At 49.0% G+C, this 144,179-nt stretch overlaps 1 protein-coding gene across 1 annotated transcript; it reads left to right on the plus strand.

Moving 5' to 3' along the window:
- The first annotated feature begins 50,855 nt into the window (after nt 1-50,855).
- On the plus strand, nt 50,856-105,953 carry LOC147980319 (uncharacterized). Its single transcript, XM_087515556.1, has 2 exons — nt 50,856-51,832; nt 105,461-105,953. The coding sequence occupies exons 1-2, from the start codon at nt 50,856-50,858 to the stop codon at nt 105,951-105,953; spliced, it is 1,470 nt and encodes a 489-aa protein (XP_087371682.1).
- The last annotated feature ends 38,226 nt before the right edge of the window (nt 105,954-144,179 follow it).

Raw genomic sequence — 144,179 nt, forward strand, 5'->3', positions numbered from 1 at the left:
TTTGACGAGATGTGTCTTGAAGATTTTCACTAGCGTTCTTTGTCTTAGGTTCCAGAGTTGTATAGATCGAAGATCCACACAATTGAGGAATCTTGAAGAAAAATGATGCTTAGAGAAACAAATCAAGAACAGATGACTTTGTGAGGTGTTCAGTGTGTGAACATATGAAGAAAAACACTTTTGAAGATTTTGTAGATAATCATTCGAATCAACGAGGGCAGTAAAAGTAACTTTTATTTACCCCGGACGAAGAACACGACGAACTGGAGAGAGGAGATGTGAGGTTCGTCTGTGCAGATCTTCCACGCCCTAACTTGGCGGAGGAAGACGGCTACGGCGGCGGCGGAGTGAAGATGTCCGTGGTCGGCGCGAGTACGTCGGCGATGAGGTCGAGGCAGTGAAGCTCTTCCTCACCGGCGGCGATGAAGTAGCGACGGAGCTAGGGTTTGAGAAGCTCGAGCCAGAGAGAGAGGTCGAGTGGAGTAAAAGAAGTGAGGAAGGGAAGGAGGGGTATTTATAGCCACGGTGAAAAACTGCTCGCCCGAAGAAATTGGACGAACATGCCCCTGACCCTTCTCATTCGCATGACATGTGTCACCCACGTAGTGAGAGGTGGAGATCGTGTTAGATCGTGGGTGAGTGGATAAGTGTATCGTGGGATGCGGAACGGTTTGAGCGGCAAAGCCGAAAATTTAGATAAGATAGGTTTTAAGGTTCCGTTCGCAATTTCTTCAGCTGACAAAGAAACAGTGAAGATTTTGAACGAGTTTCAAATAGAACGCACATGAAGAATTTGTGAACAGATTGGGTTGAGTATAGCATAGAGGGGAAGGGTCCGATCACATTCACTTAGCAGAAAACCAACTTGAAGAAATAGCAATAAGTGAATGCTGTAGAGGACATAAACTCATATATATATATATAGCCTATGAAGAAAAACGACGGAACTAGTGAAGACTATGCAAAGTTGAAGAATATGAATAATTTGAGGAATTTCAACTTATGGTGGTGGCGTGACCCACCATATAAGAATGATGATTTCAGACACCGCGTACAATTATCGTAGGGTTCTGACAATCAAATTCTTCATTAATTTCTTCACACTAAGAGTGTTATTCTTCATTGATTGAAGAAAAACGTTTCTTTATGTGTTGCACATCTAAGTCATCAATTTTGCGTAAGTGTTAGGATGAGTGTCCTTTTCAAAGAACATTCGAAGATTCTAGGATATTTAGCTCACACCGCAACTTGCTAAATCTCTTCTCATCCAAGGGCTTTGTGAAGATATCGGCTAGCTGTTCTTCAGTCTTCACATGCTCAATAGAAATGTCGCCCTTCAACACATGATCACGAAGAAAATGATGACGAATCTGAATGTGCTTTGTCTTCGAGTGCTGAACTGGGCTGTGAGCAATCTTGATGGCGCTCTCATTGTCACAGAACAGAGGTACATTCTTCATGTTGACGCCGTAGTCCTTGAGAGTTTGCTTCATCCATAGCAATTGGGCACAGCAAGAACCAGCGGCAATGTACTCAGCTTCAGCAGTAGATAGTGATACGCAGTTCTGTTTCTTCGAGGACCAACAGACCAAAGATCGTCCGAGGAAATGACATGTACCAGATGTTGACTTGTGATCCACACGATCACCAGCATAGTCAGAGTCAGAATATCCAACAAGATCAAAAGCCGAGCCCTTGGGGTACCATAATCCAAGTGTTGGTGTGTGATCTAGATATCGAAGAATATGCTTCACAGCCTTATGGTGTGATTCCTTCGGTGCAGCTTGAAATCGGGCACACATGCAAATACTAAGCATTATATATGGCCTAGATGCACATAAGTATAATAAGGAACCTATCATGGTCAGTATAGCCAAACATAATATCATCAACATATACTTGGCACACAAACAATTCACCATCATAAGATTTAGTGAAAAGAGTAGGGTCGAGTGAACCGGGTTTGAAGCCTTTCTTCATGAAGAGTTCCTTCAAGGTATCATACCAAGCCCGTGGGGCCTGCTTGAGGCCATAGAGGGCCTTGTTGAGTCTTAAGACTTTGTCAGGATTCTTTGGATCTTCAAAACCTGGGGGTTGAGCAACATATACTTCTTCCTCAAGCTTACCATTGAGGAATGCACTTTTCACATCCATTTGATACAGAGTGATATCATGATGGTTAGCATAAGCAAGTAATATGCGAATAGCCTCAAGTCTAGCAATAGGTGCAAAAGTTTCATCAAAATCAATTCCTTCAACCTGTGTGTATCCTTGAGCTACAAGCCGTGCCTTATTCCTCACCACAAGGCAATTTTCATCTTGCTTGTTGCGGTAGATCCACTTTGTGCCGATGATATTGTGCTTGCGAGGATCTGGATGTTTGACCAGTTCCCAGACATTGTTGAGCTCGAACTGATGTAATTCTTCTTGCATGGCCTGAATCCACTCAGGCTCCAGAAATGCTTCATCTACCTTAGTGGGCTCTGTAATAGAGACAAAAGCATACTGCCCACAAAAGTTAGACAAATGTGAAGCTTTTGAGCGTGTGAGAGGACCTGGCGCTTTGATGTCATTGATGATCTTTTCAACTTGCACTTCTTTTGTAATGCGAGGATGAGCTGGTTGTCGTTGAAGAGTTTGATCAGCGCTTTCTTCAGCATTTTCTTCAGGTGCATTAGCTCGACGTTCTTCATGTTCTGGAATGAATTCTTCAGCAGATTCTTCAGTAGGAATGACATCCTCAGTAGCCTTGAACTTGATAGTTTCCTCAGGTGCTGGTTCATCTATCACAGTAGGTAGGTGATCTCTTTGCGAGCCGTTAGTTTCATCAAACCGCACATCTACAGTTTCAACAACTTTGTGAAGAACATTGTTGAAGACTCTGTAGGTGTGCGAGTCCTTTCCGTAACCAAGCATAAAACCTTCATGTGCTTTCGGTGCAAATTTTGAGTTGTGATGAGGATCTCTAATCCAACATTTAGCACCGAAGACTTTGAAATAACATACATTGGGTTTCTTATCAGTGATGAGTTCATAGGAAGTCTTTTTGAAGAATTTGTGAAGATATACTCTGTTGATGATGTGGCACGCAGTATCAATTGCCTCAGTACAGAAACGACGAGGCGTTTTGTATTCATCAAGCATAGTGCGAGCCATCTCAGCAAGAGTCATGTTCTTGAGCTCCACGACGCCATTCTGCTGAGGAGTGTAAGGAGCAGATAACTCATGAGTGATACCAAGTTCGTCAAGATAGTCATCGAGACCAGAGTTCTTGAACTCAGTGCCATTGTCACTTCAGGTGTGCTTGATCTTCACACCAAAGTTGGTTGAAGCCCTCGAGGAAAATCGTTTGAAGACTTCCTGCACTTCATGTTTGTAAGTAACAAGGTGTACCCATGTGCAACGAGAATAATCATTAAGTAAAAGAACTGATAAAGCAATATGAGGACGTGCGAAATGAAAGTTCATTTCTTCATGGTTAGCCTGCGTCCTTTCAGGCATGCTCAGGTCTCCAGCAAATTCTTCAGACGATTATGTGCGTTTGGAGACCTGACCCTGCAGAAGAGATTAGTTCTTTTTCTTCACCACCCACATCTGAAGGGGTGGCAAAGAGTTCATCATTCTGCGAGCTCCATACGAGAAGGATGGCATAGAAGTCAGTCCATTTCGTTTCACATAAGAGGGGTTAGAGTAAGCATAAGAGTAAGTAGAGAAATTCTTCGAGGGCTTATGGACATAATGATTTGAAGAATAATGCACATATCCATAATCCTTAGATCTTCCCTGCGAAACAGACGGGTTAGCACAATGATGTTCATATGAGGACTTTGATCCATATGAGGAATTTGGTCCGTATGAGGAATTTGATCTGGGGTTCCTATTCTCCACAGGTGGCGTCATGATGACATTCACCTGAAGATTTTCAAGGCATCTTTTGGGAACCCAGATTTTCTTCATCGGGGAGCCGTTCTTGCAGTTAGTGCCAACATATCTAGCAAATACTTCACCATTCTGATTTTTGAATAGCTTATAGTTGGAGTCAATTGACTCATCATCAGAATGAGGAGATTCAGATGCAAATCCAGATAAGTTAGATGGATCAACTGGAGGTCCTTTTGCAGCAACCCATGTAGTTTTGGGGTACTGCTCAGGCTTCCAATATGTACCAACAGCATTGAGTTTCCTCTCAAAGGCGATACCCTCTTTCCTAGGGTTCCTGTTGAGGATCTGCTTTTTAAGCACATCACAAAGAGCCTGATGCCCTTTGAGGCTTTTGTACATGCCTGTCGTGTACAATTCCTTCAGCCCTGCATTGTCAGTGATACTAGCAATGTCCTCAGATGAGGAATTAGTGATAGCAAAGGCATGTGAAGAATTTGAAACATTAGCAGCATTTGAACATTCAGGTGAAGAATTAGCAGATTCACGTTCAATGCACTTCAAGCATGGAGGAACAAATTCTTTCTGAGATGCGCTGATTTGTTGAGCAAGTAATGAATCGCGCTCCTTCTGAAGATCATCATAACTCACTCTTAGCTTCTCAAGGTCTTTCTTTCTTTGAAGAAATTCATAAGAAAGCTTCTCATGATCCGATAAGAGAGTGTTATGATGACTCTAAAGTTTTTCAAGCTTGGACTGAAGTCTCTGAAGATTTTCAGTCAAAGTTTCAGTGCGATCCATTTCTTCACCCAACATATCATCACTTTTATTTAGCCTGTTTTGAACCTTTTCTAAAGCCCTTTGTTGTTTTATAGCTATCTTAGCAAGTTTAGAATAGCTGGGCTTAAGGTTTTCATCAGATTCATTCTCACTTGATTCAGAGGAGGTATATTTGAGTACCTTGGCACCCTTTGCCATGAAGCAATAGGTGGGACCGTAGTCATCGTCGCCTTCATCAGCCTTGTTGGTGAGTTCATTTTCTTCAGTGTTGAAGATAGACTTGCTGACGAATGCAGTGGCGAGAGGTAGGCTCGCCACTCCGGATTCGGACTCCTCAGATGACTCCTGTTCCTCATTTTCTTCAGATTCAGCCTCAGAGTCCATTTCCTTGCCAATGAATGCCCTGGCCTTCTTGGAGATGCTCTTCTTGTGATATGAGGGCTTGGAGGATTTTGATGATGAGGATTTTGTGGATTTCTTCTTTTTCTTCGCATCATCAAAATTGTAATCCTTGTACTTCTTCTTCTTTGATTCCTTTTCCCACTGAGAACAATCTTGAATGAAATGTCCAGGTTTCTTGCATTTGTGACAGAGCCTCTTCTTGTAGTCACTGGATGAGGAATCATTGCTCCTTGAGGATCTTCCAAGGCGACCACGTCTTGAGAAATTTTGAAACTTCTTCACGAGCAGAGCCAGATCATGGCTCAGTTCTTCAGGATCACCAAGGCTGCTACCAGAGTCTTCATCGGACTCAGATACTGCCTTGGCCTTTAGTGCACGTGTTCTGCCATAGCTTGAACCATAGAGATCTCTCTTTTCAGCAAGTTGGAACTCATGAGTATTTAGCCTCTCGAGAATATCAGCGGGATCAAGTGACTTGTAATCAGCACGTTCTTGTATCATCAATGCCAGAGTGTCAAATGAGGAATCAAGCGATCTCAGCAATTTCTTCACCACCTCATGGTCGGTGATGTCAGTGGCACCAAGTGCTTGAAGCTCATTTGAGATGTCAGTGAGGCGATCGAAGGTTTGTTGAACATTTTCACTATCGAGTCTTTTGAAGCGGTTGAAGAGATTGCGAAGAACATCAACTCGAGAGTCACGCTGAGTTGAGACTCCTTCATTCACTTTGGATAACCTGTCCCAGATAAGCTTCGCTGTTTCCAAAGCACTCACTCTGCCATACTGTCCTTTGCTCAGATGGCCACATATGATATTCTTCGCTTGAGAGTCGAGTTGCTTGAATCTCTTCACATCGGCAGCATTCAGAGAAGGTGTGACTGAGGGAACACCATTTTCCACAACATACCAGAGATCGTCATCAATTGCTTCAACATGCATTCGCATCTTATTCTTCCAGTAGGGGTAGTCCGTCCCATCGAAGGTAGGACACCCAGCAGAGACCTTGATCATACCTGCGGTCGACATAACTAAAACTCTAGGTGGTTAAACCAAAATCACACAGAACAAGGGAGTACCTTGCTCTGATACCAATTGAAAGTGCGTTATATCAACTAGAGGGGGGTGAATAAGCGATTTCTATGAAATTCTTCACTGGGGAATTTGCCGGTGAGGAAATTCCTTAGCGAAGAACTACTAGCAGCGGAATAAGTACTCAAAAGTAAACACAACAGAATACAAGCATAGTCATCATGATGAAATGAAGACAGGCACAGAGTACAGGAAGCGTAATCACAGAATAACACAGGATGAAGACAAACAGACTGAAGAAATTGAACTGAGGAAATTGAGAAAGTCTTCAGTCAAAGTCTTGAAACATAGATATGAACAAACATATAGCACAGTTATGAGGAACTGAAAGAGTTGAGGAAATAGAAACAGTAAGCTCGGTGAAGACAATGATTTGGTAGACCAGTTCCAACTGCTGTCTCAGTTGTACGTCTGGTTGGAGCGGCTGAGTATTTAAACTCGAGGACACATAGTCCCGGACACCCAGTCAAGGACACTTAGTCCAAGACACCCATTCCTCACCATATTCTCCTTGAACTAAGGTCACACAGACCTCATCCAATCACTCGTGGTAAGTCTTCAGGCGACTTCCAAACCTTCACAAACTTGGTCACCCGGCGATCCACAATTCCTCTTGGATGCTCTAGACCATGATGCCTAACCGTCTGGAAGAAGCACAGTCTTCAAAGGTAACAAGCGTCGGATCCACTCAGGATCAATGTCTTCAGTGATGCTCAATCACTTGGGGTTTGTAGGTGTTTGGGTTTTGGGTTTTTGGTTTTTCCTCACTTGATGATTTTCGCTTAAAGTCCTCGGAGGATGGGTTGCTCTCAAATGACAAGTGCCAGTTTCTCTCGGAGCAGCCAACCAGCTAGTGGTTGTAGGGGGCGGCTATTTATAGCCTAGGGAGCAGCCCGACATGATAAGACATAAATGCCCTTCAATGATATGACCGTTAGGTGGATAGATATTTTGGGACAGCTGGCGCATAGCACAGCAACGGTCAGAATTTTGAGTAGCAAAATCCTCAGGTCTATCATGTTCCTCACTGTGTAGGCAATCCGCACTGGCGAATTCCTAACTCCTTAGTCAGGACAAATTCCTCAGAGACCAGAAGGACTTCGTCTCTCTCACTAAAGAAATTGACTGAACTATATGAGATTTCCAATGGCTTCACTCGAAGGGATTGGCAGGTGTAGGATTTTGAGTTGAGCATCACATGGAAATTTTTCCTTAGTATTTCCTCGACCCCCTTTAACAGTACGGTGTTTCCTATGACTCAATAAAGAGAAAAACAAAACTATGAAAACGAAAGTCTTCAAGCTTCATATTTCTCGCATGAATATCAAGTCTTCACGGACACACCAATTTCTTCACTTTCAAAGTCTTCATGAAAGTCTTCAGAAATACCAAAATCTTCAGTCGAAGATGTTCATTTTTAGGGGTCGACTTTTCCTGTAAATATCAAACTCCTCATAGACTTATTTACTTGTGTACACTCACACACGCATTAGTCCCTTAACCTATAAGTCTTCAATACACCAAAATCACTAAGGGGCACTAGATGCACTTACAGTTTTCAGCATAGATCATAACTAACCACACTTGCAATAATTCTCAGATCTCATCATTACTCATATCAATTGCATAATCAACTAGCAAGTCATAATATTAAATCTCGGATGACAACACTTTCTCAAAACAACCATAGTATGATATAACAAGATGGTATCACGCTAGCCCTTTCTGAGACCGCAAAACATAAATGCAGAGCACCTTTAAAGATCAAGGACTGACTAGACATTGTAATTCATGGTAAAAGAGATCCAATCATAGTCATACCCAATATAAATTAACAGTGATGAATGCAAATGACGGCTGTGCTCTCCAGCTAGTGCTTTTTAATAAGAGGGTGATGACTCAACATAAAAGTAAATGGATAGGCCCTTCGCAGAGGGAAGCATGGATTTGTAGAGGTGCCAGAGCTCGGTTTTGAAATAGAGATAAATTGTATTTTGAGCGATATACTTTCATTGTCAATGTAACAACTAAGAGATGGCGATATCTTCCATGCTAAACACATTATAGGTGGTTCCCAAACAAAATGGTAAAGTTTATACTCCCCCTCCACCAACAAGCATCAATCCATGGCTTGCTCGAAACAACGAGTGCCTCCAACATACATCAGGTCCCAGGGGGAGTTTGGTTTGCAACTAATTTTGATTTAGTTTGCATAAAGCATGGGACTGGGCATCCCGGTGACCAGCCATTTTTTCGTGAGTGAGGAGCGGAGTCCACTCCTCTTGAGAATAACCCGCCTAACACGAAAGATAAGGACAACCTTTGTTGATACATGAGCTATTCGAGCATACAAAACAGAATGCTTATTTGAAGGATTAGAGTTTGGCACATACAAATTTACTTGGAACGGCAGGTAGATACCGCATATAGGAAGGTATAGTGGACTCATCTGGAATAACTTTGGGGTTTAAGGGATTGGATGCACAAGAAGTATTCCCGCTTAGTACAAGTGAAGGCTAGCAAAAGACTGGGAAGCGACTAACTAGAGAGCGACAACAGCCATGTACATGCATTAAAATTAATAAACATTGGATGCAAGTATGAGTAGGATATAATCCACCATGAACATAAATATCGTGAAGGCTATGTTGATTTTGTTTCAAGTACATGCGTGAACATGTGCCAAGTCAAGTCACTTAAATCATTCAAAAGAGGATACCACCCCATCATATCACATCATAATCATCTCAATAGCATGTTGGCATACAAGGTAAGCCATTATAACTCGTAGCTAATCAAGCATGGCACAAGCAACTATGATCTCTAATTGTCATTGCAAACATGTTTATTCATAATAAGATGAATCAAGAACGAGGGACTCATCATATTTACAAAAACAAAAGAGGTCGAGTTCATACCAGCTTTTCTCATCTCAGTCAGTCCATCATATATCATCATAATTGCCTTTCACTTGCACGACCGAACGGTGTGAATAATAATAAGAGTGTACGTGCCTTCGATTAAGCTGGAATCTGGGAGCATTCAATAAACAGGAGAAGACAAGGCAATATGGGCTCTTGGTTAAATCAACAATAATGCATATAAGAGCCACTTCAACAATTTAATTATGGTCTTCTCCTAATGACCCCAAAGAAAAGAAATAAAACTATTTACACGGGAAAGCTCCCAACAAGCAAAAGAAGAACGGGAAATATTTTTGGGTTTTTTTTAATTATTACTACTACAACAAAAAAATAAACTACTACTAATTTTTTTGTTTTTTTCTTAAGGTTTAACAAACACACAAGAAGAAAGCAGGAAAAAGAAAATAAACTAGCATGGATATTACAGTGAAAAAGTATGAGCACTGACATCTAGCAATGAGTGTGTGTGAGCATAAATGTAATGTCGGTGAGAAATACGTACTCCCCCAAGCTTAGGCTTTTGGCCTAAGTTGGTCTATGGCCACGACTGGCCTGGCGGATATCCATAATAATAGTTGTTGGGGTCGTACTGTGATGAGGAAGGATAGTTGGGATCATACTGATGTGCAGCGGCTATCGCCTGCTGAGCTGCAGCGTGGATTCGGGCTGCCTCCACTCTCCTCTCATATTCTTCTACCTCCTCTCTGGTAATAACATATCTTCCTTTTGTCTGTGAATCAAAGAAGGCAGGAGCAGGGAGAGTGATACGGAAAACACGTCGTTTATCAAAAATTAAGCGATATAAGAGAGGTGATTCAGGCCTCTCAACACACTGGTGCGAAGCCATAGAGTTATAATCTAAATGTGTAGGAGGCAACTCCATATCACCCTCACAAATGTCTATTTCAAGAAAATGAGCTAAGCGGGTTGCATAAATTCCTCCAAAGAAATCTCCATTATGTCTATTATGATGCAACCTACGAGCTACAATGGCTCCCATATGATAAGATTGGTCTCCTAACACAGCACTCCTAAGAATGCTAAGATCAGGGACACACATGTGACATGCTTCATCCTTAGCATTTATGCATCTACCGATAAAGAGATCAAAATAATGTATAGCAGGAAAGTGAATGCTCCCTATGGTAGCCTGCATTATATCTCTAGATTCACCCACGGTTATACTAGCAAGAAAGTTTCTAAATTCAGATTTAGGGGGATCCCTAACACTACCCCATGATGGAAGTTCGCAAGCAGAAGTGAAATCCTCTAGGTCCATGGTATAAGATTTGTCATAAAGATCAAACATGACTGAAGGAGAATTACGCGAAGATGAATACGCAAACCTCCTCACAAATGAACTTGTGAGATCATGATACTGGGGGCATTTGTTAGCCTCAAAATCCTCAAGACCAGCATTGCACAAATATGCTTTGAATTCTTCTTTAATTCCCGCACGATCCATAAAATTTTCTGATGGCCATTCGCAAGGCCGTATTGGAGCGTCTCTTGGTGGATCCTCATCAGCATCGCGCATAGCAATCCTGGGTCCTTGCTTCTTAGAGGAACCACCTTGGAACATCTTCCTAAACATATTGTTTTTCTCTGAAAAATTCTGAAATTTTTAGTAACTTCAAAATAAAAGTAAACCAACTTCAATAAAACTGATAGCAACTACTCCTACAAGTGCCTAGAGCCTATATCAAGCATTAGAACTACTTGGAACCATATAAATTTGACATGCAAGCTCAAGAACATGGTCACCTATGCAGCACAAATTTGCAAAGAATAAAGCACTAGAACAAAAACTAATTGGACCAATGGAGGAGTCACATACCAAGGAACAATCTCCCCAAGCAGTTTTGCGAGAGGTGCTTTGAGCAAGGAGATCGAAAATCACAGCAGAAGTGGCTGGAACTCGTTCTTGAGTTGGTTTTTCGGGTTTGTGTGAGATAGAGGAAGAATATGGGTGCTGGGATAAATGGAGGAGGGCCACCATGGGCCCACGAGGCAGGGGGCATGCCCTATAGGGGGGGGGGCGCCCACACCCTCGTGACCAGGTGGCAGCTCCTCCCGTGGTAATTTTTGCACAGTAAATCCTCAAATATTCCCGAAAAAATCATATTAAATTGGCATGGCATTCTGAGGACTTTTATTTTTGGGATATTTTTATATTACACAGATAAGTCAGGAAACAGATAGAAAATACTATTTTTACTTTATTTATTATAAATAACAGAAAGTATAGAGAGGGTACAGAAGTTTGTGCTTCTAGTTTCATCCATCTCATGCTCATCAAAAAGAATCCACTAACAAGGTTGATCAAGTCTTGTTAACAAACTCATTCCGATAATCATGAAAGCGGAGAAATTTTGAATAACACTAAGTTACCTCAACGGGGATATGCACATCCCCAATAATAAGTATATCATATTTCTTCTTGATAGTAGGAAGAGGAAATTCAAAACCTCCAAATATAATCGATGGAATTTTTCCAATAGAATTGATACTATGAACTTGAGGTTGTTTCCTCGGAAAGTGTACCGTATGCTCATTACCATTAACATGAAAAGTGACATTGCCTTTGTTGCAATCAATAACAGCCCCTGCAGTATTAAGAAAAGGTCTTCCAAGAATAATAGACATACTATCATCCTCGGGAATATCAAGTATAACAAAGTCCGTTAAAATAGTAACATTTGCAACCACAACAGGCACATCCTCACAAATACCGACAGGTATAGCAGTTGATTTATCAGCCATTTGCAAAGTTATTTCAGTAGGTGTCAGCTTATTCAAGTCAAGTCTACGATATAAAGAGAGAGGCATACCACTAACACCGGCTCCAAGATCACATAAACCAGTTTTAATATAATTTCTTTTAATAGAGCAAGGTATAGTAGGTACTCCGGGGTCTCCAAGTTTCTTTGGTATTCCACCCTTAAAAGTATAATTAGCAAGCATGGTGGAAATTTTAGCTTCCGGTATCTTTCTTTTATTAGTAAAGATATCCCTCATATATTTAGCATAAGGATTTGTTTTGAGCACATCAGTTAATCTCATACGCAAAAAGATAGGCCTAATCATTTCAGCAAAACGCTCAAAATCCTCATCATCCTTTTTTTGGATGGTTTTGGAGGAAAAGGCATGGGTTTTTGAACCCAAGGTTCCCTTTCTTTACCATGTTTCCTAGCAACAAAGTCTCTTTTATCATAACGTTGATTCTTTGATTGTGGGTTATCAAGATCAACAGTAGGTTCAATTTCTACATCATTATCATTACTAGGTTGAGCATCATCATGAACATCATCATTAATATTTTTACTAGGTTCATGTTCATTACCAGATTGTGTTTCAGCATCAGACATAGAAATATCATTTGGATTATCAGGTGGTTCAGCAATTGGTTCACTAGAAGTTTGCACAGTTCTATCATTTTTCTTCTTCTTCTTTTTAGAAGAACTAGGAAAATCAATATTATTTCTTTGAGAATCTTGCTCGATTCTCTTAGGGTGGCCTTCAGGATACAAAGGTTCCTGAGTCATTCTACCAGTTCTAGTAGCCACTCTAACAGCATAATCATTTTTCTTATTATTCATTTCATTAAGCACTTCTTTTTGAGCCTTAAGTACTTGTTCTACTTGAGTGGTAACCATAGAAGCATGTTTGCTAATGAGTTTAAGTTCACCTTTAATATCAGCCATATAATCACCCAAGCGTCTAATCATACAAGCATTTTCTTTTAATTGTCTACCAAAATAAGCATTGAAGTCGTCTTGCTTATACAAAAAGTTATCAAACTCATCCAAGCACTGACTAGCAATTTTAGTAGGAGGAATTTCAGCTTTATCATATCTATAGAGAGAATTTACCTTTACTACCTGTGTCAGGATATCGGGATCAGGAGGTTCTTCAATAAATAAGTGATCAAGATCATATGTTTCTTCGACAGGCTGTATATTAAGACCATGTATTTCTTCAATAGGAGGTAAATTCTTAACGTCTTCAGCTTTAATACCTTTTTCTTTCATAGATTTCTTTGCCTCTTGCATATCTTCGGGACTGAGAAATAGAACACCTCTCTTTTTCGGAGTTGGTTTAAGAATAGGCTCAGTAATTGGAGCAGAAGTTGGCTCAGGAGCTGGCTCAGGAGGTGCCCAATTATTTTCATTTGTCAACATATAATTCAATAGAATTTCAGCTTCATCCGGTGTTCTTTCCCTGAAAAGAGAACCAGCACAACTATCTAGGTAATCTCTGGAAGCATCGGTTAGTCCATTATAAAAGATATCAAGTATTTTAGGTTTCTTAAGAGGATGATCAGGCAAAGCATTAAGTAACTTGAGAAGCCTCCCCCAAGCTTGTGGGAGACTCTCTTCTTTAATTTGCACAACATTGTATATTTCCCTTAAAGCAGCTTGTTTCTTATGAGCAGGGAAATATTTAGCAGAGAAGTAATAAATCATATCCTAGGGACTACGCACACAACCAGGATCAAAAGAATTAAACCATATCTTAGCATCACCCTTTAATGAGAACAGAATTTTTTGAGTATATAGAAGTAACGTGATCTCTCATCATTAGTAAATAGGGCAGCTATATCATTTAACTTAGTAAGATGTGCCACAACAGTTTCAGATTCATAGCCATAATACGGATCAGATTCAACCAAAGTAATTATATCAGGATCAACAGAGAATTCATAATCTTTATCAGGAACACATATAGGTGAAGTAGCAAAAGCAGGGTCGGGTTTCATTCTATCTCTAAGTGGTTCTTTGTTCCATTTAATTAATAGCCTCTTAAGCTCATATCTATCTTTGCAAGCAAAAATAGCGGCAGAAGATTCCATATCAAAAAGATAACCCTCAGGAATAACAGGCATATTTTCATCATCACTATCATCATCGTATTCAGATTCAATAATTTCTTTTTCTCTAGCCCTAGCAATTTGTTCATCAAGAAATTCACTAAGGGGCACAATAGTATCAGGCATAGAAGCAGTTTCATCATAAGCATCATGCATAGCAGAAGTGGCATCATCAATAACATGCGACATATCAGAACGAATAGCAGAAGCGGGTGTAGGTGTCGCAAACTTACTCATAACAGAAGGTGAATCAAGTGCAGAGCTAGATTGCAGTTCCTTACCTCCCCTCGTAGTTGAGGGATATATCTTGGTTTTTGGATCTCTCAAGTTCTTCATAGTGTCCAGCAGATATAAATCCCAAGTGACTCAAAGAATACAGCTATGCTCCCCGGCAACGGCGCTAGAAATTAGTCTTGATAACCCACAAGTATAGGGGATCGCAACAGCTTTCGAGGGTAAAGTATTCAACCCAATTTTATTGATTCGACACAAGGGGGGCCAAGGAATATTCTCAAGTATTAACAGCTGGGTTGTCAATTCAACCACACCTGGAAACTTAGTATCTGCAGCAAAGCATTTAGTAGCAAAGTAATATGATAGTGGCGGTAGCAGCAACAAAAGTAAAGACAGCAAAAGTAATGTTTTTGGTATTTTGTAGTGATTGTAACAGTAGCAGTGGGAAATAAATAAGCGAGAACCAGTATATGGAAAACTCGTAGGCACCGAATCAATGATGGATAATTATGCCGGATGCGGTTCATCATGTAACAGTCATAACATAGCGTGACACAGAACTAGCTCCAATTCATCAATGTAATGTAGGCATGTATTCCGTATATAGTCATACGTGCTTATGGAAAAGAACTTGCATGACATCTTTTGTCCTACCCTCCCATGGTAGCGGGTTCCTATTGGAAACTAAGGGATATTAAGGCCTCCTTTTAATAGAGAACCGGAACAAAGCATTAGCACATAGTGAATACATGAACTCCTCAAACTATGGTCATCACCGGGAGTGGTCCCGATTACTGTCACTTCGGGGTTGCCGGATCATAACACATAGTAGGTGACTATAGACTTGCAAGATAGGATCAAGAAATCACATATATTCATGAAAACATAATAGGTTGAGATCTGAAATCATGGCACTCGGGCCCTAGTGACAAGCATTAAGCATAGCAAAGTCATAGCAACATCAATCTCAGAACATAATGGATACTAGGGATCAAACCCTAACAAAACTAACTCAATTTCATGATTAATCTCATCCAACCCATCACCGTCCAGCAAGCCTACGATGCAATTACTCACGCACGGCGGTGAGCATCATGAAATTGGTGATGGAGGATGGTTCATGATGACGACTGATACGTCTCCAACGTATCTATAATTTTTGATTGCTCCATGCTACTTTATCTACTATTTTGGTCTATATTGCGCTTTATTTTCCACTTTTATATTACTTTTGGGACTAACCTATTAACCGGAGGCCCAGCCCAGATTTGCTGTTTTATGCCTCTTTCAGTGTTTCGAAGAAAAGGAATATCAAACGGAGTCGAAACGGAACGAAATCAACTGGAGAATTTATTTTTGGAAGGAAACCTACCGGATAGACTTGGACCCTACGTCAGAAGATGAAGGAGGAGCTCACGAGGGTAGGGGGCGCGCCCACCCCCCTGGGGCGCGCCCCCCTACCTCGTGGCCCCCCCTTCGGTCCACCGACGTACCTCCTGCACCCATATATACCTACGTAACCTAAAACTTCCAGAACAGAGATTAGATCGGGAGTTCCGCTGCCAGAAGCCTCCATAGCCACCAAAAGTCAATCGGGACCCTGTTCCGGCACCTCGTCGGAGGGGGCAATCCCTCTTCGGTGGCCATCTTCATCATCCCGGTGCTCTCCATGACGAGGAGGGAGTAGTTCTCCCTCGAGGCTGAGGGTATGTACTAGTAGCTATGTGTTTGATCTCTCTCTCTCTCTCTCGTGTTCTTGATTTGGCACGATCTTGATGTATCGCGAGCTTTGCTATTATAGTTGGATCTTATGTTTCTCCTCCCCCTCTTCTCTCTTGTAATGAATTGAGTTTCCCCTTTGAAGTAATCTTATCGGATTGAGTCTTTAAAGACTTGAGAACACTTGATGTATGTCTTGCCGTGGATATCTGTGGTGACAATGGGATACCACGTGCCACTTGATGTATGTTTTGGTGACCAACTTGCGGGTTCCGCCCATGAACCTATGCATAGGGGTTGGCACACGTTTTCGTCATGATTCTCCGGTAGAACTTTGGGGCACTCTTTGAGGTCCTTTGTGTTGGTTGAATAGATGAATCTGAGATTGTGTGATGCATATCGTATAATCATACCCACGGATACTTGAGGTGACATTAGGGTTTTGGTTGATGTGTGTCTTAAGGTGTTATTCTAGTACGAACTCTAGGGCTTTTTGTGACACTTATAGGAATAGCCCAACAGATTGATTGGAAAGAATAACTTTGAGGTGGTTTCGTACCCTACCATAATCTCTTCGTTCGTTCTCCGCTATTAGTGACTTTGGAGTGACTCTTTGTTGCATGTTGAGGGATAGTTATGTGATCCAGTTATGTTCGTATTGTTGAGGGAACTTGCACTAGCGAAAGTATGAACCCTAGGCCTTGTTTACCATCATTGCAATACCGTTTACGCTCACTTTTATCACTTGCTACCTTGCTGTTTTTATTATTTCAGATTTCAAAAACCATTATCTACTATCCATATTGCACTTGTATCACCACCTCTTCGCCGAACTAGTGCACCTATACAATTTACCATTGTATTGGGTGTGTTGGGGACACAAGAGACTCTTTGTTATTTGGTTGCAGGGTTGCTCGAGAGAGACCATCTTCATCCTATGCCTCCTACAGATTGATAAACCTTAGGTCATCCACTTGAGGGAAATTTGCTACTGTCCTACAAACCTCTGGACTTGGAGGCCCAACAACGTCTACAAGAAGAAGGTTGTGAAGTAGACATCAAGCTCTTTTCTGGCGCCGTTGTCGGGGAGGTGAGTGCTTGAAGGTATATCTTTAGATTTTGCAATCGAGTCTTTTAGTTTCTTGTTTTATCACTAGTTTAGTTTATAAAAGAAAACTGTAAAAAATGGAATTGAGTTTGTCTCATACGCTTCACCTTTTTAATATCTTTCGTGGGTATGATGGAAAGGATAGTTGTGCTCTAGTGCTAGAAGAAGAAATCTATAAAATGTTTGGCACTAAATCTTTGAATGATGAGCATGATTGCAATGTTGTTAGTATGAATTCTTTGAATATCTATGATACTAATGATGATTGCACTAGTTATGATGAAAATGTCTCCTATAAACATGTCAATTTTTGTGGAGTGCATTGGGTTTGCAAGTACACACCAAATAGGGAAGATAGATATTGCAAGAGGCATAAGTACTTAGAAACTAAATTGTTGCAAGAAGAGCTAGATGAATGTGCTGAAAGATTCAATATTTTTCGCGCCCCTTGTGAACTTTGCAATGAACATGGTCATTTAAAGCTCCAATGCTATTTGTTTCATGATCAAGTCGTGTCCAAACATTGTGATGATTTGATTACCCTTGCGCATCATAAAGAGCTTAGCCTTCTTTTGGGTTATGAAGAAATGAAACGTATAACTGAGGGTATTCCAAAGTTTAATCTTGATAGAGTTCTTGATTTTGATCTGGAGAATATTTATATGTATTGTGCGGTGAATTGCATTGAAAATCCTTATATTGCCAATTACGTAAAGAAAAGAAAAACAAATAGAGGATGAAGATAATACTAATGAAAGGGAAGAGACTTCCCAATATCCTCCTATTATTTCTTATGATGAATCAGGTAATGAGGAGGAGCCTCCTATTCAACTAATCTCATTAATAAGGAGCTCCAAAAAGAGGATTGAACCCACACATGATGTGGTGAAGAAGAAGAAAAGAAAAAGGAAGAGAGGTAAAAAGATATATCCCCCAAATAGTGCTGCTCCTATTAATATTGTGCCTCATGAAACTATAAATGTGGAAGATAATGATATTTCTTATGATCTTGAAAATCTTTTTGGCACTTGCTTGGAAGAATATGATAATTGCTATACTGTTGGTGCTATCCATACTATTAATTATGAGAATGATTATGCTTATGATATGAAGAGGCCCAAGCTTGGGGATGCTATGTTTGATGAAGATGATGTTTTTGATAATTTATTTGCTGCAATTAATGTTTGTCCCAAGCTTGGGGAAGTTATGATTAATGAAGATGATATTTTTAGTCTCCCGAGTTTTGATATGCAAGTTTATAATGATGATAGCATGCCTCCAACTTATGATGATTATTATGATGATACTTATGCTATAAAAAGTAGTGATTATATTTATAAAACTTGTCATGATTATGAATACCCCTTCTCTGAACATTAATCTTTTAATGTGGAAACAATTTATAGTATTCAAGTCTCTTATGATACTCCCACTATTCCGACTGAGAAGAAATTTGCTTATGTGGAGAGTAGTAAATTTTATATGCTTGTAGATCATGAAAAGAATGCATTAGGTGCTGGTTATATTGTTGAATTCATTCATGATGCTACTGGAAATTATTATGAGGGAGGAACATATGCTTGTCGGAATTGCAATAATATCAAGTTTCCTCTCTATGTGCTTAAAGTTTTGAAGTCATGCTTGTTTTGCCCTCCTATGCTAGTTGATTATTGTTCCCACAAGTTGTTTTCTCACAAAATCCCTATGAATAGGAAGCATGTTAGACTTAAATGTGCTAGTCATATTCTTCATGATGCTCTTTTTATGTTTCAATTCTTATCCTTTTTGTGAGCCTCATTGAAATCATCATGCCTAGCTAGGGGCGTTAAACGATAGCGCTTGTTGGGAGGCAACCCAATTCTATTTTAGTTCCTTGATTTTTGTTCCTGTTTAGTAATAAATAATTAATCTAGCCTCTTTTTAGATGGGGTTTTATGCTTTTAATTAGTGTTTGTGCCAAGTAGAACCTTTGGGAAGACTTGGGTGAAGTCTTTTTGATCTTGCTGTAATTTCCAGAATCTTTGCGCTCAGTGCCCGAATTGTCAAAAATCACCAGAACGTGATAAAATAGTGATTCCAATTTCTGATGATCAATAAACAAATTTCCCAGGTTGTCTAATTTTGGTAGAATTTTTTGGGTTCCAGAAGTTTGCGTTAGTAACAGATTACTACAGACTGTTCTGTTTTTGACAGATTCTGTTTTGCGTGTGTTGTTTGCTTATTTTGATGAATCTATGGCCAATAAAATAGTTTATAAACCATAGAGAAGTTGGAATACAGTAGGTTTAACACCAATACAAATAAAGAACAAGTTCACTACAGTACCTTAAAGTAGTCTTTTGTTTTCTTTTCTATAACGGAGCTCACGAAATTTCTATTGAGTTTTGTGTTGTGAAGTTTTCAAGTTTTGGGTGAATTCTTTTGATGGATTATGGAACAAGGAGTGGCAAGAGCTTAATCTTGGGGATGACCATGTCACCCCAAGATAATCCAAGTACACCAAAAATTCAAAGCTTGGGGATGCCCCGGAAGGCATCCCCTCTTTCGTCCACTTCCATCGATAATTTACTTGGAGCTATATTTTTATTCACCACATGATATGTGTTTTGCTTGGAGCGTCTTGTATTATTTGTGTCTTTGCTTGTTAGTATACCACAATCATCCTTGCTGTACACACCTTTTGATAGAGCCATGCATGAATTGAAATTTGTTCGAATACTCTATGTGCTTCACTTATATCTTTTGAGCTTGATAGTTTACTCTAAGTGCTTCACTTAGATCTTTTAGAGCACGGTGGTGGTTTGTTTTAAAGAAACTTGATCTCTCATGCTTCACTTAGATTATTTTTAGAGTCTTTAATAGCATGGTAATTTGCTTAATGTTAATATACTTGGTATTCAAGATATGTGAAACTTTCTTTTTAGTGGGTTGAATACTAAGATAAGTTTGATGCTTGATAATTGTTTTGAGATATGGAGGTGATAATATCATAGTCGTGCTAGTTGAGTAGTTGTGAATTTGAGAAATACTTGTGTTGAAGTTAGCAAGTCCCGTAGCATGCACGTATGGTTAAAGTTGTGTAACAGATTTGAAGCATGAAGTGTACCTGGCTTGTGCATCCTTATGAGTGGCGGTCGGGGACGAGCGATGGTCTTTTCCTACCAATCTATCCCCCTAGGAGCATGCGCATAGTACTTGATTTTTGATGACTTCTAAATTTTTGCAATAAGTATATGAGTTCTTTTGACTAATGTTGAGTCCATGGATTATACGCACTTTTACCTTTCCGCCATTTGCTAGCCTCTCCGGTACCGTGCATTGCCCTTTCTCACATTGAGAGTTGGTGCAAACTTCGCCGGTGCATCCAAAACCCGTGATATGATACGCTCTTTCACACATAAACCTCCCTATATCTTCCTCAAAACAGCCACCATACCTACCTATTATGGCATTTCCATAGCCATTCCGAGATATATTGCCATGCAACTTCCATCATCATCATCATCATGACATGCTTTACTTTTGTCATATTGCCATTGTATGATCTTGTAGTTGACATCGTATTTGTGGCAAAGCCACCATGCATTATTTTTCAAAGATGTCACTCTTGATTCATTGCACCATCCCGGTACACCGCCGGAGGCATTCATATAGAGTCATATCTTGTTCTAGTATCGAGTTGTAATCATTATGTTGTAATCAATAGAAGTGTGATGATCATCATTATTAGAGCATTGCCCAATCAAAAAAGAAAGGAGAGAAAGGCCAAAAAGAAAAAAAAAAGAAAGGCCCAAAAAAAGAGAAAATAAAAAGGGCAATGCTACTATCTCTTTTTCCACACTTGTGCTTCAAAGTAGCACCTTGTTCTTCATGTAGTGAGTCTCATATATTGTGCTTCAAAGTAGCACCATGATTTTCATATAGTGAGTCTCATAAGTTGTCTTGTTCATACTAGTGGGAATTTTTCATTATAGAACTTGGCTTGTATATTCCAACGATGGGCTTCCTCAAAATGCCCTAGGTCTTCATGAGCAAGCAAGTTGGATGCACACCCACTAGTTTTCTTTTGTTGAGCATTCTTAGCTCTAGTGCATCCGTTGCATGGCAATCCCTACTCCTTGCATTAACATCAATTGATGGGCATCTCCATAGCTCATTGATTAGCCTCGTTGATGTGAGACTTTCTCCTTTTTTGTCTTCTCCACACAATCCCCATCATCATATTCTATACCACCCATAGTGCTATGTCCATGGCTCGCGCTCATGTATTGCGTGAAGGTTGAAAAAGTTTGAGATTATTTGAGTATGAAACAATTGCTTGGCTTGTCATCGGGGGTATAGAAGTTGGGAACATCTTTGTGTGATGAGAATGAAGCATAGCCTAACTATATGATTTTGTAGGGATGAACTTCCTTTGGCCATGTTATTTTGAGATGACATAATTTTTTGATTAGTATGCTTGAAGTATTATCATTTTTATGTCAATATAAACTTTTGTATTGAACCTTTCGGATCTGAATATTCATACCATGATTAAGAAGATTTACATTGAAATTATGCCAAAGTATCACTCTGCATTAAAAATTCTCTTTTTATCATTTACCTACTCGAGGACGAGCAGGAATTAAGCTTGGGAATGCCTGATACGTCTCCAACGTATCTATAATTTTTGATTGCTCCATGCTACTTTATCTACTGTTTTGGACTATATTGGGCTTTATTTTCCACTTTTATATTACTTTTGGGACTAACCTATTAACCGGAGGCCCAGCCCAGATTTGTTGTTTTATGCCTCTTTTAGTGTTTCGAAGAAAAGGAATATCAAACGGAGTCGAAACGGAATGAAATCAACTGGAGAAGTTATTTTTGGAAGGAAACCTATCAGATAGACTTGGACCCTATGTCAGAAGATGAAGGAGGAGCTCACGAGGGTAGCGGGAGCGCCCACCCCCCTGGGGCGCGCCCCCCTGCCTCGTGGCCCCCCCCTTCGGTCCACCAACGTACCTGCTGCATCCATATATACCTACGTAACCTAAAACTTCCAGAATAGAGATTAGATCGGGATTTCCGCCGCCAGAAGCCTCCATAGCCACCAAAAGTCAATCGGGACACTGTTCTGGCACCTCGTCGGAGGGGGCAATCCCTCTCCGGTGGCCATCTTCATCATCCCGGTGCTCTCCATGACGAGGAGGGAGTAGTTCTCCCTCGGGGCTGAGGGTATGTACTAGTAGCTATGTGTTTGATATCTCTCTCTCTCATGTTCTTGATTTGGCACGATCTTGATGTATCGCGAGCTTTGCTATTATAGTTTGATCTTATGTTTCTCCTCCCCCTCTTCTCTCTTGTAATGAATTGAGTTTCCCCTTTGAAGTAATCTTATCGGATTGAGTCTTTAAAGACTTGAGAACACTTGATGTATGTCTTGCCGTGGATATCTGTGGTGACAATGGGATACCACGTGCCACTTGATGTATGTTTTGGTGACCAACTTGCGGGTTCCGCCCATGAACCTATGCATAGGGGTTGGCACACGTTTTCGTCGTGATTCTCCGGTAGAACTTTGGGGCACTCTTTGAGGTCCTTTGTGTTGGTTGAATAGATGAATCTGAGATTGTGTGATGCATATCGTATAATCATACCCACGGATACTTGAGGTGACATTAGGGTTTTGGTTGATGTGTGTCTTAAGGTGTTATTCTAATACGAACTCTAGGGCTGTTTGTGACACTTATAGGAATAGCCCAACGGATTGATTGGAAAGAATAACTTTGAGGTGGTTTCGTACCCTACCATAATCTCTTCGTTCGTTCTCCGCTATTAGTGACTTTGGAGTGACTCTTTGTTGCATGTTGAGGGATAGTTATGTGATCCAGTTATGTTAGTATTGTTGAGGGAACTTGCACTAGCGAAAGTATGAACCCTAGGCCTTGTTTACCATCATTGCAATACTGTTTACGCTCACTTTTATCACTTGCTACCTTGCTGTTTTTATTATTTCAGATTTCAAAAACCATTATCTACTATCCATATTGCACTTGTATCACCACCTCTTCGCCGAACTAGTGCACCTATACAATTTACCATTGTATTGGGTGTGTTGGGGACACAAGAGACTCTTTGTTATTTGGTTGCAGGGTTGCTTGAGAGAGACCATCTTCATCCTACGCCTCCTACGGATTGATAAACCTTAGGTCATCCACTTGAGGGAAATTTGCTACTATCCTACAAACCTCTGCACTTGGAGGCCCAACAACATCTACAAGAAGAAGGTTGTGCAGTAGACATCAAGCTCTTTTCAGGCGCCGTTGCCGGGGAGGTGAGTGCTTGAAGGTATATCTTTAGATTTTGCAATCGAGTCTTTTAGTTTCTTGTTTTATCACTAGTTTAGTTTATAAAAGAAAACTGTAAAAAATGGAATTGAGTTTGTCTCATACGCTTCACCTTTTTAATATCTTTCGTGGGTATGATGGAAAGGATAATTGTGCTCTAGTGCTAGAAGAAGAAATCTATAAAATGTTTGGCACTAAATCTTTGAATGATGAGCATGATTGCAATGTTGTTAGTATGAATTATTTGAATATCTATGATACTAATGATGATTGCACTAGTTATGATGAAAATGTCTCCTATAAACATGTCAATTTTTGTGGAGTGCATTGGGTTTGCAAGTACACACCAAATAGGGAAGATAGATATTGCAAGAGGCATAAGTACTTAGAAACTAAATTGTTGCAAGAAGATCTAGATGAATGTGCTGAAACATTCAATATTTTTCGTGCCCCTTGTGAACTTTGCAATGAACATGGTCATTTAAAGCTCCAATGCTATTTGTTTCATGATCAAGTCATGTCCAAACATTGTGATAATTTGATTACCCTTGAGCATCATAAAGAGCTTAGCCTTCTTTTGGGTTATGAAGAAATGAAACGTATAACTGAGGGTATTCGAAAGTTTAATCTTGATAGACTTCTTGATTTTGATCTAGAGAATATTTATATGTATTGTGCGGTGAATTGCATTGAAAATCTTTATATTGCCAATTACATAAAGAAAAGAAAAGAAATAGAGGATGAAGATAATACTAAGGAAAGGGAAGAGACTTCCCAATATCCTCCTATTATTTCTTATGATGAATCAGGTAACGAGGAGGAGCCTCCTATTCAACCAATCTCATTAATAAGGAGCTCCAAAAAGATGATTGAACCCACACATGATGTGGTGAAGAAGAAGAAGAAAAGAAAAAGGAAGAGAGGTAAAAAGATATCTCCCCCAAATAGTGCTGCTCCTATTAATATTGTGCCTCATGAAACTATAACTATGTAAGATAATGATATTTCTTATGATCTTGAAAATCTTTTTGGCACTTGCTTTGAAGTATATGATAATTGCTATACTATTCGTGCTATCCATACTATTAATTATGAGAATGATTATGCTTATGATATGAAGAGGCCCAAGCTTGGGGATGCTATGTTTGATGAAGATAATGTTTTTGAGAATTTATTTGCTGCAATTAATGTTTGTCCCAAGCTTGGGGAAGTTATGATTAATGAAGATGATATTTTTAGTCTCCCGAGTTTTGATATGCAAGTTTATAATGATGATAGCATGCCTCCAACTTATGATGATTATTATGATGATACTTATGCTATAAAAAGTAGTGATTATATTTATAAAACTTGTCATGATTATGAATACCCCTTCTCTGAACATTACTCTTTTAATGTGGAAACAATTTATAGTATTCAAGTCTCTTATGATACTCCCACTATTCCGACTGAGAAGAAATTTGCTTATGTGGAGAGTAGTAAATTTTATATGCTTGTAGATCATGAAAAGAATGCATTAGGTGCTGGTTATATTGTTGAATTCATTCATGATGCTACTGGAAATTATTATGAGGGAGGAACATATGCTTGTCGGAATTACAATAGTATCAAGTTTCCTCTCTATGTGCTTAAAGTTTTGAAGTTATGCTTGTTTTGCCCTCCTATGCTAGTTGATTATTGTTCCCACAAGTTGTTTTATCACAAAATCCCTATGAATAGGAAGCGTGTTAGACTTAAATGTGCTAGTCATATTCTTCATGATGCTCTTTTTATGTTTCAATTCTTATCCTTTTTGTGAGCCTCATTGAAATCATCATGCCTAGCTAGGGGCGTTAAACGATAGCGCTTGTTGGGAGGCAACCCAATTCTATTTTAGTTCCTTGATTTTTGTTCCTGTTTAGTAATAAATAATTAATCTAGCCTCTTTTTAGATGGGGTTTTATGCTTTTAATTAGTGTTTGTGCCAAGTAGAACCTTTGGGAAGACTTGGGTGAAGTCTTTTTGATCTTGCTGTAATTTCCAGAATCTTTGCGCTCAGTGCCCGAATTGTCAAAAATCACCAGAACGTGATAAAATAGTGATTCCAATTGCTGCTGATCAATAAACAAATTTCCCAGGTCTTATAATTTTGGTAGAATTTTTTGGATTCCAGAAGTTTGCGTTAGTAACAGATTACTACAGACTGTTCTGTTTTTGACAGATTCTGTTTTGCGTGTGTTGTTTGCTTATTTTGATGAATCGATGGCCAGTAAAATAGTTTATAAACCATAGAGAAGTTGGAATACAGTAGGTTTAACACCAATACAAATAAATAACAAGTTCACTACAGTACCTTAAAGTAGTCTTTTGTTTTCTTTCTCTAACGGAGCTCACGAGATTTCTATTGAGTTTTGTGTTGTGAAGTTTTCAAGTTTTGGGTGAATTCTTTTGATGGATTATGGAACAAGGAGTGGCAAGAGCCTAATCTTGGGGATGACCATGGCACCCCCAAGATAATCCAAGTACACCAAAAAGTCAAAGCTTGGGGATATCCCGGAAGGCATCCCCTCTTTCGTCCACTTCCATCGGTAATTTACTTGGAGCTATATTTTTATTCACCACATGATATGTGTTTTGCTTGGAGCGTCTTGTATTATTTGTGTCTTTGCTTGTTAGTATACCACAATCATCCTTGCTGTACACACCTTTTGAGAGAGCCATGCATGAATTGAAATTTGTTCGAATACTCTATGTGCTTCACTTATATCTTTTGAGCTTGATAGTTTACTCTAAGTGCTTCACTTAGATCTTTTAGAGCACGGTGGTGGTTTGTTTTAAAGAAACTTGATCTCTCATGCTTCACTTAGATTATTTTTAGAGTCTTTAATAGCATGGTAATTTGCTTAATGTTAATATACTTGGTATTCAAGATATGTGAAACTTTCTTTTTAGTGGGTTGAATACTAAGATAAGTTTGATGCTTGATAATTGTTTTGAGATATGGAGGTGATAATATCATAGTCGTGCTAGTTGAGTAGTTGTGAATTTGAGAAATACTTGTGTTGAAGTTATCAAGTCCCGTAGCATGCACGTATGGTTAAAGTTGTGTAACAGATTTGAAGCATGAAGTGTACCTGGCTTGTGCATCCTTATGAGTGGCGGTCGGGGACGAGCGATGGTCTTTTCCTACCAATCTATCCCCCTAGGAGCATGCGCATAGTACTTGATTTTTGATGACTTCTAAATTTTTGCAATAAGTATATGAGTTCTTTTGACTAATGTTGAGTCCATGGATTATACGCACTTTTACCTTTCCGCCATTTGCTAGCCTCTCCGGTACCGTGCATTGCCCTTTCTCACATTGAGAGTTGGTGCAAACTTCGTCGGTGCATCCAAAACCCGTGATATGATACGCTCTTTCACACATAAACCTCCCTATATCTTCCTCAAAACAGCCACCATACCTACCTATTATGGCATTTCCATAGCCATTCCGAGATATATTGCCATGCAACTTCCATCATCATCATCATCATCATGACATGCTTTACTTTTGTCATATTGCCATTGCATGATCTTGTAGTTGACATCGTATTTGTGGCAAAGCCACCATGCATTATTTTTCATACATGTCACTCTTGATTCATTGCACCATCCCGGTACACCGCCGGAGGCATTCATATAGAGTCATATCTTGTTCTAGTATCGAGTTGTAATCATTATGTTGTAATCAATAGAAGTGTGATGATCATCATTATTGGAGCATTTCCCAATCAAAAAAGAAAGGAGAGAAAGGCCAAAAAGAAAAAAAAGAAAGGCCCAAAAAAATAGAAAATAAAAAGGGCAATGCTACTATCTCTTTTTCCACACTTGTGCTTCAAAGTAGCACCTTGTTCTTCATGTAGTGAGTCTCATATATTGTGCTTCAAAGTAGCACCATGATTTTCATATAGTGAGTCTCATAAGTTGTCTTGTTCATACTAGTGGGAATTTTTCATTATAGAACTTGGCTTGTATATTCCAACGATGGGCTTCCTCAAAATGCCCTAGGTCTTCATGAGCAAGCAAGTTGGATGCACACCCACTAGTTTTCTTTTGTTGAGCATTCTTAGCTCTAGTCCATCCGTTGCATGGCAATCCCTACTCCTTGCATTAACATCAATTGATGGGCATCTCCATAGCTCATTGATTAGCCTCGTTGATGTGAGACTTTCTCCTTTTTTTGTCTTCTCCACACAATCCCCATCATCATATTCTATACCACCCATAGTGCTATGTCCATGGCTCGCGCTCATGTATTGCATGAAGGTTGAAAAAGTTTGAGATTATTTGAGTATGAAACAATTGCTTGGCTTGTCATCGGGGGTATAGAAGTTGGGAACATCTTTGTGTGATGAGAATGAAGCATAGCCTAACTATATGATTTTGTAGGGATGAACTTCCTTTGGCCATGTTATTTTGAGATGACATAATTTTTTGATTAGTATGCTTGAAGTATTATCATTTTTATGTCAATATAAACTTTTGTATTGAACCTTTCGGATCTGAATATTCATACCATGATTAAGAAGATTTACATTGAAATTATGCCAAAGTATCACTCTGCATTAAAAATTCTCTTTTTATCATTTACCTACTCGAGGACGAGCAGGAATTAAGCTTGGGAATGCCTGATACGTCTCCAACGTATCTATAATTTTTGATTGCTCCATGCTACTTTATCTACTGTTTTGGACTATATTGGGCTTTATTTTCCACTTTTATATTACTTTTGGGACTAACCTATTAACCGGAGGCCCAGCCCAGATTTGTTGTTTTATGCCTCTTTTAGTGTTTCGAAGAAAAGGAATATCAAACGGAGTCGAAACGGAACGAAATCAACTGGAGAAGTTATTTTTGGAAGGAAACCTATCGGATAGACTTGGACCCTATGTCAGAAGATGAAGGAGGAGCTCACGAGGGTAGCGGGAGCGCCCACCCCCCTGGGGCGCGCCCCCCTACCTCGTGGCCCCCCCTTCGGTCCACCGACGTACCTCCTGCACCCGTATATACCTACGTAACCTAAAACTTCCGGAATAGAGATTAGATCGGGAGTTCCGCCGCCAGAAGCCTCCATAGCCACCAAAAGTCAATCGGGACCCTGTTCTGGCACCTCGTCGGAGGGGGCAATCCCTCTTCGGTGGCCATCTTCATCATCCCGGTGCTCTCCATGACGAGGAGGGAGTAGTTCTCCCTCGGGGCTGAGGGTATGTACTAGTAGCTATGTGTTTGATCTCTCTCTCTCTCATGTTCTTGATTTGGCACGATCTTGATGTATCGCGAGCTTTGCTATTATAGTTTGATCTTATGTTTCTCCTCCCCCTCTTCTCTCTTGTAATGAATTGAGTTTCCCCTTTGAAGTAATCTTATCGGATTGAGTCTTTAAAGACTTGAGAACACTTGATGTATGTCTTGCCGTGGATATCTGTGGTGACAATGGGATACCACGTGCCACTTGATGTATGTTTTGGTGACCAACTTGCGGGTTCCGCCCATGAACCTATGCATAGGGGTTGGTACACGTTTTTGTCATGATTCTCCGGTAGAACTTTGGGGCACTCTTTGAGGTCCTTTGTGTTGGTTGAATAGATGAATCTGAGATTGTGTGATGCATATCGTATAATCATACCCACGGATACTTGAGGTGACATTAGGGTTTTGGTTGATGTGTGTCTTAAGGTGTTATTCTAATACGAACTCTAGGGCTGTTTGTGACACTTATAGGAATAGCCCAACGGATTGATTGGAAAGAATAACTTTGAGGTGGTTTCGTACCCTACCATAATCTCTTCGTTCGTTCTCCGCTATTAGTGACTTTGGAGTGACTCTTTGTTGCATGTTGAGGGATAGTTATGTGATCCAGTTATGTTAGTATTGTTGAGGGAACTTGCACTAGCGAAAGTATGAACCCTAGGCCTTGTTTACCATCATTGCAATACCGTTTATGCTCACTTATATCACTTGCTACCTTGCTGTTTTTATTATTTCAGATTTCAAAAACCATTATCTACTATCCATATTGCACTTGTATCACCACCTCTTCGCCGAACTAGTGCACCTATACAATTTACCATTGTATTGGGTGTGTTGGGGACAGAAGAGACTCTTTGTTATTTGGTTGCAGGGTTGCTTGAGAGAGACCATCTTCATCCTACGCCTCCTACGGATTGATAAACCTTAGGTCATCCACTTGAGGGAAATTTGCTACTGTCCTACAAACCTCTGCACTTGGAGGCCCAACAACGTCTACAAGAAGAAGGTTGTGTAGTAGACATCAACGACGGCGACGAATCCCCCTCTCCGGAGCCCCGAACAGACTCCAGATCAGCCCTCCCGAGAGGTTTTAGGGCTTGGCAGCGGCTCCGTATCATAAAACGCGATGATTTCTTCTCTCTAATTTTTTTCCTCATCGAAACTCAATATATGGAGGTGGAGTTGGAGTCGGAGACGCAACAGGGGGCCCACGAGGTAGGGGGCGCGCCCTAGGGGGGGCACGCCCCCCACCCTCGTGAGAAGGGTGTGGGCCCCCCCGGTCTTCATCTTTGGTGAGGATTTTTTTATTGTTTTTTCTAAGTTGTTCCGTGGAGTTTCAGGTCATTCCAAGAATATTTTTTTTCTGCACATAAAACAACACCATGGTAATTCTGCTGAAAACAGCGTGAGTCCGGGTTAATTCCATTCAAATCATACAAGTTAGACTCCAAAACAAGGGCAAAAGTGTTTGGAAAAGTAGATACGACGGAGACGTATCATCCACCGCCGTGTTCCGCACGTCGAAGCCACCGCCACGCTCGCACTTCTGGCACTGCCGCTGGTTCTCGGGGTGCTCGACGCGGCAGTCCGCGCAGGCCAGGTGCCCTCCCTTGCACTGCAGAAATCAATCGAACAGTACATCAATCAAGAAACCCGCACCTTGCTCAATCAGCCGAACGGACGAGGTGTATTCGAAACTCATACACTGGAGGCGTCAAGGGGCAGGGGCACAAGGGGCAGTGGAGCACGGTGAGGTCCATCGAGACCTTAGAGAGCTCCATCGTCGGGTCATGTTCGGTCTGCATGATCTCGCCCTCCTCGTGCACAACCATCTCTTGACTTGGGCCGGGGTATTACAAAGCTTTACCGTCACATATTTTATACTACTTCAAGGTGCAAATCAACACATGCAAGTACTCCCTGCGGTCCTTTTTACTCCGCACATTAGCTTTGTCTGAAAACAAAGTTTGCTAAGTTTGACCAAATTTATATTAAAAAATATTAACATCTATAACATCTAATAAATATAATATGAAAATATATTTCGAGATGGATCTAATAATAAATATGTTGTTATGTGAATGTTAATAATTTCTTGTATAAATTTGGTCAAAGTTGGATGAGATTGACTTCAGACCAACCTAATATGCAGAGTAAAAATGACCGGAGGGAGTATCAAAAGGAGAGTCACGGCATGCATGGATGCGTTGTAATTAATGCATCGGTAAATGCAAATTATTGAAATATATCGAGTTTAGTGCATTGATGTGTCGCGTCAACTCGTACATCAACGAGAAGTTTGATTATCCTCTCCCTCGCGTACTTCACTGCACCTGCCTTTGGCTGTATGACAGGTTGGCCACACACCTGTCTGGCCCACCTATCATACACGCAAAGGCAGGAGCGTCCCTCCCTCGCCCATGAGCGTGGTGGCTGGCAAGACTAGGAGAAGCTTTCGCTACACGCTCTCCCTCCCGCACGCGGTGGACATGCAGCAGTTCAATCGGTGTCAGATGGCCAGAAGTGTACTATAGTACTCCTCCAGTGCAATAGTATTCCATCATTGTTCGACTTCCCGAAGAGGCGAAGACCCAAGCGCAGCCTGGACGCTCGTGTGGCAGTTTCATGTGTAGAGTAGTCTAGGATAGCGTGTACCGTGCCTGTAAGCTTAAAATCATTGGGGTTGGCTCCATGCTATGTGGCCGTCTCGAAGTTTAATTTTTTTTAAAATAGTCTTCTGGCCCTACCTGACACCCTGGTGATTGTAGTTTGCACGCTCATCTGGTCAAGACAGGAATATATATTTTAATTTGTTTTTTTCGAAAAGGGGGGACTCCCCGGCCTCTGCATCAGAACGATGCATACGGCCACATATATTTTAATTTATGGTGGGTAAATGTTAGAGGTTGCAGCAAATATATTGTACACTGCGGGTCTTTCAGCCAAGTTTAGAGGCAAGCATGTGGGGCCAGTGCTATGATGTGTCTCGTCAACTCGTACAACGAGGAGAAGCTTGATTTTACTACACGCCTTCTCCCTCACCCATGCACGCAGTTGCTTGCAAACAAGGACAGGCTTTTGCTTAGTAGTACTTCTACAGCAAGCCATCTGTCCCGCTCGCGGTGGACGGACATGCAGCAGTGGATTCGACACTGTAGAAGCAGTAGTAGTAACATCATTGTTCGTCTTCTTGAAGAGGCGAAGAGCCAAGCACAAACCGAACGTTGCAGTTGCGGACATTGGAGCACGCATATAGCCAGGCTCTTGCATGAGACAAAATTGCTATGTGAGCCCATTATTGTACTAGTACGTACAACTACTTGCTAGTATAGCCCCACCACTTCAATCCATCTACTCATAAGTCTCTGCGCAACACTGCTCACTCCAATCCAAGACCAAGTGACCCGAAGCCACAAGCACCTATGGAGGCGATGGACGCGAGCGGCAGTCGACTGTGCCAAATCATCCAAGGCGCTCCGAGGGAGGAAACCCACAGCTGTCGCAGGGGCCCGATCCTCTGCCCGTGCCGTTCTCTCCGACACAGCGCTAGCTCGGGAGTTCCTCCGATCCTTCTTCCTCCCAGCCGTATTGTCCGCAGATCCGACCTGCCGCCGCCAACATCCCGGCGACCCTCAGGTATATGTTCTTCGAAAGCAGCCTTGCTCTACTGCCCCAGCTCCCCACGTGTCTGCATGTGAAGATTTTTCTACTCCCATCAGCTCTTCCAAAGCCACCTAAATTTTTAGTATTATTAGAGGTAAAGCTACTTCATGCATTCGAATCTAGGGCTTTGTTCAAACAACGAAGAAAGGGGGGAGTTGTAGCATGAATCTAGGACTTGATTCAAAGAGGAAATAATATGGTGAAAGTAGTAGAGACCGGATAGCCAACCGGTCTCTTGGTTGAAAACGGTAATAATGGGAAAACACAGTACAAATTGGATAAGGAACAGATCTATTATTGGTTGAAAAAAGGATAGAAAGTGGCGGCTGGTGGACAAGTCAACAGAGTATGTCCAGGATTAGATTTGCTGCCATCACATAGTAAAAGGTCTCCAGGATTATATTTGCTGCCCTCACATAGTAAAAGGTCTCAAGATTAGATTTGCTGCCCTCACATAGTAAAAGGTCTCCAGGATTAGATTTGCTGCCCTCACATAGTAAAAGGTCTCCAGGATTAGATTTGCTGCCCTCACATAGTAAAAGGTCTCTAGGATTAGATTTGCTGCCCTCACACAGTACAAGGTCTCCAGGATTAGGTTTGCTGCCCTCACATAGCATGAACAAACTCGGCATCACCACTTTATGCCTCCTTGTAGGTACATTGTGCTGATGCGTCCACTGTCGCATGTCCTTATACCAACCTTTTGCTGTTGTTAATGTAAGGGCGCATGTAAAATGAAGCAATCACACTGTTACCTTAGGGACATGTCTAACCAGTGTTATTGTTAATCTAATGCCTCCAGTGATAAGATGCAATTAAACTATGTTACAGCACTCCTGCTGTTTTCCCTAGTATGATAAGTAAGTTGCTCCTTTACGCTGCTGAGTGTCCTGGTGTCCCCACGGTCCCATGCCCTTAAACCAACTCTTTAGCTGCTGTTGATTTACTGTGTCTGGTAAACAAGCAATGCCACCATTAAAGTAATCCCATATTTGAGGAATCTCATTGTTGATCGTAATGCTTCTGGTAACATGAAGCATTGCTGACGTTTTAAAATTTCTACTGTCCTTGTGTGATTGCCATGAACATAATTAAGATGCTTCTTTTCATTTTGTATATGTTTCATATATTCTTATTGACCATCAACTGTTTACTTTCTATCTTTTTATGCAGATAGGGATATCCATTTCACCTTGTTGCTATTGTGACCTTTTGGTGAACTGCTTGATATGGACTTCAGCAAGGAGTTCCCCTTTGAGTTCGCCATTCAGTCCTATGGCTACACCAAGTTGAATGTGATGTACACCAACGATACGGACTCGGTGAAGCTCTGCCTCGCCTCAGTCCTATGGCTGCACCAGGTTCTGGAGCATTCGCCCGTTTCATCGTCAGCGCCGACTGCACCTTCGCTACGGTGGAGAGAAGGAAGAACGCGATGATTCGGCCATCTGGTGCAACAAGCTTGTCGACATCCAGAAGCAATACAAGATCATCAGCAACGGGCAGGAGAAGGACTCCGTGGTTAACATCGCTGAGACCATCATCGACCCCTGATACGCCAACATGAAAGAAGACGACCTGAACACGTGGGGAGGTACCTCTGAATCTAGCCTACATAACCTACGCGGTCAAGGACGCATACGCATGCTATGACATGTACAGGCAGATCTTGGACATGAGGGCGTGTCTGCTTCCCGTAACCGACGAGTACACGGACAGCCGCAACATCATGATCAAGCGTGCCACGAAGGTCTAGATGTTGTACTTTATCTGTTTATAAGCACCTTTATCATCTGAGTGTTTCATGCATTAGCCTATGTGTCGTAATTATCTGTTTTGTCCGAAATATTTCTTTTAAGAATCCATTAACCTGATTGCTTTTTTAGTGGCTATTTGCTTATGTATGTAAACTAGTTCACTTGTCCGTAAAAAAAACTAGTTCACTCGGCTGCTGTGCTTTGAATCTCCTTCCTCCCAACATATTCCCCTCCTCAGGTGGACCCAGCAGGTCTTTGAATTTTCTCCCACTTTCTTTTTCGCTGTAAACTGAGTTTTCTCCCAGTACTTTCCCCTAGAACCAACTCAACTGTCCCACGTCTAGCCTAAAAAATAATAATACCCCATGTACTATTAACTCATCAAATTAAAATGATATTTTATTTCGTAAGTTGAAAGTTCTTACAAAATAATAATAATAATTGTTTATATATAACTTGACAAGTTAACTCCTAGTGATTGCGTACATAAGCTTGCAAAGATTTCACTGACGTGCAATCATGTGTTTATGTTTTTATAACATTTCTCCGTCTAGCCCAACATGATATATTCACCCAACCCAGCAAGTCCGCGGATTTCGAGAAAAATGCAAATGGGATTTAAACGGGATGCATAGATGCTACATCATTGTTTCACCCAGCCCACCATATGGACTAAAAATCAAATGGACTGGCTGACATGTGGGCCAGTAGGTCGAAGCCTAAGAAGGCGTTGGATTTACATCCAACGGCCGACATTCTTCTTCAATCTCTCTTCTTCTTGCTCCAGCCGCCAAAAGCAGCGCCGGCCGTGCCGCGTGCTCCTGCCTCTCATGGCCGGCTGTGATGCCGCGGAGGCCTCACCGCCCCCTATTACTCCCACCGCTGGCCCAGGGTATCCCTCTACTCACCCACACCCCCTGTTATTCTGCAGCGACGGCAGCCTCACGCCGCAGCCGAACTAGTGAACCCTCGTACTCCTCTCCGCGTGGGCATCCACTGCCGCGTCTTCCCTGGCTCCGTGTCGTCCCCTTCCTAGGCCTTGCCGTCGTCCACCGCCTTGGTGCTCTCGGCACGGCGTGGTCAATGTGGTCAACGACTGACTTCCATCAGAAGAGTACTGTACGTGGAGAGGGTGACAGCTAGGTCCACGGCTACAGCCCGGTTTTTTTTGTGATTTGCCAAGTAAGTCGCTTTGTCAGGCCTGTTGGGCTGCAACTCTTTCAAGACGAGGAGAGCTTCATTCGGCTGGCCAAGAAAATGGCCTATCAGTAATGAGAAATGGGATGTACATTTTTAAAACACATCAAACCGGCAATTAGTTTCAAATATCTTTTTTTCATTTTGAGATTTTAAATTACATTAATTTTTATGCATGGAGAATTTGATGGATTTTATATTGATATAAATTTATTTTTAAAATCAGTTTGAATGTGAGTCAAAATTTCGGGATTAAAAACAGTTCGGACCGCACCGAAATATGCAAAATTTCGTATAATTTTTTAACCGTGGCCACAATATGGGTTGTAATGCTAACAAAAAGAATATGGGCTCCAAAAAAAGCCTTAAGAATTAGCAAATGGGCTGTAAATTATTAGAAATAATGGAAGATGGGCTGTATGCTGTTTTCCACAGATTTGAGGCTTTCCTAAAAAACGGTTGACGCACAAGCAGTGACTGTTGGATGTCCATCGAAAGGCCGTCGTGCTTCCTCAATCTCTTCTCTTCCTGCTCCAGCCGCTCAAACAAGCGCCGACAGGACTGCCTGCTCCCTCCTCCCCACGGCCGGCTGTGCTGCCGCGCAGGCCTCACCGCCCCACCGTACTCCCACCGCTGGCCCAGCCATCCCTCTACTCACCCACACCTGCTGTAATTCTTCGGCGACGACAGACGAACCAGTAAACCCTCGTACAGTCATACTCCCGTCCACGTGGGAAACAACTGCCGAGTCTTCCCTGCCTTCGTGTCGTTCCCTTCCTAGGCCTCGCCGTCGTCCACCGCCCTGGTGCTCTTGGCGCGGCCTGGTCAACGTGGTCAACGACCGACATGCATCTGAAGTGGACTGTATGTGGAGAGGCAGACATCTGGGTCCACGGCCGCACGCAAGGAAATGCCTCCTTATTACGCACAAAATAATGATTCCTCCACCTGACATCACGGACGCACCGAAAGGGCCTCTGTATTTCGCGAAAAAACGTTACCGCCGCTGACAGCTCGGACCCACCAGCTATATCTTCGCATGTAAGGAAGTGCCTCCTTATTACGCACAAAAAAAATGAATACTCCCCCTGTTAGCTGGGACCCAGTACAGTGGCAGGCTGATTTGTGGGCCTACTAAGTTGACCGGGACGGAGGGCTTTGTCAACTTAGTCAATATGCATGATTCTAGCTCCAGTTACTATACGATGTCTATCCAACGGCTGTAGTGCTTCTTCAACCACTGGTCTTCTTGCTCCAGCCGCCCAAACCAGCGCCGGTCGTGCCTCGTGCTCCTGCCTCCCGTGGCCGGCTGTGATGCGGCGGAGGCCTCACCGCCCTCTACTACTCCCACCGCTGGCCAGGCCATCCCTCTACTCACCCACACGCCCTGTTATTCTGCGGTGATGGCAGCCTCACACCGCAGCGAACCAGTGAACCCTCGTACTCCTCTACGTGTGGGCATCCACTGTCGCGTCTTCCCCGGCTCCGCGTCATCTCCTTCCTAGGCCTCGCCGTCGTCCACCGCCCTGGTGCTCTCGGCGCGGCGTGGTCAAGGAACGGCTTCCATCGGACGTGGACTGTACGTGGAGAGGCTGACAGCTGGGTCCACGGCCGCAGCAAGGAAGTGCCTCCTTATTACATGTAAAATAATTATTCCTCCACCTGACAGCAGGGACCCACCGGACGGGCCACCGTATTTCGCGAAAAAAATGTTTGTCCCTGACTGCTGGGACCCACCAGCTACATCTTCGCACGCAAGGAAGTGCGTCCAAGCAAAAAATGATTCACCCCCTGACTACTGGGACCCACCAGCTACATCTTCACAGGCAAGGAAGTGCCTGACAGTCGGGACCCACCTGGTCGAAGCGTACGCAGCGTTGTCATTCTAGTCACGAACGTGTACGTACATATATACTGGTGGATGTAGAGGCACGCACGTGTCGTAGTAGAGGCACGTATGTGTCGTAGTAGAGGCGCGCACGTAGCATGTACACGTACGTACAACGGCCAGGGTGCAAGAAAGAAAATACGGTCACGTATGTGTACATATGGGTGGGGTCTCGAACGCCTACTCACGCATACGTACGGCCAGGGCTCGTCTACATGGCTGGGTCGAAACGGAGAAACAGCGTCGCCGTCGTGTTCATGGGGAGGCAACAGAATGCGTCATGTTCATGGGGAGGCAGCGGAATGCGTCGTGTTCATCGGGAGGCAACGGAACACGTGGGAGTCAACCGGCTGGGTCGGAATGGAATGCGTGGTCGTGTTCATCGGGAGGGCTTGGACGGAACAGGTGATGGAAACGAGGCCTGGCGTACCGCACAATGTGTACGAGAGAAACACGCATCGCTCGGCCCCCAACCTCCCACCGTAACAGGGAACTCCCCGAAATTTTCCTCCCCCTCGCATGTACCACGGTTTTTTCCGTCATGGACGGCCCAAAGAATGTCATGCAGCTGCGTCTCCGGCCCGCCCAGGACGAAAAGCCCATTTTCTGTCATGATTTTTTGTCATAGAAGTAGGAGCCCACCACATCTATGATGATACTGGGTTTTGTCCCAATTATCGTCATAGAAGTGTCATATGTATGACACAATTTTTTTTCGTTCGGCCCAAAATGTCACGGATATGTCTTTTTTTTGTAGTGTCAGATCACCCCCTAGCTATCGTGGTGGCTAGTCCTATTTATAGTGGCCTTGGTCCTCTTCCCAAATATTGAGTGGGAAGGGATCCCACAATAGCCAATTTGAAAGGGGGCAGCTAGTACAAGCTATCCTGACAAAAGTAGTCTTCGCATTCCAAAGGATGTGGTGGTGACGCCGTCCTGGGCTCCACGGTGACCTCCGTCCTGCCGTCCTACTAGTCTTGGTATCGTTGCACCGATATGGAAACCTTTGCCTAATGCCTTGGAACTCCTCGCCTGCGCTTGCCTCCTTAGCACCCAAGAGGAAACGAGGACACTGTGCTCGCTGGCGCCCGCCTGGTCTCGATCGTCATGGCTTACGTCATTGGAACCTCGCGAGGTTCGCCTTGCCTTGATCTCTCTGCCCCTCACGAGCCAGCATGGTGAGGCCGCTCCCGAGGAGGTCTTGCATTGTCCGCCTCGCGAGGGTCTTGAGTGTTTGTTGGTGAAGATGGGCCGTACAGGCCGCTGGTGGAGCCACGCCGCGGGCCGTAGGCAGGCAAGTCTGAGGACCCCCGTTCCCAGAACGCTAACATGCCTGATCACGCGCACACGAGTTCATTTGGTGTCCCAAGAGGGCCTATCCCTGACGGTTTCTGTGTCATGTGGGATGGACCCCCTATCGCCCACACTCACTTGGTGACGGTTCCAAATGCCGTCGCGGAAAGGGGTTAAAAATGGTTTGTATAGCACGTCGTTGTACCAGTGATCACTAGACAGCGGTCAGGAACATCCTGAAGTACCTGAAAAGGACTAAGGATATGTTTCTTGTTTATGGAGGTGGCAAAGAGCTCGTCGTAAATGGCTACGTCGATGCTAGCTTTGACACTGATCCGGATGACTCTAAGTCACAAATCAGATACATATTTATTATGAATGGTGGAGCTGTCAGTTGGTGCAGTTCCAAGCAGAGCATCATGGCAGGATCTACGTGTGAAGCGGGGTACATAGCTGCTTCGGAAGCAGCAAATGGAGTCTGGATGAAGGAGTTCATATCCGATCTAGGTGTAATACCTAGTGCATTGGCTCCAATGAAAATCTTTTGCGACAATACCGGAGCAATTGCCTTAGCGAAGGAATCCAGATTTCACAAAAGAACCAAACACATCAAGAGACGCTTCAACTCCATCCATGATCAAGTCAAGGAGGGAGACATAGAGATTTGCAAAATACATACAGATCTGAATGTAGCAGACCCGTTGACTAAGCCTCTTCCACGAGCAAAACATGATCAACACCAAGACTCCGTGGGTGTTAGAATCATTATAATGTAATCCAGATTATTGACTCTAGTGCAAGTGGGAGACTGAAGGGAATATGCCCTACAAGCAATAATAAAGTAGTTATTTTATATTTCCTTATTCATGATAAATGTTTATTAGTCGTGCTAGAATCATATTGATCGAAAACCTTAATACATGTGTGAGTACATAGACAAACACTGTGTCCCTAGTGAGCCTCTACTTGGCTAGCTCGTTGATCAAAGATGGTTAAGGTTTCTGTCGGATCACGAGTTCCGGCAAAACCCTTGAGGTTCGAACACTGGGGTGCGCGTGAAGGTTTTATCCCTATCGATCCGCGCCCTAGCTTGCTAAGATCTCGCGGACGAACTAGATGAACTTGCAACACAAAGACACAAGATTTATACTGGTTCAGGCCACCGTCGTGGTGTAATACCCTACTCCAGTGTGGTGGTGGTGGATTGCCTCTTGGGATGATAATGAACAGTACAAGGGGAAGAACAGCCTCCTGAGGTTGAGGTGTTCTTGTGCTTGGTGCACTTGTGTGGTTGGGGGATGATCTTGATGATCCATCCCGGCCTATGGTGGTGGCTAGCCCTATTTATAGTGGCCCTGGTCCTCTCCCCAAATATTGAGCGGGAAGGGTGTTGGGGAACGTAGTAATTTCAAAAAAATTCCTACGCACACGCAAGATCATGGTGATGCATAGCAACGAGAGGGGAGAGTGTTGTCTACGTACCCTACCCCTCTATTTATATGTTGAGCCCTGGGGTCGAAACTTGGAGTAAAAGCCTCCTCAAAGTCGGTTTCACCCGAAATGTAAGAGTCCTTCTCGGACTCCAGGGCTAGATGCCAGGGTTCCCAGCGTCTACCCCCTAGATGCCAGGGTTCCTGGCGTCTAGCATCTGGTCTCCGCAAAACTTCCTATTGCACTTTCCAAAAGCCTCGTGGGCTTTCCCCTTTGGCCCAGATAAAGTGTTCTCGTGCCCAAACATTTCGGGAAACATCCGGAACCCCTTCCGGTGAATTCTGGAAGCCTTCCGGAGATCAAACACTACTATCCCATATATCAAACTTTATCTCCGGACCATTCCAGAGTTCCTCGTCATGTCCGTGATCTCATCCCAGACTCTGAACAACATTCGGCCATCAATATACATAACTCATATAGTACTATATCGTCAACGAACGTTAATTGTGCGGACCCTACGGTTCGAGAACTATGTAGACATGACCGAGACACCTCTCTGGTCCATAACCAATAGCGGGACCTGTATGCCCATATTGGCTCCTACATATTCTACGAAGATCTTTATCGGTCAGAACGCATAACAACATACGTTGTTCCCTTTATCATCGGTATGTTACTTGCCTGAGATTCGATCGTCGGTATCTCAATACCTAGTTCAATCTCGTTACCGGCAAGTCTCTTTACTCGTTCCGTAATACATCATCCCGCAACTAACTCATTAGTTGCAATGCTTGCAAGGCTTATAGTGATGTGCATTACCGAGTGGGCCCAGAGATACCTCTCCGACAATCGGAGAGACAAATCCTAATCTCGAAATACGCCAACCCAACAAGTACCTTTGGAGACACCTGTAGAGCACCTTTATAATCACCCAGTTACGTCGTGACGTTTGGTGGCACACAAAGTGTTCCTCCGGTAAACGGGAGTAGCATAATCTGATAGTCATAGGAACATGTATAAGTCATGAAGAAAGCTATAGCAACAAACTAAACGATCAAGTGCTATGCTAACGGAATGGGTCAAGTCAATCACATCATTCTCCTAATGATGTGATCCTGTTAATCAAATGACAACTCATGTCTATGGTTAGGAAACATAACCATCTTTGATCAACGAGCTAGTAAAGTAGAGGCATACTAGTGACACTCTGTTTGTCTATGTATTCACACATGTATTATGTTTCCGGTTAATAAAATTCTAGCATGAATAATAAACATTTATCATGATATAAGGAAATAAATAATAACTTTATTATTGCCTCTAGGGCATATTTCCTTCAGTCTCCCACTTGCACTAGAGTCAATAATCTAGTTCACATCGCCATGTGATTTAATACCAATAGTTCACATCACCATGTGATTAACACCCATAGTTCACATCGACATGTGACCAACACCCAAAGGGTTTACTAGAGTCAATAATCTAGTTCACATCGCCATGTGATTAACACCCAAAGAGTACTAAGGTGTGATCATGTTTTGCTTGTGAGAGAAGTTTAGTCAATGGGTCTGCCACATTCAGATCCGCACGTATTTTGCAAATTTCTATGTCAACAATGCTCTGCACGGAGCTACTCTAGCTAATTGCTCCCACTTTCAATATGTATCCAAATTGAGACTTAGAGTCATCTGGATCAATGTCAAAACTTGTATCGACGTAACCCTTTACGACGAACCTTTTGTCACCTCCATAATCGAGAAACATATCCTTATTCCACTAAGTATAATTTTGACCAATGTCTAGTGATCTACTCCTAGATCACTATTGTACTCCCTTGCCAAACTCAGGGCAGGGTATACAATAGGTCTGGTACACAGCATGGCATACTTTATAGAACCTATGGCTAAGGCATAGGGAATGACTTTCATTCTCTCTCTATCTTCTATCGTCGTCGGGTTTTGAGTCTTACTCAACTTCACACCTTGTAACACAGGCAAGAACTCCTTCTTTGAATGTTCCAGTTTGAACTACTTCAAAATCTTGTCAAGGTATGTACTCATTGACAAACTTATCAAGCATCTTGATCTATTTCTATAGATCTTGATGCTCAATATGTAAGCAGCTTCAACGAGGTCTTTCTTTGAAAAACTCCTTTCAAACATTCCTTTATGCTTTGCAAAATAATTCTACATTATCTCCGATCAACAATATGTCATTCACATATACTTACCGGAAATGTTGTAGTGCTCCCACTCACTTTCTTGTAAATACAGGCTTCACCGCAAGTCTTTATAAAACTATATGCTTTGATCAACTTATCAAAGCGTATATTCCAACTCCGAGATGCTTGCACCAGTCCATAGATGGATCGCTGGAGCTTGCATATTTTGTTAGCACCTTTAGGATTGACAAAACCTTTTTGGTTGCATCATATACAACTCTTCTTTAAGAAATCCATTAAGGAATGTAGTTTCGACATCCATTAGCCAGATTTCATAAAATGTGGCAATTTGCTAACATGATTCGGACAGACTTAAGCATCGCTACAAGTGAGAAAATCTCATCGTAGTCAACATCTTGAACTTTGTCAAAAACCTTTTTCTGACAAGTCTAGCTTTGTAGATAGTAACACTACTATCAACGTCCGTCTTCCTCTTGAAGATCCATTTATTTTCTATGGCTTGCCGATCACAGGGAAAGTCAACCAAAGTCCACACTTTGTTCTCATACATGGATCCCATCTCAGATTTCATGGCCTCAAGCCATTTTGCGGAATCTGGGATCATCTTCGCTTCCTCATAGTTCGTAGGTTTGTCATGACCTCCAGAACTGAATTACCGTACCACTCTGGTGCGAATTCCATTTTGGTTGACCTATGAGGTTCGGTAGTAACTTGATCTGAAGTTACATGATCATCATCATTAGCTTCCTCACTAATTGGTGTAGGAGTCACAGGAATAGATTTCTGTGATGAACTACTTTCCAATAAGGGAGCAGGTGCAGTTACCTCATCAAGTTCTACCTTCCTCCCACTCACTTCTTTCGAGAGAAACTCCTTCTCTAGAAAGGATCCATTCTTAGCAACAAATATCTTGCCTTTGGATCTGTGCTAGAAGGTGTACCCAACAGTAACTTTTGGTTATCCTATGAAGACGTACTTTTCCGATTTGGGTTTGAGCTTATCAGGATGAAACTTTTCACATAAGCATCGCAACCCCAAACTTTAAGAAACAACAGCTTAGATTTCTTGCCAAACCACAGTTCATACGGTATCGTCTCAAAGGATTTAGATGGTGCCCTTTTCAACGTGAATGCAGTTGTCTCTACTGCACAACCCCAAAACTGTAGTGGTAAATCGGTAAGAAACATCATAGATTGCACTATATCCAATAAAGTATGGTTATGACGTTCGGACACACCATTACACTGTGGTGTTTCAGGTGGCGTGAGTAGTGAAACTATTTCACATTGTTTTAACTAAAGGCCAAACTCGTAACTCAAATATTTTATTTCTACGATCATATCGTAGAAACTTTTATTTTTGTTACGATGATTCTCCACTTCACTCTGAAATTCTTTGAACTTTTCAAATGTTTCAGACTTGTGTTTCATCAAGTAGATATACTCATGTCTGCTCAAATCATCTGTGAAGATCAGAAATAATGATGCCTGCCACGAGCCTCAATATTCATCGGACCACATACATCAGTATGTATGATTTCCAACAAGTCTGTTGCTCGCTCCATTGTTCCAGAGAACGGAGTCTTAGTCATCTTGCCCATGAGGCATGGTTCGCAAGCACCAACTGATTCATAATAAAGTGATTCCAAAAGCCCATCAACATGGATTTTCTTCATGCGCTTTACACCAATATGACCTAAATGGCAGTGCCACAAATAAGTTGCACTATCCTTATTAACTTTGCATCTTTTGGCTTCAATATTATGAGAATGTGTATCACAACGATCGAGATCCAACAAACCATTTTCATTGGGTGTATGACCATAGAAGGTTTTATTCATGTAAACAGAACAACAATTTATTCTCTTAAATGAATAACCGTATTGCAATAAACATGATCAAATCATATTCATGCTCAATGCAAATACCAAATAACACTTATTTAGGTTCAACACTAATCTCGAAAGTATAGGGAGTGTGCAATGATGATCATATCAATCTTGGAACCACTTCCAACACACATCGTCACTTTACCCTTAACTAGTCTCTGTTCATTCTTCAACTCCCGTTTCGAGTTACTACTCTTAGCAAATGAACCAGTATCAAATACCGAGGGGTTGCTACAAACACTAGTAAAATACACATCAATAATCTGTATATCAAATATACCTTTGTTCACTTTGCCATCCTTCTTATCCGCCAAATACTTGGGGTAGTTCCGCTTCCAGTGACCAGTCCCTTTGCAGTAGAAGCACTTAGTCTCAGGCTTAGGACCAGACTTGGGCTTCTTCACTTGAGCAGCAACTTGCTTGCCGTTTTTCTTGAAGTTCCCTTTCTTTCCCTTTGCCCTTTTCTTAAAACTAGTGGTCTCATCAACACTTGATGCTCTTTCTTGATTTCTACCTTCATCGATTTCATCATCATGAAAAGCTCGGGAATCATTTACGTCATCCCTTGCATACTATAGTTCATCACGAAGTTCTAGTAACTCGGTGATAGTGACTAGAGAACTTTGTCAATTACTCTCTTATTTGGAAGATTAACTCCCACTTGATTCAAGCAATTGTAGTACTCAGACAATCTGAGCACATGCTCACTGGTTGAGCTATTCTCCTCCATCTTGTAGGAAAAGTACTGTCAGAGGTCTCATACCTCTCGACACGGGTATGAGTATGAAATACCAATTTCAACTCTTGGAACATCTTATATGCTCCATGGCATTCTAAACGTCTTTGAAGCCCCGATTCTAAGCCGTTAAGCATGGTGCACTAAACTATCAAGTAGTCATCATATTGAGCTAGCCAAACGTTCATAACGTCTGCATCTGCTCCTGCAATAGGTCAGTCACCTAGCGATGCATTAAGGACATAATTCTTCTGTGCAGCAATGAGGATAAAACTCAGATCACGGACCCAGTCCGCATCATTGCTACTATCATCTTTCAACTTAGTTTTCTCTTGGAACATATCTAAAATATAGGGAAGCAATAACACGAGCTATTGATCTACAACATAGATATGCAAATACTACCAGGACTAAGTTCATGATAAATTTAAGTTCAATTAATCATATTACTTAAGAACTCTCACTTAGAAAGACATCCCTCTAATCTTCTAAATGATCACATGATCCAAATCAACTAAACCATAACCGATCATCACGTAAAATGGAGTAGTTTTCAATGGTCAACATCATTATGTTGATCATATCTATTATATGATTCACGCTCAACCTTTCGGTCTCCGGTGTTCCGAGGCCATATCTGCATATGCTAGGCTCGTCAAGTTTAACCTGAGTATTCTGCGTGTGCAAAACTGGCTTGCACCCGTTGTCGATGGACGTAGAGCTTATCACACCCGATCATCACGTGGTGTCTGGGCACGACGAACTTTGGCAATGGTGCATACTCAGGGAGAACACTTTTATCTTGAAATTTAGTGAGAGATCATCTTATAATGCTACCGTCAATTAAAGCAAGATAAGATGCATAAAAGATAAACATCACATGCAATCAAAATATGTGACATGATATGGTCATCATCATCTTGTGCCTTTGATCTCCATCTCCAAAACATCGTCATGATTTCCATCGTCACCGGCATGACACCATGATCTCCATCATCTTGATCTATATCAATGTGTCGTCACATGGTCGTCTCGCCAACTATTGCTCTTACAACTATTGCTATCGCATAGCGATAATTGTAAAGCAATTATTTGGCGCTTGCATCTTATGCAATAAAGAGACAACCATAAGGCTTCTGCTAGTTGCCAATAACTTCAACGAAACATGATCATCTTATACAACAACTTATGTCTCATCACGTCTTGACTATATCACATCACAACATGCCCTGCAAAAACAAGTTAGACGTCCTCTACTTTGTTGTTGCAAGTTTTACGTGGCTGCTACGGGCTGAGCAAGAACCGTTCTTACCTACGCATCAAAGCCACAATGATAGTTTGTCAAGTTGGTGCTGTTTTAACCTTCTCAAGGACCGGGCGTAGCCACACTCGGTTCAACTAAAGCTGGAGAAACTGACACCCGCTAGTCACCTGTGTGCATGGCACGGCGGTAAAACCAGTCTCACGTAAGCGTACGTGTAATGTCGGTCCGGGCCGCTTCATCCAACAATACCGCCGAACCATAGTATGACATGCTGGTAATCAGTATGACTTATATCGCCCACAACTCACTTGTGTTCTACTCGTGCACAACATCAACGCATAAAACCTAGGCTCGGATGCCACTGTTGGGGAACATAGTAATTTCAAAAAAATTCCTACGCACACGCAAGATCATGGTGATGCATAGCAACGAGAGGGGAGAGTGTTGTCTATGTACCCTCGTAGACCGTTCGCGGAAGCGTTATATCAACGCGGTTGATGTAGTCGTACGTCTTCATGTCCGACCGATCCAAGTATCGAAAGCACGACACCTCCGAGTTCTACACACGTTCGTCTCGGTGACGTCCTCGCCTTCTCGATCCAGCAAGAGGGGCAAAGTAGTAGATGAGTTCCGGCAGCACGATGGCGTGGTGACGGTGTTGGTGAAGAACAATCTCCGCAGGGCTTCGCCTAAGCACTACGAAAACTATGACGGAGGATAAACTAGAGGGGACGGGGTTGCCGGCACACGGCTTGGTGTTTCTTGATGTGTCTTTGGTGCTAGCCCTACCCCTCTATTTATATGTTGAGCCCTGGGGTCGAAACTTGGAGTAAAAGCCTCGTCAAAGTCGGTTTCACCCAAAAGGTAAGAGTCCTTCTCGGACTCCAGGGCTAGACGCCAGGGTTCCCGGCGTCTACCCCCTAGATGCCAGGGTTGCTGGCGTCTAGCCTCTGGTCTCCACAAAACTTCCTTTTGCACTTTCCAAAAGCCGCGTGGGCTTTCCCCTTTGGCCCAGATAAAGTGTTCTCGTGCCCAAACATTTCGAGAAACATCCGGAACCCCTTCCGGTGAATTCCGGAACACTTCCGGAGATCAAACACTACTATCCCATATATCAAACTTTATCTCCAGACCATTCTGGAGTTCCTCGTCATGTCCGTGATCTCATCCCGGACTCCGAACAACATTCGGTCATCAACATACATAACTCATATAGTACTATATCGTCAATGAACGTTAAGTGTGCGGACCCTACGGGTTCGAGAACTATGTAGACATGACCGAGACACCTCTCTGGTCAATAACCAATAGCGGGACCTGGATGCCCATATTGGCTCCTACATATTCTACGAAGATCTTATCGGCCAGACCGCATAACAACATACGTTGTTCCCTTTGTCATCAGTATGTTACTTGCCCGAGATTCGATGGTCGGTATCTCGATATCTAGTTCAATCTCGTTACCGGCAAGTCTCTTTACTCGTTCCGTAACACATCATCCCGCAACTAACTCATTAGTTGCAATGCTTGCAAGGCTTATAGTGATGTGCATTACCGAGTGGGCCCAGAGATACCTCTCCGACAATTGGAGTGACAAATCCTAATCTTGAAATATGCCAACCCAACAAGTACCTTTGGAGACACCTATAGAGCACCTTTATAATCACCCAGTTATGTTGTGACGTTTGGTGGCACACAAAGTGTTCCTCCGGTAAACGGTAGTTGCATAATCTCATAGTCATAGGAACATGTATAAGTCATGAAGAAAGCAATAGCAACAAACTAAACGATCAAGTGCTATGCTAACGGAATGGGTCAAGTCAATCACATCATTCTCCTAATGATGTGATCCCATTAATCAAATGACAACTCATGTCTATGGTTAGGAAACATAACCATCTTTGATCAACGAGCTAGTCAAGTAGAGGCATACTAGTGACACTCTGTTTGTCTATGTATGCACACATGTATTATGTTTCTGGTTAATACAATTCTAGCATGAATAATAAACATTTATCATGATATAAGGAAATAAATAATAACTTTATTATTGCCTCTAGGGCATATTTCCTTCAAAGGGAGACAACAACGGCCAATTTGAAAGGGGACAACTAGTACAACTTATCCTGACAAAAGCGGTCTTCGCCTGCAAAAGGCTCTAGTGATGACGCCGTCTCGGGCTCCATGGTGACCTCCGTCTTGCCGTCCTTCTGGTCTTGGTCTCGTTGCACCAATATCGAAACCTTTGCTTGATGCCTCGGTACTCCGCGCCTGCGCTTGCCCCCTGGGCACCAAAGAGGAAGCAAGGACACTGCGCGCTGGCGCCCGCCTGGCGCGTGCTTGGTCTCAATCGTCATGGCTCACGTCAAGTGACGTTGCGAGGTTTGCCTTGCCTTGATCTCTCCGCCCCTCGCGAGCTTGCCTGGCGAGGCCGCTCCTGAGGAGGTCTTGTGTCGTCCTCCTCGCGAGGCTTGGCCCCTCGCGAGGGTCTTGAATGCCTTGATGATAAAGATGGCCCATACAGACCCGCTAGCCCTGCCACGCCATGGGCCGCAGGCAGGAAAGTCTGGGACCCCTGAGGAAGTCCTGGATTAGGGGGTCTCCGGACAGCCAGACTATATCCTTTGGCCGGACTGTTGGACCATGAATATACAAGATCGAAGACTTCGTCCCGTGTCCGGATGGGACTCTCCTTGGCGTGGAAGGCAAGCTAGGAAATACGGATATGTAGATCTCCTACCTTGTAACCGACCTTGTGTAACCCTAGCCCCCCTCCGGTGTCTATATAAACCGGAGGGTTTAGTCCGTAGGACAACATACAATCATACCATAGGCTAGCTTCTAGGGTTTAGCCTCTACGATCTCGTGGTAGATCAACTCTTGTAATACTCATATCATCAAGAACAATCAAGGAGGACGTAGGGTATTACCTCCATCAAGAGGGCCCGAACCTGGGTAAACATCGTGTCCCCTGCCGCATGTTACCATCCGCCTTAGACGCACAGTTCGGGACCCCCTACCCGAGATCCGCCGGTTTTGGCACCGACATTTGTCGGCGTTCTGGGAATGGGGGTCCCCAGACTTGCCTGCCTACAGCGTGGCTCATAGGGGGGCCCAGCACGGCTCATCTTCACCACCACAAACCCAAGACCCTCGCGAGGGGCCAAGCCTCGTGGGGCGGACGACGCGGAGCTTCCTCAGGCACGGCCTCGTCAGGCTGGTTCACGAGGAGGCGGAGAGATGAAGGCGGGGTACCTCACGAGGTGCCCGTGACGCAAGCCATGACGACTTAGGGCGCCAGGCTGGTGCCAGCCCGCGCAGCGTCCTCCTTTCCTCTTTGGTGCAAAGGGGGCAAGCGCAGCCGCGGAGTACCGAGGCATTAGGCAAAGGTTGCCATTTCGGTGCAACGAGACCAAGACCAGGAGGACTACGAGACAGAGGTCATCGTGGAGCCCAAGACGGCGTCATCACCAGAGCTTTGCGCAGGCGAAGACTACTTTTGTCAGGATAGCTGATACTTGCTGTCCCCCTTCAAATTAGCCCGCCATTGTTGGCTCCCTTCCCGCTCGATATTTGGGAAGAGGACCAGGGCCTCTATAAATAGGACCAGCCACCCACATAGGGAGGGGGTTCGGTCGGTTTTGCTGGAGGCAGAGAGAGAGAGAAGGTGACTGAACTCCTCCGAGCAGTTCATCGCCCTAGCCAAGAACAGACCCTCGTGAGGCTGTTCTCCCTTGTATTGTTCATCATCATCATCCCAAGAGGCAATCCACCACACCACACACTGGAGTAGGGTATTACACCACAACGGTGGCCCGAACCAGTATAAATCCTGTGTCTCTTGTGTTGTTCTTTTCGTAGTTTTAGATCCTAGCATGGCGGAGGGGTGCAGGTAGGTAGGAGGCGAAATCTCCGCGTGCACCCCAGTGTTCGAACCTCAAGGGTCTGCCGAAACCCGAAATCCGACATTTGGCGCGCCATGTAGGGGTGCGCCGGAATTCGTCTTCCACCACCCCGTTCTCCTCCGACCATCTCGCCCATGTCTGACGCTCGTCGGGCCCGCGCCGAGCGCTGGGCCGCACTCGCTTCCCGCGTCGCCCAGACAGCCCCTGTCGGCGGGCGTCCACACCGTTCCCCGTCACCTGCCGTCAACGCCGCCACCGGCCCGGCGGGGGACGAGCAGCAAGCATCGTCCCAGCATCCGTCCGTGCGGCAAGACGGCCGCACCGCAACTCCCTCGCTCGCCCCGGCTGGATCTTCGTCCCGCGCGCTTCGCGCGCCCATGGAGGCTCGGGCCGCGCTCATCGCGGCAAACGAGCTCCTGCGCTACCGTCCCGTCGACGACGTCTACGAAGAATGGCTCGACCGCGTCACCGAGCTTGTTCGTGCCGTAGGGGGCTCTCCTGCGCCGTCCGTTCCGCTACACCGAACCCCGCTGCGCGCGGGCGATGAGGCTCCGGCGGCGCCCCGGCCGCCTCCCCCTCAAGAAGAGGCCATGGATCCAAGGCGCGTGGCCCCTGGGCGGAACCCGCTCCGTCAGGCGCCAGCGCGGCAAGAACAGAGCTGCCAAGAAGTCCCTCGCCCGCCAGAAGCTGCCCGGGCGCTCCCTGCTCCAGCACGTCGCGACCATCCTCCTGCTCCAGCGCGTGGGGACATGCAAGACCAAGCTCCCCGTCACCCAAGGCCTCCCGTGGCCACAGCAGGCTGCCGCGTCTTCACCACCGAACTACGCAGTGTCGCGTGGCCCGGCAAGTTCAAGCCAGACTTGCCTCCTCGCTACGACGGCACGGCTGACCCTGCAGAGTCCCTCCAGCTCCATGAGCTGGGCATCGAAGCTGCCAACGGAGACGAGAAGGTCATGGCGAATTGGTTCCCCATGGCACTCAAGGACGGGGCCCACACCTGGCTCCTGAACCTGGCTCCAGGCACAATCTCCTCTTGGGACGAGATGCGCACCCGCTTCATCGCCAACTTCCAAGGCACTCGCGACCGGCCACCCGCCGTGAGCGACATGCGCCGCATCAAGCAACAACCCGGGGAGACCCTGGAGAAGTACATCCAGCGCTTCAACAACGCACGCCTCAAGATTCCCAAGGTGACTGAGGAGGCCATCATCTCGGCCTTCTCCGATGGCGTGCGCGATGTCAAGATGAAGGAGGAGCTGGCGATGCATGAAGACCTGTGCACTTCCTTGGAGCTGTTCAACTTGGCGAACAAGTGCGCCAGGGCTGAGGAAGGGCGTCTCTCCCTCCTCGAGCTGCCTGCCGCAGACCCAGAGGAGAAGAAGCTCAAGGCCAAGGATGTGAAGCGCAAGGGGGCTGCCGTGCTCGCGGCAGAACCAGACACCAAGCGGGGCAGAGATCAGCCCGAACCTTCCAAGGGCAGCCGGTACTGTGTGTACCACGACCTCCACACCCACAACACCAACGAATGTCAAGAACTCCGAGCCGTGCGAGAAGGAAGGATCGGCCGCCGCCCCGACCGCGGTGACCGGGGCTACGGTCGAGGAGGAGGAAGGAACGCAGGACACTGGGAGGACCGTGGCCCGCGCCAAGGGTGGCGCGACCAACCTTGCGAGGATCGCTGGCAAGACCCGCCTCGCGAGAGAGGATGGAGGGATCAACCTCGCGAGGGAGACTGGAGGGATCAGCCTCACGAGGATCGCCCGCAAGGCAACACAGGCCTCCCACCGCTGCCGCCGCAGCCAAGGAGAAACGAGGACCACCACCAGGATGAGGAGGCTGGGGGCTTCCAGGAGCCGCGCACGATCGCCTGCATCCTAGGCGAGGCTCAAGCCCCAACCTCTCAACGCATCTTCAAGCAGTTCGCCCGCGAAGTGAATGCAGTCCTCCCCAGGCTCGAAGCCACGCGCCCCCTCAGGTGGTCGGCGTGCGCCATCACGTTCAGCTCAGCAGATCAGCTCGAGTGTGCGGCTACAGCCAGAGTCCTCCCGATGCTTTGTTCCCCAATCATCAGCAATGTGGTGGTCACCAAGACCCTCATCGATGGAGGGGCAGGGCTCAACGTCCTGTCCGTGGAGACGTTCAACAACCTCCAAGTGCCCTACAGCCAGCTTCAACCAACCAAGCCTGTCTCCGGTATCACCGATGGCTCCACGGTCCCGATTGGGCAGGTCCGCCTCCCTGTCACCTTCGGGGCATGCGACAACTACCGCACCGAGCTCATCGACTTCGACGTCGCCCACATTCGCCTACCGTACAACGCCATCCTTGGGTACCCAGCGCTGGCCAAGTTCATCGCCGTAACTCACCACGGCTACAACGTCCTCAAGATGCCAGGAAGCGGTGGAGTCTTCATGGTGCCGTGTGAAGAGAAGGACGCGGTGTGTTCCTTGGAACGAGCCTTTCAGGCCGCATCACTGGAAGACCCGGATCGCGGAAGCAGGAGGCTTCCCGAGGTCGCCCCCAAGAAGAAGAAGACATCGTCCGGCCCGGCCCCTCAGGAGGCAGGCCCCTCTGGGCCCGCGCCTGCCTAGGGGGAACCTCCCTCCATCGCATAGGAAAGCGCGCCCAGCGCCCTCCTCAGGCAGGGCTCGGGGGCTCTCCCCTGGAGGGCCACCGACCTGGCTAGGGTCACGAGGGAGGCGCTTGGGCACGACATGGAGGCGTGTTTTGAAGCACGTTTCCCTCAAGAAGGAGCAAGGCAAGGAGATCTAGACCCTCAGGAGTTCGTCAGCAAAGCCATTCAGGAGCTACAGGAGTCAAGAGTCATGAGAGGCGGCCGTCGCCTACCAGCAGTGGCCCCCATCCAGGCGAGGATGGCGGGCTGCGCGTCTGCATCGATGTACCGGGGCTCAACCAAATCGCCTCCCTGGAGCGCCTCTGGCCCTCGCGGGTGGGGCGCTGTAGAGGTCCACCCCACAGCTACGTTTGCATGCCTTACGGTTTGCCGAGCGCGGCTGACATGTACCAGCGCCTCATGAGGGGCATCGCGGAGGCACGAGAGGCCAGGCGTTCCGCAGCCCTGGCAGAGATGGAGATGGCCCGCGAGCAGCCGCCAGCGCCTCCGTAGCCTCCCGAGGCCCCTGGGCCTGGGGGCTCATGAGGATCGGCTTCCGCAGCCCACCGAGTCTGCTACACCAACACCCCTTCGTCTTCAGCGTCATCAGATGACATCTTTCGAGTTTTACTTCTAACTGGGAGCGCCCCCAGGGCTGGATTATTCCCAGGCCGCGTGGGTCCGTCCCTGCGGCGTGTATCCCTTTTATTCCATGTTATCAGCTTACCTTGTTGGGGGCGCCCCTCAGGCCGCATGATCCCCAAGCCGCTCGGGCCAGGCCCAGTGGCATGTATCCCATTTGCATTTATTTCCGATTATGCGTTAAACCCACCATGCATGATTATTCGATGCCGGTCCATGGCACCTCTTCTTCTCCATGCCGACCACTTGCACGTTAAAGGGGGGGGTACCTGAGCATCGCGACTCAGGGCTCTTACTGGCTCTCCAGCCCTCACCCTCTGGCCTTGTCCATGGCATCGCGACCTGACATACTAGCGACGGCTGAGACCAGCTCGAGGGCCGGGACCCGAGGACGTAGAGTGCAGGCATCTAACCAAATTTGCAGGGACACACCACAAGATAAGGCCAAGTGCCAGGCGCAACCCGCCTAGATGTAGGGCCCGCGAGTCCTGCGCCGGCTCACGGGTGCCCAGATACACCTCGCCAGGCCCTACCGTGCCAGCCATGTGTCAGGGCGGGGCTGTACACGCCCCGGGGGCTCCTCCCGGAGGGGCCCCCCTCCCACGTACCAGTGGAAGCACCATGCTCCGCGCTGGCTGACGACACTGCCGAGGAGCGGCTATGCCCGTACACATACGGTAGCACTATGCTCCGCGCTGGTGATAAACAACTGAGGGTGGCCCCCGGGCCGCATCAACCTCAGGGAGCCCAGAGCTCAGTGTCTAGCCTCATCGTAACGCCTCCCCTCGAGAGTACCGCACGAGGGGGCTGGGCACGGGGGCTGCGCCTGGGTTACACCCAGACGCACGCCGCCCAGCCAGGTCCCCCTGGGCCTAGTTCATCGCGCGTCTCTCCCCGAGCGGAGCCAAGGTACGAAGGCCGTTTGAGCGTCATGGGGGACTCCCGAGCATCGCGACTCAGGAGCCTAACTGGTCACGTAGCCCCTCACTCCGTGGCCCCGTCCTGGTTTCCAGTCGGGACCATCGCTGGGTGAGGCACGCGCGCGGCCGGGCTCTGCAGATGTAGAATGGTGGATCCACCCACATCATACCTCCCTACTTGCTGGTCATGCGTCAAGGGGGACTCCTGAGCATCGCGACTTAGGGGCCTAACTGGTCACGTAGCCCCTCACTCCGTGGCCCCGTCCTGGTTTCCGGTCGGGACCATCGCTGGGTGAGGCACGTGCGCGGCCGGGCTCTGCAGACGTAGAACGGTAGATCCACCCACATCACACCTCCCTACTTGCTGTTCGTGCGCCAAGGGGGACTCCTGAGCATCATGACTCAGGAGCCTAACTTGTCACGTAGCCCCTCACTCCTTGGTCCCGTCCTGGTTTCCGGTCGGGACTATTGCTGGGTGAGGTACGCGCGGGGCCGGGCTCTGCCAGCGTAGAACATAAGCAAGTAGGAAGGAAAAGCGCAAATTTCAAGGAATTCAAAAGCAAATATTATAGTCCACACTGTTATCCCAGTACCACACGCAAGTTTAAACGCCTCCCCGAGGCATGATACATGTGCAGGAATTAAAAGCAGGACAGGAGCCACGACGGAGTCACTTGGCGGCGGGGGAGCAGCGCGGAGTGGGTTCGCCTCACGGAGCAGCGGGGCCGGCAGCGCCTTGCTCCGGCTTGGTGCTGAAGGCCCGGAACTTCCCCAGCAAAGCTTCTGCGCGACCCTTCACGGCCTCGGCAGTGGCAGTGGCACGCTCGCCGCTCATTGGCTCCAGCAGGCTGTCGAGGTCAACGTCGGGATCGCGAAGGTAGATGTGGGTGAGGACCCGCGTCAGTGCTGCAGAAGACAGGGCACGCGCCTCAGCCTCGGCCGTGGGGCTAAGGCCAAGGGTGACATCTTCAAGAGCATGAACCAGGAAGGGAAGCAGCTTGGCGGGGCCGTCCTCGGCGCCAGCCAGCGGGCTCTCCAGGCCGCTGTCGTAAAGCGTCCTCAGCGAGGAGCGAGCCTTCGCCTCCAACTCTGTGAAGGCCGCGCGGTCCTTGGCAAGAACCAGGGCCTTGCCGTCCAGCTCGGCCTTCCTTGCCCCCAACTCCTGCTCCAGCGCGCCTAGGCAGTCGCGGCGCTTCCTGAGCTTGTCCTCCCGGCCCTCGACGGCCGCCTCGCGAGCCTTCACGCCTTCTTCCTACTCTTGGCGAAGGCGGACCTCTTTTGCGAGCTGATCCCGCAGGCCTTGCAGCTCGTCCTCCAGCGCCTTGCAGCGACCACGGACGTCGACCACCTCCCCCAGGGCTGCATCACGAGCAGCCTTCGCCTCCAGGACGGCCTGCTTCTCCTCGTCGCATGCCGTCGAGGCCTGGACCAGCGCCGCCCAAATTGAGGCGTCGGAGCGAACCGATCCTGAAGCCAGCTCCAAGCGCCCGGCCACCACGCGGGGTTCGGCGCCAAGAAGATCCTAACATAGTCGGTCCAGCTCAGCAACAGCACGATCCAGAACGGCAGAAGGAGTCAGAGAGACAGCCGCCGGTGGAGTAGGAGGAGAAGGCGGCAACGCAGCTGCGGCATACTGAGGCGGAGTCTGCCGCGCCCCGACAGCTGTAGTGGCGGCGGCAGGCAAGAGCACCTCGGGAGCCACTTTGGCCATGGGGGCTGAGCTCGCCCCAGCTGGCTCAGCTAGGCCTCGCGAGGACGACCGGGCAGGAGAAGCCTATGCGTCACGGTCACCCTGCTTCGCGGGCAGAAGCGCCGCCACGGATGGAACCACGGGAGCCCCCTTCGGCTTCTTTGCTGCGGGCGCCAGCCTATCCAAAAGAATGCGGACGTCAAGCCTCAGAAGCAGAGCAAGAGATAAAGACAAGAATCGAATGCTTACGGGTCGTCGCCAGTGAGCTCAAGCGGCCTCCGACCAAATTTGAAGCCTGAAAGCCCGCTGGAAGGGTCAACCTCGGGAAGCTTGGAGGCGGAAGGTGCGTCTGCGGTTCGCCCCGGGGCCGGGGGAGACCCGCGGGAGATCAGCCCGGTCCTGTCCTTCTTCGGGATCGGGGGTGATCTCCTGCCGCCCTGCCCGTCATTGTCCTCGTCGTCGTCTTCGTCGTCATCCTCATCGTCATCGCTCGAAGAGAGGTGGAGAGCGTGGGACCTGCGCCGGGGGAGGGGAGCCCTCGAATCCCCGTCAGTCGCCTCGGAGTCAGGCCCTTTTCCCCGCTCCCCTGCTTCCTCCTCTTCGCTCGAGTCGCCGGAGGGCACGTCCACCGGTCCCTCGGGAGCTTCCAGGGGCACGGGCCCCTCCCCATTGAAGACGGGCATGGACTTCACTACCCGCTCCCAGTCGTTGCGGAGGAACAAGGGCGTAGGAGCGCCCTCCAGCCTCGCCACATTTCCCCCGACCAGAGATTGGAGAACCGCAACCAGGTCTCCGTCGGCCAAGGCTGCGGGGCTCGGACGGCGCCTCCACATTGGAAGTGAGTACTGCCGAAGCGGAGCCAGCCGGTGCTCCAGGAACTCCCTCAGCAGCGACGCACCGGTCAGCTTCGCCGCCGCCATGTCGGTCGGCCTCAGATCCGCGTCCATCTTCTCCAACACCATCTTCGCGCGGGGATCCGCGAGCTCCGCTCGACCCCAGTCGCTGGAGCTCGTGGGCTGCTCCGTTGGCAAGATCATCCGAGGGTGGATGCGCCTAGCATCCACCAAGATCCACTTGCTCCTGAAGCTCTCAATCCTTTTCCCAGGATTCGAGATGGCAATGGCGCCACTGTACGCGACGAAGCTCGCGCACGCGGAAGCAGGACCGCGGGAGGTCCGGAGGTAGAAGTAGTGGCGCAGCAAGGCCACTGAGGGCTGCACCCCAACGTGGGCCTCGCAATAATAAGCAAAGATTGCTAGGAGAAGGACGGAGTTGGGATGGAGATGCAGAGGCTGTAGCTTGTAATGGCGGAGGACAGAGAAGAAGAACTCAGAGAAGGGAGGCACCAGGCCAGCAACAATGGCACTTACGAAGAGCAGATAGAAGGTGCTCCTTTGACCCTCAGGGGTGGCGGAGCCGGCCTTGAACACCTTTGCCCCGTCGATGCCCCACGCCATCGCCATCCGGCACAACCGGGCAAGGCTCGCCTCTGACACGTTCGGCGAGTCCAGGGCAGACGAGTACCAAGCTGCGGCCGGGGGCTGACGAGGTGCCATGGCTCCCTAGGTCGCCCGGTCAGAGCGGATCTGGAAATTTCGGAGGAAGGAAGGAGAGGCACAAGAAAGGGGATCTGAGCAGCAACCGGGGAAAGCAAGAAGCAGGGCCTAGGCGGATGCCACTCCTTTATCAACTCGCGCGGTTGCTAAGGCGCCCACGTCCAGTCAACCGCCACGCGGCGCCCAAGGCCGCAGGCTATTAGGGCCTGCGACGCTTCGCTCTTGCCCTTCCGCCTCCCTGCACGGCCAAGTCCGGGCGCGCCTTGGGCCCGGGGGCTACTGTCGGCGTTCTAGGAATAGGGGTCCCCAGACTTGCCTGCCTGCGGCCTACGGCGTGGCTCAAAGGGGGGCCTAGCACAACCCATCTTCACCAACACAAGCCCAAGACCCTTGCGAGGGGCCAAGCCTCGCGGGGCAGACGACGCGGAGCTTCCTCAGGCACGGCCTCGTCAGGCTGGCTCACGAGGAGGCGGAGAGATCAAGGCGGGGTACCTCACGAGGTGCCCGTGATGCAAGCCATGACGACTCAGGGCGCCAGGCGGGTGCCAGCCCGCGCAGCGTCCTCCTTTCCTCTTTGGTGCAAAGGGGGCAAGCACAGCCGCGGAGTACCGAGGCATCAGGCAAAGGTTGCCATTTTGGTGCAACGAGATCAAGACCAAGAGGACTACGAGACGGAGGTCATCGTGGAGCCCAAGACGGCGTCATCACCAGAGCTTTGCGCAGGCGAAGACTACTTTTGTCAGGGATAGCTGATACTTGCTGTCCCCCTTCAAATTAGCCCGCCATTGTTGGCTCCCTTCCCGCTCTATATTTGGGAAGAGGACCAGGGCCTCTATAAATAGGACCAGCCACCCACATAGGGAGGGGGTTCGATCGGTTTTGCTGGAGGCAGAGAGAGAGAGAATGTGACTGAACTCCTCCGAGCAGTTCATCACCCTAGCCAAGAACAGACCCTCGCGAGGCTGTTCTCCCTTTTATTGTTCATCATCATCAGCCCAAGAGGCATTCCACCACACCACACACTGGAGTAGGGTATTATACCACAACGGTGGCCCGAACCAGTATAAATCATGTGTCTCTTGTGTTGTTCTTTCCGTAGTTTTAGATCCTAGCATGGCGGAGGGGTGCAGGTAGGTAGGAGGCGAAATCTCCACGCGCACCCCAATGTTCGAACCTCAAGGGTCTGCCGGAACCCGAAATCCGACAACATTAGTGCTTTCATTGAGAGTTCCAATGTGTCGTCATCATAAGGAAGGATGGATCGTCTCGTTGTCAAGGACAACATCACCTCTGGGGAGCCCCGGCTGTAGGCCAAACTCTCCGACTAGGCGGCTTCGTCATGACCGCCCGGTCGACCGCTGCGCCGACGATGACTTCTCGGGTCATCGAAAATAGCCTCCACATCGGCTCGAAATTCACCGAGAAGATGAATCCAATGGATCTCTCCTCTTTGAACGAGCTCTTGGATCGCACCGCCGCTCTGGGAGTCGCTACGGACTATGATCAGATCGGGCTTAAACCCAACCAAAGGGAGATTAACTCTCCGCCGGTCACCCATCAGATAGCTGTGGTGGAGGAGCAATGCGGTGATTCTCCCTCTATCCTGAGGACGAACTATGTCCGGATTCCCGAACTCTCCGAGCCGGATACCCGCTCACGAAAGGAGATCGCCTTAACCCTGAACCTAGAATCAGGCTGCATACCGAACCCACGGGGCAACATCCCGGAGCTCGAACTTCCAAGATCGGAAACTCCCCTGCCCCGGGGTTTCAGATTGGGTCAAGGTCTCGGACGGGGATCTCTTTCCCATCGGGCCCCATAGGTCCGACCTCGGCCATGTGCTTTGGGTCAGCTTTGGTATAACGTGTCTTCACCATAGCCCATGCTTCCCTTGCACCTTGTCGGCAGGCTGATAACTTCCATAATCGGAAGCGCCGCCTCGCTCCCCTGAGCTTCTCTATAAGCTCCCCCATGCCTCCTGGCGAGGACGTGGCTGGCCACAAGGCTTGGGCAATACCCTGCATCACACTACAAAAAAAGACACATCCGTGACATTTTGGGCCGAACGAATTTTTTTCTGTCATACATATGACACTTCTATGATGATAATTGTGACAAAACCCGGTATCATCATAGATGTGGTGGGCTCCTACTTCTATAACAAAAAATCATGACAGAAAATGGGCTTTTCGTCCTGGGCGTGCCGGAGACGCAGCTATATGACATTCTTTGGGCCGTCCATGACGGAAAAGACCATGGTAGAAGCGAGGGGGAGGAAAATTTCGGGGAGTTCCCGGTTACGGTGGGAGGTCGGGGGCCGAGCGATGCGCGTTTCTCTCGTACACATACGCGCGTGTGTGCGAGGCGTTGGCTCTAACTGAACCCGAGCGAGGCGTTGGGCTCTAACAGAACCCGAGCGATTGCACTGCAGGCTACGCGTTACTGAACCCGAGCGATTGATCGATGGCTATTAACTGAACCCGATCAAGCGATTCCTTCTCTACTGCTGCTAACTGAAGCCGATCAATTGGATGAACAGTGAGCGTTGCGGGGGGGGGGGGGTTGGATGAACAGTGAGCGGTGGCGTTGCCTCTGGATGAACAGGACCCCATGGTGTGGAGGGCGGGATGAACAGTAGACGGTGGAGGGGTGCCCGTGGAGGGGTGGTTGAACAGGACCCCGTGGTGTGGAGGGCTGGATGAACAGTAGACGGTGGAGGGGTGCCCGTGGAGGGGTGGTTGAACAGGACCCCGTGGTGTGGAGGGCTGGATGAACAGTAGACAGTGGAGGGGTGCCCGTGGAGGGGTGGTTGAACAATAGCCGGTGGAGTAGCGCACGGTGGAGGCTGGATGAACAGGAGCCCCGTGGAGGCTGGAGGAGGTCGACGGTGGAGATGAACAGTATCCCATGGAGTCCCATTCTGCGCTACGCCACAACCCTCCCGATGTATAGGACCCCCGTTTTGACCGTAGGAGGTCCGTTTCGTCCGTGTTGCGGTACGCCACACCCCTCCTAATCAACAGGACCCACGTTTCGACCGTAGGAGCTCCGTTTTGTCCGTTTTGCGGTATGCCACACCCCTCCCGATCAACAGGACCCCCATTTCGACCGTAGGAGGTCCGTTTCCTCCGTTTTGCGATACGCCACACCCCTCCCGATCAACAGGACCCCGTTCCGAACGTAGGAGGTTCGTTTCCTCCGTTTTGTGGTACGCCAGGCCTCGTTTCCATCGCCTGTTCCCTCCAAGCCCTCCCGATGAACACGACCACACATTCCATTCCGACCCAGCCGATTGGCTCCCACGCGTTCCGTTGCCTCCTGATGAACATGATGCATTTCGTTGCCTCCCCATGAACACGACGCATTCCGTTGCCTCCCCTTGAACACAACGCATTCCGTTGCCTCCCCATGAACACGACGCATTCCGTTGCCTCCCCATGATCACGATGACGACGCTGTTTCTTCGTTCCGACCCAGCCATGTACACGAGCCCTGGCCGTACGTATGCGCGAGTAGGCGTTCGAGACCACGCCCGTACGTACACATACATGGACGCGTTTTCTTTCTTGCACCCTGGCCGCTGTACATACGTGTACATGCTACGTGCGCGCCTCTACTACTACACGTACGCGCCTCTACTATGACACGTGCGCCTCTACATCCACCAGTATATATGTATGTACACGTTCGCGACCAGAATGACAACGCTACGTACGCTTCGACTAGGTCGGTCCCGACTGTCAGGCACTTGTGTGCGAAGATGTAGCTGGTGGGTCCCAGCAGTCAGGGGGGAATCATTTTTTTGCACGGACGCACTTCCTTGCGTGCGAAAATGTAGCTGGTGGGTCCCAGCAGTCAGGGCGGCGAATCGTTTTTTTTTGCCCGGACGCACTTCCTTGCGTGCGAAGATGTATCTCGTAGGTCCCAGCAGTCAGGGGAAAACGTTTTTTATGCGAAATATGGTGGCCCGTCTGGTGGGTCCCTACTGTCAGGTGGAGGAATCATTATTTTGCGCGTAATAAGGAGGCACTTCCTTGCTGCGGCCATGGACCTAGTTGTCATCCTCTCCACGTCCGATGGAAGTCGTTCCTTGACCATGTTGACCACGCCGCACTGAGAGCACCACAGCGGGGGACGACGGTGAGGACTAGGAAGGGGACGACTCGGAGCCAGGGAAGATGTAGCAATGGATGCCCACGCGAAGAGCAGTACGAGGGTTCACTAGTTCGGCTGCGGTGTGAGGCTGCTGTCGCCGCAGAATAACATGGGGTGTGGGTGAGTAGAGGGATGACCTGGCCAGCGGTGGGAGTAGTAGGGGGCGGTGAGGCCTCCGCGGCATCACAGCCGGCCACGGGAGGCAGGAGCACGCGGCACGACCGGTGCTGGTTTGGGCGGCTGGAGCAAGAAGACTAGAGGTTGAAGAAGCACTAAGGCCGTTGGATGAACATCGTACGGTAACAGGAGCTAGAATCGTTCATATTGACTAAGTTTAGAAAGCACTCCATCCCCGTCAAGTTGGTAGGCCCACAAGTCAGCCTCCCACTATGCTAGGTTCCAGCTGGGAGGGGGAATATTGATTTTTTTTGTTCGTAATAAGGAGGCACTTCCTTGCATGCGAAGATAGCTGGTGGGTCCGACATGTTAGCAGGGGGCACGTTATTTTCGCGAAATACAGAGGCCGTTCCGATGGGTCCCAGATGTCAGGTGGAGGAATCATTATTTTGCGCGTAATAAGGAGGCTGTCGGTGTCAAAACCGGCGGATCTCGGGTAGGGGGTCCCGAACTGTGCGTCAAGGCCGGATGGTAACAGGAGACAAGGGACACGATGTTTTTACCCAGGTTCGGGCCCTCTCGATGGAGGTAATACCCTACTCCTGCTTGATTAATATTGATGATATGGGTAGTACAAGAGTAGATCTACCACGAGATCAAGGAGGCTAAACCCTAGAAGCTAGCCTATGGTACGATTGTTGTGTATGGAGTTGATTGCCTACGGACTACAACCCTCTGGTTTATATAGACACCGGATAGGGTTAGGGTTACATAAAGTCAGTTACAACGGTAGGAGATCTTGAATATCCGCATCGCCAAGCTTGCCTTCCACGCCAAGGAAAGTCCCATCCGGACACGGGACGAAGTCTTCAATCTTGTATCTTCATAGTCCAGGAGTCCGGCTGAAGGTATAGTCCGGCTACCCGAACACCCCCTAATCCAGGACTCCCTCAGTAGCCCCTGAACCAGGCTTCAATGACAACGAGTCCGGCGCGCAAATTGTCTTCGGCATTGCAAGGCGGGTTCCTCCTCCAAGTCCTTCGTAGAAGATTGTAAACACCAAGAGTAGTGTCCGGCTCTACAAAATAAGTTTCCACATATTGCCATAGAGAGAATAATATTGACACAAATCAAATCTGCCGACGTATTCCGCCGTGCGTCATCACACTACGGCCAAGTCCTTTACTCGAATCGTTTTTACTTTTCCACCTCAGCATGTTTTGCGAGGCGGTTTCCTTGGCACGTCTTGTCAAAGCAGAGATCGTGTACCCCCTTTACGGGATTCTCATCAATACGGACATGGGTAACCCAACCGCGCCATTTATCACGGCGCTTGGGAGGCAAGCAAGTTTTACTAGGCTGGTGGGGACGCACAACCGCATCCGCCCATATAAGGGGATAAGGATCCACCCTTTTACCTACGCCTTCTTCGTCTTTTGCCTATCCATCTCCTGCGCACTCGAGCCCCAGCACCTAAGCCCGCACTTCCCACCTCAACCTTCTCCAGCAATGTCCGGAGCGGGAGGCAAGTGGATGGTCTCCTCCGTCACAGAGGGCCATGTCAAAAAGCTAAGGAAGGCCGGATACTTGTCCAAAGACATCGCGCACTGGCTTCCCGAGGAGGGGCAGCTTCTCCCCACCCCAAGGCCCCATGAGAGGGTAGTATTCCTTCCCCACTTCCTCCGCCGACTGGGTTTTCCACTCCACCCATTTTTCCGGGGGCTCATGTTTTACTATGGCCTGGATTTCCATGATCTGGCCCCGAACTTCGTCCTCAACATCTTGGCATTTATCGTCGTGTGCGAGGCCTTCCTCCGCATCCGCCCCCATTTCGGCCTCTGGCACAAGACCTTCAACGTCAAGCCCAAGGTGGTGCGCGACCGCCAGGCGGAATGCGGAGGCGCCATGGCGGGCAAGATGGCCAACGTCCTATGGCTCGAGGGCTCCTTCGTGGAGACCGTGAAGGGGTGGCAATCGTGGTGGTTTTACATCACCGAGCCGCGCGATCCGAAATGGATCGCGACCCCCGAGTTTCGATCCGGACCCCCCATGCGGCTTATGTCCTGGAAAGAGACGGGCCTGTCGTGGGGCGACGAAAAAGAGGTGACCGGACTGCAGACATGCATCCAGTCCCTGGTGAGCAAGCCGATCAAGCTCGTCAATGTAGTCCAGGTTATGCTCGTACGCCGGATCCTCCCGTGTCAACAACGGGGCTTTAATCTGTGGGAGTTCAACCCGACGCAGCACCAAACCCTTAACAGGCTCTTCGACACGACGTATGAAGATGTCTGGAAGGTGCTAACCAAAGGCGCCGAGGCTCCGACATCCACTTCCGAGGACCACGGATACAGCTCGCGGCGTCACGCTAGCGAGGTAAGCTATTTTCACCTTTTACAGGATGTTAAGTTTTTTCATAGTTTGACTCTATGCGGGATCTAAGCTCCCTTACCTTTGACAGGCTTGGCGGGCGAAGTCCGGATCGATTAACTGTCCGGCTCCCTTGCCCGAAGACCCAGCCCCCGCTCTACTAGCGAAGCTGCTAGTTCCAGCACCTTATGTGGTGCCGGAGAAGAAGGCCAAGAAGAAGAAGCCCACGGGGACTCGAAAGAGTTCCCGGCATATGGTGGTGTCGGACTCGTCGTCCGATGAGTCCAAGACGCACTCCCCCCATGAAGACGAGGAGGAGGAAGAAGAAACCTCTCCCCCCCAGCGGGGGGAGGAGAGAAGAGGAAGGCCGCCCCAATGGGGGAGGCCGAGGGGTCTAGGAAAAGGAAGACCCCTCCACCGGACTATGCCCCCAACGCCGAAGAGGGCAAAGAGGAGTGGCCAAACAGGGCCAAGCGTCCGGCGAAATCATAAGTTCGGATATCAGAATAACTCATGATGTTCCTTTGTTGCACAGCTTTCCCTAATGTCGAACATAATTATGCAGCCCGCCCCGGGCCGAACTCAACGAGTCGTCGAGCGGCTCCCTGGATTCATCGGACGTGAACTCAGTTCCGCCCACTGTCTCCCCCCGCACTGCGGACGACGCCGAAGTGGCATCGCAACGAGCTCCGGGGCAGGAGGAGGTGGTCCTGGAGGAGCCGCAGGGCGACCTCCCGGACCCCTGGAGTAAAGGGGACAAGACCCCCCAGGGCTCCAAGTCTGGCTTTGTGCCGGACACCGCGCCGGAATCTTCAACAGTTCCGGACCGCGGTAGGCGAACTCCTTCCAAGAGGAGCAAGCCTTCTGAGCCGGCGGCCTCCGTCCAACCGGAGGTGCCGGACAATCTGCTCGAGGTGCTTGACGGCGCCTCCATCGACGAGGAGCACCATACTATTATGAGTACGGTGATCCAGAAGGTTCAGTCCGCTCTTACTGAGTGAAGCTTGCGCTAGACTCCTAACGGGCTTCGAGGTAAGTAAAAAATATGTAAAAATATAACCGCATAGACAGTATCCCCTGATGCTCTGTTTGGCATTCGGAAAAAAAAGCCAAATAGAGGATCTAGTAAATTTCGCAGGAGTCTAACAATAAAGAGTCAATATGCGTGTGCAGGCTTCGCTACTATCCACCGCCGCACTGACTGCGGAGGTGGGTGTCCTGAAACAGGACCTCAAGCGGACCGAGCAAGAGCTCGGCCTTGCCAAGCGGCAGCTCGAGGAAAAAGAAGGTAGGAAATACCTTACAGAAAAAGTGCCTATAGAGAGGCGTGATTGCAAAAAATAACTGGATTGTACTACTTATTATAGGGGCCACGACTGAGGTGGCGACCCTCAAGCAGGCGCTGTCCGAGGCCAAAAAGAAAACGGCCGCGGAGCACACTGAGCGAGAGAAACTTGGGGCTCAGGTCAGCGAGGTGCAGCAAGAGCTTCAGGCTCTCATGAAAAAACATGAGAGTTTGGAGCTTGAGTCAAAGACCCAAGCGTCCGAGCTCGCGGCGGCCCTTGAGACTGCCAAGTCTGCCAAGGCCGAAGCCCAAAAGGCCCTCCAAGAGTTGGAGGAGATTAAGAAGATAGCAGCGGGTAAGGCATTCTTTATGCAAAGAAGAAAATATAAAAGTAAACTACTTGTTACTTACCCGAATCCGGAGTTCTCCAGGGGCATTCGCAGATCTTCCCCGCAGTGTATCCGATGCCGCCGCATTCTACCGAGCTGAAGAGGGCAGCTCGACGGAGAAGGTGTTCTGGTCTCAGTATGCTGAGGCCGGACACCCTGTGCCCTTGAGCGACCAGCTGAAACAGCTGGTCGAGCTCCACAAGGCGGCCGAACAGGCCATGAAGGGCTTCATAGTTTGGCTGTGGCCCGGAGAGGCCCTGCCTGGGAGCTACTTCGGGCTGGTGCGGCGGCTGGTGGAGGCCTGTCCAAGGCTCGAGGTCATCAAGCGCTCCGTCTGCATCGAAGGTGCCCGTCGGGCCCTTGCCCGTGCAAAGGTGCACTGGGGTAAGCTGGACGGTGAGAAGCTTGTGAAGGACGGGCCACCGCCGGGGAAGGAGCATCGCAAGCCCGAGAACTATTACAAGGATGTTCTTGCGGGTGCCCGCCTTGTGGCGGATGAATGTACCAAGGATGTAATTTTTGAATAAACTCGCTCGTTTTTATCCTGTGCGCTGAAAACTTGTTCATAGGCGCTTAAGCAATGCTTGTTTAATTTAAAATATTATTTTTTGTGCGGCCGTTTATCAAAAAATTGAGAGATGGCCAGTCGTCGGCTTCTGCCCCCATGCCACTAGTGCTGGGGTGTTCGGGATAAACCTGAGCGCTCTTTTTCCCATAGTTGGGTCCTTCGAGGGAGGCGCTCAGCACAACGAACCAGGCAATTGGACTATAATGCTTGAACACTCTCACTTAGCCATAGAACTTTATAATTTTAAATTTCGGCGAAGCCCCTAGTTCGGAAGACTGAGTTCGGGGTGCTATCCACGCCTTGGCCGGACAAATCCGGCTCCTCGCTCGAAGCGGCATAAGTCTTTGGGGACTCGAAAAAACCTCTCGAATAGCGACCGGTCTCTCGCCTCATCATGACAGTCAGTTTTAGCTTTCTCCACTAAGGTGCTTAACCCAGCTCAACCGGGGCACAATCGCAGTGGTTCTCCTAGTGCTACCTTAGCCGATATAGCGGAACGTAAGGCACCAAAACATAGGAGCCGGGCAAACCCAACTATTGACCCAAATCATGATTCAGAGCCGATGCATATAGTGCTATAAGTTCGGGGTGCCGCACTTGTGAAAGTGTACGGACTTCTCACACCATATTAAAGGGTACTGAAGCCCCTGGCGTACTTGCCGTACCACAGTGTACGGGTGCAACATGTCATTAATGAACATATATAAAAAGAGAGTAATGCAGAAAATAGACAAAAGCTATGCATTGTTTATATAAAGGCTATTTGTCAAAGCCGAACGATACAAATAGTGCGGTAAGCAAAAGATATTGGACTATTTAGTATGTCCTGACCGGGGGCAGGCCGCGGAATTGTATTTAAAACAGGTATACCGCTCGTAACAGAGACCACCTGGGGGTTCCATAGTGCGGCATGGCTTGTCTGCCTCCCTGGATCTTGCATCGTTTGTGCGGCAGTCGAATTGTCGAACAGGTCGTCCGAAGTATGGAGTCCTGAAGGTAAGAAAAAATTAAAAAGAGAATCCGGCAGCCCCTAGTACGTTTTAAGCCGTATTCTGGGCGTACCGTTATTGTGCCCCTTCCCCTGTGCCCATGGTATTTCAAGGGCGTAGTTATGTACGCGAGGTACTAGTTTCGCTATGTCGCGATAGCTGGGGTTGGGGCCGCATTGCTACGCTTGCTCAGAGTGTGCCAGGCGGTCCTGCTGTGGGTTACTCCGGGCGCGCTTGGCAGTGTCTGGCTTTTTAATGGCCGGACTGGAGAATTGCCTGAGAAGACTACTTCGTACCTCCGCTGCAAGAGCCGCCGTATGCTCCTCCATACGGAGGGAGCGTTCGGTGTTTCCGTTGACCGTAATTACTCCTCGAGGGCCTGGCATCTTGAGCTTGACATATGCGTAGTGCGGCACCGCATTGAACTTTGCAAATGCGGATCGTCCGAGTAGGGCGTGATAGCCACTGCAAAACGGGACTATATCAAAGATTAACTCTTCGCTTCGGAAATTATCCGGGGATCCGAAGACCATGTCAAGTGCTACTGAGCCTGTACAGTTGGCTTCTACACCTGGTATAACGCCTTTAAAGATCGTTCTTGTGGGGTTAATCCTTGAGGGATCTATGCCCATTTTCCGCACTGTATCCTGATAAAGCAGGTTCAGGCTACTGCCGCCGTCCCTGAGGACTCTTGTGAGATGAAATCCGTCGATGATTGGGTCGAGAACCAATGCGGTGAAGCCGCCATGACGGATGCTAGTGGTATGGTCCCTTCGATCAAAAGTGATCGGGCAGGAGGACCATGGGTTGAACTTTGGGGCGACTGGCTCTATCGCGTATACGTCCCGTAGCGCACGCTTCCTCTCCCGCTTGGGAATGTGGGTTGCGTATATCATGTTCACTGTCCGCACTTGTGGGGGAAAACCTTTCTGTCCATTGTTGTTCGGCGGCTTGGGCTCCTCGTCGTCGCTGTGCAGCCCCTTGTCTCTGTTTTCGGCCCTTAACTTTCCTGCCTGCTTGAACACCCAACAATCTCTGTTAGTGTGATTGGCTGGCCTTTCGGGGGTGCCATGTATCTGGCACAAGCGATCGAGTATTCGGTCCAAACTGGACGGGCCCTGAGTATTCTTTGTGAATGGCTTTTTCGCTGACCGGATTTATAGCCTTTGAATCCGGCATTGACTGCTGTGTCTTCATTGCTGTCGCTGTTAACGCTGTGTTTTTGCTTATTCCGACGTGTCCTGCCACTTTTCTCCTTGGTATCCGAATTACCCGGGTTCTTTCATAAGTTGTTACTGCGAGCTAGCCAGCTGTCTTCTCCCGTGCAAAAGCGGGTCATGAGTGTCGTGAGGGCTGCCATGGATTTTGGCTTTTCCTGTCCCAGGTGCCGGGCAAGCCACTCGTCTTGGATGTTATGCTTGAAGGCTGCTAGGGCCTCCGCGTCCGGACAGTCGACTATTTGGTTTTTATTTGTTAGGAACCGTGTCCAGAATTGTCTGGCCGATTCCTCTGGCTGCTGAATTATGTGGCTTAAGTCATCGACATCCAGTGGTCGCACGTAAGTGCCTTGGAAGTTGTCGAGGAATGCGGCTTCCAGGTCCTCCCAAGAACCGATTGAGTCTGCTGGCAAGCTATTAAGCCAATGCCGGGCCAGTCCTTTAAGTTTGAGCGGGAGGTATTTGATGGCGTGTAGATCATCGCCGCGTGCCATGTGGATGTGAAGGAGATAATCCTCGATCCATACCGCCGGGTCTGTTGTGCCATCGTATGATCCGATGTTTACGGGTTTGAAACCCTCTGGGATTTTATGATCCATTACTTCATTCATGAAGCATAGCGGGTGTGCGGCGCCTCTGTACAGGGCTATATCACGACGTAGCTCGGAAGCGCTATGTCTGTTGTGTTCGGCCCGGCCGGATTTGTTGTATCCGGAGTGAATATCATTGTCACATGCCGTAGGGCGCCTGCGCGATCTGTAGATCGATCTTGTTTGTCTTCCCTTATCCTCCAGTATGTCTCGCAGGTTGGGCGCATTTTCCCGTGCCTTAGTTGAGCGGCGTCGGGGCATGGCTTGGGTGGAGGGCCGAGGGGCCTCTCTGTCGCGGCCGCGAGGTGGCCGGTCTGCCATGTCATGCGCTGGTGATGTAGGTGCTTCCTCCTCTGATCGGGGTAGCGGCCTGCGCTTCGGGTAACTCTTGGAGGGGCGTTCGAGTTCATACTCTTCGGCCGTAAGGACTTCAGTCCATCTGTCAGCTAGCAAATCTTGGGCAGCTTTAAGTTGTTGCTGCTTTTTCTTGAGGCTGCTTGCCGTGGCTAAAAGCCTGCGTTTAAAACGCTCTTGTTCGGCGGGGTCTGATGGTATGACGAATTCGTCGTCATCGAGGCTTGCCTCGTCTTCGGAGGGAGGTGTATAGTTATCATCCTCGACCTCTTGGTCTGCCGCTCTCTCATGAGGGCTGGCTTTTCCATCTTCCTATGCCGAATCTTGCTGAGGTGGGTGTTCTTCGGCGTTATCCGGGGTAGTATTATCTCCCGTGCCGGAATCACCATTTTTGCTTTGGCGGGATTTAGAGCGGCGCCGTTGACGCTGGCGCTTTGGCTGTTTCTTGGGGGCGTCATCCCCCACTGTTCCATCGCCATCTCCATCTTTTGGAGTATCCACCATATATATGTCATATGACGAGGTGGCCTTCCAGAGCCCTACAGGTGCTGGTTCCTGTTCGTCTCCTACATCGTCGTCCATGCCGTCGATATCTTCGGAGCTGAAGTCAAGCATGTCGGTTAGATCGTCGACAGTGGCTACAAAGTTGGTGGTGGGTGGGCTTTGAATTTCCTCATCGTCCATATCCCACCCTTGCTGACCGTAGTCCGGCCAGGGCTCTCCTGATAAAGAGAGAGACTTAAGAGAGTTCAGGATGTCGCCAAAAGGCGAATGCTGAAAGATGTCTGCGGCGGTGAACTCCATTATCGGCGCCCAATCGGATTCGATTGGCAGGGGCGCGGGGGGTTCGGAGTCCGGGGAGGAGTCCGGATCCTCGGAGTCATGGGCCATGCGGAGTGCGGGGCTGGAGTTCGGCTCGATCACCTCTGAGATCGCAGCCCCTGAGGCAGCGTCTAACCGCTGATCCTCGATCGGCGCAGTATGCTCCGATTCAATGGTCGAAACCGATGCGTATGCGGCCTCCAAGGCGCTGTTCGGCGGCAGAGCTATATCATGCCCATCGAGACAGTGCGGCGTGCTTGGCTGTGGCTCGAATCCGTCAAAGATCAAGTCCCCGTGGATGTCAGCTGTGTAGTTTAGGCTTGCAAACCTGACCTGATAGCCAGGGGCGTAGCTTTCAATCTGCTCCAGGTGGCCGAGTGAATTGGCCCGCAGAGCGAAGCCGCCAAAGACTAAGATCTGTCCGGGGAGAAAAGTTTCACCCTGGACCGTATCATTGTTGATGATCAAAGGAGCCATCGGGCCTAAAGGCGACAACACAGAGGAACTCTCAATGAAAGCACCAATGTCGGTGTCAAACCGGCGGATCTCGGGTAGGGGGTCCCGAACTGTGCGTCAAGGCCGGATGGTAACAGGAGACAAGGGACACGATGTTTTTTACCCAGGTTCGGGCCCTCTCAATGGAGGTAATACCCTACTCCTGCTTGATTAATATTGATGATATGGGTAGTACAAGAGTAGATCTACCACGAGATCAAGGAGGCTAAACCCTAGAAGCTAGCCTATGGTATGACTGTTGTGTATGGAGTTGATTGCCTACGGACTACAACCCTCCGGTTTATATAGACACCGGATAGGGTTAGGGTTACATAAAGTCGGTTACAATGGTAGGAGATCTTGAATATCCGCATCGCCAAGCTTGCCTTCCACGCCAAGGAAAGTCCCATCCGGACACGGGATGAAGTCTTCAATCTTGTATCTTCATAGTCCAGGAGTCCGGCTGAAGGTATAGTCCGGCTACCCGAACACCCCCTAATCCAGGACTCCCTCAGAGGCATTTCCTTGTGTGCGGCCGTGGACCCAGCTGTCAGCCTCTCCACGCACAGTCTACTTCTGATGGTGTCGTTCGTTGAACACGTTGACCACGCCGCGCCGAGCGCATCCAAGGTGGTGGACGACGGCGACGCCCCGGACAACAATGAGCCGGAGATGGGAAGACGCGGGAGTAGAGTCGCAGACGGAGAGGTGCACGAGGGTTAAATGGTTCTAGTGCGGTGTGGTTCGGCAGTCGGTGGAGAAGAACAGGAGGTGTGGAGGGATGGCCTGGCCAACGATGGAGTAGCGCTTCATAGTGGAGCGTGCTAAGCAGAGCTGCTAGCAGCAGGAGGCGGGAGGTGGTCCCGACGGCGCTGGAAGAAGAAGACGAGAGATTGAAGATGGATGCCAGTCAATGGATGTAAATCCAACGGCTAACATGTCAGAATCATTTGTTGACTAAATTGACAACGACTTGCGTTAGCTTCGACCTATTGGCCCACATTTTAGCCTCCAAAAATGTGGCACGTATTTAACCCATTTTTTCAGAATTTACAGTCTTTTTTTTGCGCGGTAGAATTTACAGTCAATTTGATCTTTTTTTGAATTACAGCCATTAGCTAGGCTGGGTGAACAAATAATGTAGCGCCCATGCGGCCCATTTATTTTATTTCCTAAAAAATTACAGGCCATTTGCACTTTCTCGAAATACACGATTTTGCTGGGCTGATTCTAATTATAATGTTGGGTTGGGCCAGCAATGTTATCAGAAAAATAAAAAGGGGCTGAGCATTTTATTATAAATATATTTAAATAATATGTGATATTATTACATTCGTCCTTAAATCTTACCAAGCTTTTGTATACAATCACTAGGATTTTCGTGCCAAAATAATCCAGGATTTTATTTGTTAATAAATTATTTTTATAAGTTAATATGATGTGGGATATTGTTTTCTTACATATCTAAGTATCTGTTAAATATATGATGACAATAAAAATAATATATAATAACATATAAAATAATTTAAATATATATAATATAGTTAGAAGGGAAACATAAATTGGACCTGGTGTTCCTATTCTTATATAGAAAAATAGAACAGACCTCTGCGTTTTCTTCAAAAAATACATAAATTGGGCTGCCAAAAATAAAACCTCGGATGGGAGGTCCATAGGCCGGTCGATACATGACGGCCCTAAGAAAATACAAACAGGCCTATGGACCTCCCATCCGAGGTCGTGGGCTGTGCATGTTAAAAATGAAAGCCTAGACGGGGCAGCCCAAAACCACGTCCAACACTTGCCAAAACTTCGTCCCTCGTTTTCTCTGTGTTTCGCACACTTGACATTGTGTGGGCATTTTGACTGTGCATCATATGAAGATGTGCTATGCATGAATGTTGATCAACATGATGTTAAGTGGCTGGTAGTTCCATTTTCGACCATGAATAAAACTTCCAACATGATGTTAACCCTGTTTGAAAAGGCCGTGTCAATATAAATGCTCTGCCTCTGAAAGTTGCAGTTTCTTATCTGAAATGAACTTGCAGTTTCTTATCTGAAACTGAACTTCAGTTTCTTATCTGAAATTGAAACTTGCAGTTTCTTCTCTGTGAATCACATTGTCTGCACTTTTATACTCCTATGAAACTACATTTTTTTAAGTGCTAAAAATAGATCTCTAGAATTCATAAAAAACTTCATATGCTCAATACCGCAAATCTGAAATTCAAAAGACATTCATATCTGAAAGTACTCTCAAAATACACAACACAAAACACAATTCACAACCTGCAAATAATGACAACCCTAAGCTCCTCCTGACAATTCACAACCTGCCCGACTATTGGGCTGGGGGGGCAGCCCCCTCCTATTCCTCGGTGGCATACAGCGGCCCCATGAGACGATGTGAATGGCGAGGGAGACGATGGTGGGGAAGCGTCGTCGGGCCAACTGCTTTTCTCCTCTTGAAGTTGGGTTTGGTCGACGAAGACTCCACCGGCTCGCTCTGGCAGGACACCCTCACAAATGGCACCCTGTAGATGCTCGATCCTTCAATCTCTGGTGGATGCTCCATCTGGGATCGATACTCCCGCCACCGCTCCCTCATGATCAGATTCGGTGAATCTATTTGCTCCATGGCCCAGAGGAGCAGCTCTATGTACTCCGGCGCGACTCCCTCTGGGAGTATCGCCGCCTTTTCGCTCTGCTGCAGATATTTGGCCATGGATGTCGCCGTCACCGCTAGTTGGTCCTTGTTGTCAAACCAAGACTGTATCTCCAACATCCTAGCTAGCTTCACAGGGTCGCCGTCTGCGATCCTCATGTATCGGTTGTACTCCTCCATCTATCTACTTCTCCATAGCACCTTCACTCGCCGGCAGTGGTTTTTGAATGGAAGAGGAGAGGAGCAACACTGGTTTGGGATTAGAACGGGAGAGGAGTGATGCTGGTTTTGGACTGGAACATGAGAGGAGGGGCGGTGGTTTTGAAATGGAAGAGGAGAGGAGCGGCGCTGCATTTAGATTGGAACAGGAGAGGAGCGGCGGTGGTTTAAGAGGAGAAGAGCAGAAGAGCGACGCTGGTCTTGGAAGTATTTTTTTGTTATTTTGCGTATTTTGGGTCAAACTTTGACCACGTACTATATTTGACAAGCAAAATGTGAATGCATGTCACAAAAATTGTATCGTTTGGTTCGTATCTGAATGTACTTTCAAATTATATTATTTTTGCAACGTATAACATATATTTTATGTGCGAAAATCATGGTCAATTATGACCGAGAATAAACGGGAGACTAGTTAATGTGGGGCCGCTTTCTTAATTGAAGGGTAAATTGATTTTGATTTTGATCCAGTCACAGCGCGCCGGCCCTCTCGTCCAATCCTAAATCGCCGTTGTGCACTCCTCTCCCTCTTCTCCATTGCAAAACCACTTCCTCTCCTCTCCATCATCTCCATTCCAAAACCACCGTCTCGCCTCTCCCTCTTTTGATCTTCTCCATTGCAAAACCACCTCCACTCCTCTCCATCATCTCCATTTCAAAACCACCGTCTCGCCTCTCCCTCTTCTGATCTTCTCCATTGCAAAACCACCTCCTCATGCCCGTGGCCCGGAGGCGCAGTTGCCGTCATTTTGATCTGAAGCGCCGGATTATAACATATAACATGAAAAATGCCACATGTCAAGAAATCATAACCTCACAGCCCAAAGGAGACAACATGAATCCCGACGGACAAACTAGACGAGGAACAAAGCTCAAATTAAAGATAAACTTATAGAAAAAGGGGTCCGTTGATAGATGTCCTAATTAACATAGCCGGCTTGACCTAGATGGCAGCCGAGTAGTCACTGTTCGTGCATGTGCCCCCAATGACTAGCCCAACTTAGTTGTCGCTGTTTAACCCTCGCAGTGATCCGAAGCACATAACACCTAATTTTGCGAGATGACAAGAAACCTTTTTTTATATTTCTCACCATAACTACAGCCATGTACAACACAGCCTGCACGATATGTAGACGATAGCCAATCCAGGCGTATCTGCTGGAGTCTGGTCACATGCATGGATGAACTGATCTTCCGTGTCTTGTAGGGATTGTCCAGGCACCAATGTAGTACAACACTTCTCTAGTACTATCGCTCGTCTCCCTCTTCTATTAAGTCACCCGACTTGCGGGGCCGGGGAGTGTGCCTATGGTCAGTTCTCAATTGCCGTCCCACATGTGTGTGCAAACGCAATATGACGCGCGTTCCATTCGGAGAGCAGCGTGCCAGACCGACCGACTGTCTGGGGTGCGACGCGAATGCGACGGGCATGCTGTATACTCCGTACATGTGTACCTCCATTTTCTAGACGCTTTGCTCCATGGCGTGGGCGCAATCCATGGATACAAAATTAGTATACTGTATACTATTTAAAAGTCAAGGACGGGGCTTTTCCTGCGCGGTAGGCGACGGGGCAGTTCCGCCTAGTCGGTTCGACAGAGACGCGAGAAGACGAGGGAGTAGGCTGTTGCAAACATAGGGCTGTGTGATTTGACATCGAGTTACTTCTGGACAGGTGGGGCCCCGTGATCATGGGAGAATGGAAAGCCACTACCCTACCGTTCGCATGCTGGCAGTTCGCTCCTACTCCTCCACGCATGTCCTTCAATACTACGGCAGTTCACTCCTAGTCGTCCCGTCCATTCACATTACGACAGTTCCACTAATCCTAATCCTCCTCCCAAATCCATGGCGTCCCAAATCTCCACGATCGGTAGTGAGTACAAGGTTGGAACCATCACCGGCGATGAGTTCGATGTCATCTACACCTGTTCTTCCGCGACGCTGAAAGGATGCCTTTCTCGCTTCAGACGCATGTTCGAAGACTCAGATGATGAGTGGGTCATTGGGCTAGATGTTGAGTACACCACAGTCCTGGGACCAGAGAAGGATCTAAAGGACGAAGAGAGGAAGAAGCCCGTCGTGATCCAGGTTTGCGTGCATGACTTATGCTTGGTCTACCACATATGCCATGCCGACGTTGAGTGCCAGGATTTTAAGGACTTCCTCCAGAGCAACCTAGTCAAATTCGTTGCTGTAGAATTTGGTAACGACAAAGAAGTCCTGCGTCGGATAGGCCTCGTTGTAGGAAACACCTTCGACCTCCAGAAGAATCAGCTGGTGTCCTCTCATCAGCCTTCAATGCTGACCCTAGCAGGAGCCATGGTTCATCCTTCGTACGGTAAACTGGAGAAACCTCCATACACGTTTCATCATCATGCATGGTAGCAGAATGTACTAGATATAGACCACATCCGCTACGCTGCAATGGATGGCTACCTTTGCTTCAATATCTACAAGGGTTGGATGAAGAGCAACAGCCAAGTGTGTGGTTCATGCAAAGAAGTATCGGCCAAGAGGAAGAGGGACAAGGACGAAGTCGAGGACATGGACAAGGACTCCAAGTAAGGTGGTAGTGTCGTTGCTCATGGTGGTTCTAATGCAGTGTCTACCGAAATAGTTGCAAAGTTTAATTTCAGGTGTGCTTAATTTAATTTGAGGGGTGTGTTGTGCTGAGCCCCCAGCAGAACTATGTTATGTTTCTTCTCGTTACTTTAACTCTTCAGTACGTACATACTAGTATTTCTTACATTTCATCTTTTAGTTGGTATAGTACTACCACTCGTTTCTTCACATTATATATGTACAATATATATGGCCAACATCATATAGCCAGCAGTTTAGTTGTCAAATAATTTTAGGGTGCTTAGTTTTGTCAAAGAATTCCAGGATGCTTAGAGGGTGCTTGGATCCAAGGGACTTATTTTAGTCTGACTAAAAATAGTCTCTTTAAGAGGCTAAAGTTCCAAGCACCCCTGACTAAAGAGGGGCTAAAACTAGTCTTGAGACTAAAAAATTTTAGTCAGGGGTACCCCTACTAAAATGTGGATTAGTCCTCTCTCTACTCATTTAACTCCTCTCCTTTAACACAGGCAAGTTCTAGATTGGAGGGTTTGGAGGATAATAAATGCTCATTAACTTGATTTTAGCCTCTTTAGTATTTGGATCCAAGCATGGGTGAGGCTAGCATGTTTTAGTCCCACTACTTTTAGTCATGGGACTAAAATGTATCCAAGCACCCTCTTAGTTTTATTTGAGGGGTGGGTTGTGTTGGACACCATTATTGTGACTAGCCTTTTTAATAGTACTATATGCATAATTTGGCGACGAGCGCTCTCTATATGTACCACCTTTTTTTTAATTTCAAGTTTTGCTCCATGGCGCAATCCATCGATACTACTGCTGTACAAAAGTATACATTTTTTAAAAGGCTAGAGGGCGGGGCAGTCTAGCTTGGTCGGTTTCATGAGAGGCGAGGGCCTTTGTGATTTGACGGCTCAATACTGCTGGAAGGCGGGGCCTTGTGATTTGACTGCTCGTATAAATGCGCCGACGACCTGATCGAGGAGGAGCCAAGAACCATGTGGTATACTCAAGTTTTCTACTGGAGTAGTACTGCGACGGAGGAGCACGAAACACGGCAGCCCAGTGCCATATGGCAATAAAAATGTTCTAATTTGCTAGTCATCTCATTGTTAGCATTGTTCTATTCATTCCCTCAAAAAAAAAGCATTGTTCTATTCATGCCTCGCAGAGAACGTGACACGTGCGGCGAAACACCCGAAGCAAAAGATGAAACACAGGAGCAAAAGAAGAGGGAAGATTATCACCCCAAATGATCTAATTCGCCGCGGAGTGGTAACTGCTTCTTCATCGCCTCCATGACCTCCATCTCATTTCGCGTTTCCTCCGCCATCTTCTTCATTCTGTCCATGACGCGGGATTTCTCGACGCGAGCCTTCATCATCTGTTCCACGGCCACATTACGTACCTTAACAGCAGCCGGGTGCTCGATGCAGAGCTTCGCCAACTCCTCCTTCTGTTCCATGACGAGGGCCTGCAGCATCTTCATCGAGGAACTACTATTCTCATGCAGCTTCTTCCAGCCGACGTTCTTCTCCTTCAACAGGTCGAGCTCGTGGCAGAGCCTCGCCTTGTCCTCCTGAAGTCGCAGGATTTTGCCGGTCGCCTTCTTCTCCGAGGCAATGCTCTTCTTCAGTAGCATCACCAAGCCAGCGGTCAACTCCCCCTGCTGATTGAGCTTAGCGGGCATGTCGTCAAGACTCTCCTTCAGCAACTCCATCAAGCCTTGGATGAACTCCATCTGCTTATTTAGGTGCTTATTGAGCTGATCGGGCATGCCGTTGAGGGATAACGACTCCAGCTCCTCCGGCTCGGCATGTTCGCCTCTGCGGCTAGGGCGCTCCAGGGAGCCATCGCTTGCCCGTGAGAGATCTTTCGAGGTCTTTGCGTGGCGGCGAGCCCTCTCTTTTTTTTCCGTAGTCTTGGTTGCCGCTCCCTTGTTACGAGTAGTTCTCGACCTAGAGCTCTGCTCACCGTCCATGGCAACGACGGACGAAGAAGAAGCACTTATGAGGAGGAAAGGTAGAGTAAGTTTCGGTTAGGTAGTTCCCCTTTTTATAACCTAAGTACTAGCACTAGTACTAATACCTGCATAGTGGGAACATGTTCAGGTTTGGTACGCACTAGTAGGTGTGAGCAGGCTTTCGAATGTGATGGGAACAAGGTAAAGATTAATTGATGGTTTTGGTTTCGAGGCCCAAAACGGCTCCCGATGAGTTTAGCGGAACAAAAATTTCAAGTACTACACTGCTCAAATGCGTAAATGCTATGTTACTGTCAAAAATTGGCACAAAATACGAAAGAGACCAATGGAAGTACTACTAGCAACCCACGATTTAACTACTCGCATGCGCGCAGTGGAGTAATAATGTCTTTCTTCCGTCCTCACGTCCACTCAATTTGCATGCGCAGTATTAATTGACCATCAATGAAGTGAACGACTTTACACGCGTCAAATTATCACATGGGGTGGATCTTGGTACAAAATTGCATCCTCCCGTGTACCCACGTGTGCGTGTGAGGGAATGAGTGTGTGCGTGGCGTGCGTGCACATATTCACTTCGTGCATGTACCGCCAGTATGGCTCAGGGAGGACGAGTACATTCTTCTGGAACCAGCAGCATGTCACTGTGATCAATCCACGCAAGGAGGTCGCGACAACGCCTCCACATGTGCCACATGGCTTCATGAACTGTAAGAGAGACACTGTGTAGCGTGTCATTAGTATTCTAATTTACGTGTTTTGTACATACTCGAAGTACTAGTAAGGTTCACGTGCATTGCACGCATTAGATTTTGCAACCAAATTATGAATAAATACCACACTATAGCATGTAAGCTCTGAGTCATATATGCCTGATGTAGCCCTTCGTTTAATTCTTATAGTTCATCTCATTCAAAATCAATTAGTTTTTATAAAAAAGCTAAGAATGTGGGAATAGGAAAAACATGGGATTATAGTGGAATGTCGTCTTGAATCCTACAGGATTGTACGAGTGTTTGATTGTGCATAGAAAAAACGTAGAATTCTTTCAAAGAGGTTTGAGTGAATGGGATGTTTCCTATGAAATCTAGTGCAAATGAATCATATGGAAAAATTCCTATGGTTTACAATCCTACGAATCAAACAACCAAGATAGGAAAAATTCCTAATGATTAGAATCCTCCAAAATTCCTTTGAGAATCCTTTGAATCAAAGAAGCCCTTAATCTATTTTATGATTCATGGAATTGTGCGTTGTAAAGCATAAAGTAAAAACAAATAATGGCAATTCAACTAGAAAAAAAAGTTTGGGCAGTTATGATACGGAAGATTCTAGAACAAAAAAGAACCACTGTTGTTTTGAGGTTTGTGCATTATGCTTAAGTTCAACCATGGAGTCTGCTAGATTTTACATGTGGAAAAATCCGGTGCGGGCTAGAAGATGGTGCGAGGGGGCGAGTGGAGGGAGACTATGAAGGAATGCACAAGTGTGAGATCAATATTTAGAGAGAGGGGGCGAACACGTGCGCTATTGCGCACAGTGGCGGAGCCATGAAAAATAAATGAGCTAGGGGGCCAAGCATTGCTAATCCTTTACAAGGAGGGTCAATTCATGAACTTAAACCATTTTTAGCAGCAATTGTCTAATGATCACATTCATATTAGCCTCGATATATAGTGATGTTAGGGGGGGAGGGGGCAGGGCCCTTATTGCCCCTGTCTTCGCCATTGTGCACGCGTCTGAGAGATGAAGCGGAAGGCATGGATGATGAGAGGGGGACGTTGGATATATAATTAATGTGGGTGTATTAGCTATATATGTTAATCCTATATAGAGAGGTATAGATTGATCGATGTGGACGTGGGAAAGAGGGTGAGACCTCACTGGATATATCGATTGATCGGTTTGTGTGGAAAACTATGAAAGACCTAGCTATACACACACATACATAGAGGAACACCGATCGTTGCGCATGCACGTGTGAGGGATAAAGAATGCCTGATATGATGGAGAGGGCGATGTGTGTGGGTGTGTGCCTTCATGGGAGACCGACCTGAAGAAAAAGATTGCATGCGTGCGATCGATAATGCTGACTGGTAGTGTGTGTGCATGCATGCACGAGAGAAAGTTAGTGGTACAATTATAAAGAGAAGACTATTGTGTGGGTGTAAAATAATAGGTGAGGTCATAATCAATGTAAAGTTGAATTCAAATATTTGAATAAGAGATCCTGATGTTTGAAACCCATGCATGCATGAATATAACGGAGATCTGCGCGGTGTGGTTTGGAAACGAGCATGTTGTAATGAATACACATTGAACAAGGTCAGACTGATTTGAATTTGAGATACCGATGGCAGACATCATTTGGCCACGTCGCATCCGCGCATGGGCACACTATTCTAATTGGAGATGATGGGAGGCTTTTGCATCACATATCTATATCTATACCCCTATATATATATTTTATATTTTATATATTTTTATATTGTGTGCAGGTAACTTTAACTTTGAAAGATGGTCGTTGGATGAGGCGAATCCGATGGTCCAAAGATGGTAAATTTGAGCACTACTGGCCGTTGGATATCATCTAGATTTCACCAGATTTCGCCACATGTATAATCTAGAAGACTCCATGGTTGAACTTAAGCATAATGCACAAACATCAAAACACAAGCACTTCTTATTTGTTCTAGAATCTTTTGTATCAGAATTGCCCAAATGTTTTTCTACATGATTTGCCATTATTTGTTTTTACTTTATGTCTTACGACGCACAATTCCATGAATCTTAAAATAGATTAGCTTTCTTATAAAAACTAGATGATTTTGAATGAAATGAACTATAAGAATTAAACGAACATCTACATCATGCATATATGACTCAAAGCTTGCATGCTATAATGTGGTATTTATTCATAATTTGGTTGCCAAATCTCATGCGTGCAATGCACGTGTACCTTACTCTAGTCTAAATAGTGTTTGTGTGTGTGTTGTGCGTGTTGAGGTGCGAATTGTCTTTTTTTGGGTACACATTAAGCTTGTTCTTCCGAAATTTCAAGCCGCGCCTTGTTATGCCGAAAATTCAAGCTAGTGTCTCAAACTCCCGCCTCTTCAACCCGCGCCTTGTTAGCCCGAAATATTTAAGATATATCTTTGTCTCGTTGTGCTCTGACAACTCCCTCCATCTCAACCCGCGCCTTGCTATTCCGAAATTACAACGCGCGCGAAAACTCCCACCTCCTGTGAAATCCCGACACGCGAAATGCCTGTGTTTCCCCTGAACCGAAAGAACCACCTCAAATCAGTGGGGTTACTTTCGTATATTACCCCACATTTCTGACAAGCGTGTCTCTAAGCCATGGTTCCCCACTACCATCCTATCCGCCCACCCATTCGTACACCGAGGCCGCGAAAACCCGCGATGAAACCCCACACCCTGCTCCGTCCGCCACCCAGCCGGAGCCTCTTCCCCGATGACGTCGTCCACAGCAACACCTCGACGTCCGTCATCCATCGTACCGGATGAGGATCCATCGTCGATCTCATCGTCCCGCCGGTTCAGCCACCCTGTCCTCCACCTCCAAGGAGCTGCACCGATGTTCACCTCGTCATTTGCGCCACCTCCATTCCCACACCGCCGTCTTCACCTGCACCACCGGAAGAGCATCATCATCACCGTTTCCTCGGATGAAGAAGCAACCTAATCGGCGCCACCAAAGAGGTTGTACACTAATCGCCGCATTTTCTTCTTGATTCAATCTCACGGTGCTGCCGGCGCTCGGTCCCGAGCCGACACGGCGCGGCTCCATCCACGGCGGCGTCACCGGCCACTTCCTCCACGGCGTCACTCCCTCGGTGGCGACGTCCACATCAGTAGGAGCTGCTGCTGCTTTAGCTCTCGCTCACGCTGCTACTCTGCTCTTGCTCTCGGTTCCCTGCCTGGTCCGCTCTTGCTATTGCTCTTGCTCGCGCTGCTGCTCTGGCTCTTGCTCTTGCTTGCGATGCTGCTCCGATTTAGCTACACATCAGTCGACTGAATCGACTTTGGGTCAGTCGATTTTTAGGGGGTGGGGGGGGGCTCGCCAGGGTGAAGGAAGAACCAGCCGCAACGGGGAGGGGTGCTCGCCGGAGAGGTACCCTACTATCTATCTTAGGGTTCAGGATGGGGGCGGTGGTCGCCGGCGGTGGCGGGGCGTTGGCGGGGCGCTGGCATGGGGATCGCCGGAGAAAAATCTCGGCACGAGTGGGGTCTATAGGGATGGCCGGGGCGGCGGCGGACCGGCGGTGGGGAGTGTTTTCGAGGCGGTCGGGGCGGCGCACCGCCGGCCGCGGGCGGCGGGGGGCTGCTGTTTGGCCGGTGGTGGCTGGCGGCTCAGGAGGGTGGAGGTTGAAGATGAACCGCAGGCCCTTGATTTCGTATCCAACAGCTGCAAAATCGACTGACTAGAGATGAAAAAGTCAGTCGACCGACGTGTAGCCTCACCTTGCTAGTGCATTCAGTTTCGACGGCAAAATTTAGTTTCGACAGCAAAATTCAGTCTCGATAGTTAAGTTCAGTTTCGACAGTTAAGTTCAGTTTCGACAGTTAAGTTCAGAGATGAGCGGCTGATGTATTTTACATCTAGCACTTTGTGGTTATGTATTTTACGTCATGTATTGTAGATGCTATTAGAATTCCACTCAGGTTAACGTTGTTCGTTGTCTCTCTTGTCCTGCTTCAGCCTCGGTGTCGTACAACTCACCGGAGCTTCTCCAACGACGAAACCCTCCATCACAGCGGAGCAGTACCTCGGGCTCCATCTCCAGACGCCTAAGATCTTCTTACCCTCCTCCAACAACCAAGTCAGCCAGAGCATCCTCACCCGCCAACCTAATCACGTTGAGATCGACATGGCTTCGCCAAAGAGGTTATACACTTGTTGCATCTTTTTTTACTCTACATGTTATATATATTGTCCACTGAGCACTCGTAGTAACGGGAAATACGATTATTTTATCCTACTATATGACAAGCAGTGAGGTACCAGGCAACTTAGCTATCCGTGATGGACTCTCTTGAATGCCATCATTATTTATCTCTACGCGTTTGAGCTGTGCATTTGTCGTTGGGCCTAGGAGTTGAGCTAGTATGGCAGTGGCCTGGGTCCAAAGTAATAGAAGTAGCACAAAAACATTTTTTTAGTGTAGGATTTTCCTTGCTCAAGCCTTCCTACTAGAATCGCCAGTGCTTGAAAGGAAAAGTGAATGAAAAACATCGGAATTGGAAAGTTTCCTATGGTACTACTTTTCATGAATTTGGTGCAAAGGAATGGAGCAAAGGAAAACTGTAGGATTTGTTCCTTTAGTGTCTCCTTGAAAGAAAAACCGTAGGAATTCTAATTTCCACTTCTCTCCTTTTCATATTCCTATTCATCAAGCACAAGACTAAGAGATAGTAGCATAATAGCATTATAACCGTACATTTTTCTTGTGGTTTGACTTAATCTCACCATGCTTTTTTGCATCATGTGATCTTCCAATTGTTGTGAATCAAACACCCAGATTGGCAGAAATCCTGTGTTTTTGAGTTCTCTGTTTTGCACGTGCATTCCTATCCTATTCCTGTCTATTTCCTATCCCTGCATTGTTAGAATCCTCAAATTCAAACAAGCCCTTACTCAATTACTTCTGTTACAGATATGTGTCAAAGAAAACCTTGTGTGGTTTGTCCTGCTCCTATGGCGCTGTGTTCCACCCCAGCTCAGCTGCTCCAACAACGGAAGGGTTCACCACAGCAGGGATCCGCTCTCCAGACTGTCTTTCGCCGCCTCAGATCTTCTTCCCTGCCGCCGGCAGCCACGGCAACTGCATTACCATCATCAACTGAGCAGATGACCTTGAGGACTACACGGGTCCGCAAGAGAGGTCGCACTCTTCCGTGTCTGCTTACATTACGTGTCGCTTAATATGATGACATGCTACATTATTGTTGTGTTCACCTATTAGACTCCGAGTCAGGTCCAAACTAATGCTGAAACTTGAGTATTTAAATGGTTGTGGGGTACATATTGGGGCAACAATCAGTACTATCTGTCTACTATCTGGTTAATCTCCGGTGTCTACTATGAGTTTCATGTTGGGTGCAAACAAACATTAAAGGAGACATTATCTGTATTTTTTAACTAAAGGTATTATCTGCCTGCTATCATTGGTTTTGGGTCTATCCACAGTTTGCTACCATCACTCTGGATTTATGCATGCACTCCTTACATAATCTCACTATGTTTTATTCCTGTGCATGCCAGTTATTGTACACAATGGAACTGATCATGTAGAGCAAAAGAGACGAGCCTTGCGTGGCAATAAAATTTCATGCAGACGTTGTTCCATGGGGGCGCAAAGGCAGGCCCCCTCCACCCATTTCGGATCATAATCAAGAGGAAGATAACTGTTCTGAGGGGGATTCAAAAGGAGAAGACCACTCCTATTTACCCCATGAGGTCTTTGCTCTAACTTGGCATGCTGATGTTGGTAATATCATGCATATGGTGCCTTGCATTGCTTACTGTATACATTAAAGATGTCATCTGCTTAGTTTAGACATGCTTTGTGTCAATGCCATCTGTTTAGTTTCTTTATCGTATATGTGAATCATGCAATGCCATCTTGTCTAGTCAGGCATCATATATGTGAATTTTGCAATGCCACCCTGGTTAGCCAGTCATCTTATATGTGAATTATATCATGCCATCATTTTTTTATTACGTGTTAAATTTGTCAACAATTTTAGTACATTCAATTACTCTTCCTGTGCATCAGCCATTCGGCACGGTCATGGAAAAATCTGGAGTGGAAACAAGGTCTTTAGAGCAGACAATGCTATCTGATGAAGCGCATGTCTTGCTGGTTACCGATAGCTCCTCAGAGGAGGATTCAGAGACAGATGACTAGTCATATTTCCCCCCGAGGTGCATGCCCTAACTTGGCAGGGTTATGTTGCTCATATCGTGTGTATGGTATCTTGCATTGCTATGTCATTTGCTTAGTTTAGACATGCTTTGTGTGAATGCCACCTGTTTAGTGTCTAATTACCATATATGTGAATTATGCAATGTCATCTTGTTGCAAGACATTATATATGTGAATTATGCAATGTTATCTTGTTGCAAGGCATTATGTATGTGAATTATGCAATGCCATGCTGTTTAGGAAAGCGTCATACATGTGAATTATATCATGCTGTCCTTTTTTTTGTATTTCTCATTGCTTTTGTCGACAATGTTTGTATATTCAACTGCTCTTCATGTGCATTGGCCATTTGCATTGGTGATGGAGAAATCTGGAGTGAAAACAAGGTCTTCAGAGCAGACAATGCTACCTGCTGAAGCAGATATCTTGTTGGTTACAGATAGCTCTTCAGAGGAGGATTCAGAGGCAGATGACCAGTCCTATTATCCCCTTGAGGTGTATGCTCAAACTTGGCAGGGTTATATTACTCATATAATGCATATGTTGTATTGCAATGCTTAGTTTTTACATCATATACACAATATTGCATGCCATCTCCTTAGTTGACACATCATGTATGCGATTGCCCTCTGCTCACTTCCTTAGTATATAAATCATATATTTGAATTATGTCATGCCATGATGTTTACATAGACAGCATGTATCTGAATTATGGCATGCCAACCCATTTTCTAAAGACATAATATAGTTATATCATCTCATCCTTTTTACATAGTCATCATATTTTAAATTATGTCATTCTATCTGTGAATTATATCATGCCATCATGTTTCCATCGATGGCATGTTTGTGATTTATGGCATGCCAACCACTTTAATAGACACATCGTATAGTTATATCATGTAATCCTGTTTACATAGTCATCATATTTTGAAGTATGTCATTCTATCCTATCTAGTTAGCCATCATACATGTGAAATTGTGTCATGCTATCATGTTTAATTAGCCATCATATATGTGAAATTATGTCCTGCTATTCTGTTTGCTTAGACAACATAAATGTGAATTATTTCATGCCCTATTTTCTTCCCTACTATCCATTGCACCTGTCTATCTTACAATGTCTATACATTCAATTACTTTTCTTGTTTATCAGCCACTTCAATTGGAGGGAGTGATGGTAGTATCTGTGGGATAAAAACACGGTCTTTAGAAAATATCGTGCTACATGTCGATGCAGATAGAACCATGGTTGTACTTGCCCAAGAACCAGCCCCACCACACATAACCCACACTTATGCAGATTGTACCCCTACCCAGTTGGACAGAGAACCAGCTACACCCCTTCTAACCCCAACCCCAACAGATAGACACCCAGTTCCCGTTGACACAGCACCGTCTCCACCACAGAGCACCCAAACACGAGCAGTTAGTAAGGCAACTGCAGTGCCCAAATCACGAGAACCACCACTCCGAACCTGAAGTCAACGCTTAAAGCAGAAGAAGAATTGTTCTCAGGTCAGGTTCCGTAGTTATGGTTCATACTACTTTGCTCTTGCATCACTGTATTTACTGATACCAACTAATTTCAAATTTGAAGGATGCAATTGAAACTCCAATGGCGCAACAGGTATGTTTTAAACCTGTTTCTTCAACGTGTTTGGCTATTTTCTGTTGTAACTTGCTCTATGTTGATTTCAGTTTCAATTGAATAAACAGTTGTGTTCTCATCCTGTGCACATTACAAGTGTTGTTATTGCTGTGTAGTTTCCCACACTTATATTCTGTCTATGCTGCTTTGTCTTAAATAGATATGATTCGAACTGTATCTATCTTGATTTGGCAACATAAACTAGAATGATATAGACCATATAGTGACCATACTACATAGATATATGTTTGTTTCATGCTGTTATCCTGTCCACCTTACTACTGAACTGGTTTACCAAAATGAGTTTCATATACTACATTGTAAACCTGAGATGTGTTTGTTTGTTTCTCTTTTAGAACACGGATAAAATATTGGAGAAGAGTTCCCCTTTATGCAATGGTAAAGGAAGTAATGCAGATAAGGTTCAAGATAGTGAGACATCCCTGTTGGTCTCCAAGAAAGCTGACAAAAACTATATTGAAGACACTGAGACAACCCCAAAGTCCTGTCTTGATGTAGTGTTCGAGTTACTAGCTACCACTACTGGCACCAGCTCTTCGAACTCGTTGCCTGAATCAGTTCAGCTTCTTGAGTCTCAACTTCAAGTTGAAAGACATCGATCAGATGTTATGCGACAGGAAGCCGAAGGACTGAGGAAGTCCCTGCAGAATTCAGATGCATACTTTCTGGTGCAACACCAAGCGCTGGAGGACTTAAGCGCCAAACAAGAGAAAGTTAATAAGCTTGCTAAGCATCTTGCCAGCATTATTGGTACCCAGGATATTGTTTCTTGAGCTCTTCTGAAGTGGTTTCAGTTCTGGACTTGTTTTGCTGCGGCGTTTATATGCTGCTGTGTTCCCTATATTTGCACTGGTGGTGAATTTTGATGCCCAGTGGATGTAATATGTGTAATAGCCGTGATAGCCTAGTGTAAGTTGCTTGCTTATTTATTTCCTTGTTGTCTTGTTTATTTGTTTGCTTGTAGTCAGTGCAGTTCTTTTTCTGCGGTTTGCTAGTGGCTGCAATAACCTATTTTTTAAAACTAGGCCACAATAACCATGGGCTAATATTTACTGTAGTGACACTTGGCTTCCTACGGGCCGTATAAACAGTGGGCCTTCTACGGGCCGTAGAGACAATGGGCCTTCTACGGGCCGTATCATCAATGGGCCTTATAGGGGTCGTATGATTGATTGGCCAAACATGGGCCAAATAGACCGCATTCTGGCCATAAACGGGCTAGAGTTGGAATCGTCCCTTCATGGGCCGACCATAATGGGCCATCGTTAATAGGCCGTATTTGATGACGCTATGAAAACGGCCCAACGTATTAACGGACCACAAACGGGCCTACTATAACCACGGGCTGAATTTGGCCCACAAGCAGAAAATGACAGTAACGGGCCATAAGTAAACGAATGCTGGAAAATAGCCCAAGAATAAATGGCCTCTGAGAAGGCCGAAAGATAACATGGGCTGGAAACGGCCCAACGGAATAATGGGTCGTTAATGGGTATAAAGTGATACACTGTTCTTTACGGGCCAGTTTCACCATGAGCCGTTAATGGTTGTAAAGTGATACACTGTTCATTACAGGCCAGTTTCACCACAGGTCGTTAATAGGCCAAGAGTTACATAGGGCCTCATATGGGCCGAAAGACGTCATGGGCCATACATGGGCAGAAGTGAAAACGGGTTGCAATCATATTGGATGGCCCAGATGACGCTACTGGGCCTAATTCAAATAGGGCGTAATGGGCCTTGGGTTAGGGGGCTGTAAATGGGCTATATGCGAACAGGCCATTAACAGGCTTTCCATGGGCCGGCCCGCCACCTTTTGACCAAGTCAAATGGGCCGGCCTTTTCACAGGAATGGGCCTCTGTTGGGCCGTGCCACGTGTCGATGTATCATAGGCACCTTCTGTCCAATGAGTGGATGACATCTGTCCCGGCGATGAGCCGAGACGTGTTTCCTCCAGCCAATGATGATTTTACACGTGGAAAATCCCCATTGGTCGGGTCTATTAATGGGTTATCGAATCCAAAACCCGACCCGATAGCTTAACGGCATTCCGTTACGATGGATGCCACGTGTCGGTCACCCTTGACGAAAGCACTTTTGTGATGCGCGATTTATCGTCATGGAAGTGGACACTTTCGTGATGATAATTTTGGTAATGTCATGGAACACTTCTACGACAGCACAGGTATGTCTATCTTGATTCTGTCATAAAATCGTCATGGATGTACATGCATGACAGAAAACACAACCTACTGTGACAAACACGTATCATCACGGAAGTGTGTTTTTTTGTAGTGTCACCTACCGAACTTGCTCGTGCAGTTGTGAGAGCTCTGGTAGAAGATCACCTAAAGACCCAGGCATCTTCTCCGCGGGATGACCCGTCAGCATACCTGCAGACATAACTCTGTTAGCCAGCTTCTTCGCCGAACTCCTTTAAAAAGTTCGTTCAAGCATTTACTAAAAATGCCGCGCCGAAGCCGCTTATTCTCCTTCACAGAGTCCGCAAGCTGTGCTCGGACATCTTTCAGTTCCATGCCCAGCCGGATATTGGCGTCTTGGAGATTATTTTTCTCCTACCTGACTCACGTAAGTAGGCGCTTGCCAGCATTTAGCTATCGATCAGCACGTGCCGCATTCACCGCCTCGGCCTCCGGATTCACCCCGGGGCCATCTACAAAATCTATTATTAGATTTGCATGCATGTCGTATACTACCTGGTACCTGTATTCTTTGAAATGAAAACAAGTGTTACCAGAGGGGCCCTTCTCGGACTGCTTCAACGCGGCAACAGCGGCCCCTAGCTGGGCCTTGCACTCTTCCAGCTCTTGAGACAGGAGGGAATTCTTCTCTCTAAGAACCTGCACAAATAATGATCCTTAAATCAGTTGCGTCAACTGTTTCAAGTCTCAGGGGCTACTGATACATATAATCGTCAGATTTCCTTACCCGTATATCCCTTACATACTGGTCCGTGGCTCGGGCTAGACCATTCTGAGCAGCACGGATGTACGCATCTCCTGAGTTGAAAGCATCGAATGCCTCTTGGGAGAAACAAGCGTCACGGAGTACGGCCTGGCGACGCCTGTGATTCATGGTGCTCTCCACTTTAGAATTTGTAGCGGATAGTCTATCCGCATCCTCTGTAGGAGGAGCATCCGGCGTCCGCCCCGTGTTAGCTTCCGCCTCTATGTCCGGCCCTGGAGCCCGACTGGTGGAGGCGTGATCGGCAGCCTCTCCGGATATAGTCCGCCAAGCATTTTTTCTACTAAGAAACACAGACGCCATTATCTTTTAAGAAAGATGATAACCACGGAGCGAGATTTTGTGTCATACCTCTGCGCCGGCGTCTCCATCCTGACCGCCTTCCTTTTTGGCCTACCCGGCTTCGGTGCCCCTTGTTGGCGAGTCGCTGCGGGTTTGGCACGGTGTCCCGAAGGCCTTCCCTGTAAAACACCATATGTGTATGGTAGGTGAAGTGCGTAAAAGGGGATCCTTTTTGGAAATTGGGACTCCGATCTTTTCTTACATGCGATGTAGGGAGTAGTCCAGGATAGTCGGTCATTAGGGCCACCATGGCGTCATCACATCTCCATTGATAGAATTCCTGTCTATCAGCTACACAGATATGTCCGGATCCTCTTCGAGTCCGGGGTTGAGGGCCCGGTCAGGGTCCTCCAGTTGTGGAGGTGGGCTGTTGACCTCCCTTACAACTTTTTGCAGCTCCTGCCATGAAACGGGAAGGTGAGTATTTACAACACAGAATGCGGGAAGGTTGGGAGTAAAGAGTGACAGCTCACCCAGCTTGGAGGGTTGTACATGGAGAATCCATCCCGCGGCTTAATACGGATGAACTCCTCTTCCTATCCCTTGAACAACTCGGACAGAATTTTTCCTAAAGCAGCAGTGGAGTCCGGTCCCTTACGCCCGCAGCGGGTGGCATCATCTTCCCCGTTAAAACACCACAGGGGGTGCCCTCGATATTGAAGCAGCTGCACCCCCCGCATTATGCATATTGACATAACCTGGAGTATTGTCAATCCTGATTGAGCCTGCGCTTTAATCCGGCCCATCGGGTAAAGGACTTCTCCGTTGTCTTCCTCCTGGGGGCTCCGTGGGCGCCAACTTCGGCGTTTCTTCAGAGGAGCATTGTTGAACTCCGGAAGACCCCTCCGAACAGGGTCTGGAAGAGGGACGTCCTCCATGTAAAACCACTCCGATGGCCAGTCCTCGGACTTCTTCTTCGGGGTACCGGATAGGTATCCGGTCTCGGCGATGCGCCATATTTCGGCTCCGTCCACTTGATAAAGGGACCCCTCCTGTGTACGGGGCACAAGGCAGAATAGCCTCTTCCACAGCTTGAAATGAGCCTCGCAACCCAGAAACAGCTCACAAAGGGCAACATAACCGACGGTGTGTAATATGGAAGCAGGGGTGAAATTATGCAACTGGAGGCCGTAAAACTCCAGGAGTCTGTGGAGGAACGGATGGATTGGAAATCAAAGTCCCCTTAGTAAGTAAGGGACAAGGCATACCCGCTCCCCTTGGAGGGATTGGGGAAGCTCTCCGCTTGCTCCCCGCCATTATAGGTGGCGAGCCTGGCTCGGACAGGGACTATATACGCTGGAGGGAGAAATCCATGGGTATGCAACTCTACTAATCGGCTGTGCAGGACGGAACACTTCTCCCAATCACCGGGCTTAGGGCTACGTGAGCGATGGGAGGAGCTGCGATGGCCGGCCATGATGGAATGGATTTTCCGAGCGCACTTCGATGGATTCTCGCCGTGGGAGGATGGTGTGGATTGGATCCGAGAATCCCCATCCCTTTAATAGACGATTTATTTACCTGGCTAGGGGGGCGAATGTAAAAACGCCCTGGCTCCTCGCATTCGCTCGACACGTGGAAGATAGCCCTTATTGGGCGCAGAAGCCAAGAAGTCCAACATTTATGGGAGCCGGACACTAGTTAGCAGATATTCAAGATTTGGAGAAGAACCCGCCTTGCAATGCCGAACACAATACTGCGCGCCAAGCTTGGTTCAGGGGCTACTAAGGGAGTCCTGGATTAGGGGGTCTCCGGACAGCCGGACTATATCCTTTGGCCGGACTGTTGGACCATGAAGATACAAGATTGAAGACTTCGTCCCGTGTCCATATGGGACTCTCCTTGGTGTGGAAGGCAAGCTAGGCAATACGGATATGTCGATCTCCTCCCTTGTAACCGACCTTGTGTAACCATAGCTGTCGGTGTCAAAACCGGCGGATCTCGGGTAGGGGGTCCTGAACTGTGCGTCTAGGCCGGATGGTAACATGAGACAAGGGACACGAAGTTTTACCCAGGTTCGGGCCCTCTTGATGGAGGTAAAACCCTATGTCCTGCTTGATAAATATTGATGATATGGGTAGTACAAGAGTAGATCTACCACGAGATCGAGGAGGCTAAACCCTAGAAGCTAGCCTATGGTATGATTGTTGATGTGTACGTTGTCCTATGGACTAAAACCCTCCAGTTTATATAGACACCGGAGAGGGTTAGGGTTACACCAAGTCGGTTACAATGGTAGGAGATCTTCATATCCGTATCGCCAAGCTTGCCTTCCACGCCAAGGAAAGTCCCTTCCGGACACGGGACAGAGTCTTCAATCTTGTATCTTCATAGTCCAGGAGTCCGGCTGAAGGTATAGTCCGGCTATCCGAACACCTCCTAATCCAGGACTCCCTCAGTAGCCCCTGAACCAGGCTTCAATGACGATGAGTCCGGCGCGCAGATTGTCTTCAGCATTGCAAGGCGGGTTCCTCCTCCAAGTACTTCATAGAAGATTTTGAACACAAAGATAGTGTCCAGCTTTGCAAAATAAGTTTCCACATATTGCCATAGAGAGAATAATATTTACACCAATCTAATCTGCTAACGTATTCCGTAGCGTGTCACACCACGGCCAAGCCTTTATCCGAGTCGTTTCATTATCCCACCTCAGCGCATCATGCGAGGCGGTTTCCTTGGCACGTCTTGTTAAAGCAGAGATCGTGTCCCCTTATCCCGGGATTCTCATCAATACGGGCGTGGGTATCCCAACCGCGCCATTGATTATGGCGCTTGGAGATAAGCGAGTCTTACCAGGCTGGTGGGGACATGTAGTTGCGTCCACCCATATAAGGGGATAAAGATCCACCTTTTCACCTACGCCTTCTTCCTCCTTCGCCTATCCATTCTTGCGCACTCGAGCTCCAGCTCCCAAGTCCGCACTCCCCACCTCAACCTTCTCCAGCCATGTCCGGAGCGGGAGGCAAGTGGATGGTCTCCTCCGTCACGGAGGGACATATCAAAAAGCTGAGGAAGGCCGGATACCTCTCTAACAACATCATGTACCGGCTCCCCGAAAAGGGCAGCTCATCCCCACCCCTAGGCCCCATGAGAGGGTGGTGTTCCTCCCCCATTTCCTCCATGGACTGGGCTTCCCTCTTCACCCATTTGTCCGGGGGCTCATGTTCTACTACGGCCTGGATTTCCACGATCTGGCCCCGAACTTCATCCTCAACATCTCGGCATTTATCGTCGTGTGCGAGGCCTTCCTCCGCATCCGCCCCCATTTCGGCCTATGGCTCAAGACTTTCAACGGCAAGCCGAAGGTGGTGCACGACAACTAGGCGGAGTGCGGATGCGCCATGGTGGGCAAGATGGCCAACGTCCTCTGGCTCGAGGGCTCCTTTGTGGAGACCCTGAAGGGGTGGCAATCGGGATGGTTTTACATCACCGAGCAGCGCGACGCCGAATAGGTCGCACCCCCTGAGTTTTGATCCGGACCCCCTACGCGGCTCACCTCCTGGAAGGAGACGGGCCTGTCGTGGGGTAAGAAGGGAGAGCTGACCGGACTCCAAACATGCGTCCAAACCCTGGTGGACAAGAAGCTCAAACTTGACAACGTAGTCCAGGTTATGCTCATCCGCTTGATCCTCCCGTGTCAACAACGGGCTTTCAACCTGTGGGAGTTCGACCCGACGCGGCACCAAACTCTGAGCAGGCTCTTCGACACGACGTACAAAGATGCCTGGAAGGTGCTTTTCAAGGGCGCCGAGGCTCCCGCATCCGCTACCGAGGATCGCGGATTCAGTGCGCAGCGTAATGCTCTCGCGGTAAGCTGTTTTTTCCTTTTACAGGGTATCAGTTTTTCATAGTTTGACTCCATGCGGGATCTAAACTCCCTTACCTTTGATAGGATTGGCAGCTGACATCCGAACAGATCAACTGTCTAACTCGTTTGCCCGAAGGCCTAGCGGATGCTTGCTTGGCGAAGCTGCTGGTTTCGGCACCCTAAGTGGTGCCGAAGAAGAAGGCCGCAAAAAAGGGCGCGGGGACTCGAAAGAGTGCCCGGCGCCAGGAGGCGTCGGATCCATCATCGGACGGTTCCGAGGCGCATTCCTCCCGTGAAGACGAGGAGGAAGAATAAGAGACCTCTCCCCCTCCAGCGGGGGGAGAGAAGAAAAGGAAGGCCACCCTCTCGGGGGAGGCCGGAGGGTCCAAGAAGGGGAAAACCCTTCCTCCGGACTGCTCCACCGACGCCGACGGCGGCGGAGAGGAGTGCCAGCCCAGGGCCAAGCCCCTGGAAAAATTGTAAGTATCCGGATACCAGAGTAATTCATAGTATTCGTTTATTGCACAGCTTTCCTTACGTCGAATATGTTTATGCAGCCCACCCAAAGACCGGCTAGACGCGTCATCGAGCGGCTCACTGGACTCGTCGGATGTGAACTCGCTTCCGACGGCTTCCTCCCCCTTCCCTACGGACGACACCGAAGTGTTGTCCCAACAGGTTCCAAGCCGGGAGGAGGTGGTCCTGGAGGCGCTGCAAGGCGACCTTCCGGACTCCAGGAGTAAAGGGGATGAACCCCCCGGGGCTCCAAGTCCGGCTCTAGGCCGGACACCGCTCCGGAACCTTCAGTGGTTCCAGAGTCCGGCGGGGGACCTCCTTCCAAGAGGAGCAAGTCCGCCTTGCCGGTGGCCCCCGTCCAACTGGAGGCGCCGGTCAATTTGTTGGAGGCGCTCCAAGGCGCCTCCATCGACGAGGAGCACCGCACTATTATGAGTATGGTGGTCCAGAAGGTTCAGTCCGCCAAGAGCGGACTGACTGAAGCTTGTACTAGCCTTTTGACAGGCTTTGAGGTAAGTAAAGAATGTGTGAATAATAGTACCGCATAGACAGTAGCCCCTGATGCTCTGTTTGGCGTTCGGGAAGAAAAGCCGAATAGAGGATCAAATAGAATTCGCAGGAGTCTAACAAAAATGAGTCAATATGCATATGCAGGCTTCCCTGCTTGCGTCCGCCGCACTGACTGCGGAAGTGGATACGCTAAAGCAGAACCTCGAGCGGTCCGAGCAAGAGCTCGAGCGTGCCAAGAAGCATATCGAGGATAATGAAGGTAAGAAATACCTTGTTTTTGAATATATATAAAATGGTGCAATTGCAAAGAATGACAGGATTATCGTGGCTATTGTAGGGGCCACGTCTGAAGTGGAGACCCTTAAGCAAGCACTGGTCGAGGCCGAGAAGAGGGCGGCCTCGGAGCGCACCGAGTGGGAGAAGTATGAGGCCGAGGTTGGCAAGGTGCGGCAAGAGCTCCAGGCTCTCATGGAAAAACATGAGAGTTTGGAGCTTGACTCGAAGACGCAAGCGTCCGAGCTCGCGGTGGCTATCGAAAATGCCAAGTCTGCCAAGGGCGAATCCCAGAAGACCCTCCACGAGTTGGATGAGGTGAAGAAGATAGCGGCGGGTAAGGCATTCTTTATGCAAAGCAAACACATAAACGTGAGTTACTTGTTACTTACCCGAATCCGGAGCTCTCCAGGAGCATTCGCAGATCTTCTCCGGAGTGTGTCCGATGCCGCCGCGTTTTATCGAGCCGAGGAGGGCAGCTGGACGGAGAAGGTGTTCTGGTCTCAGTACGCTGAGGCCGGACACCCCGTGCCCCTGAGCGACCAGCTGAAGCAACTGGCCGAGCTCCACAAGGTGGACGAACAGGCCATGAAGGGCCTCATTATTCGGCTGTGGCCTGGAGGGGCTCTGCCTGGGAGCTATTTCGGGCTGGTGCGGCGGCTGGTGGAGGCCTGTCCAAGGCTCGAAGTCATCAAGCGCTCCGTCTGCATTGAGGGTGCCTGTAGGGCCCTTGCCCGTGCTAAGGTGCACTGGGGCAAGCTGGATCCTGAGAAGCTTGTGAAGGACGGGCCACCGCCAGGGAAGGAGCATCGCAAGCCCGAGAATTACTATAAGGATGTTTTGAAGGGTGCCTGCCTTGTGGCGGATGAATGTTCTAGGGATGTAATTTTTGAGTGAAACTTGCTTGTTTTGTCCTGTGCGCTGAAAACTTGTTTATATGCGCTAAGCAATTCTATTGGAATTTAAAATATTACCTTTTGTGCGGCTGTTTATCAATTCTGAGGGATCGCGAGTCATCAGCTTCTGCCCCCGTGCCGCTAGTGCTGGGGTGCTCGGGGATAAACCTGAGCGCTCTTTTTCCCATGTTTGGGTCCTTCGAGGGAGGCGCTCAGCCCAACGAACAAGGCAATCGGGCTATAATGCGTGAACACTCTCACTTAGCCATAGAATTCTATAATGCCGTGGTTGCACGGCCTCCCCGGCCACGCTTCCTATCGGTGTCAAAACCGGCGGATCTCGGGTAGGGGGTCCCGAACTGTGCGTCTAGGCCGGATGGTAACAGGAGGCAGGGGAAACGATGTTTTACCCAGGTTCGGGCCCTCTTGATGGAGGTAAAACCCTACGTCCTGCTTGATTAATATTGATGATATGGGTAGTACAAGAGTAGATCTACCACGAGATCAGAGAGGCTAAACCCTAGAAGCTAGCCTATGTTATGATTGTCCTTCGTCCTATGGACTAAAACCCTCCGGTTTATATAGACACCGGAGAGGGCTAGGGTTACACAGAGTCGGTTACAATGGTAGGAGATCTACATATCGTATCGCCAAGCTTGCCTTCCACCCCAAGGAAAGTCCCTTCCGGACACGGGACGTAGTCTTCAATCTTGTATCTTCATAGTCCAGGAGTCCGGCCGAAGGTATAGTCCGGCTATCCGGACACCCCCTAATCCAGGACTCCCTCAGTAGCCCCTGAACCAGGCTTCAATGACGACGAGTCCGGCGCGCAGATTGTCTTTGGCATTGCAAGGCGGGTTCCTCCTCCAAGTACTTCATAGAAGATTTTGAACACAAAGGTATTGTCTGGCTCTGCAAAATAAGTTTCCACATATTGCCATAGAAAGAATAATATTTACACAAATCTAATCTGCTGACGTATTTTGTAGCGTGACATCACACCACGGCCAAGTCCTTATTCGAATCGTTTTACTGTCCCACCTCAGTGCGTTTAGCGAGGCAGTTTCCTTGGCACGTCTTGTTAAAGCAGAGATCGTGTCCCCTTATTCCGGGATTCTCATCAATACGGGTGTGGGTAACCCAACCACGCCATTGACTACGGCGCTTGGGAAATAAGCGAGTTTTACCAGGCTGGTGGGGGCGCATAGTCGCATCCGCCCATATAAGGGGATAAGGATCCACCTTTTCATCCACGCCTTCTTCCTCCTTTGCCTATCCATTTCCGCGCACTCGAGCTCCAGCGCCCAAGTCCGCACACCCCACCTCAACCTTCTCCAGCCATGTCCGGAGCAGGAGGCAAGTGGATGGTCTCCTCCGTCACGGAGGGACTCGTCAAAAGACTGAGGAAGGCCGGATACTTATCTAACGACATTGCGCACCGGCTTCCCAAAGAGGGGCAGCTCATCCCCACCCCTAGGCCCCATGAGAGGGTGGTGTTCCTCCCCCATTTCCTCCACGGACTGGGCTTCCCTCTCCACCCATTTGTCTGGGGGCTCATGTTCTACTTTGGCCTGGATTTCCACGATCTGTCCCCGAACTTTGTCCTCAACATCTTGGCGTTTATCGTCGTGTGCGAGGCTTTCTTCCGCATCCGCCCCTATTTCGGCCTATGGCTCAAGACTTTAAATGTCAAGCTGAAGGTGGTGCGCAACACCCAAGTGGAGTGCGGAGGCGCCATGGTGGGCAAGATGCCCAACGTCCTATGGTTCGAGGGCTCCTTCGTGGAGTCCCTAAAAGGGTGGCCGTCGGGGTGGTTTTACATCACCGAGCCACGCGACCCTAAACTGGTCGCAGCCCTCGAGTTCTGATCTGGACCCCCTACGCGGCTCACCTCCTGGAAAGAGACGGGCCTGTCGTGGGGTAAAAAAGGAGAGCTGACCGGACTCCAAACATGCGTCCAAACCCTGGTGGACAGGAAGCTCAAACTTGTCAACGTAGTCCAGGTTATGCTCATCCGCCGGATCCTCCCGTGTCAACAAAGGGCTTTCAACCCGTGGGAGTTCGACCCGGCGTGGCACCGAACTCTGAGCAGGCTCTTCGACACGACGTACGAAGATGCCTCGAAGGTGCTTTTCAAGGGCGCCGAGGCCCCCGCATCCGCTACCGAGGATCGTGGATTCAGCATGCAGCATCACGCTTGTGCGTAAGCTGTTTTTACCTTTTACAGGGTATTAGTTTTTCATAGTTTGACTCCATGCGGGATCTAAGTTCCCTTACCTTTGACATGATTGGCAGGAGACGTCCGGACAGATCAACTGTCCGGCTCCTTTGCCCGAAGGCCCAGCGGACGCTCGCTTGGCGAAGCTACTGGTTCCGGCACCCTACGTGGTGCCGGAGAAGAAGGCCACGGGGACTCGAAAGAGTGCCCGGCGCCAGGAGGTGTCGGATTCATCATCCGACGACTCCAAGGCGCACTCCTCCCATGAAGACGAGGATGAGGAAGAAGAGACCTCTCCCCCTCCAGCGTGGGAGGGAAGAAAAGGAAGGCCGCCCCAACCGGGGAGGCCGAAGGGTCCAAGAGGGGGAAGACCCCTCCTCCGGACTACTCCACCAACGCCGACGAAGGCGAAGAGGAGTGGCCACATAGGGCCAAGCCCCTGGTGAGATCATAAGTATCTGGATACCAGAGTGATTCATAGTATTCCCCCATTGCATAGTTTTTCCTTACGTCGAACATGATTGTGCAGTCCGCCCAAGGTCGGGCTCGACGAGTCGTCGAGCAGCTCCCTGGATTCGTCGGATGTGAATTCGCTTCCGGCGGCTTCCTCCCCCCACCCTACGGACGGCGCCGAGGTGGCGTCCCAACAGGTTCCAAGATAGGAGGAGGTGGTCCTGGAGGCACCGCAAGGCAACCTCTCGGACTCCAGGCGTAAAGGGGATAAAACCCCCAATGGCTCCAAGTCCGGCCTTGGGCCAGACACCGCGCCGGAACCTTCAACGGTTCCGGACTCCGGTAGGCAGCCTCCTTCCAAGAGGAGCAAGCCTACCGAGCCGGTGACCTCCGTCCAACCGGAGGCACCGGACAGTTTGCTGGAGACGCTTAACGGCGCCTCCATCGACGAGGAGCACCGCACTATTATCAGTGCGGTGATCCAGAAGGTTCAGTCCGCCAAGAGCGGACTGACTGAAGCCTGTGCCAGCCTTCTAACAGGCTTTGAGGTAAGTAAAGAATATGTAAAAATATTACCGCATAGACAGTAGCCCCTGATGCTCTGTTCGGCGTTCGGAAAGAAAAGCCGAATAGAGGATCTAATAACATTCGCAGGAGTCTAACATGATCAAGTCAATATGCGTATGCAGGCTTCGCTGCTGGCCTCCGCTGCACTGACTGCGGAGGTGGATACGCTGAAGCAGAACCTCGAGTGGTCCGAGCAAGAGCTCGGCCTAGCCAAGCAGCAGCTCGAGGAGAAGGAAGGTAAGAAATACCTTATTAAAATATGTGAAAGGTGCGATTGCAAAAAGTGATAGGATTAACGCGGCTATTGTAGGGGCCACAACTGAGTAGGCGACCCTTAAGCAAGCGTTGTCCGAGGCCGAAAAGAGGGCGGCCATGGAGCGCACCGAGCGGGAGAAGCATGAGACGCAGGTTGGCGAGGTGCGGGAAGAGCTCCAGGCTCTCATGAAAAAACATGAGAGTTTGGAGCTTGACTCGAAGACACGAGAGTATGAGCTCGCGGTGTCCATTGAAGATGCCAAGTCTGCCAAGGCTGAAGCCCAGAAGGCCCTCCAGGAGGTTGAGGCAATAAAAAAGATAGCGGCGGGTAAGGCATTCTTTATGCAAAGCAAGCACGTAAAAGTGAATTACTTGTCACTTACCCGAATCCGGAGCTCTCCAGGAGCATCCGCAGACTTGCCCCGTAGCGTGTCGGATGCCGCCGCCTTCTACCGAGCCGAGGAGGGAAGCTCGACGGAGAAGGTGTTCTGGTCTCAGTATGCTGAGGCCGAACACCCGGTGCCCTTAAGCGACCAGCTGAAACATCTGGTCGAGCTCCATAAGGTGGCCGAACAGGCCATGAAGGGCCTCATAGTCCGGCTGTGGCCTAGATAGGCCATGCCTGGGAGCTACTTCGGGCTGGTGAGGCGGCTGGTGGAGGCCTGTCCAAGGCTCGAAGTCATCAAGCGCTCCGTATGCATCGAGGGTGCCCGTAGGGCGCTTGCCCGTGCGATGGTGCACTGGGGCAAGCTGGATGCTGAGAAGCTTGTGAAGGACGGGCCACCGCCGGGCAAGGAGCATCGCAAGCCCGAGATGTATTATGAGGGCGTTCTGAAGGGTGCCCGCCTTGTGGCGGATGAATGTTCCATTAATGTAATTTTTCAGTGAACTCGCTCGTTTTGTCCTGTGCGTTGAAAACTTGTTCATGTGCGCTAAGCAATGCTTTTTGAATTTAAAATATTACCTTCTGTGCGGCCGTTTATCAAATTTGAGAGATGGCGAGCCGTCGGCTTCTGCCCCCATGGCACGAGCGCTGGGGTGTTCGGGATAAACATGAGCGCTCTTTTTCCCATTCTTGGGTCCTTCGAGGGAGGCGCTCAACACAACGAACAAGGCAATCGGACTATAATGCTTGAACATTCTCACTTAGCCATAGAATTCTATAATTTTAAATTTCGGCGAAGCACCTAGTGTTCGGAAGACCGAGTTCGGGGCGCTATCCACGCCTAGGCTGGACAAAGCCAACTCCTCCCTCTAAGCGGCGTAAGTATTTAGGGACTCGAAAACCTCTCGAACAGCGACCAGCTCTCACCTCATCATGACGGTCAGTTTTAGCTTTCTCTACTGAGGTGGTTAGCCCAGCTCAACTGGGGCACAATCGTAGTAGTTCTCCTAGTGCTACCTTATCCGATATAACGAAACGTAAGGTACCAAAACATAGGAGCCGGGCAAACCCAACTATTGACCCAAGACATGATTCGGAGCCGATGCATATAATGCTATAAGTCCGGGGTGCCGCACTTGTGAAAGTGTTCGGACTTCTCACACCATGTTGTGGGGTACTTAAGCCCCTGGCGTATTGGCCGTACCAAAGTGTACGGGTGCAACATGTCATTAATGAACATATATTCGTAAAAAAGAGGTAATGCAATAATAGACGGAAGCTATGCATTGTTTATTTAAAAAGGCTGCGATCAAAGCAGAACGATACAAATAGTGCGATAAGCAAAAGATGGGACTATCAAATATGTCCTTTCCAGGGGCGAGCTACGGAATGTTATGCGAAACAGGTATACTGCTCGTTATAGAGACCACCTTAGAGTTCCGTAGTGCGGCGTAGCTTTCTGCTTCCCTGGTTGTATCGTTTGTGCGGCAATTGTACCGCCGGACAAGCCTTCCGAAGAATGGAGTCCTGAAAATAAGAGAAAATTAAGAAATTGGCAGCCCCTAGTGCAGTTTAAGCCGCGTTTCGGGCGTGCCGTGATGGTGCCCCTCCCCCTGTGCCCATGGTATTTCCAGAGCATAGTTATGTACGTGCAGCACTGGTTTCACAAGTTCACGAGGGCGGTCTTGGTGTAGGTTACTCCGGGCGTGCTTGACGGTGTCCAGACGTTTAATGGCCGGACTAGGGAATTGCCTTGAGAGGCTACTTTGTACTTCCGCTGCGATAGACGCCGTATGCCCCTCCGTTCGGAGAGAGCGTTCGGTGTTTCCATTGACTGTGATGATGCCTCGAGGGCCTCGCATCTTGAGCTTGAGGTATGCGTAGTGCGGCACCACATTGAACTTGGCAAATGCGGTTCGCCGAGTAGTGCGTGATAGCCACTGCAGAACGGGACTATGTCGAAGATTAACTCCTCGCTTCGGAAATTATCCAGAGATCTGAAGACCACTTCAAGTGTAACTGAGCCTATACAGTTGGCTTCTACACCTGGTATGACGCCTTTAAAGGTCGTTCTGGTGGGTTTAATCCTTGAGGGATCGATGCCCATTTTCCGCACTATATCCTGATAAAGCAGGTTCAGGCTACTACCACCATCCATAAGGACTCTAGTGAGGTGAAATCCGTCAATAATTGGGTCTAGAACCAATGCGGCGAATCCGCCATGATGGATGCTAGTGGGGTGGTCCCTTCGATCAAAAGTGATCGGGCAGGAAGACCATGGGTTGAACTTTGGGGCGACTAGCTCCATCGCGTATACGTCCCTTAGCACACGCTTCCGCTCCCTCTTGGGGACGTGGGTTGCGTATATCATGTTCACCGTCCTCACTTGTGGGGGAAAACCTTTCTGTCCACTGTTGTTCGGCGGCCGGGGCTCCTCCTCGTCATCGCTATGCAGCCCATTGTCTCTGCTTTCGGCATTTAACTTGCCTGCCTGCTTGAACACCCAACAATCCCTGTTGGTGTGATTGGCTGGTTTTTCAGTGGTGCCATGTATTTGGCATGAGCGGTCGAGTATTTGGTCCAAACTGGACGGGCCCAGAGTATTTCTTTTGAATGGCTTTTTCCACTGACCGGGTTTAGAGCCTTTGAATCCGGCATTAACTGTCGTATCCTCAGCATTGTCGCCGTTAATGCGGCGCTTTTGCTTGTTGCGACACGACCTGCCACTGCTGTCCTTGGTATCCGAATTACCAGGGCTCTTGGTCATGTTATTGTTGCGAGCTAGCCAGCTGTCTTCTCCCGCGCAAAAGTGGGTCATAAGTGTCGTGAGGGCTGCCATAGATTTCGGCTTTTCCTGCCCTAGGTGCCATGCAAGCCACTCGTCGCGGATGTTATGCTTGAATGCTGCTAGGGTCTCTGCGTCCGGACAGTCGACGATTTGATTTTTCTTGGTTAGGAACCGTGTCCAGAATTGTCTGGCCGATTCCTCTGGCAGCTGAATTATGTGGCTTAGGTCATCGGTGTCTGGTGGTCGCACATAAATGCCCTGGAAATTGTTGAGGAATGCGGCTTCCAGGTCCTCCCAACAACCAATTGATTCTGCTGGCAAGCTGTTAAGCCAATGTCGGGCTGGTCCTTTAAGCTTGAGTGGGAGGTATTTGATGGCGTGTAGGTCATCACCGCGGGCCATGCGGATATGAAGGAGATAGTCCTCGATCCATACCGCAGGATCTGTTGTGCCATCGTATGATTCGATGTTCACGGGTTTGAAACCCTCGGGGATTTGACGATCCATTACTTCATCTGTGAAGCATAGTGGGTGTGCGGTGCCTCTGTATTGGGCTACATCACGACGCAGCTCAAGCGAGCTTTGTCTACTGTGTTCGGCCTGGCCGGATTTACTGTATCCAGCGTGACGAGTACCGTCTCGTGCCGGGGGTCGCCCACGTGATCCGTAGATCGATCTTGTTTGACTTGCCTTGTCCTCCAATATATCTCGAAGGTCTGGCGCATTTTCCCATTCCTTGGTAGTTTTTGAGCGGCGCCGGGGTGCGGCTTGAGTGGAGGGCCGAGAGGCCTCTCTGTCGTGGCCACGGGGTGGCCGGTCGGCCGCATCATGCGTTGGTGATGTAGGTTTAGGTGCTTCCTCCTCTAATTGGGGTAGCAACCTGCGCTTTGGCTAGCTCTTGGAGGGGCGTTCGAGTTCATACTCTTCGGCCGCAAGGACTTCAGTCCATCTGCCGGCTAGCAAATCTTGATCAGCTCTAAGTTGTTGCTATTTTTTCTTGGGGCTGCTCGCCGTGGCCCTCAGCCTGCGTTTGAAACGCTCTTGTTTGACGGGATCCTCCGGCACAACAAATTCTTCTTTGTCGAGGCTTGCCTCGTCTTCAGAGGGAGGCATATAATTATCGTCATCGACCTCTCTGTCTGCCGCTCTCTCATGAGGGCTGGCTTCTCTATCCTCCTGTGCTGAATTTTGCTGGAGGTGGTTATCTTCGGCATTATCCGGGGTGTTATTATCCCCCATGCCGGAATCACCGTTTTTGTTGTGGCGGGATTTAGAGCGGCGCCGCTGACGCCGGCGCTTAGGCTGCTTCTTGGGGGGGTCATCCTCCGATGTTCCATCGCTGTTGCCTTCTTTTGGGGTGTCCACCATGTATATATCATACGAAGAGGTGGCTTTCCAGTGCCCTATAGGCGCTGGTTCTTGATCGTCTCCTGCATCGGCGTCCATACCGTCGATGTCTTCGGAGTCGAAGTCGAGCATGTTGGTTAAATCATCGACAGTGGCTACGAAGTGGGTGGTGGGTGGGCTTTGAATTTCTTCATCATCCACATCCCAACCTTGCCGACCATAGTCCGGCCAGGGCTCTCCTGACAAAGAGAGAGACTTTAGTGAATTCAGAATACCGCCGAAGGGCGAGTGCTGAAAGATGTCCGCGGCGGTGAACTCCATGATCGGCGCCCAATCGGGTTCGATCGGTCGGGGTGCGGAGGGCTCGGAGTCCGGCTCCTTGGAGTCACGGGCTTCGCAGAGAATAGGGCTGGTGTTCGGCTCGATCGCCATAGAGATTGCTGCCCCCGAGGCGGTGTCTAACCACCCATCCTCGGTTGGTGTGATCGGCTCCGAGCTAGGGGTCGGAGCGGACACAGGTGCGGCCTCCAGGGCACTGTTCGGCGAAAGAGCTAAATCATGCCCATCGTGATAGTGCGGCGCGCTCGGCTATGGCTCAAATCCATTGAAGATCAAGTCTCCGCGGATCTCAGCCTTGTAGTTCAAACTTCCAAATCTGACCTAATGGCTAGGGGCGTAGCTTTCAATCTGCTCCAGATGACCAAGCGAATTGGCCCGCAGTGGAAAGCCGCCGAAAACGAAGATCTGTCCAGGGAGAAAAGTCTCACCCTGGATCACATCGCTGTTGATGATCAGAGAAGCCATCGGGCCTAAAAGTGACGACACAGAGGAACTCTCAATGAAAGCACCAATGTCGGTGTCAAAACCGGCGGATCTCGGGTAGGGGGTCCTGAACTGTGCGTCTAGGCCGGATGGTAACAGGAGGCCGGGGACACGATGTTTTACGCAGGTTTGGGCCCTCTTGATGGAGGTAAAACCCTACGTCCTGCTTGATTAATATTGATGATATGGGTAGTACAAGAGTAGATCTACCACGAGATCAGAGAGGCTAAACCCTAGAAGCTAGCCTATGGTATGATTGTTCTTCGACCTATGGACTAAAACCCTCCGGTTTATATAGACACCAGAGAGGGCTAGGGTTACACAGAGTCGGTTACAATGGTAGGAGATCTACATATCGTATCGCCAAGCTTGCCTTCCACGCCAAGGAAAGTCCCTTCCGAACACAGGACGAAGTCTTCAATCTTGTATCTTCATAGTCCGGGAGTCCGGCCGAAGGTATAGTCCGGCTATCCGGACACCCCCTAATCCAGGACTCGCCAGCCACGCTTCCACTCGGCAGAGGTGCTGCTGGAGTTCATTGTCTAGTCGCGGGATCCGGTCGACAACTGGCTCCAGCTTCCGCACTTCTTCGTCGATGAGCTGCCGGCCTCTGGTCTAGGCGGGCTCTGGCTGCAGCAGGGCTTCTTGGGTCGCGGTTGAAGTCTCCACCGCGGGCAACATAGCTCTGGCCTGCGGTTGGCAGATGTTCGCCCGCGCACGCGGCCTGGGCAGGCGGTGCACCCTCCATTTCAAGTATGACGGTGATGCGACCGTCTATGTGAGGGTGTTTAGGGAAGATGGTCGTCGCGCCGGGTGCTTCCCCGAGATGAAGGACGGCGAGGAGGTGCTCGGTCTCGGCGATGGCCGTGATGAGGGCGAGCCCGCCGGCCGCGCCTCGTCTAGCTACGGTGGCTCTTCTCTTGGCGAAAGCTCTAGCAGCGGCGGCTACGACCAGCCGCCACGCCGCCGCGCTCGCTTCGAAGGTGGTAGCGGGTCGTCTCGTCGCCGTGTCTCCGTGAAGCGTGAGGAGGGATCCGGCAAAGCTCGGGATGTCGCTGGAGGCCTACCCCCGTGGTTCACTACAACGCCGCTTTTGTTTTGTTCCTCTTTTTTTCCTGCATCAAAATGAAACCAGTATGGGCCCGGAGGTGCGTGTATCGAACTGTGATTCCTCAATCATTACGCTATGCTTGTTATTTCTGTGCCGTGTCATTATTTTGTGCGGAGATAACTTAGCCTGGTGTGTTCGGGGCAGCCTCTTCTTCACGAGGCACTTGTTTCCTCGTGCCCGTCTTGGCTTAGTGGTTTCCCAGGAACTACAAAAAATTTATTAGGAAGCTCGCTAGGAGACTTATCGTTCACCCGAGCCTTGACCCAGCGCTTCATATCGTGGTACCCGAGGGGCGCGGATTAGGAGAGATGTGCCGGTTTGTGGGCTCGAACGAGTGTGCCTCGCGAGAAAGCAGACCAAAGGCAGAGAGAAGGACCAAAACAGGAGGAAGAAACCCTCGCGAAGGCGCCTGCCTAGCCCCCGCGAGGTATGCGAGAGAGAGAGAACACAAGCGAACTGGATTCAAAAAAGGCGGCAAAAGGCGATGGAACCAAATCAGCAAGGAACGCTAGAAGCAAACTTCGATTAAGAGAAGGCGAGCCAACTACAGAAAGCAAATGAAAAGTCGCGTCCGGCACCTAGTCTAGTCTTCAAGTCTTCTCACCAGCGCGGAGCTAAGTGCTTCCACTAGGCGTGGGAGGGAGCCCCCGAGGCCCGAGGGAGGCACTCTTGAGACTCCGGGGCGTGTACAACCCCACTCATTATTACGTGAGAGTGTCACGGGCGGCGATTCTTCACAGGCACCGGGTCTTCTTCACAGGCACTGGGCCTTTCTTCACAGGCACTGGGCCTTGCTTCATGGGTAGAACTTCCGGATGTGCTGGATGTTCCAGGCGTTCTGGATGGGTACCCCGTCCTGCGTCTCCAGGCATGCGGCGCCAGGCCTGGAGACATGGACAACCCTGAACGGGGACTCCCACATGGGTGACAGTTTGTGCAACCCTTCCCTGGAGAGGACCCGCCTCAGGACGAGGTCGCCCACCCCGAGCGTCCCGGAGCGGATGTTGCGGCAGTGGTACCACCGTAGCGCCTGCTGGTACCTTGCCGCCCTCAGTGCAGCTTCGCGACGTCATTCCTCCCCCAGTACGAGTTCCATCCCCCGCGTGGCGTCCTGCTACGTTTCATCAAACACCAGGACCTGTGCGGAGCGATGCTTGACCTCGTGAGGGAGGACCGCTTCGGCTCCATAGACAAGGAAGAATGGGGTGTCGCCCGTCGGCTTAGTGGCAGTGGTGCGGATGGACTACAACATGTACTAGAGCTCGTCGTGCCAGCCCCTGCCGCAGGCCTCGAGCTTCTTCTTGAAGGTCCTGGTCTTGAGGCCTCTCAGGACCTCCGCATTGGTGCGTTCAGTCTGGCCATTGCTCCTGGGGTGCGCCACCGAAGCGTAGCAGATCTACGTTCCAAGGTTAGCACAGTATGTTTTGAAGAGGTTACTGGTGAGCTGCGAGCCGTTGTCGCTGATGATGCGGTTGGGGACCCCGAAACGGCTCACGAGGCCCTTGATGAACTTAACCGCGGAACCAGCTGGGATGGTGCGGACGGCTTCCACTTCCGCCCACTTGGTGAACTTGTCGATGGCGACGTAGAGGTAGCGGTAGCCCCCTGGCGCTCGGGGGAATGGGCCCAAGATATCCAGCCCCCAGACCATGAACGGCCATGTGAGCGGTATAGTCTAGAGGCCCTGAGCTGGCTGATGGATCTGCTTGGCGTGAAACTGGCAAGCTTCACACGACTTCACCATCTCAGTTGCGTCGTTGAGTGCCGTGGGCCAGTAGAATCCACTGCGGAACACCTTGCCGACGAGAGTCCGTGACGATGAGTAGTGTCCGCAGTCCCCGCTGTGTATGTGAATCAACAACTCCTTCCCCTGGTCCCTGGAAATGCAATGCAACGAAACATCATTTGATCGCTTCCTGTACAACTCACCGTCCTGGATGCAGTATGTCGTGGCTTGCCGGGCCACGTGCTCTGCGTCCTCTTCCATCTCCGGTAGCGCCCCTTGCATCAGATATTCCTTGAATTCCTTAATCCAACTTCCCTCTTGAGGCACGAGCGCCAAGAGCAAGCGAGCTCCTGAGGTTGGGCCACAAGCTAGGGCTCCCGTGGCAGGCAGTTTTGGGAGCTCCTCCCAAGGCTGTGTCGTTCTTGAAAGTGGTGGCATCGCTGACGGCTTGAAGAGCCACTCCTCGAAGACGCCAGGCTCCTGGGGCTACCGCTTGGATGCCCTCCTGGTGATGTCGTCGTCTTCGTCGTTGGTGCCACGGGGCACATGCTGCACCTCCAGGCTAGGAACTGCTTTTCCATCTTACGTACTTCTGTGAGGTACGCCTCCATGTGCTCGTCCTTTAGCTTGTACACTTTGTTGGAGAAGTTGACAAGGAGCTGTGAGTCACCCCTAACGGTGAGGCACTTCACCCCTAGAGTTGTTGCGGCCTTCAGGCCAGCTATGAGGCCTTCATATTCTGCGATGTTGTTGGAGACCTTCTCGCCCTACTGAAAGCAGAGCTGCACATCATAGTAGAGCTTTTCCTGCGTGGGCGAGATGAGTACTGCTCCAGCCCCCGTGCCCTGGTGTGCGAAGGCACCATCGAAATACATGACCCATCCATCGGGCGCCTTACTTCCTGGCTAGGTGAACCGGTCCTCGCCTACTTCCAGCGCTGGGGCATTCGTCCATTCCGCCACGAAGTCAGCGAGTGCGGCTCCCATGATGACCCTAGTGGTGCTGAACTCCAACTGGAATGCCTGCAGCTTGATTTTCCACTCGGCGACCCTTCCGGCGGAGTTGGGGCTCCTGAGCACCCTCTCCAATGGGTAGGACAAGACGACTTTGATGGGGTGGCCCTGGAAGTAGTGCCGCAACTTGCGCAAGGCCACCAGGAACGCGAGCAAGAGCTTCTGAGGCATGGGATAGCGTGCCCTCATGTCCCGCAACACCGTGCTGACGAAGTACACCGGGTGCTCGACGAGGACCGGCGTGTTGGTGAGGCTCGCGTCTTGTGCAAGCTGGGGTGCCTCCTGAGGTGGTGGGACCCCTGGTGCCTGGTCGCTTGCGGGAATCTCTACGGTGTCATCCTACCGAGATTGGTCTTCTATCGCTGCCGCTATGGCTCTTGCTGCGCCTTCCTGATCTTGTGTCATCTCGGCTGGCGACGTAGCTTGGTGTGGCGCACTCTTGGCCTGGTGCTCCTCCCGAACCTCCACTAGCGCAGCGCTGGCGGAGTATGGGGTGGCGGCAAGATAAAGTACTAGAGGCTCGAGAGGCCGTGGCTCCACCAACACCGGTGGGCTGGTCAGGTATCTCTTGAGGTCTTGGATGGCTTGGTCGGCCTCCGGAGTCCAGTCGAACGGGCCCTTCTTCTTCATCAGCTTGAAGAAGGGTAAGGAGCGCTCTCCCAGATTCGAGATGAAGCGCCCCAATGCTGTCACCCGGCCACCCAGCTTCTGCATTTCCTTGAGGGTCTGCGGCGGGCTCATGCCCTCAATGGCCTTGATCTTCTCCGGGTTCGCCTCGATCCCTTTGTGTGAAGCGAGGAGTCCCAGCAACTTGCCGGAAGGGACACCGGACACACACTTTTCCGGGTTAAGCCGCAAGTTTACCTGGCGCAGGCTCTCGAAGGTCTCCTCCAGGTCTTGGATCAAGGTTCTCGCCTCCCGAGACTTCACCACAATGTCATCGACGTAGGCCTCCGTGTTTCTCCCGAGCTGCCGCCCCGAAGCAATGTGCATCAGCCGTTGAAAGGTCGGACCCGCGTTGCACAGTCCAAAGGGCATGCAGGTGTAGCAGTACACCCCACACGGGGTCAGGAAGGCTGTCTTCTCTACATCTTCCACCGCCATCTTGATTTGCTGATACCCTGAGAACGCATCCAGGAAGCACCGTAGGTCGCACTCGGCGGTGGAGTCGACCATCTTGTCGATGCGTGGGAGAGGGAACGGATCTTGAGGGCACACCTTATTGAGGTTGGTGAAGTCGACACACATTCGCTCCTTCCCGCCTTTCTTTGGCACCACGACTGGGTTCGCCAGTCATTCAGGGTACCTAACCTCATGAATGGCACCTGCTGCCTCCAACTTGCGGGTCTCTTGGACGATGAAGGCATGCTTCTCCGTGGATTGCCGCCTTGCTCGCTGCTTCACAGGGCGCACATTGGGGCACACCCTTAAGTGGTGCTGAATCACCTCTCTCGGGACCCCCACCAGCTGATTGGGCTCCCATGCGAAGATGTCCTTGTTCGCGCGCAAGAACTTCACCAATGCTTCCTCTTAGCTGGAGTTGAGGCCAGCACCTATGGTGAAGGTGGCTCCTGAGGAGCCATCCTCGTCGACTGGCACCTACTTGGTTTCTGCCTTGTCTTGGGTGAACAGCTGGTTCTTCTTGGTTGGCGCAGCCTCCTTGGCCTCGGGGGCACCGGTGCCGATGGGCTGCACCATCGCAGTGGCCCTGAAGGCAAGTTTGAGCGCCGTCACGGCCTCCTTGGTGTTCCCCTTCACGGTGAGGACACCTTTGCTTCCAGGCATTTTCATGAGGTTGTAGGCTGGATGAGTCGCCGCCATGAACTGGGCCAGAGCTGGGTACCTGAGGATGGCGTTGTACGGGAGGCCGATGCGGGCGATGTCGAAGTCGACCAGCTCGGTGCGGTAGTTGTCGCGCGTGCCAAAGGTGATGGGAAGGCAGATCTTCCCCACTGAGCAGGCAGCGCCGCCACCAACTCCTGAGAAAGGCTTGCTGAGGCTGCCTCCATGGAGAGCAAGTTGAGGCCAGCACCGCCATCAATGAGGGTCTTGGTGACGGCCATGTTGCAGATGGTGGGCGTGTAGAGCATCAGAAGCATGCCCGAGCCGGTGGTGGTGACGGGGTGGTCTTCTGTCGGGGGTTGGGTGCGACATATGCCAAAGGATGGCTTATCATGGTGGGGGCGAGTAGAACATCGCCGGTGCCTCCGCATGATCACTATGGCAAAGTGTTTACACGATTTCTCCTTGAGCTATTTTCTGGAGGTAGGAGAGGGCAAGGCTAGCTCTCTCCCTCCTAGATGATCTGGTCTAGAGCTAATGGATTCCAACCCTTTTCATGGTGCCCTGGGGGTTTTATATAGGCCTACCACCCAGGGGTACAATGGTAATCCGGCTGGACGCGGGCCCAGCCGTCAATGCCTCCGGCCTTCGTCTTCTCCGCCGACTGGCTAGGTACAGAGCCGACAGGCCGCGTCCGCCGCGGGCGGGTCTAGCCAGCTGCTGATTACTGTAGCCGTGCTTCTGATGACGCGGGCTTGGTCATGGAGTCATGGCAACAGCCCCGCCACCTAGCGGGCGATCACTATTTCCACTCTCCATCACATCTGATTAAAGGCGCGTGGGCCCCGGGGAGGGTCTGGCCGACTCTCGGGGGCCGACTGGTGGCGCACTTGCCATCTCCTAGGGTCCCACTGGCTGGTGGGACCCGCCGCCCCAGGGTCGTACAGACAAGCCGTCGTGGGCGCAGGATTCGGTCCTTCGGTGCTGATGTCAGGGGCGGCATGGCAACAGTGCGACGCCGCACGGAGATCTCCTCGGGTACGGCGTGTTGTGGCCATGCCTGCCCCTGGTAAGGGGCGGGAGCGGGCTTTACTGTAGCCACTCCCCGGTCCTGTCCCTCCCGATGAGGATATGGGGTTTGTTGGAGTTGCGGTCCGACTCCCAAAGGTCGGCTTCTTGGGAAGTCGGTAGTCAGGAGTCGGCTTATCCTGAAGTCGTTCCTGGGACTCGGCCGTGAGTGGCTAGTCGGTTGCCTTGCCGCCGACTTCTCTAAAGGCGGCTCCGTGTCCTAGGATCTTGAGGGGTGCAGCCTGCCCCGATGTCTTGAAAGGTTCTGGGGCTCGGGTTAGCCTACCCGTGGCCCATTACTCCGACAGTAGTCCCCGAAGCTGATGAGGCGCCGCGGACGATCGGCCGAGAAGCCTCAGCAGTTTCTCTTTCCGGGTGCTCGACACATGGTTCTTGCTTGATTTCCGCCGGGCCGGCTAGAAGGAGTCGGGCCCGCCCAACTCTAACTTGCACAGTATTTCGAACGTCATGGCGGGATCCAAGTAGCGTGCCGGCAAAGCTTCCAGGCCGCCGCCCGTTCCGGGCCCGTCACGTGGCAACGCACGGCCAGGCCAGTCTGCCAGCCTACGTGCATGACAGGACAGGCCCGTAGGAGGGGCCCGCCATTACCGCGCCTCGGCGCTTGAGCGGATCCACTGTGGCCCGTGCGGACGGTTGGGATTCTTCTGAAGTTACTGCCCGCAGTAACTTAGTCGCGGAAACGTGGGGGTCGTCGGGTCGTGGGCGCAGTAAATCCCATGACTGCCCCCCTGCTTCGCAGCCCATGAGGCTATAAGTAGGGGGGAGGAGGGGGGCAAGGTAGAGCACGCGCGCCCCTCCTTCCCACTACTCCTTGCTCTTCTTCTTCCTCGCCCCGCCGTGCGCCCAAGCTTTGACGAACGTCGCGGCGATCAGCTCACGATGAGTTCTTCTTCTGCCGCCGCGCCTCCCTCGGTGCGTTCCGGCACCTGGGACGGCTCAGAAGTTCACGACGACCACATCGAGTTCCTCCGCAAGACTCGTCGGCTCCCCGGCGAAGATTACGTGTGGGTGCGTCTTGCGCCGAGGGAGGAGATTTCCCCAGCGCCGGAGGAGGGCGAGTGGGTCATCTTCCGCTCGCACTGCCTGCGCGGATTGGGGCTGCCGGCGAGCAGCTTCTTCCGCTCTTTTCTGGAGTTCTACGGCCTCCAGCCGCACCACCTCACGCCCAACACGGTGGTGCTGCTGTCCGCCTTCGTGACCTTGTGCGAAGGCTTCCTCGGAGTCCTCGCCACCCTCGAGCTTTGGGGGGAGTTCTTCTACTCCAAGCTCGGCACCCAGGCTGCAGGCATGCCGGCTCAATGCAGAGCGTTCATCGCCGGGCGGAGATCGGGAGCCGACAACCCCTTCCCCACCATTAAGTTGATAAAGTCGGTGAAGATGTGGCAGTGATCGTACTTCTATGTCAAGAGCGTCTTCGCGAGGGGCGATTGGGTCAACCTGCCGGCTTTCGAAGCCGGCCCGCCGGCTAGGAGACTGCCCAACTGGTCGTACCGGGCCAAGTCGCTGACACCTACGGGAGCCGGTGCCGTCGCGCAACTCCGAGTGCTAGCACAGTCGGAGGGCTTGACTGGTCCAGACCTGCTGGCCGCCTTCGTGGCGCGCCGAGTTCTCCCGCTCCAAGGTCGCCCCCACATGATATGCCAAATGAGCGGGCACCGTGACCCGAGTCGGATGTGCACCAAGGACATGCCTCATGAGGAGGTGGCCTACATGGTGAACTACCTCTCGGATAGCAAGCTCCTGGAGGACTGGCGGTTTGGCAAGGAGCCGTACTCCCACGTCAACCCCCCAACCACAGTGAGTTGCCTTTTCTTTCTTTCTTTGGATTGTCTTCTTTCTTGCCGAGTTTGTTTTGCGTGGCCTGACCAGTCGGCTTTGGTCAGAAACCCCTTCTCCATCCACCAGCTGGCACCACGGGGCCGGCCCGCGAGTCCCTTGCCGACCGAGCAGAGAGCTACGTCAACGACCCCGATCTGGGAGCGGCAGCTTTGGAAGACGACGCGGAGGGAAGAGGCGGCCTGCGGCTCGGGGCCAGCCTAGAGGACTGGCCTAATGATGATGAGGAGGTTGCGCCCCGCCATCGGCCAGGAGCCAGCCACCCCGGCGCGGGCTCTTCTGCCGCGCCGGGTGCTCCAGGCGGCGGGAAGTAGCGTAGGGCCGTGCCGACCTTGTTCGGCAGTCGGCCGAAGAAGCCCAAGAGTTTGGCTGCGGCGACCCGGTGGGACGAGGCGGCTGCGAAGGCCATCCACTTCCATAAGGAAGTGAAGAAGCCGCCACTGGTCTCCGCGTGAGTATTCCGTCTCAACGCTTTATTTTTTCTTTGTGGCTTTGTGTGAGTCTTTGCTTCCCTTGCTTCAGGGCTCCCCTCACTCTTGAGAGGGTCATCGCCGCCTCCATCATGGGGTCAGCGGAGACATCCGCCTCCACTCGGCAGATTGACCCCGTCGCCGACCTCAAGGAGGCGATGGAGCGGAATGCACAGGAGAAGCGCAACGAGGAAGAGGCCGCCCGCCTGGAGAAGGTGGAGGCCTATAAGGCGGAGACCTCCGCCAAGAAGAAACTGGCCAAGGCCGAAGCCGTCGCCGCGACGAAGCGGCAGGCTGAGGAGGTCGCGCACTGCCAATCGGCAGTGTTCGTCACCCTGCTGAACTCTGCGCCACCGCCACCGGAGTTCACGGGGCAGACTTGGGAAGCCGGCGGCGAGAACCCCATCCTGGAGAGGGAAGGCGGCGACTCCTCCACGCTGGACGTGATCGTTCCGCTGCCACCTCCGCCGCCGTCTGGGGTCGCGCAAGGCGAACAGCCGGCGGACCCGCCGGTGCCGCCGACTGAAGATGAGGCCGTGGTGAGGCTATTCCTTCAAGTCAGCTCGCCAACGCGCCGCCATCTTGGGAAGGCGACTTCGGCGCCACGCCCCCTGGAGACCGGCGCCGCCAGCTCGACGATCCCGGACGCCGAAGCGACGAGTGCCGCGCCTATTGGGTGGGTGCGAGGAGGCGGCACAGGGCCGCTGAACCAGGTGCTTCTGGACGTCCATACGAAGCTGCGAGCTGAGGGCGACGCGATCCAGAATTGCACCAAGGCATACCTGGCGTCGCGAGCAGCCGTCCGGTTATGCTTTCTCTTTGGTCCTCTTTTTTTTGTTCCTCTCTGTGGGGGCGCGCCAGCGCACCCACTGGGTGTAGTCCCTGAGTTTCGGGTCGGCTGCTGAGCAGGCGGCCCGAAACTCCAATTGGTGAGTTCTGGGTACTTACTTTTGTCTGAAATATTTTGTCACGGGACTACCACAACCTCCGTGTTACTGCCTTCAACCGCAACATTGAAGAGCTGGGCAAGCGGACCACCGACTTGTCAGAGAGCCGGAGTGAGTCCTTTTTCTTCTTTGCGGGGGCGCGCTAGCGCACCCACGGGCTGTAGTCCCCGATATTCGGGCTGACTGTTGAGCAGTCGGGCCGGATCTCCCCGGCGACCTTCTTTACTGATGACTTAACGCCTTCTTTCTTCCTTCTCTTCAGAAGCCAACGCTGTTCTTCAATAGTAGCTGAGCGAAGCCAACTCTGCGTTGCGCGCCAAGGGGGAGGAGTGCAGCAAGCTCGCCACAGAGCACGATCTGCTGGCCACTCAATCGGCAGAGCAGAGGGAGCTACTTACGAAGACGCAGAAGGAGGCGGAAGAGGCGGAAACCGCCCTCCTGGCCGAGTTCACGAGCGAGTTCTCCTCCTGGACTGACAAAGAGGCAATGCTGGCCTCCAGCTTCCATGAGATTGAAGACATTGTTGATGGTGAGTTTCTTTACTTTCTTTCTTCGAGCTACCGATTATAAATCCTGCCGACTCCCGGTTTTTGACTTGTTTCTTCGTTTCTTCCGTCTTGGCAGACTTCTTCCCTGGGCACTCACAGGCCGCCATCCAAGCCATCGAGACTGACCGTGAAGGTCGGAGGGCGGAAGGTGCAGAGATCGCCGCCGACGCCCCCCAAACCCTTGATGAGCATATCCTGAGTATCGAGGCTCGCCTTCAGCTGACGCACCGGATGCTGCGCCGGCTTCAACGTGTCGGCGCCCAGGCGATTGCTGCCCTGTGGCCGGACATGCAAGCTCCGCGCACCCCCAGTCGGACTGCCGACTAGCTGGAGGTCACGGCTAGTCATCTTGAAGCCTGGAAAGGTTCCTCGGCTCGAGCTGGAGCGCGTCGGGCCTTGGAGTTCGTCAAGGCATGGCATCCGGGGCTAGACCTAGACCGGCTGGCCACACTCCGGTCAGAGTCCCAGCCGGAGCTGGTAGCTGCGAAAGACGCCCTCGTCAAGCGTGCAGCGGCGATCGCCGAGTACACCGACACTAGTATCTTTGTCCCCGAGCGGTCTGAAGACGGCGAGGAGGTACCGCCGGAGTGGTTTGGGATGAACCCAGACTACAGCGAGGACTCGGCGGAGGTGATCGGTTCCAGCGCCGAGGAGGAAGGTGAGGCGGAGGACGGAGGTGAAACGGAAGCACCAGAAGACGGAGCGGACGGCCAGCCTCAGCTCGACCGCGCCTCCAACAATGAGCCGCGTGCGACTGAGCCGACTGCCGCCGGAGGCGATCGAGCCGAGACTGCCCAGCCGGCCGCCCCAACGCCTAACGCTGCCGTCTCCTTCGACCCTCCGAATCCGTCTGCCGCATCTTAGGCCGCCGCCTTATCTTTATTTTATCTGCTTTAGTAGTCTCTGAAGAACTTGTTAATTCGCACAATTCCACCCGCGTGGTGTATTTTGAACTTCTGCTCGAAGATTCGGCCAAGGGCCTATGCTATGTAAATATTTATCCGAATTCTATCTTTTCTTGCTCATTGCTCTTTTGGCTTTTTTCCTTTGTCGCTTTCCCTTAGTTGCTTGTCTTGCCAGTCGGACAGCCGCTCTGCGGACTGCCGTTGGATCAAATGCTTGGCTACTTTGGGAAGGCAAGTACTTAGCCATTTTAGAGTTTTTTAGCAAGTTGAATAGAAGGCGGTGAGCCGACTGCTTAATAGTCGGTTTGCGAAAGAAAAAAGGAAGGCTGGAAGCCGGCTTAAGCTATGTTTTATGCTATGAGTCCTTAGCCATTTTTCATGCGAACGCCCATTCTACCTTACTCCTACCCACTGTACAGTCGCTCTGTGAGCTGCGGCTTCTGACAAGAGATGGCTTAGGCGCCACACACTACTTGTCCGGCTGCAGGAAGCATTTCATAGTGCAAGGCGGCAAGTCCCCGGGCCAACCTGTCGAGCCCGGTGCCAAGCGGCATAACAAAGAGTAACATACTCGTAGGCATAATTTTTATTAATTAGACAAAAGAGGGCAGTCCCCGAGCTCATCTCGGGGGGCCCGAAGTCTTGGTACTTTAATACAAAAGGTAGCATGGTACACACTGCATCAACTGTAAAATCTTTGGAGATTTGCATTCCATGGCCGCTCTGTCTCTTTGCCGGAGTCGTCCCTCTTGCGTGCTCGGGGCTTCTGAGCATCAATCAGGTAGTAGGAGTCGTTGCCCAGCACTTTGCTGATGATGAAAGGGCCTTCCCAAGGTGCCGACAGCTTGTGCTGGCCGGCTGTTTGCTGGATCAGCCGGAGCACAAGGTCACCTTCTTGGAAAGATCTTGGCTTGACCTTCCTGTTGTAGTATCGGCGCAGGCTCTACTGGTAGATGCTGGACCAGCTGAGTGCCAACAGCCGTCCCTCTTCCAGCAGATCGACACCGTCTTGACGTGCTTCTTCTGCTTCCTCCTCGGTGTACATGGTGACTCGCGGGGAGTCGAACTCTATGTCCGTTGGGATGACGGCTTCGGCACCGTAGACGAGGAAGAAAGGCGTGAAGCCGGTTGACTTGTTTGGAGTCGTGCGCAGACTCCAGAGGACGGCTGGCAACTCATCGAGCCAGCAGCCAGCCGAGCACTCCAGAGGCTCGACCAGCCGGGGCTTGATGCCGGACAGGATGAGGCCGTTTGCTCGCTCCACCTGGTCATTTGACTGTGGATGGGTGACGGACGCTAGGTCCAATAGGCTGCCCTGTGCTGCGCAAAAACGGGCCAAGGCGCCTTTGGCAAAATTTGTGCCGTTGTCGGTGATGATGTTGTGTGGTATGCCATACCGAATTGTGATATCGGAGATGAAAGTCACGGCAGTCGGACCGTTTAGTTTCTTGATTGGCTTCGGTTCTATCCACTTGGTGAACTTTTCCACTGCGACAAGTAAGTGAGTTAAGCCACCTCGTGTCGTCTTGAATGGTCCCACCATGTCTAGACCCCAAACTACGAAAGGCCAGGCAATGGGGATGGTCTTGAGTGCAGAAGCCGGCTGGTGCGTCTTGGAGCTGAACTTCTGGCACCCTTTGCATTTTTGGACCAATTCCTTGGCCTCTTCTAAGGCAGTCGGCCAGAAGAAACTGTGTCGAAATGCTTTTGCGACGAGTGCTCTTGAAGCCGCATGGTGGCCACACTCGCCTTGATGGATGTCTTTGAGAATTGCTTGGCCTTGCTCTGGCTCTACGCCGCGCTGGTAGACACCAGTGACGCTGCGCCTGACCAGCTCTCTGTTGACTATGGTGTAGGCTGCCACTCGGTGTCGTACTTGCCGAGCTGAGGTCTCATCAGTCGGCAGCTCTTTTCTCACCAGGAATTTGAGGATGGGCTGGGCCCATGATGGTGCTACTATTTCTTCGACTGCCAGAACTGTGACTTGGACGAGGGCGGTTGGGCTGGGAGGCGGCGGGTTGGAGTCAACAACCGCTTGCTGGGTTAATGAAGTCCCCCGGGCCGACTGGCATGGCTCTTGGGCCGAGTTCTGAAGTCTTCGAGCCCGCCGCCATAGTCCCCGGGCCGGCTTTGACTGTGGTGACTTTGGAGCCATCTGCCAAAATCCCGGTACCGTCTGCCGGGGCTCTGGAGTCGGATCCGACTTCTTTGGGAGGAGCCGACACGAAGATGGAGTCTGATTCTGGTGAAGGCTTGACAGACGGCTTGAGGAGGCGTTGAAGTGCGACGCCGGATGGTATTGCTTGGCGGGTAGAGCCGATTCGTGCCAAGGCGTCTGCTTGGTCGTTGTTGTTTCTTGGCACATGGAGGAACTCGCACCCCTTGAAATATCCACTGAGTTGCTGCACAAGGAAACGGTAACTTGCCATGTTTGCATCTTTGGCGTCCCAGTCACCAGACGACTGCTGGACCACTAAGTCCGAGTTGCCATAACACAGGATCTAGTGAATGCCAAGTTCTTTGGCAAGCCGGAGCCCGTGAATGAGCGCCTCGTACTCGGCGACGTTGCTGGAGGTGGCAAAATGGATTTGTAGTGCGTATTTGAGCTTGTCGCCTTTAGGGGAAGTGAGGACGACGCCGACTCCCAAGCCGGTGCGCATCTTGGAGCCGTCGAAGTGCATCCGCCAATGGGTGGAGTCAGGTGCTGGAGGTAGGTACTGGGTCTCGGCCCAGTCGACGAGGAAGTCGACCAGTGCTTGTGATGGCGGTGCGGGGCTGGTAGTGGATGGTGTAGGGAGCCAGCTCTATGGCCCACTTGGCCACTCGGCCAGAAGCATCTCGGCTTCTGATGATCTCGGCAAGTGGGGTCATGCAGACCACAGTGATTGGATGCTCTTGAAAGTAAGGCTTCAATTTCTTGTCGGTAAAGTGTACGCCATAGCACATCTTCTGGTAGTGGGGGTAGTTCTGCTTGGAGGCCGACAGTACTTCGCTCAGGTAATATACCGGTCTTTGGACTGGTAGTGCCTTGCCTTCCTCCTTGCGTTCCACCACAATGACCGTGCTGACTACCCGGCTGGTGGCGGCGATGTACAGGAGCATAGGTTCCTTAGGAGTCGGAGCCGCCAGAACGGGTGGAGTAGTCAGCATCTTCTTCAACTGGAGAAAAGCTTCGTCCACCTTGTGGTTCCATTCGAAGAAAGTGGTCTTCTTCATGAGTTGGTATAAGGGGAGAGCTTTCTCGCCCAGCCGACTGATGAATCGGCTGATGGACGCCAAGCAGTCGGTGAACTTTTGTACGTCCAGCAGTTGGCTGGGTACCTCCATCCTCTCAATGGCCTTGATCTTTACAGGGTTGCATTCTATGCCGCGTTCGGAGACCAGGAAGCCAAGGAGTTGGCCGGCCGGTACTCCGAAGACGCACTTCTCGGGGTTGAGCTTGATCTGGAATCAGCGCAGGTTCTCAAAGGTCTCCTTGAGGTCTTCCAGCAGTGTTCCACGCTTTTCCGTCTTCACCACCACATCGTCCACGTAGACATGGGCGTTTCTCCCGAGCTGCTTGAGGAGGCACTTCTGCATGCAACGCTGAAAGGTGGCGCCGGCATTCCTCAAGCTGAACATCATGGTGAGGTAGCAGAAGGCTCCAAACGGCATGATGAAGGCGGTCTTCAATCTGTCAGCCGGGTTCAGCTTGATCTGGTGATATCCTGAGTATGCATCCAAAAAGCTCAACAGCTCGCATCCGGCGGTGGAGTCTATCACCTGATCAATTCTAGGTAGAGCAAACGGGTCCTTGGGCAGGCCTTGTTGAGGCTCGTGTAGTCAATACACATTCGCCACTGCTTGTTCTTCTTCAGTACCAGGACAGGATTGGCTAGCCACTCTGGAAAGAATACTTCCATAATGAAGCCGGCCGCTAGGAGCCGGGCTATTTCAACTCCGACAACTCTTCTCTTCTCTTCTGATAGGCGGTGCAGGGGCTGCCTAACCGGCTTTGCATCAGATCGGACATGTAGCTTGTGCTCGGTGAATTCCGTCGGTACACCTGGCATGTCTTTGAGGGACCATGCGAAGATGTCCCGATTCTCACGGAGGAAATCGATGAGCTCGCCTTCCTATTTGCTGTCGAGGTTTGCGCCTACGACAGCATACCTCTCTGGGTGCTCCGGATCCAAGGGTATCTTCTTTGTCTCCTTGGCCGGCTTGAACGAGCCCTCAACCTCCGACTCCTTTGGGTTAGGCGATACCTCTGGCTGCTTGCCGGCCATCGCCACAACCCGTTCAAGGAGCCGCTTCTCGGCCATGATCACGAGGGACTCAGCTAGCCGACTGCTCTTAGCCGCACAGGCAGATGACTTCCGGTAGTTGCCGACTATGGTCAGAATCCCCCTGGAACTGGGCATCTTCATTTTGAGGTAGGCGTGGTGGGGGACCACCATGAACTTGGCCAAGGCGGGTCGGCCAAGTAGTGCATGGTATGGGCTCTCAAGGTCCACCACCTCAAACGAAACTGACTCTCGGCGGAAGTGGTCTTTGTCTCCGAAGAGGACATCCATCAGGATCTTGTCGATTGGTGAGCAGGAAAGCCCAGGAACAATGCCGTGGAACACAGTCCGGCTGTTCTGAAGCTGTCTTTGCTTGATTACTAATTTCTCCATGGTGTCCTTGTACAGGATATTAATGTTGCTGCCTCCGTTTATCAGAACTCGTGAGAAACGAGCAGCTCGTCTATCCGTGGCAAAGGTGGCATCCAAGACCAAGGCATAAGAGCCCGGACTCGGCATCACCTCTGGGTGATCAGCCCTGATCCAGCTGATAGGCTTTTCGGACCAGTGCATGAACTCTGGCGTCTCTGATGCTACTGCATTCACCTCTTGTCGCTGCAGCCGCCTTCTGCGTCGATCATCAGCCATACTAGTAAATACCACGTAGGCTCCGTGTTCTTCGGGGTATTCGTCTTGTACTGCGCCGACTGGCCTGACAGCCGGCTGCTGGGGCGGAGGCGGCTACGGCTGCCCAGTAGGCGGGGGACGGACGAGGCCGTCTCCTTTGGCAATCCTGGTAAGCCAGTGGCACTTCCGGGTGGTGTGATTCGACGGCTTCGCGCCGCTATGGAACTTGCAAGGACCATCTAGGGTTTGCTTGTATGAGAAGGCCGGCAACCAGTTGGGCCTGCCACCTTTCTGTCGCTTGGGTGGAGGCTGCCCATCCGGCTGCTGGGCTTCAATTGTCGCGACCTACCGGCTGCTGGAAGCCGGCTGCGGGGCCTTGCGCTTGTGGTCGCTCTGCTGTTGCCGCCGACTAGCATCTCCCGCCGGAGTTCTTGGAGCTTGAGGGGCCACTTTGCCAGTTGTGGTAACTTGAATCTCCGCCTTCATGGAGGAGTCGGCCGTGGCGTACTTGTCTGCTATGATCAGCAGCTCGTCGAGGGTTTCTAGCTCGTCGCAGAGGAGCTTGTGCTTGAGGAGGGTGCCTTCTCTGCACCCGGCGGTGAAGTACTCGATAGCCTGCACCTCGTGCACGCCCTCACAGGAGTTCCGAAGCTCGGCCCAACGCGTGAGGTAGTCGCGAGTCAACTCGTCGGGACCTTGCATGCACAAGGAGAGCTGACGAGGCTTGGGAGGACGCTTGTACGTGCTGGTGAAGTTGCGGACGAATGCTTCGGTGAAGTCGACCCAGCTGTTGATTCTACGGGGCTTCAGGCTGTTCAGCCATGTCCGGGCCATGCCCTGGAGCATGAGCGGAACGTATTTTATGGCGACAGGCTTGTTGCCGTTCGCTATGCTGACAGCCGTGGAGTAGTCGACTAGCCAGTCTTCCAGCTTCACGGAGCCGGTGTACTTGGGCGTGTCTCTTGGGAGCGTGAACCCTTTGGGAAAGGGCTCGTCTCGAATGCGGGGCCCGAAACAAGGCGGACCCAACTCGTCTTATTCTTCCAGCGCCAGGGATCGGTGAAGCCGGTCGATCCAGTGGCGGGCGTTGTTTTCCCCGACTCCCTCTCGGCGACCAAGGCGGTCGCCAAGAGTCGGATGATCAATAGGCGGCGGGGAGACTCACCTTTCCCTGCGAGGAGGAGGAGGCGGACAGTCGTCCCATCGTTCTACTGCTCTCGGGCGGCCGTCTCGGTCGCGCTCTATGGTAATGTGAGTCCGACTGTGGCTGACAGTTGGATCCTTGTCCTTTCTTCCTCGAGCGCCGCCAGTCGGTGTTCGAGACGTCGCGCCATGGTCTCGGCAAAGGTCGTCATTTTGCCGTTGCAGCGCCTCTGTGCGGCAGCCGGCCTCGTTCTGCATGGCAGCCGCGTCGAGGAGCCGCTGGACTCGCTCCATCATCAGGCGGCGCTCTTCGCCCTCGAAATTGTCCATCTCGTCCGCCGCCGCCTGGCGGCTCGAATGTTCTCCGTAGGTGTAGCGTACATAGGGCGAGTTGCCCCGAACAGGTTGGTGATGGCTACGCCGCGCTGCTGGACCGTGCCAAGGCGACTGGGCCCAGCTGGGGCTGGCGAGCCACCAACAGCGTGATCCATCTCTCGCTGGTAGGCTTATGACAAGCGTCTCATGCTAGCCAGCTTCTTCGCACCTTCGACCAGCTGAAGGCGGCGCGCCTCCAACGTCTCCGCGTCATCGTCTTCCGGAATGGGCGCAGTCAGGTCTTGTAGCGCCGCGCCAAGTGGGTCATGCGCTCCTCCGCCGGGGAGCTCGTCATGACTGATGACGAGCACCTTAGTGACGGTGCTTCCGCCGCTCTCCGCACGAGGGAGAGGCTCGTCGTAGACCACCACATTAGTGGGGAACGCATCGAGCGACGCGGTGTCGGAGTCGACCAGCATCGGGTCGGTGGAACCTACAGACTCCAAGTCCATGGCAGGCTCGCCGGCGATGTGGAGTTGATCGAGGAGGCCCGCGAGGAGGCTCTCGGAGCCGCCCGTGCCTGCGTCGGATGCAGGTTCGTCGGAGATGCGAACCTCGCCGACAAGTTCGGCGAGGCGGCTAGCTACGCAGGCGATCTCAACGCCGTGCAGCGCGTAGGCGCAAACTCCGTCTGGCGTGCCTGGCTGGCTGCGCTCGCCAGGGAGGAAAAGGGTTCCCGTCGAGAACAGGTCTCCGGACGACGGTACACCAGGCCCCATGGTGGGCGCCAAATGTCGGGGGTTGGGTGCGACATATGCCAAAGGATGCCTTATCATGGTGGGGGCGAGTAGAACGTCGCTGCTGCCTGGAAATGGGATGAGGCGTAGATATGCACGCCGGCGAATCTTACCCAGCTTCAGGGCTCTCCGGGGAGATAATATCCCTACTGCTGCTCTGCGGGGTCTCCGCATGATCACTATGGCAAAGTGTTTACACGATTGCTCCTTGAGCTGTTTTCTAGAGGTAGGAGAGGGCAAGGCTAGCTCTCTCCCTCCTAGATGATCTGGTCTAGACCTAATGGATTCCAACCCTTTGCATGGGTGCCCTGGGGGGTCTATATAGGCCTACCCCCAGGGGTACAATGGTAATCCGGCTAGACACGGGCCCAACCATCAGTGCCTCCGGCCTCCGTCTTCTCCGGCGACTGCTAGGGCCCGCCGACTGGTGGGCCCCGCCGACTGGCTAGGTACGGAGCCGACAGGCCGCGTCCGCCACGGGCGGGTCTTGCCGGCTGCTGATTACTGTAGTCGTGCTTCTGATGACGCGGGCTTGGTCATGGAGTCATGGCAACAGCCCCGCCGCTTGGCGGGCGATCACTATTGCCACTCTCCGTCACATCTGATTAATGGCGTGTCGGCCCCGGGGGAGGGTCTGGCCGACTCTTGATGGCCGACTGGTGGCGCACTTGCCGTCTCCTGGGGTCCCACTGGCTGGTGGGACCCGCCGCCCAGGGTCGTACAGACAAGCCATCATGGGCGCAGGATTCGGTCCTTTGGTGCTGATGTCAGGGCCGGCACGGCAACAGTGCCACACCACACGGACGTCTCCCCGGGTACGGCGTGCTGTGGCCATGCCTGCCCCTGGTAAGGGGCGGGAGCGGGCTTTACTGTAGCCACTCCCCGGTCCTGTCCCTCCCGATGAGGATATGGGGTTTGTTGGAGTCGCGGTCCGACTCCCCAAGGTCGGCTTCTTGGGAAGTCGGCAGTCAGGAGTCAGCTTATCCTGAAGTCGTTCCTGGGACTCGGCCGCGAGTGGCTAGTCGGTTGCCTTGCCGCCGACTTCTCTAAAGGCGGCTCCGTGTCCTGGGATCTTGAGGGGCGCAGCCTGCCCCGATGTCTTGAAAGGTTCTGGGGCTCGGGTTAGCCTACCCGTGGCCCATTACTCCGACATCTTCTGAGCTGAAGGTGAGGTCGGCCTCAGGCGCGGCCCAGCCCGGCGGAGCCCCTGAGCGCATAGAAGCAGTACCAATCTGGCGGAGGAACGGCTTGATGTGGTGCTCTGAAGGCGGCGCCTATGAGCAGCCTAGCAGGGCCGCGACCGCGTGGTGCGCCGGTGCTGCATAGCACGCAGTGAAGAGGTCGCATAGCTCTTCCCAAGACGCCACCGTGGATCCAGGAAGGTTGAGCAGCTAGGCGCGTGGCTCGCCGGCGAGGGCCATGGGAAGCCAGTTGGCCATGACCTTGTGATCACCCCCATCCTCGAGGACGGCCTCCTCGTACGCCAGCAGGAAAGCTGACGGGTCCGCTGCACCGTCGTAGCACAGCGGCATCTCCGACTTGAACTTGGGCGGCCACTGCACCCGCCGCAGGGCAGGGGCCAGGGCCCGGAGCCCCCTGGCCCCGTCGTCAACGCTGGCCGTCTGAGTCAGCGGCAGGGCGCCTGTCATGTGGGCGAAGCGCGGTGGCGACAGAGCGCAGATCGACGGAAGAGAAGCTATGGCGCACCCCTACCTGGCGCACCAAATGTCGGAGCACGGGTTCCGGCAAAACCCTCGAGGTTCGAACACTTGGGTGCGGGCGAAGGTTTTCTCCCTATCGATCTGCACCCTAGCTCGCTAAGATCTTGCGGACGAACTAGACGAACTTGCAACACAAAGACACAAGATTTATACTGGTTCGGGCATCTGTCGTGGTGTAATACCCTACTCTAGTGTGGTGGTGGTGGATTGCCTCTTGGGCTGATGATGAACAGTACAAGGGGAAGAACAGCCTCCTGAGGTAGAGGTGTTCTTGTGCTTGGTGCACTTGTTGTTGGGGAACGTAGTAATTTCAAAAAATTTCCTACGCACACGCAAGATCATGGTGATGCATAGCAACGAGAGGGGAGAGTGTGATCTACGTACCCTTGTAGACCGACAGCGGAAGCGTTAGCACAACGCGGTTGATGTAGTCGTACGTCTTCACGGCCCGACCGATCAAGCACCGAAACTACGGCACCTCCGAGTTTTAGCACACGTTCAGCTCGATGACGATCCCCGGACTCCGATCCAGCAAAGTGTCGGGGAAGAGTTCCGTCAGCACTACGGCGTGGTGACGATCTTGATGTACTACCGTCGCAGGGCTTCGCCTAAGCACCGCTACAATATTATCGAGGATTATGGTGGAAGGGGGCACCGCACACGGCTAAGAATATGATCACGTGGATCAACTTGTGTCTCTAGGGGTGCCCCGTGCCTCTGTATATAAAGGATCAAGGGGAGGAGGCCGTCCGGCCCCTATGGTGTGCCAAGGAGGAGTCCTCCTCCTAGTAGGAGTAGGACTCCTACTAGGAGGGGGAAAGAAGTGGGGAGGGAGATGGAAAGGGGGGCGCCCCCCCCCTCTCCTAGTCCAATTCGGACCAGGGGGGAGGAGGCGCGCGGCGCACCTTTGGCTGCCCCTCTCTCTCTCTCCACTAAGGCCCATATGGCCCATTACTCCTCCCGGGGGGGTTCCGGTAACCCTCCGGCTCCCCAGTTTTCTCCGAAATCACCCGGAACACTTCCGGTGTCCGAATATAGCCGTCCAATATATCAATCTTTATGTCTCGACCATTACGAGACTCCTGGTCATGTTCGTGATCACATCCGGGACTCCGAACTAACTTCGGTACATCAAAACTCATAAACTCATAATATAACTGTCATCGAAACCTTAAGCGTGCGGACCCTACGGGTTCGAGAACAATGTAGACATGACCGAGACACGTCTCCGGTCAATAACCAATAGCGGAACCTGGATGCTCATATTGGCTGCTACATATTCTACGAAGATCTTTATCGGTCAGACCGCATAACAACATACGTTGTTCCCTTTGTCATCGGTATGTTACTTGCCCGAGATTCGATCGTCAGTATCTCAATACCTAGTTCAATCTCGTTACCGGCAAGTCTCTTTACTCGTTCCGTAATACATCATCTCACAACTAACTCATTAGTTGCAATGCTTGCAAGGCTTATGTGATGTGCATTACCGAGAGGGCCCAGAGATACCTCTCCGACAATCGGAGTGACAAATCCTAATCTCGAAATACGCCAACCCAACATGTACCTTTGGAGACACCTGTAGAGCTCCTTTATAATCACCCAGTTACGTTGTGACGTTTGGTAGCACACAAAGTGTTCCTCCGGCAAACGGGAGTTGCATAATCTCATAGTCATAGGAACATGTATAAGTCATGAAGAAAGCAATAGCAACATACTAAATGATCAGGTGCTAAGCTAATGGAATGGGTCATGTTAATCAGATCATTCAACTAATGATGTGATCCCGTTAATCAAATAACAACTCTTTGTCCATGGTTAGGAAACATAACCATCTTTGATTAACGAGCTAGTCAAGTAGAGGCATACTAGTGACACTCTGTTTGTCTATGTATTCACACATGTATTATGTTTCCGGTTAATACAATTCTAGCATGAATAATAAACATTTATCATGAAATAAGGAAATAAATAATAACTTTATTATTGCCTCTAGGGCATATTTCCTTCAGTCTGCCACTTGCACTAGAGTCAATAATCTAGTTCACATCGCCATGTGATTTAATAGCAATAGTTCACATCACCATGTGATTAACACCCATAGTCCACATCGATATGTGACCAACACCCAAAGGGTTACTAGAGTCAGTAATCTAGTTCACATCACTATGTGATTAGCACCCAAAGAGTACTAAGGTGTGATCATGTTTTGCTTGTGAGATAATTTTAGTCACCGGGTCTGTTATATTGAGATCCGTAAGTCTTTTGCAAATATTTATGTCAACAATGCTCTGCACGGAGCTACTCCAGCTAATTGCTCCCACTTTCAATATGTATCTAGATTGAGACTTAGATTCATCTAGATTAGTGTCAAAACTTGCATCGTCGTAACCCTTTACGACGAACCTTTTTTCACTTCCATAATCGAGAAACATATCCTTATTCCACTAAGGATAATTTTGACCGCTGTCCAGTGATCTACTCCTAGATCACTATTGTACTCCCTTGCCAAACTCAGTGGTAGGGTATACAATAGATCTGGTACACAGCATGGCATACTTTATAGAACCTATGATCAAGGCATAGGGAATGACATTCATTCTCTTTCTATCTTTTGTCGTGGTCGGGCTTTGAGTCTTACTCAATTTCACACCTTGTAACATAGGCAAGAAACTCTTTCTTTGACTGTTCCATTTTGAACTACTTCAAAATCTTGTCAAGGTATGTATTTATTGAAAAACCTTATCAAGCGTGTTGATCTATCTCTATAGATCTTGATGCTCAATATGTAAGCAACTTCATCGAGGTCTTTCTTTGAAAAACTCCTTTCAAACACTCCTTTATGCTTTGCAGAATAATTCTAAATTATTTCCGATCAACAATATGTCATTCACATATACTTATCAGAAATGTTGTAGTGCTCCCACTCACTTTCTTGTAAATACAGGCTTCACCGCAAGTCTGTATAAAACTATATGCTTTGATCAACTTATCAAAGCGTATATTCCAACTCCGAGATTCTTACACCAGTCCATAGATGGATCGCTGGAGTTTGCATATTTTGTTAACACCTTTAGGATTGACAAAAACTTCTGGTTGCATCATATACAACTCTTCTTTAAGAAATCCATTAAGGATTGCAGTTTTGTTATCCATTTGCCAGATTTCATAAAATGCGGCAATTGCTAACATGATTCGGACAGATTTAAGCATAGATACGAGTGAGAAACTCTCATCGTAGTCAACACCTTGAACTTGTCGAAAACCTTTTGCGACAATTCTAGCTTTGTAGATAGTAACACTACTATCAGCGTCCGTCTTCCTCTTGAAGATCCATTTATTTTCTATGGCTTGCCGATCATCGGGCAAGTCAACCAAAGTCCATACTTGGTTCTCATACATGGATCCCATCTCAGATTTCATGGCCTCAAGCCATTTTGTGGAATCTGGGCTCATCATCGCTTCCTCATAGTTCGCAAGTTCGTCATGGTCTAGTAACATGACTTCCAGAACAGGATTACCGTACCACTCTGGTGCGGATCTCACTCTGGTTTACCTACGAGATTCGGTAGTAACTTGATCTGAAGTTACATGATCATCATCATTAGCTTCCTCACTAATTGGTGTAGTAGTCACAAGAACAGATTTCTGTGATGAACTATTTTCCAATAGGGGAGAAGGTACAATTACCTTATCAAGTTTTCTACTTTCCTCCCACTCACTTCTTTCGAGAAAAACTCCTTCTCTAGAAAGGATCCATTCTTAGCAACGAATGTCTTGCCTTCGGATCTGTGATAGAAGGTGTACCCAATAGTCTCCTTTGGGTATCCTATGAAGACATATTTCTCCGATTTGGGTTTGAGCTTATCAGGATGAAACTTTTTCATATAAGCATCACAATCCCAAACTTTAAGAAACGACAACTTTGGTTTCTTGCCAAACCACAGTTCAGATTGTGTCGTCTCAAAGGACTTAGATGGTGCCCTTTTAAACGTGAATGCAGCTGTCTTTAATGCATAACCCCAAAACTATAGTGGTAGATCGGTAAGAGATATCATAGATCGCACCATATCTAATAAAGTACGGTTATGATGTTCGAACACATCATTACCTCAATATTCATCGGACCACATACATCAGTATGTATGATTTCCAACAAATCTGTTGCTCGCTCCATTGTTCCGAAGAACAGAGTCTTAGTCATCTTGCCCATGAGGCATGGTTCGCAAGCATCAACTGATTCATAATCAAGTGATCCCAAAAGCCCATCAGCATGGAGTTTCTTCATGCGCTTTACACCAATATGACGTAAACGGCAGTGCCACAAATAAGTTGCACTATCATTATTAACTTTGCATCTTTTGGTTTCAATATTATGATTATGTGTATCAATATGACCAAGATCCAATGAACCATTTTCATTGGGTGTGTAACCATATAAGGTTTTATTCATGTAAATAGAACAACAATTATTCTCTAACTTAAATGAATAACCGTATTGCAATAAACATGATCAAATCATATTCATGCTCAACGCAAACACCAAATAACACTTATTTAGGTTCAACACTAATCCCGAAAGTATAGGGAGTGTGTGATGATGATCATATCAATCTTGGAACCACTTCCAACACACATCGTCACTTCACCCTTAACTAGTCTCTGTTCATTTTGCAACTCCCGTTTCGAGTTACTACTCTTAGCAACTGAACTAGTATCAAATACTGAGGGGTTGCTATAAACACTAGTAAAGTACACATCAATAACATGTATATCAAATATACTTATGTTCACTTTGCCATCCTTGTTATCCGCCAATCACTTGGGGTAGTTCTGCTTCCCGTGACCAGTCCCTTTGCAGTAGAAGCACTTAGTCTCAGGCTTAGGACCAGACTTGGGCTTCTTCACTTGAGCAGTAACTTGCTTTCCGTTCTTCTTGAAGTTCCCCTTCTTCCCTTTGCCCTTTTTCTTGAAACTAGTGGTCTTGTCAACCATCAACACTTGATGCTCTTTCTTGATTTCTACCTTTATTGATTTCATCATCATGAAAAGCTTGGGAGTCGTTTTCGTCATCCCTTGCATAATATAGTTCATCATGAAGTTCTACTCACTTGGTGATGGTGACTACAGAATTCTGTCAATCACTATTTTATCTGGAAGATTAACTCCCACTTGATTCAAGCGATTGTAGTACCCAGACAATCTGAGCACATGCTCACTAGTTGAGCGATTCTCCTCCATCTTTTAGCTATAGAACTTGTTGGAGACTTCATATCTCTCAACTTGGGTATTTGCTTGAAATATTAACTTCAACTCCTGGAACATCTAATATGGTCCATGACGTTCAAAAACGTCTTTGAAGTCCCGATTCTAAGCCGTTAAGCATGGTGCACTAAACTATCAAGTAGTCATCATATTGAGCTAGCCAAACGTTCATAACGTCTGCATCTGCTCCTGCAATAGGTCCATCACCTAGCGGTGCATTAAGGACATAATTCTTCTGTGCAGCAATGAGGATAAACCTCAGATTACGGATCCAATCCGCATTTTTGCTACTAACTTTTTTCAACACAATTTTCTCTAGGAACATATCAAAATAAACACAGGGAAGGAACAACGCGAGCTATTGATCTACAACATGATTTGCAAAATACTACTAGGACTAAGTTCATGATAAATTTAAGTTCAATTTAATCATATTACTTAAGAACTCCCACTTAGATAGACATCCCTCTAATCCTCTAAGTGATCACATGATCCAAATCAATTAAACCATGTCCAATCATCACGTGAGATGGAGTAGTTTCATTGGTGAACATCACTATGTTGATCATATCTACTATATGATTCACGCTCGACCTTTCGGCCTCCGTGTTCCGAGGCCATATCTGTATATGCTTGGCTCGTAAAGTATAACCTGAGTATTCCGCGTGTGCAACTGTTTTGCACCCGTTGTATTTGAACGTAGAGCCTATCACACCCGATCATCACGTGGTGTCTCAGCACGAAGAACTTTCGCAACGGTGCATACTCAGGGAGAACACTTCTTCATAATTAGTGAGAGATCATCTTATAATGCTACCGTCAATCAAAGCAAGATAATATGCATAAAAGATAAACATCACATGCAATCAATATAAGTGATATGATATGGCCATCATCATCTTGTGCTCGTGATCTCCATCCTCGAAGCACCGTCGTGATCACCATCGTCACCGGCGCGACACCTTGATCTCCATCGTAGCATCGTTGTCGTCTCGCCAATCTCATGCTTCCACGACTATTGCTACCGCTTAGTGATAAAGTAAAGCATTACAACGCGATTGCATTGCATACAATAAAGCGACAACCATATGGCTCCTGCCAGTTGCCGATAACTCGGTTACAAAACATGATCATCTCATACAATAAAATTTAGCATCATGTCTTGACCATATCACATCACAACATGCCCTGCAAAAACAAGTTAGACGTCCTCTACTCTGTTGTTGCAAGTTTTACGTGGCTGCTACGGGTTTAAGCAAGAACCAATCTTACCTACGCATCAAAACCACAACGATAGTTTGTCAAGTTGGTGCTGTTTTAACCTTCGCAAGGACCGGGCGTAGCCACACTCGGTTCAACTAAAGTTGGAGAAACTGTCACCCGCAAGCCACCTATGTGCAAAGCACGTCGGGAGAACCGGTCTCGCGTAAGCGTACGTGTAATGTCGGTCCGGGCCGCTTCGTCCAACAATACCGCCGAACCAAAGTATGACATGCTGGTAAGCAGTATGACTTATATCGCCCACAACTCACTTGTGTTCTACTCGTGCATATAACATCAACATATAAAACCTAGGCTCGGATGCCACTGTTGGGGAACGTAGTAATTTCAAAAAAAATCCTACGCACACGCAAGATCATGGTGATGCATAGCAACGAGAGGGGAGAGTGTGATCTACGTACCCTTGTAGACCGACAGCGGAAGCGTTAGCACAACGCGGTTGATGTAGTCATACGTCTTCGCGGCCCGACCGATCAAGCACCGAAACTACGGCACCTCCGAGTTTTAGCACACGTTCAGCTCGATGACGATCCCCGGACTCCGATCTAGCAAAGTGTCGGGGAAGAGTTCCGTCAGCACGATGGCGTGGTGACGATCTTGATGTACTACCGCCGCAGGGCTTCGCCTAAGCACCGCTACAATATTATCGAAGATTATGGTGGAAGGGGGCACCGCACATGGCTAAGAATATGATCACGTGGATCAACTTGTGTCTCTAGGGGTGCCCCGTGGCTCCGTATATAAAGGATCAAGGGGAGGAGGCCGGCCGGCCCCTATGGTGCGCCAAGGAGGAGTCCTCCTCCTAGTAGGAGTAGGACTCCTACTAGGAGGGGGAAAGAAGTGGGGAGGGAGAAGGAAAGGTGGGCGCCGCCCCCCTCTCCTAGTCCAATTCGGACCAGGGGGGAGGAGGCGCGCGGCCCACCTTTGGCTGCCCCTCTCTCTCCACTAAGGCCCATATGGCCCATTACTCCTCCCGGGGGGGTTCCGGTAACCCTCCGGCTCTCCGGTTTTCTCCGAAATCACCCGGAACACTTCCGGTGTCCAAATATAGCCGGCCAATATATCAATCTTTATGTCTCGACCATTTCGAGACTCCTGGTCATGTCCGTGATCACATCCGGGATTCCGAACTAACTTCGGTACATCAAAACTCATAAACTCATAATATAACTTTCATCGAAACCTTAAGCGTGCGGACCCTACAGGTTCGAGAAAAATGTAGACATGACCGAGACATGTCTCCGGTCAATAACCAATAGCGGAACCTGGATGCTCATATTGGCTCCTACATATTCTATGAAGATCTTTATCGGTCAGACCGCATAACAACATACGTTGTTCCCTTTGTCATCGGTATGTTACTTGCCCGAGATTCGATCGTCGGTATCTCAAAACCTAGTTCAACCTCGTTACCGGCAAGTCTCTTTACTCGTTCCGTAATACATCATCTCACAACTAACTCATTAGTTGCAATGCTTGCAAGGCTTATGTGATGTGCATTACCGAGAGGGCCCATAGATACCTCTCCGACAATCGGAGTGACAAATCCTAATCTCGAAATACGCCAACCCAACATGTACCTTTGGAGACACCTGTAGAGCTCCTTTATAATCACCCAGTTACGTTGTGACGTTTGGTAGAACACAAAGTGTTCCTCCGGCAAACGGGAGTTGCATAATCTCATAGTCATAGGAACATGTATAAGTCATGAAGAAAGCAATAGCAACATACTAAACGATCGGGTGCTAAGCTAATGGAATGGGTCATGTCAATCAGATCATTCAACTAATGATGTGATCCCGTTAATCAAATAACAACTCTTTGTCCATGGTTAGGAAACATAACCATCTTTGATTAACGAGCTAGTCAAGTAGAGGCATACTAGTGACACTCTATTTGTCTATGTATTCACGCATGTATTATGTTTCCTTCACTTGTGTGGTTGGGGATGATCTTGATGATCCGTCCCGGCCTATGGTGGTGGCTAGTCCTATTTATAGAGGCCCTGGTCCTCTCCCCAAATATTGAGTGGGAAGGGAGCCAACAACGGCCAATTTGAAAGGGGACAACTAGTACAGCTTATCCTGACAAAAGCGGTCTTCGCCTGCAAAATGCTCTGGAGATGACGCTGTCTCGGGCTCCATGGTGACCTCCGTCTTGCCGTCCTTCTGGTCTTAGTCTCGTTGCACCAATATGGAAACCTTTGGTTGATGCCTCGGTACTCCGCGCCTACTCTTGACCCCTTGGCACCAAAGAGGAAACAAGGACACTGCACGCGCTAGTGCCCGTCTGGTCTCGATCGTCATGGCTAACGTCACGAGGATCTCGCGAGGTTTGCCTTGCCTTGATCTCTCCACCCCTCGCGAGCCTTCCTGTCAAGGCTGCTCCTGTGGAGGTCTTGCGTCATCCACCTCGCGAGGCTTGGCCCCTCGCGAGGGTCTTGAATGCCTAGTCGATGAAGATGGGCCGTACAGACCCGCTAGCCCTGCCACGCCGTCGGCCGCAGGCAGGCAAGTCTGGGGACCACCGTTCCCAGAACACCGACAATTTCCTAACCATGGACATGAGTTGTCATTTGATAACGGGATCGCATCATTAGGAGAATGATGTGATGGACAAGACCCATTCGTTAGCTTAGCATATTGATCTTTCAATTTTATTGCTACTGCTTTCTTCATGTCAAATACATATTCCTTCGACTATGAGATTATGCAACTCCTGGATACCAGAGGAATACCTTATGTGCTATCAAATGTCACAATGTAACTGGGTGATTATAAAAATGCTCTACAGGTATCTCTGAAGTTGTTTGTTGGATTGGCATAGATCGAGATTAGGATTTGTCACCGCGAGTATCAGAGAGGTATCTCTGGGCCCTCTCGGTAATACACATCATGAGAAGCCTTGCAAGCAAAGTGACTAATGAGTTAGTTGCGGGATGATGTATTATGGAACGAGTAAAGAGACTTGCGGTAATGAGATTGAGCTAGGTATGTAGATACCGACGATCGAATATCGGGCAATTAACATATCGATGACAAAGGGAATAACGTATATTGTCATAACGGTTTGCTACATCTTGAGCTTGCGTTGTTTTGTCCCTTGAAAAGGAAAGGGTGATGCAGCAAAGTAGAGATAAGTATTTCCCTCAGTTTGAGAACCAAGGTACCAATCGAGTAGGAGATAACGCACAAGTCACCAAATACCTGCACAAACAATCAAACAACTTGCACCCAATGCGATAAAGGGGTTTTCAATCTCTTCACGATTTCTTGCAAAAGTGAGATCTGATAGAGATAGATAAACGATAATGTAAATATTTCTGGTATTTTTGTTTTACAGATCGGAAAGTAAAAGATTGCAAAAAGAGTAGATTGGAAACTAATATTGTAGATCGGAAACTTATATGATGGAAAATAGACACTGGGGGCATAGGTTTCACTAGAGGCTTCTCTCAAGATAGAAAATAATACGGTGGTTGAACAAATTACTGCCGAGCAATTGATAGAAAAGTGCAAAGCTATGACGATATCTAAGGTAATGATCATGAATATAGGCATCAATTCCGTGTCAAGTAAACCGAAATGATTCTGCATCTACTACTATTACTCCACACATCGACCACTATCCAGCATGCATCTAGAGTATTAAGTTCATAAAGAAAGGAGTAACACATTAAGAAAGATGACATGATGTAGAGGAATTAACTGAAGCAATATGATGAAAACTCCATCTTTTTATGCTCGACGGAAACAATACAATACGTGCCTTGATGCCCCTACTGTCACTGGGTAAGGACACCACAAGATTTAACCCAAAGCTAAGCACTTCTCCCATTGCAAGAAAAACCAATCTAGTTGGCCAAACCAAACCGATAGTTTGAAGAGACTTGCAAAGATACCAAATCATGCATAAAAGAATTCAGAGAAGAATCAAATAATATTCATAGATAAGCTGATCATAAATCCACAATTCATCAGATCTTGGCAAACACACTGGAAAAATAGTATTACATCGAATAGGTCTCCAAGAACCTCGAGGAGAACATGGTATTGAGAATCAAAGAGAGAGAAGAAGCCATATAGCTACTAGCTATGGACCCGTAGGTTTGAGGTCAACTACTCACGCTTCATCAGGAGGGCAATAGAGTTGACGTAGAAGCCCTCCGTGATTGAATCCCCCTCCGGTAGGGTGCCAGAAAAGGTCCCTAGATGGGATCTAAAGGGTACAGAAGGTTGCGGCGGTGGAAAAGTGTTTTCATGGATGCCTCTGTTGGTTTGTGGAAATATGGGAATATATAGGCGAAGAAATTAGTTCAGGAGGTGCACGAGGGGCCCACAAGGGTGGGGGGCGCGCCCTACCACCCTGGGCCTGCCCTCCGTCCTTGTGGACACTTCGTGGCTCTTCTATCTTCATCTCCAAGTCTCCTGGTTGTCTTCTGGTCCAAGAAAAATCATCGCAAAAGTTTTATTCCTTTTGGACCTTGTTTGGTATTCCTTTTTTTGCGAAACTCAAAAATAGGGGAAAAATTGGAACTGGCACTGGGCTCTAGTTTAATAGGTTAGTCCCAAAAATAATATAAAATTGCATATTAATGCATATAAAACATCCTAAATAGATAATATAATATCATGGAACAAAAAAATTATAGATACGTTGGAGACGTATCAAGCATCCCCAAGCTTAATTCCTGCTCATCCACGAGTAGGTAAATGATAAAAACAGAATTTTTGATGTGGAATCCTACCTAACATATTTATCCATGTAATTTCTCTATTGTAGCATGAATGTTCAAATCCGTAAGATTTAAAACAAAAGTTTAATATTGACATAAGAACAATAATACTTCAAGCATACTAAAAAGGCAATTATGTCTTCTCAAAATAACATGGCCGAAGAAAGCTTATCCCTACAAAATCATACAATCTGGCTATGCTCCATCTTCATCACACAAAATATTCAAATCATGCACAACCCCGATGACAAGCCAAGAAACTGTTTCATACTTTTTATATTCTCAAACTTTTTCAACTTTCAGGCAATACATGAGCGTGAGCCATGGACATAACACTATAGGTGGAATAGAAGGTGGTTGTGGAGAATACAAAAGAAGGAGATAGTCTCACAGCAACTACGCGTATCAACGGGCTATGGAGATGCCCATCAAAAGATATCAATGTGAGTGAGTAGGGATTGCCATGCAACGGATGCACTAGAGCTATAAGTTTATGAAAGCTCAAAAACAAAACTAAGTGGGTGTGCATCCAACTTGCTTGCTCTCAAGACCTAGGGCAATTTGAGGAAGCCCATCGTTGGAATATACAAGCCAAGTTCTATAATGAAAAATTCCCACTAGCATATGAAAGTGACAATATAGGAGACTCTCTATCATAAAGATCATGGTGCTACTTTGAAGCACTAGTGTGGTAAAAGCATAGTAACATTGCCCCTTCTCTCTTTTTCCCTCATTTTTTTGGCCTTCTCTTTTTTTATTTGGCCTTATCTCTTTTTTTTTAATTTCTCACATGGGACAATGCTCTAATAATGAAGATCATCACACTTTTATTAACTTACAACTCGAAAATTACAACTCGATACTAGAAGAAAATATGATTATGTGTGAATGCCTCCGGCGGTGTACCAGGATGTGCAATGAATCCAGAGCGACATGTATGAAAGAATTATGAACGGTGGCTTTCCCACAAATACGATGTCAACTACATGATGATGCAAAGCAATATGACATTGATGGAACGTGTCATAATAAACGAAACTGTGGAAAGTTGCATGGCAATATATCTCGGAATGGCTATGGAAATGCCATAATAGGTAGGTATGGTGGGTGTTTTGAGGAAGGTATATGGTGGGGTTATGGTACCGGTGAAAGTTGCGCGGCACAAGAGAGGCTAGCAACGGTGGAAGGGTGACAGTGTGTATAATCCATGGACTCAACATTAGTCATAAAGAACTCACATACTTATTGCAAAAATATATTAGTCATCAAAACAAAGCACTACACGCATGCTCCTAGGGGGATAGATTGGTAGGAAAAGACAATCGCTCGTCCCCGACCGCCACACATAAGGAAGACAATTAAAAAAATATTTCATGCTCCAACTTTGTTACATAACGGTTCACCATACGTGCATGCTACGGGACTCACAAACCATTACAAAAGTATTTCGCAAATTCACAACTACTCACTAGCATGACTCTAATATCACCATCTTCATATCTCAAAACAAACATAAGGAATCAAACTTCTCATAGTATTCAATGCACTTTATATGAAAGTTCTTATTATATCCCTCTTGGATGCCTATCATACTAGGACTAAATTTATAACCAAAGCAAATTACCATGCTGTTTGAAGACTCTCAAAATAATATAAGTGAAGCATGAGAGTTCATCAATTTCTATAAAATAAAAACACCGCCATGCTCTAAAAAGATATAAGTGAAGCACTAGAGCAAAATTGCCTAGCTCAAGAGATATAAGTGAAGCACATAGAGTATTCTAATAAATCACGACTCATGTGTGTCTCTCTCAAAAGGTGTGTACAGCAAGGATGATTGTGTCAAACTAAAAAGCAAAGACTCAAATCACACAAGACGCTCCAAGCAAAACACATATCATGCGGTGAATAAAAATATAGCCTCAAGTAAAGTTACCGATCGATGAAGACGAAAGAGGGGATGCCTTCCGGGGCATCCCCAAGATTAGGCTCTTGGTCATCCTTGAATATTACCTTGTGGTGCCTTGGGCATCCCCAAGCTTAGGCTCTTGCCACTCCTTATTCCATACATCAAATCCTTACCCAAAACTTGAAAACTTCACAACACAAAACTCAACAGAAAATCTCATAAGCTCCGTTAGTATAAGAAAATAAATCACCACTTTTGGTAGTGTTGTGAACTCATTCTTTATTCATATTGGTGTAATATCTAATGTATTCCAACTTATCCATGGTTCATACTGATATGTCTCCAACATATCTATAATTTTTTATTGTTTCATGCTATTATATTATCCATCTAGGATGTTTTATATGCATTTATATGCTATTTTATATGATTTTTGGGACTAACCTATTAACCTAGAGCCCGGTGCTAGTTTCTGTTTTTTCCTTGTTTTTGAGTTTTACAGAAAATGAATAGCAAACGGAGTCCAATGGACGTCCCAATTTTTGACGATTTTTATGGACCAAAAGAATCCCCCGGAGTAAAAGAGTTGGGCCAAAAGAGTCCCGGGCCGACCACGAGGGTGGGGGCGCGCCCTACCCCCCCCCCCCCCCCCGGGCGGCGCCGCCCTATCTCGTGGACGACTCAGGGACCCCTGACTTATTCCCGATGCCAAAAATTCCTATAAATACTGAAACGTCCAGAAAATAACCTAGATCGGGAGTTCCACTGCCGCAAGCCTCTATAGCCACCGAAAACCAATCTAGACCCGTTCCGGCACCCTGCCGGAGTGGGGAATCCCTCTCTGGTGGCCATCTTCATCATCCCAGTGCTCTCCATGATGAGGAGGGGGTAGTTCACCCTTGGGGCTGAGGGTATGTACTAGTAGCTATGTGTTTGATCTCTCTCTCTCTCTCTCTCGTGTTCTCGATTTGGCACGATCTTGATGTATCCTGAGCTTTGCTATTATAGTTGGATCTTATGATGTTTCTCCCCTTCTACTATCTTGTAATGGATTGAGTTTTCCCTTTGAAGTTATCTTATCGGATTGAGCCTTTAAGGATTTGAGAGCACTTGATGTATGTCTTGCATGTGTTTATCTGTGATGCCAATGGGATATTCACATGATCCACTTGATGTGAGTCCATGGATCATATGCACTCTTACCTTTCCGCAATTTGCTAGCCTCTACGGTACCGTGCATTGCCCTTTCTCACCTTGAGAGTTGGTGCAAACTTCGCCAGTGCATCCAAGCCCCGTGATACGATACGCTCTATCACACATAAGCCTCCTTATATCTTCCTCAAAACAGCCACCATACCTACCTATTATGGCATTTCCATAGCCATTCTGAGATATATTGCCATGCAACTTTCCACCGTTCTGTTTATTATAACACGCTCCATCATTGTCATATTGCTTTGCATGATCATGTAGTTGACATAGTATTTGTGGCAAAGCCACTTTCATAATTCTTTCATACATGTCGCTCTTGATTCATCGCATATCCCGGTACACCACCGGAGGCATTCACATAGAGCCATATTTGTGTTCTAGTATCGAGTTGTAACACTGAGTTATGAGTAAATAAAAGTGTGATGATCATCATTATTGGAGCATTGTCCCATGTGAGGAAAGAAGGATGGAGACTATGAAAAATAAGGGGCCAAAGAAGCCCAAATAAAAAATAGGCCAAAGAAGCCCAAACAAAAAAATGATGAGAGAAAAAGAGAGAAGGGACAATGTTACTATCCTTTTTCCACACTTGTGCTTCAAAATAGCACCATGATCTTCATGATAGAGAGTTTCTTATTTTGTCACTTTCTTATACTAGTGGGAAATTTTCACTTAAGAACTTGGCTTGTATATTCCAATGATGGGCTTCCTCAAAATGCCCTAGGTCTTCGTGAGCAAGCAAGTTGGATGCACACCCACATAGTTTCTTTAGATGAGCTTCCGTACACTTATAGCTCTAGTGCATCAGTTGCATGGCAATCCCTACTCCTCGCATTGACATCAATTGGTGGGCATATCCATAGCCCGTTGACTAGCCGTGTCAATGTGAGACTTTCCCCTTTGTGTACTCTCACATAACCCCCATCATCATATGCTATTCCACCTATAGTGCTATATCCATGGCTTGCTCTCATGTATTGCGTAAGGGTTGAAAAGGCTGAAGCACGTTAAAAAGTATGAACCAATTGCTCGGCTTGTCATCGGGGTTGTGCATGATGGGAGCATTTTGTGTGACAATAATGAAGCATGGCCAAACTATATGATTTTGTAGGGATGAGCTTTCTTTGGCTATGTTACTTTGAGAAGACATAATTGCTTGGTTAGTACGCTTGAAGTATTATTATTAATATGTCAATATTAAACTTTTGTCATGAATCTTATGGATCTGAATATTCTTGCCACAATAAAGAAGATTACATTGATGAATATGTTAGGTAGCATTCCACGTCAAAAATTCTGTTTTTCTCATTTACCTACTTGAGGATGAGCAGGAATTAAGCTTGGGGATGCTTGATACGTCTCCAACGTATCTATAATTTTTGATTGTTCCATGCTATTATTATCCATCTAGGATGTTTTATATGCATTTATATGCTATTTTATATGATTTTTGGGACTAACCTACTAGCCCAGAGCCCAGTGCCAGTTTCTGTTTTTTCCTTGTATTTGAGTTCTACAGAAAAGGAATACCAAACGGAGTCCAATGGACATGCCAATTTTTGACGAATTTTTATGGACCAAATGAAGCCCCCGGAGTAAAAGAGTTGGGCCAGAAGAGTCCCGGGCCGTCCACGAGGGTGGGGGGCGCGCCCTTCCCCAGGCCGTGGCCTTTGAAAGATTCCCCTCCAAAGCGCCCACACTACAAAAAAAGACACATCCATGACATTTTGGGCCGAACGAAATTTTTTTCTGTCACTTATGACACTTCTATGACAATAATTGTGACAACACACGGTATCATCATAGATGTGGTGGGGTCCTACTTCTATGACAAAAAATCATGACAGAAAATGGGCTTTTCGTCCTGGGCGGGCCGGAGACGCAGGTGCATCTCATTCTTTGGGCCTTCCATGACAGAAAAAACTGTGGTAGAAGCGAGGGAGAGGAAATATCGGGGTGTTCCTGGTTACAGTGGGTGGTCGGGGCTGAGCGATGCGCATTTCTCTCGTACACGCACGTGTGTGGGTGCGAGGCGTTGGGCTCTAACTGAACCCGAGCGAGACTTTGGGCTCTAACTGAACCCGAGCGATTGCACTGCAGGCTACGCGTTACTGAACCCGAGCGATCGATCGATGGCTGTTAACAGAACCCGATCGAGCGATTCCTTCACTACTGCTGCTAACTGAAGCCGATCGATGCTGCCTCTGGATGAACAATGAGCGTTGCTGGGGGGGGGGGGTTTGGAAGAACAGTTCCCGGTGGGGGTGGATGACCAGGACCCCGTGGTGTTGCCTCTAGATGGACAGGACCCTGATCGATCAAGCCAGATGGGGCTGGATGAACAGGACCCCGTGGAGGGCTGGATGAACAGGACCACCCCGTGGAGGGCAGGATGAACATTAGACGGTGGAGGGCTGGATGAACAGTAGCTCGTGGAGGGGTGGTTGAACAGGAGCCTGTGGAGAGGACTGGTTAAACAGTAGCTGGTGGAGTAGCGTGCGGTGGAGGCTGGATGAACAGGAGCCCGTGGATGAACAGTCACAGGTGGAGACTGGAGGAGGTCGATGGTGGATGAACAGTAGCCCGTGGAGGCTAGAGGGGGCCGGCGGTGGAGATGAACAGTATCCCGTGAGTCCCGTTTTGCGGTACGCCACACCCCTCCCGATGAACAGGACCCCCGTTTCGACCGTAGCACCCCAACACAAGTTCGTTTCCTCCGTTTTGCGGTACGCCACACCCCTCTCGATGAATAGGACCCCCGTTTTGACCGTAGGAGGTCCGTTACCTCCATTTTGCAGTACGCCAGACCCCTCCCGATGAACAGGATCCCGTTTCGACCGTGGCCGGTTGAACACAAGGCCATTTCCTCCATTCTGCGGTACGCCAGGCCTCGTTTCCATCGGCTGTTCTGTCCAAGCCCTCCCGATGAACACGACGACGCATTCCATTCCGACCCAGCCGGTTGGCTCCCCATGAACACGACGATGACGCTGTTTCTCCGTTCCGACCCAGCCATGTACACGAGCCCTGGCCGTACATACGCGCGAGTAGGCGTTCGAGACCTCGCCCGTATGTACGTACGTGGCCGTATTTACTTTCTTGCACCCTAGTCGTTGTACGTACATGTACATGCTACGTGCGCGCCTCTGCTACGACACGTGCGCGCCTCTACATCGACCAGTATGTACGTACACGTTCGTGACTAGAATGACAACGCTACGTACGCTTCGACCAGGTGGGTCTCGACTGTCACGCACTTCCTTGCGTGCGAAGATGTAGCTGGTGGGTCCCAGCAGTCAGGGGGCGAATTTTTTTTTGTTTTGCCCAGACGCACTTCCTTGCGTGCGAAGATGTAGCTGGTAGGTCCTAGCAGTCAGGGGGAAACATTTTTTCATGAAATACGGTGGCCCATCCGGTGGCTCCCCGCTATCAGGTGGAGGAATAATTATGTTGCGTGTAATAAGGAGGCACTTCCTTGCTGCAGCCGTGGACCCAGCTGTCAGCCTCTCCACGTACAGTCCAGGTCCGATGGAAGCCGTTCCTTGACCACGTTGATCACGCCGCGCCGAGAGCACCATGGTGGTGGACGATGGTGAGGCCTAGGAAGGGGACGACGTGGAGCCGGGGAAGACGCGGCAGTGGATGCCACGCGTAGAGGAGTACGAGTGTTCACTGGTTCACTACAGTGTGAGGCTGCCGTCGCCGCAGAATAACAGGGGGTGTGGGTGAGTAGAGGGATGCCTGGCCAGCGTTGGGAATAGTAGGGGGCGGTGAGGCCTCCGCGGCAGCACAATCGGCCACGGGAGGCAGGAGCATGCGGCACGACCGGCGCTGCTTTGGGTGACTGGAGCAGGAAGACCATAGGTTGAAGAAGCACTACGGCCGTTGGATGGACATCGTACGGTCACTGGAGCTAGCATTGTTCATATTGACTAAGTTAACAAAGCACTCCATCCCCGTCAACTTAGTAGGCCCACAAGTCAGCCTCCCACCAAGGTGGGTCCCAACTAGCAGGGGGAGTATTCATTTTTTGTGTGTAATAAGGAGACACTTCCGGTGGGTCCGAGCTGACAGCGGGGGGAATGTTTTTTTCACGAAATACGGTGGCCCGTCCGGTGGGTCCCGGTAGTCAGGGGGAAACGTTTTTTCGCAAATATGGTGGCCCGTCCGGTGGGTCCCTGCTATCAGGTGGAGGAATAATTATTTTCTGCATAATAAGGAGGCACTTCCTTGCGGCTGCCGGGGACCCAGCTGTCAGCCTCTCCACGACAGTACTCTTTCGATGGAAGTCGTTCCTTGACCATGTTGACCACGCCGCGCCAAGAGCACCAGGGCGGTGGACGACGGTGAGGCCTAGGAAGGGGATGACGCGGAGCCGGGGAAGACACGGGAGTGGATGCCCACGCAGAGAGGAGTGCGAGGGTTCACTGGTTCGGCTGCGGTGTGAGACTGCCGTGACCATAGAATAACAGGGGGTGAGGGTGAGTAGACAGATGCCCTGGCCAGCGGTGGGAGTAGTAGGGGCGGTGAGGCCTACACGGGAGGCGGGAGCAGGCAGTCCCGCCGGCGCTGGATTTGGCGGTCGGAGCAAGAAGATCAGAGATTGAAGAAACACGATGGCCGTTGGATTGACATCCAACGGTTATGTCTGCTAGAAT

Source organism: Triticum urartu, chromosome 3A, assembly GCF_056163025.1.
Source record: "Triticum urartu cultivar PI428250 chromosome 3A, HENAU_Tu73, whole genome shotgun sequence".
In the NCBI taxonomy this organism is placed as follows: domain Eukaryota; kingdom Viridiplantae; phylum Streptophyta; class Magnoliopsida; order Poales; family Poaceae; genus Triticum; species Triticum urartu.

Excerpts from the sequence above, each read along its gene's own strand:
- LOC147980319 (XM_087515556.1), top strand. The coding sequence starts at position 50,856 with ATGCGCACCCGCTTCATCGCCAACTTCCAAGGCACTCGCGACCGGCCA. Across the intron at positions 51,833-105,460 it reads AGCTCAGCAGATCAGCTCGA|CAGGGCTTCTTGGGTCGCGG; the intron begins GTGTGCGGCTAC and ends CTCTGGCTGCAG.